Below are 144,179 nucleotides of genomic sequence, written 5' to 3' on the forward strand. Positions count from 1 at the left end.
CAGGCGCCCAAGACGTGACAGGCTCCTGGGGAGGAATAAGTTGTCCAACGCAGAACGGCATTGACCACGTACTAGTGTAGGGATTCCTGAATTGTTGAAGACTCTGTTCTCGCAAACCGAATAAAATAGTTTAGAGCCGAAGCAATCTGTTTTAAACGCCCCCGTCACGTGATGAGAATTGAAATCCCCAACTAATAAATTCTGATATTGGCTACTAGACAGGAGTGAGTCAAGGAGCCGAGTGTCACGCACACCTGAAGGGAAATAGGCATTAGCTACAGGAAAGGGCTGTTGACCTGGGATATTAAGATCAACCGCAATTATTTCACATTGATTGTCCGCATACTGAAAAGAAAAGGAGGCCCTGCGACAAAACTTTGAAGAAATAAGCACTAACAACCCTCCCCCTCGTGAAGACCGGTCAAGCCGGAACGAGCGGTAATGTTTGAGATGATAATTAAAGTCTGTGGTAAGCCATTTTTCCTGTAACGCAATAAAATCCGGTACAAGTTCATTGCATAGACAGTTTAAATGTGTTGAAGCTGAGAATATAGATCGGCAATTCCATAGGAGTACACTTAACGACCCTATCTTAGCGGGAGTGCCGCAACAGAAACTGCCGCTTCTGGAATATCCATCCTGGAATTTTGACTAGCGTGATTTTTCTTTGACTTGGTCTGGGGACAAGATGGACCTGCAGTACTCACAGGAGACCCACTTCGTTTTTGGGCGCGAATATCAAATCCTGTCTCAACACATTCATCAGAGGATGCATCCATAACGCTATTAGCTAGGGATATTTCAGAAGACGTTTGTCGCTCGTGCTGACTTTGGCCCTGCGGAGCGCTATTGATGACCACACATGGTGGAGGAGCATGCCAAACCGCACAGGGCAACAGCGGAGCGGTGGGTAGCTGCGGCAGATTGGTCGTCTGGGTAGCTATGACCTGGGAAATGCACGTGGATGCGGCTTCCATAATGCGTTCTATTCCATTTTACATTGCTTTTTCAACTCCCGCTGTGACTGCCTGTGACCAAGAGGCGTCCATTGCGGGTGGACATTTGGCAGCCACACTAGAATAACATGAAGCTGTCTGTTTGACTGCGACAAAGGCCGCAGGTCGCGTGCATCGGCGTTTATCTATTAGCTCTAGAACTTGAACTTTTTGAGCTCGTGCAGGACAACCAAGTTAGCTGAGTGGGCACCACCACACAGACATTTTCCTTGCTGTTCAGGACATTCCTCTCTAGCATGACTTTCGCCGCATGCACAGCAACTTAAGCCCGATTTGCAGGCTTTGCTGATGTGGCCAAACCTCCAGCACTTCTTGCACTGAAGGGCACGAGAGTTAAATGCATCTACTCTAAACAACAGGGGCCACACCTTGATCTCTGAAGCGCACACTATTCCTGCAAATGTGGCTATGACGGACCCTGTAGGAGATTATTTGCCTTTACTTCTCTCTTTCCTCATTAATTCCCATCATTCCCTTCCCCTGTGCAGGGTAGCAGACCGGAATCCTTTCTGGTTAACATCCCTGCCTTTCCCTCTCTCTCTCTCTACCATTATGCTGCAACGATAGACAGCAATGACGCCTGAAGATGAGAGGTTCTCAGGCGTTACTGAAGAGCTCAATTGAGAGTCGAAACCTCGGTGTAAGCACTTGGAACACGCTAGATGAGGTGGAATGAACGCGCTCACCGGCTGGTTGGCGAAAGAGGTACACTTCAAAAGGTCGGCGACACAATCCTTGTGCGGAGACCTGCACAATATCCTACCCCTGCCGAACTGCCGCACATCTGAGATCCGCATCTAGTGAGGCGATTTAGTCTGAAGGGCCGCCTGTACCACTTCCGGGTTGTTCAAACGGATCGCGCCTCCATCAGAAAGAACTAAAGCCACAGGAATGCTGGTTACTCCACTGCGAAAAAAGGACATATATTAGGAGCTGGTCCTGAGGAAGAGAGGCCGACCAAGGCGAAAACCCCTGGCCGGGAGAAAAACGTAGACATTAAGCCTTCGTCCTGCACCCAATAACTCTTTAACTGGAGCACACACACACAACAAGAAAGAGAAACTGGGCAAGCTAACACAACACCGCCAGGTACCTATCCTCTAACCCCCAGCAGGACCAAACGACGCGGCCAGGCCGCTATTCTCCATAACCGTCCTCTCAAGCTCACCATTTCAAGCGCATATTCATCATTGTCTTCCTTTCACGATGGGGGCGCTCGCACCAGGCCAGCGGCCATTAATCTCTTGTCCATCGTTCATCGCGCCCCATTTTCCTGCTGGCCGCTGCACAAAAATATTAAGGCGAAAGACTTTTATGGCTCATGAGTGGCATGAACAGGATGTGTCACACTTTCACCAATCCATACCCAATCCACAATCCAATCTATAGTCATCCAACAAGCAAATCTATAATCCAATCCAACAAGCCAAGCCATTATCCCACAGTCAATATACATAGTCGCATAATCTTTTGGTACTGAGTTACAACAGCATTGCATGCAATCAAAAAAACAACATTTCTCCGCGCTTCTCTCAACACTATCAACATGAAAACTTCAAGCCTGGGTCGTATGTCACTACAGCTGTCATCACATAAGTAGCTACATCTCGCACAGTTGCAGGTTACAAAAAAAAAAACACTTCCCCGTCGCCGTCATTCCTATCCCACTTAGCACATGCGCAGATCATATTTTAGGTTTTGTTAAGCAACCTCCGATGCAGCATTACTAGGCGCTGCTTGAGACGTGACTGCATGAAGAGCTCGCCAACGAAAGCGCCACATGACACCGCGCAGCCCAGGAGGTACACTGCACAGTACAAGACCAGAGGCTCCTTCTGACCCCCGTCGTGGCTCGCACGCGGATTGCCCGCTAGTCGTCGGTGACGGACGGCGAGCCCTGCTTCCGCAACGGCCAGAACGAGGCGACGATGCTGGTACCTGCGGAAGCATCCGACCCAGAATCCATATTCACATGGCGGCAGCAGAACGATGTAGTTTGACAGGCTTTCATATCCGGCATTTTTCTTCTACAAAGTTTCGCCCTTGTTTGCTAAGAATGAATACCGTCTACAGCAATCACGCAATCTAGAAACAAACTATGTTTTCTTTCAGCTGCAGGCAAGTCTTGTTTCGTAACGACGCACAAAAAGCTACCCCTGTGGTGTAAACAAAATAGCTAAAAATGATCGCCTAGTGGAGACGACCATACAGCAGTTTGGGATACCTTTTAAAGGCTTCGAAAAACAACTGTTCACTTCGTTCAATTGCGCCCGCAAAGTTACGAAAAACTCGGCCACGGTGATAGCATCAAACATTCTTGACAGTTGTCGAACAACTCCACGGCTCTCGGCCACGCTGATTTCTCAAAGATGCTTCGAAATAAGACGCAAAAGTCATTACGACAATCCCGAACAAAGTAGAAGCCCTTCCGCGTGGCTTTGATCATAGACAAATCTGGTCGCTTCTCGCATCAAAAACAAAGGGGAAAAGCAGCCTGCCCGTCGGATTTTAGCAGAACAAAAATTAAAACCCTGCGTGGCCATACGCCCCTCTCTAACAAGCATCGACGCGAAGCTTTGCAATAAAAGGAAAAGTGGACACAAATAAACTTTGTAAATACAAGAGCAAAACATACGTAAACGCCCCTAAAATGGCTTTTGATGCACGACATCTCGCACTTCTTGTGGCCAGCGTCACAGGGATGCTTTCACTCCATCAAAATAACTTCGTAGTCTAGTCAATAGCCTGCGAATGATGTTATATAGGCCGAATTGGCGGCTTAAAAGTTTCACGCTCAGACAACAGCGGTGAACAGGCGTCGAAGAAAAACCTAGCCGGTCAACTGGCTTGCATTCTCCGTGGAATCGACGCAGACTGTAGCTTCGGGCACTGGTGTGCTCTGCTGGGGCAGGTGTTTACCTCGAGGTTCTCCTCGTCGGCGACGACCGGCAACATTGCATGGAGCGTTGTCGGGCCCTTTTTTTCTCAATGAAGCAAGCGATTGCTCCCAGGGGCTCTCCGACACCTGGATCATGTTGTAGAGGGTACATTTCTTCCGCTTGATGTCCGACGGCTTGGCTTTCTGGTGGCGACACGCGGTAGGGGCTTCGGCGCAGAGGTCGAGATTGTTCGTCCGCTACATTGCGATGTTTGTTCACTGGCGCTTGTGGGACCATTGTCCCAGACGGAAAGCTTTCGCTGTAACTTTAAGACTTCGTTCTTGGTCTCGTCTGTTACGGCGCAGCGCCGGGGTGGTGCCAAAAGCGGGCCAGTTCTCTTGGTTGGGTGAATCTCCGGCAGATTCGCCGGACATGGCGAAGGCACCTTGTATATCAGATAGCAGGTCTAATAAACCGATATTCGTGCCTGAGGAGGTGTCGATATTCTTCACCTGTTTGTCAACACCGCCTCAGACTGTACATTTAAAAAGCAGGCGATGCTCTAGCGATGGCCACTCTTATCTAAGACCAATTGCGTATTTCCATCGAAGATGCCCGCCGTTTTGTCTGCAATCACGGTACTTGCAAGAACAGTGACATTTGACCTGCCTGGAACGTTCACTTCTTATTAAGCACACTCAATACGACGCAATGCTTTGTTCTTGTCTTCAAAATCAGGGATTCCTCCATCGAAAACGTGATAGACTTTGATTGAATGCCGATGGCTGCTCGGTGCTCTGTCCAAAGCTACATGCCAAAAACACCGTCTCGGGAACAGTGCTAGAAGAATATATGAACCTCGCAGGGTACATATATTCTCCGACTGTCTATTGTCTTGGCGGTGAAACAAGATGGCCTCCAGCAGCCGCTGAATTTCAGCGGCGTACGAAGTGGCTGTAAGTTTCATGAGCTGTGCCGAAAACAGTCCATTGATCACAGAGTAGTCCGCTCCGGAGACCGCTAACGCCGTTATCGTGCTACCACTGACAGCCACTTCAATGAAGGCGGTTCTTATACTCGCATAGCAGGCTCATCTTGGAGTTCGGTCTCGGCTTCTTCGGGTCCTGTGATCGCGCCAGAGGTAGGTCGTTGTGATTACGCTGCAAGGTGGCCTCATTATGAAGTCATGTCACTGCGTGACCACAGATTACGTTCACCCCGCTTCTCGCGTCGTGCAATCCTCACCGTCATCCAGTCGGTATGTGGTCATGAAAATAATTCAAACACGTCTAAACGCCTCTAATACGCCACACGTGTAACCTGTAGGTTAGAGCCCCCAAGATATGCAGCATGCCTTTGAGTCACTGCCCACGCACGACTTGCTCGATGACAACCGCAAATCCTTGCTCACTCATTTGGTAGACAGAGTGGGACAGCGTTTACGACTGCAGCCGTATTGCGAGAGACTCTAAAAAGGTAAGAGTATTGCCTGTCTATGAATTTTGTTCCTCCCAAAGGCCGAAGCTCCAAAAAAGAAATATCTGCGTAAAACTCAATGTCTGCAGAAAGACACAGGCATTAGTTCTTTATTTTTAATTTATGAAATCAGCAAGTATTCGGCATTACTTTTGCTCTGTTTTGTTTGATCATTCCAGCATTTTGTTTTCTTTGAAAGGTCTCTAAAAACAGAAGCCTGTGACAAAGATCGAAATATGTTCTCGGCAGAACCAAGCAAAAAATGACGCGTTCAGAAGAAGGATTAATTAGGACGATGCTGGAAACTTATAAAATCCGGTGAAGAGGGCGGCTTTGTTGTAATGCCCAAAAGCCTGTTATCCACGAAAGCCCAAGAGGCTATTAGCAATTTCAAGCCTCTGAAGACTAAATCGTCGAAGGTAAAAAGTCGCGCTCTTGAGCATTTTAAGAACATAAATCTCGGCAGTTTGCTTGAAGATGTGAAAAGAAAGAGAAGACATGCATTTTCCTACAACGGCAAACAAAACTGGTTATCTCCTGCGGGGCTTCACAGGCTCGTTTTATAAATTTAAACCGCGCGCTGTCTTCCAGTCATCTGGTGTCTACAGGTGCAGCGCAACTGCGCATGACCCAACAGTTGCTAGCGAGATGTGGCATGTATTCACTGGGGCGACTAATGAATTAGGGCGGCGAGAATAACCTGCGAGGGGATTCCGGCCGGGGAGCGCTGCTGGGGCACGGTCACGCTATGGGCGGTTAGCGCGAGCCGTCCGTATCGACACGGAGTAGAGGTCGGCACCTTACCGGGATTCAGACAGATGATGGAAGCGGCATCCCCACAGAATGAATAGGTGCTTGGCGTGAGTGGTTGCTCTTCCAGCAGCCTGGTTTTTTGCGCTGCTTCAGGCCATTATCTCTGCCGCTTAGTTCCCATTGTGTCTCAGTGTGTCTTTGTTTCATCAAGCTCAAGTGTTAGTGCAGGTTTGTTCTAACTGCATTGCGCCCACGAGAGCCTCAACCGCATGCTCTGCGCCGCGTTTGCATTCCATGTTGACCCTCTGTAAACGCTTTGGCATGTTCTGGAATAAACCGGTGTCCCTTATGTTGAGTGTAGTTTTGTCACTGGTCGGGAGGGGCCCTGGCTAGCGGACCCCGTACACTGCAAGGCGAGGCCTTCACTCCTTAAGGACATTTCCTTCGAGGACGGCTCATGGCAAAAAGCGGTAGGTGAGTTCTTAAAACGTTCACTGGACCTCTTGGAGCCTGACGACACCTTGGGCGTCCATACCTCGATGTACGTTGTGGACTTCTTACCCAGAACTGGCACATGTGCATTTCTGCCATTTGCGAGGACATGGAGGACTCGTTGTATTCAGTAACCCAACCCGGGTTTTTTGGAACTTTGCGCGACGAAACTTTGGTTCAGGTCATGCCTGAAGCTCTTATTTTGTGCTCCTCGTTTGGGCGACACATGAGGCCTGGTGAACTTCTTCCGAACCGCGACCGTGAGCGACGCAAGGTGAGACAGCAAACAAGATGGCACGAGTGTGCAAAACTCCTACTGAACAACCGCGTGGATGTTACCACTTAAGCTGCCATTGCTGGTCGTTGAAGTATCCGCATGTATCGTATAGAAGGCTGCTAGCGTCTGTTCGTATTGCAGAGCACGGGCATCGAGGACCTTCTCTATTGTAGTCACATTATCTGTGGCTGCGGTCTTTGGCGGGTTTCGGACCACCTCGTCGAAAAGTTTTTCCTTGATGTCCCGCATGAGGAGCGCACCTTCTTCTCTTCGGTCATGTTAGAGCCTTCGCGACAGAATACACACGCCACAGCTCAACACCGTATGAAACGGACCTCTTATTTGCCTCTTAGATGCGCGTCTGGAACAACGAACCAAATGTTTCTGGGCAGACCATCTTCGTGAATGATTTCAAGACCTCGTTCTGACATGAGTTCCAAGAGTGCAGGGAAGCCTCGTGATACTCGTATCAGGTTCTAGCTTGGCCATTTCGAACAAAGAATGCTTAGCGTAGTTTTCCTTGGTCCTCATATCGGTTGAAGGCCGTCACACGCTCTTACTGGCCCGTCCATCTTGGCGTCTTCCTGGGGCAGTCCAGAGAACACAAGAGAATCACGTGGCTTTTGAAGAACCATCGCTGATGACGCAACGCCACCCTCCATTTTCTGAGCATTGCAGGTTCGTGGTACGCCATCTCCAGCAGATGCCACGTATTGGTAAAGGTGGTCAAAATTTGTTGAACACAATGGAAGGTTCTCAAAAGAAAGCATTTATTTGGCTGATTTCACCCAAAAATAGCTGTACAACTCGGCGAAGGCCATAGAATCAAACATTCTGGGCGGTCGTTAAAGAGCGAAATTTCCACTGCTCTCTGTCGCGCTTAATTTAAGGAGAGAAAATAACCTTCGAGATAACACTAAAAAATTACGACAGTCTCGAACAATGTACAGCGCTTGCGGATGGCCGTCATCCATCGAGTTAAGTCTCCCGCCCTCTCATGCCGCAAAGTTAAAAGACGCATGCCGGCGGCTTTGAGCAAAAACAAACAAAATCCTTCGAAGAAAACACTTCGCGGCAATATTTTACTCGTGAATTCTGCTGAAAACAAAATTTGGCACTCCGGTTGCTCCTGGTAAGATAAATCGCTATACTTTCCTCCGGAAGTACGCACTGCTGTTTAGCATTCTTCAACCTTGCGCAGGACCGCACTCTCTAAAGAGATATATCTAACCCTACCTCAGTCGCTGAACACTATCTATGTAAGCTCGTCACTGATGTGCTACAGAAATCGTCAATTCTCTTAACAGTACGATACCGAATTATTCTGATAATTGTGTTTCGAAATGGGAATGGTGACGTAGAGGACTAAAGACTGTGAAAGAGTATTTTTTTTTAATTGGGCTCCGTAAATTTCGTGCGGTAGTCGGAACACAATGTCTCAGATCAGGTTTCTTAGTTATGAGACACGAATCGCTTTGACACACGAATTTAAAGGGTAGAAGAAAGACTTCACAAAAGCTTGCGTATCGCTAACAGGACACTGAATGTGAATGCTAAGCCGAGATAACTGTGCCGGAACACTCAGTCACCTCAGAAATTACAAAAACAAATTCATGCACGTGCTTCTATCACGCACACCGGTAACTACATCCCATCAAGAGAATTCTTCACCGTCACTATTGCTTTTTCATTTTAACGGCCTCTACAGTTTCTGCTGAAACGAACCATACAGTGCCCAAACAGCGTGGATACAGGGCTCAGTGAGACTGCGTGTGGTCTTGAGATACGTGAATAGGAAGCGTCGCTGGCTCCGAGTGGTATGAAACATGGCCTGAGACATGCTGTCGTGCACTGCAACCTCATCAGCTCAATCTATGAAAATATGAAGACAATCATAAGCCTTCATAACTGTGAGACAGGACACCGATAGCGAGGACTTCACAGGTGAGGAGTCGGCTGGAGAATTCATTCTTTTAACACAGTAGTTTCCAAAGGTTCTCGCAAAAAAAAAAAAATCTGCTGCCGGCGTTGAGGGCTTCAGAACGAAAGGTAAAAGCGTAGCGCAAAAAGATAAGGAGACAGAAAGACAGACAACACACGATCCTTGTCTCTTTTCGCTACGTTTTTACCTTTCAAATATGAACCAACAAGCCCAAGCATATACCCTTCTCCAAAACGACTTCAGTCTATTGCGCGAACCGTTTTTGGGAGCCCAGTTCACCGTCCCAATATCCTTAGCATAGTTTTACATACCTCGACTTCTGTGTGGGGGTGGCAGTGTTGCACGACATGCATATAATATAATACCAAAATCAACTGTCGTTCAATCGTGAAAAGTTCTTAAAGGCGAGTCAAGCGTTTTTTTATTCATTATTCCTGATTCGACGAAAATAGGGTAGAATGCATATGTAATAAACAAGACGCGACATCCTATGCGTTGAGTCTGGAGTGAGGCCCACGGCGAGACGAGAATCACAAAGTTACAAAGAAAGAGAGTGTGTATATTTGGCGAATATCTATTCAACGTAGTTTCTTGTTTCGGTTATTATTTCTTCTTAGTGTAGCTATACAAATACCCGCTAATTGTTAAAAAGCTACAGCGTATTATATTCTTAACGCAAAACAATGAGTTTCACCGCCAAGAAAACTTTGCTTACCTATGCGGGTTGAGTGTGTGCATTGCAGTTGCTTGCAACATCGTCAAGTAGTGCTCACCCGGGGCGAGGCCCCACTGTGAAGCGACTGCGACTTCGTCGTCAGTGCAGACTGAGAGGGCCACATGCGTTCCTTCACTTGTTTTCTGGTAGCACTGGGAGATGTCAGTCTGGAGAATGTAAACCTCACCGCATAATTTTTCCCAATATAGGATCGTGGAGAGAACCGTTAGAAAATCTAGCCGCATATAGTTTGAATAGAAGTTACGCCATTCGTTGCTAAGACACGGACATACTATGCCACTTTCAATCTGCTGCTTCATTTCTGAGAAAGAGTTAATGCTTTTAAGTGTTGATGTTGTGCTGCGTACAGAGGTGATACTAGACTGGACATAATTTCCCAGCACCATCATGCCAAGGACCCAGGCAGCGGGAGCTAGACCGCGAAAAGAGGGACTGCAATTCAATGATGTAGGCAGGCCACTTTTAAGAAACGTACAGGCGAAAAATAGAAAAAAGCTCAAATTGCTGGGGCTTTCCTGATTGCTGAATAGAAGGCGCCAGCGAATGTTCAGATACAGCGCAATGCAGAACCCCACTGATATCAGGGAAACAGCGAAATAAAGGAGCGCAGTCCAAGAGTCCATGAAGGTGAACCTGTCAGCCCTACGAAGAGACGTGTAAAAGCATAGCGGAGCAGGAGCATAGTGTGCATATAAGAATAATTCCCCTATCTGCAGGGCATCTGCTCCGACTGGAGCAACAGTGAAGTCAACGAGCTTGCTGCTTACTTCACGCCAGTCTGCGCCTTCAGTCGCGTCAATTGTGTTGTTCAGCGTTCTGTAAGCGTCGACCAATGCCAAAGCTTCTGGCTTTGTCTTAATGTCTCCGTGCGCACCACCGGTAATAGACCCGATTACTCTGTACTTCTGCCCTTTGGAGAATGTTCCCTCCGATTTCTTGCGGACAAAGACTTGTGACGGGAGGACCGTTTTTCGAATCTCACATAGCCGAAAGCGGTCCTCAGGAACGTTGACGTCATCGTCACCCACACTGACCACTTGGCAAAGTCTACGGGGAAATTCGCGCAGCGCTTCTCTGTGCGACTCCGCCGAAACGATCAACAAGTTGCGTGCTTCGTTTACTACCAAGCTTTCAAAAAGAGATTTGGTGGTCAGTGGCAGCTTACGCCATGAAGGGGGCAGAAATACCATTCTTTTCTCAAGCAAGAATTCCAATGAGTTTTTGCGGTAGACACCGCATTCCCTTCGGCGAGCGAAGCCTTGAAATTCACACTGTATTTGGTAATCAGAAGTACTGATAAATTTCAGTGCAATGGGAGACTGCTTAGCGATTTGGCGAAGCATACTCGTGTCTAGCAATGAGTACAGCACTACTGGTCGTGCAGTATACGATTTTGACGCCGCCATTACGGCTAACAATGGGTCCAGCGTTTTCATCCCCTTCACAATAAAGGCACACAAGAGGATATATGTTTGGAATGTTAGGACAACCAGACAGTTTTTCCTTTTCAGATTCATTTCTGGCAAAACTGGTGACAGAAAAGAGCATACTATATATACTAATGGAAGGATTGCAGACCATAAAATTTGAGGCTCAGTAGCTTTTGAGTGGGACCTAATAAGCCTAAGGTGCTTTCCACTCACCGCTTTCCGCAACTGTGGGACAAAATGTCGGGCTCTTCTTGGCTGGTGCAGGAGTGGCGTTTCCGCTTAATATTATTATTTCATGTCGGGTGCCGTCTGTGGGATATTTGTGGCAGCATGCATAATTTCGTTGCACGCTCTCTTTGGGTGGTCGATTGAAAGGATGAGGTATTTTGAACTCAGAAGCGAGCGCGGCTACGGCCACTTATCTCTTTTTTCAGCCAGCGTACGCTTCGGCGGTCGCGGCTGCTGCAAAGCGGGTCTTTCAAGGCGAAAGCCTTTAAATGCCTCATACTGTCGTGACCAAGTTATGTATGCAAATGTGTCCCCGTTTCGACGTCACTACTTAAAAAGAAAACCTACGTCCAGGCTGGGGATCGAACTAGGGCCTTTCGCATTTGAAGCGAAGACGCTACCACTCCGCCGGGAAACAACAAGGTTTATGCATGCATAAAGGCTCATATGGTGAATGCATGGGTTTCATAATAAACAAAAGAAATAAGGAAAGAAAAGGAACAAAAATTTTAAAAATCAATAAGAAAATATAAAAAATTAAAAAGAATACTGCGACAGGAAAGGCTTTCCCCTTGCAACAGTTTAGACAGCCAAAGTGCCCTCTGAATTTTTCTTTTCTCTTTCCTCTTATCTTTGAACTGTCCTCTATCTGCACGCGGCAGCGGTGGTGGCTCGGCTTGAGCCAGTTGGCAGGCCCGTGCACTTTCCTTCTCATCCTTCTCTGAGTCGCGACAACAACAGCAACAACAGCCTGCAACTCTTTCTTATCGAAACAAGGAAATCTTTTGGCTAGTGAAAGGTAGAATTTTGTTGTCCATCCAAACTTGGCCTCTAAAATGTCATTTCGTTCTCCAGCTTTTAAAATTAGCTGTTCTTCTCAAAGAAGCTCTTGCAGCTGCCAATAAGGTTTAGTGCACTTCGAATCGAGAGAAGTTCATCTGTGCAGCTGCCTCTTCCGGAAAGAGCATACTTTTCTCTTGGCATTGTAATTAAGGCACTCCTCACACTTTACAAATGATGTTTCTGTAGACTCCTTGATCAGTTAATGAAGACTTTGCCAGAATGAACTCCACTTGCGGCCAACGTCTCCTAACTCCCCGAGACGTGCCACTTTGTTCGGCCCGCTTTTTGCATGTTCCGGTCAGCAATCCATGTCTCAGTTAAGCTTTCAATATTTCAGAACATTAGTATTTGTGGCAGCGCTCCCTATAAGGCACATTCTGCATCAAATTAGCGAAGCAGTGAGCACGATATCAACGAGGAGCAACCTTGAATACGAACAGAGGGGATCGAAGCTGTGGGCTGTTTTCCAGCCAAACGTCTTGGAGGTTCACAAACAGTACTTCTAAATTTATATTATAACTTTCTCTCTATGCCGCTAATCTTAGTTTCGAGTTTTAAGCATTTCGTTCCAAATCCTAAGGCTTCGTGAAGCTTCGTTTTAATTGCCTCTAGTCTTTCGTGCATGTTCGTCAGGCACTTCAAGATGTCGTTCACCACCTCTGCAAGGGTTCGCGCTGACTCTTGTTCAGTATCCCAGCAGGCTACCAGGAAGAGCATCACAACATCAACAACTCATAAACAAATTGTAAATAGGCTGTGCGAGCACTTCTTGTTGACAAAGAAGCGGTTGCTTCAATCGTATTCTCTGATTACTAGTAAAAGCTTTCAATTTTACACGATTGAAAACGAACCTTACAACTTCTGGCGGGAGGGCTGGTGGGAGTGGCTAGAAATGCCAACAATAAATTTATTTCTAGATTTCAATGCAATGAACATATCTTATGAGGTAAAAACGCCTGCATTTCTTGCGCAGCAAAAATATCTGCCGAGATAACCTTCTTTCTATCAATATCTATTCTTAGCAGCTCTTTGGAAACCTCGCCCATGCTGAAAGGAAGGATGGTGGTGTAATGCGAAGTTAAAATGGCGAATGTCACTCAGGAAAACACTTTGCTTACCTGTGGGGGTTTAGAGCAAGCACTGCAGAAGCTTGCACCATCGTCAAGCGGTGCTCACCGAGGACGAGGCTTCAATGCGCAGCGACGGCCACTTCGCCATCAGTGCAGATTGAGAGGGCCACGTGCGTTCCATCGCTGGTTCCCTGGTAACACTGGAGCAGGTCAATCGCAAATAGGGCCGCCTTGCCACAGTGCTTCTCCCTAACATGTATCATGACAAACTCACTTAAAACGCCACGCAGCAAAATATTCGTAGTTTGCTGCGCCACTTCTTGCTAACGCACGGACACACTCTACCCTTACTAACCTGCTGATTCATTTCTGAGAAAGGATTAATGTTTTTGAAGGTTGTTGTGGTGCTGTGGACCGCGGTGACACTAGACTGAATGTAATTTTACAGCGCCATCATGTCGAGGACCCACGCCGCCGTGGCCAGACCACGATAAAGTGGTCGCTCTAACAGCGACGTGGATAGGCCCTTCTCAAGAAAAGTGGAAGCGAAAATTATGAAAAGGCTCATACTGTTGGGGCACTGCAGTTTTTTTGATAGAAGGCGCCACCGGACATAAAAATGCAATGCAAGCATTAACTCGGCACCAATTAGCGAAATTGCGAATGAGAGCAGCGAACTCCAGGAGTCCATTAAGCTGAGCTGGAAAATACACTTCATGCATAATAGTCTCCTGTGTGCAGGATAGTGGCTCCGACGGGAACAACCATGAAATCCACGCGGTTGGTGCTTACATCCTCCCGACGACCACCTTCAATTGTATGAATTGGGTTGTTGAGTGTCTTCTAAGCGTCTATCAGGGCCAAAGCTTCTGGCTTTGTCTTAGTGCCTACTTTGTAGCCACCGGCTGTAGACACCACTGCAGTGTACTTGTGCCCAGTAGTGAATTTCTCCTCGGACGTTTAGTGGACGAACAGTTCTGAAGCAGCAATCGTTCTGCGAATCGAGCATCGCAGAAAGCGGTCCTGAGGAGCGTTGATGTCATCGGCCCTGACACTGACCACTTTGCAGATTCCACTTGGAAACTCACGCAGAGCGACTTGGTGTGACTCCGCAGAAGCGAACAATAGGTTTTCCGCCCGGGTTGCCACTGCGCTTTTAAACAGAAGGGGACAAAAATAGCACTCTTTTTTCGAGCCGGAATGCCCATAATTGTGTGCGGACGATCTCGCAGCTCTTTCTTGGGCGTAGCCTAAGAATTCACACCTTTTCTAACAATCTGAGGCACTGACAAATTTCAGAGCAATGGCAAACTGCCTGACGTGTTTTAAAAGGAGCCTCTTGTCGAACGATGAATACATAAATACTGTTCGAGCAGGAAATACTTTTGAAGCCGCCGTTATGTCCAGCATGATGTCCTGCGTTTCCACTTCCTTGACCAAATATCCGCACAGGAGTGCGAATATTTTAATTACTGTCTATCGCCACCTTTTCCTGCTCACATGCATTGTTCATGAGAGTGTGGATAGGTGAACAATAAATTCCGTGTATATTTCACGAGCCACGAGCCACAGGCAAGATGAGGCCTGGTTGTTTTTCAAGTTCCACAGTTCACCCAAATGAATAGTTTCCACTCGCTGTCTTCAAAAAGCGCGCACCATGACGGAAAGCCGCCCTCTTGTTGGCTGTTTCAGAACTAGGAAATCACTGTAATTATTATACCAACAAGTCTCTTCTATGATACTCGCGTCACGGAGTTTGGTTACAAGCGCCATTCGGGGCACAAAACTGAAGGACGTGTAATCTTCATTTCCAGAACCACATTTCCAACATTTCCATCATAACACTGCGCTAGAGAAGTGCCGAGTGCTGTAGTTCTCGCCTGTCTCTGTGTTCTTTGAATTTAGAAGTGGTTTAATTATTATCCTTAACAGTATCTGGTAACAGGCATCAGGCAAACAGCGCTCTTGTCGTCATGTTCTTTTCTGCTCTGTTCCGTGGCAGTTTTTTTTAAAGCTCAAGGGATGAAAAGTGCTGCTGGAAGCTCCAGTTTTCTCCAAAAGGATGCATTATCTTGTCAGCATTCTCAAGGCAAACTTCTTGTAGAGTGGATGCTCTTCCTGGAGAGTTCTTCGTCCGTACAAGATACTAAGACTTCGCCGCACCAAACATCCGCGTTGCAGTGAGAACTACCACAGTTATGCACAGCTAGCTAGGACTCGAGGACACTAAGGCATGCAAAGCGAAAAGTACTGATAGCAAAACTGCGACTGCCTGGGAAGGCAAATTTGCTGCCCGGGACAAACCATGCATGCCGATATTTTTCATTTCTCCTGTTCCGCGAATAACTGCTCCTGTAATGCTGCTGTAACACGACGGCCCACCGCGCGTTGTTCATGCGGCGAAATCTTTAAAGAAACATCCAGCCATCGATGCCATCCAGCCATCTACGCAGCATAGCAGAGTGATCTGCCGCTCCAGCACTTAACTAACCTCGCTATGCCGTGTGTAACCATTCCAAAAACGCAAACTGGTAAAGCAGAAATGCAATACACCTTTCGGTCATGACGCCACTTTTAACTGAGTGGTACGCCATAAATGTTTCCCAGCTTTCTACACCCCCTTTCCTCCCCTTGCAAAGCGGTTTATTGGCCTTAAAAGCAACAGACACTTTACAGCGTTTCTATACCCGCCGCTGTTCGTTCCAGAGCTAACCAACAGCGCGCCCTCATCGATAGCACTGCCGGTACCGCGTCAAAACATCGTCGTCGCTACAGCTCATTCTTTACCGTGGCAGGATTCTTATTGTGAAACTTGGACTGAAAAGCGCTTTGAGTTTTTGTAGTTGTGGTATTCCATATCACATCTTGGAAGTGTAGAAGCTGGCGGTTCAGACAGCGGGAATTTAATATATTAAAGTAGAGCAATTCAGGGGAATAGAGGCGATAAGGGCGAGCCGACTGTTTCCCTTTCCATAACTTTAAGATAGAAAACATAGTGGAGGTAGCTTTTTGGGAGGACAAAATAATTCGATACGTCACTACCCCTGCATCTGGGTAAGTTTCACTATTAAGGCATTTTGCGCACCATAACAGTCTGCGAAATACGGCAGCTCCTAGGACTCCTAGGACTCTTTCGAAATACCGCAGCTCCTAGAAGAGAAGGCTCTCGGAGCGCCGTGAGTTTACAGTCTTACAGTCAATCTGACAGTCAGACCTCTGCTCAAACAGTCCAAAAAGCGAAACCACTTCTTCAGACACCTGAAGGAGCCTTCCTCACATGGGGAGCCCACGATTGCGCTCCAAGGAGGATGACGTCAGTTATTTGTTGCTTCGTTGGCTGAATCCAGAAGGAGGAGTTTTAAAGAAAGCCAAAAGGAAGAAGGGCAAGTGGGAAAAACGAAAGAAGAGGTGGAGAAACAACGTCGCGATTGATATTGGAAGAATTTTGGTAATATTTGTGCAAGGTCGAAGCCGACGGCACCGGCCCGCTGCCACAAACCCCTGCTACTATCTATTCCATTACGCCATGCCATCCAGGACCAAGTGGAGCAAGTGTGCTACGATGCCATCCAGACATCGAAGAGCCCCAGCAAAGCCCCACTCACACTCTGCAAAAAGGCAGATAGCGGTCTCTTCTGCGTTGATTAACGCCGTCTGAAACGCGTTACACAAAAACACATCTGACCCTACACTGGTTCGATGACCTCCTTAAACAACTTCTGCGACACCATTTATTTCTCGTTCATGAATCTAAAGAGCGAGTATTGGCGAATCGAAGTCGATGGAACGAATAGAGAGAAACCAGACTTCCTTACGAGGGAGGTTCGCTTTGAGTTCGAAGCAACGCCATTCGGACTCTATCCTTCCCAACATAGTTCCAACTTGTAATCAACACAGGGCTGTCAGGACTGAAGTTTAAATTTGCCTGATATTTTCATGACGTTGTCGCAATCTCTTGAACCTTTTACTATCACCTGAAACGGCTTCGAACAGTGTTGCAGGCAATGAATTCATCTCGGCAAACTTAAAGTCAGAGTGGGCTAAATCTCTTACGAGGTGATCGTACGTCGTTTTTTGATATCGTCACTAAGGATACAGTACACTCGGATTTACAGAAAACAGCTGTTTACGAATGCTCTCAGCTGCCTGCAAAAAGCAAACCCCTGCGACCAATTTTGCTAATGTGCGCTTATTATAGACAGTTTGGTATGTCCTTATTGCGCGTTATTGGACTCTTGTCGGAACTAAGCCATACGTGTCATTCAAAGGGGAAGCTCCCAAGTTTGAAGGCTTCCAAGAACTTCACTGCACTGCCTATGAAATTTTCAGCTGATATCGATCACTTCGACGAAGAGGAATAAAATGAGATCAACACTGATGCTAACAGGGTGGATCTAAGCGCCGTACTCGTCGAAATAGACGATGGTATAGAAAGGGATACTGCCCACATAGCCAGCCACTGTCGAAAACCGAGCCCATTTATCAGTTGTTCCAGGCAATCACATATAAAGATTTCACACTGTGCCATCAGGGATTTCATGCTCGGTTCGCCCCATTGATATGGCTGTCCTGTACAGAAAGTTTCTTTGTCGGAGTTCACGTAGGAGCACACAACGACGGCATCTTCGCATTGCGCAGCAATACTACATTTAAAAGTGCAGTGGCCGTCTTTTATAAGAAGCTCCTGCTTTGCATGAAGCTACCTCGCTAGCTATAAAGCAAAAAAGAAAGAAAGTTGCGCTCACATTCGTGCATTTACTTTTACAGTCCAACCATCCTTCACAAGTTGAAAACAGCCTTCAGTTAAAACGTGAAGGGTCCGCTGAAAATCATCCATCTGAATACGAGGCATTCCGTACAAGCGCTTCTATTTACCTTTGCATCCACCATGCGGTGGATAGTGCTTTGCACATTCGAATATAGCGCGCTGACATCACTGCTGACGTAACAAGGAGACAGAATGACATGGTGGTTGCAGAACAGAAGGTGATATGCCGCTAGACTTAGCGGCACTGGCTGCGCGCTATCCTGAACCCGTGGCAGTGCGCGTGAATCCACGCAGACAATCGAATTCACAGTTCAAAAATACATTTTCACACTGTGCAAGTGTTCAAAAAATGCTGCTGTTCACGCGAGGACAAAAATTAGAGCGGAGCCTGCAAACAATTCCAGTGTTCTCGGGAAATTCTGATCATGGCATCACATTGCATATGTTCACACTGTAGAACAATGTAGTCAAGACTGCAGTGCATGCACATGTGAGCATGCCAGTGAAAGAGCTGCAGTATGCTGTCTGCATCTGAGAATCCCGTGCTAAATTGTAAACATAACACGACTCCCGAGTCATGAGCGTGTAATGCAACACGAAACCCTGTGCCCGACAACGTCCGTGATAAATCCTTGCTGACGATACAGCGCAAGTCGAAACCCGAACTGGTGCCTACAAGCAGAGGAAGTGCATTTACTGCCAGAAAATTTGAGAAATTGTTCACTTAAATCGACATCCTTTATGCTCAACACTGACGCTTATATTGCCACGTATCATTGTAGTGTCTCTTCGTTCGCACTCAGGGCTGCAGGAAAGGTGTGTTATCATTTTTGTTCGTGACGCGAGAAGCGACCGGACTGACCACGATTGATCACAGTCATGAACGGCTGCATCTACGATGTTCCAGATTACTGTAGATGATCTTGACCTGTTATCTCGAAGTTCCCTTGCCGGCTTTAAATTGAGCGATGCCGCGAGCGGCGGGCATTCGTATTTCGACGACTGACGAGCACGTTTGTTGCTTACGCCACCGCCGAGTGATTCAGTTCTTTTGCGGGCGCAAGCCAGCCCAAATAAAGAGCTTCGTTTCCAAGACTGGTTGGTGTCTTCCTGACTGCCGTCACTACAACGTTACATCTGGTGGAGGTGCGGGGTAGCCTTTTATGTTACGGACATCCCCTACAAGTCGTGACGCCAGCCCTCTGAGTCATTCATCGCAGGACCTGAGTCCAGTCCACCGCGCATGCCGACGTCTGCTAGGGGACGAACCCGAGTTCGGGATTCTGCCGGACGCTACCCGGAAGCGAAAGCCAGTAGCAACGTCCACCATGAGCTTGCCCCAGACGACGAATCCAGTCATTCGTCAGCAGCCCCAGGTGCCACCAACTTTTGACGCTTCGTCTGGTGCCGACCTCGAAGAATGGCTAGAACAGTTCGACCGTGTGGCTATTTTTAACCAATGGGACGATGCCACGAAATTAAGGTACGTCTCCTTCGCCTTGGACGGACCAGCAAGAATCTGGTTTGAAAATGAGGAAGCTAGTCTCACGAACTGGCAAACCTTCAAGGAGCAGCTTCTCAAGACCTTCACAAACGTCGTGCGAAAGGAGAGAGCCCAGCAGCTGCTACAGTCGCGCATACAACACCGAAACGAGACCGTTGCAGTGTATACTGAGGAGATGAAGCGTCTCTTCCGGCGTGCCGACACCAACATGAAGGTAGAACAGAAGGTGAACAGAAGGTGAAGTTGCTTATGCGAGGAGTTAAAGATCAACTCTTTGCCGGCCTCGTCCGCAACCCACCGAAAACCGTCGCGGAATTCGTAGAACAGGCATCCACGATGGAAAAAATTCTTGATGCCCGAGCCCGCCAGTATGACCGCCAGCAGCGCGTTTTCTCAGCAAGCTGTCAGGACACCGCTAACAACAATGACCTGCGGGAGGTTATACGTCAAGTTGTGCGCGAAGAGCTCCGATGATTGCTGCCAACGGGAACGCAACCGCAGCTTACAGCGCTCACTGACGTCATCCGGGGCGAAGTTAAACAGACCTTGGGTGTGACGCCGACCACCGCGCAGCCTATGGAGCCCCCAGCCATGACTTACGCCGCAGCAGTGCGCCGTCCTGCACCTCGACGACGGGACCCAAGCCCCTATCGCCCTCAGCCAGCTGCGCTGGACAGCCGCCCTCTCGCCCCAACCCGCCCGTCCTACGAGCGTCGCACAGGGCCGAGGAAATGCGACGAGTGGAGAACACGCGACCAGCGCCGCCCACTATGCTTCCACTGCGGCGAAGCCGGTCACATTCTTCGGTACTGCCTATACAGGAGAATGGGCATCCGAGGGTTTTCTTCCGACGCCCCACGACCCCGACCCTGCCAGCGACCAGCCGAATTCGAGGAGTTTTTGCGTCGGGAAGAGTACTCATCGCCGAGCCGCATATCGCGTTCTCCGTCGCCATCCTCACCGCGCTATGTGTCTTCTAGCCGAAGCTACGCAGTGCATGGACGCTCCCCCAGCCCCCGAAGGTTAAACTAAATAAAGCAGCCTCTGGAGGTGAGGTTGCTTCTGATCGCAAGGAAAAATATCCTCCATCGACGAAAACGCAAGACCATGCCTCAACTACGACGGCAACACCGACGACGACGACGACGCGGCCAGAGTCGAAGCTTTTACCGCCGCCCAGAAAAGTAACGTCGGAGTACGCCCACCGCAGCCTCACTGCTCGACGAAGCCGAGATCGTACACCGAAGGCTACGTGTAATACGAAAACGCGAACAAGTGACCTTGAAGTTACGGTCGACGGTCACGCGGTTATTGCCTTGGTCGACACGGGAGCTGACTACTCCGTCATGAGCGGGCCACTTGCTGTCCGACTCAGCAAAGTGACAACAACTTGGGATGGTCCGCTTCCACGGACAAAGCCGTATCTGCAGCGACGACAGCGACTCATCACGTTGCCTTAAACGGCCTTGACGAAGCATTGAGCGTGCCGCCCCGATCACGTGTCGTCGCCTGCACAGGTACTGGAGACATCGAAACTGCTGAAGGCGTCGTCGAGGGGAACACCCAGTTACTCCTGGATCGAGGACAGGGCGTCACAAGGGGAGTCGCCCAAATCTGGAATGGTCAAGCCCAAGTGCTGCTAACGAACTTCACCGAAGAATACCGGCATCTAAACAAAGGTACGACGACTGCTTTTCTCAACGAGCTGGCAGACATCAGAGACATATTTACCCTCCCCGACCAACCCGTAGCACCATCTGACCAAGGCCAGCAACGCAGGTTTGATATCAGCCCAGCATTACCCCGGAGCAGACAAGACCAAATACGCAGTCTTCTTCAAAGTCTTCAGTCTTCTTCAGATACAGCGATTGCTTCTCATCGGCATCGAACGTGCGACGAACCCGGCTTGCCCAGCACCGCATTGTCAACGAAGAACACGCCCGACCACTGCGGCAGAGCCCCTACCACGTATCGCCGCTGAAACGCCAAGCCAACCGCAAGCAAGTAGAGGAAATGCTACGTGACGACGTCATCCAGCCATCCACGAGCCCCTGGGCAGCACCAGTCGTCCTAGTGAAAAAGAAAGACGGCACCCTTCGCTTCTGCGTCGATTACCGCTGCCTGAACAGCATTACGAAGAAGAATGCCTACCCCCTCCCTCGCATCGATGACACATTGCATTGGCTTTGCAACGCTAACTACTTCTCATCGATGGACCTGAAGAGCGGCTACTGGCAAATTGAAGTCGGCAAAAGAGATCGCGAGAAGACTGAGTATATCGCGCCAGACGGACTCCTCGAGCTCAAGGTGATGCCATTCGGCCTCTGCTCTGCCCCAGCGACGTTCCAGCGAGTAATGGATACGGTGCTCACAGGATTGAAGTGGCAAATTTGTCTAGTCTACTTAGATGACGTTGTTGTCTTCTCCTCAAGCTTTTAAGACCATCTAAGAAGGCTTCGGACAGTGCTATAAAGAATCAAGTCTTCAGGACTAACACTGAAACCAGAGAAGTGCCACTTCGGCCACGAGGAGCTGCTGTCCCTTGGTCACGTCGTAAGCAAAGATGGAGTTCGCCCACACCCTCAGAAGACGGCTGTGATCGCAGTTTTCACAGCCTAACGACAAGAAAGCTATACGCAGATTCCTTGGATTGTGCGCTTATTACCGGCGATTCTTCAAGAACTTTTCCCGCATTCATGAACCTTTGACCAAAATTACCAAGGCTGACGTGCCCTTTAAATGGGAAACGCCGCAAGTGGAAGCTTTCAAAGAGCTGAAGCACCGCTTACAGTCCCCTCCTGTGCACGGGCAATTTGATGAAAACGCAGAAACTGAAATTCATACCGATGCAAGCAGTGTGGGCTTAGCAGCGCTCGTCGTTCAGAAAAATGGCAGACAGGACAAAGTTATCGCGTGCGCTAGCCGTTCACTGTCGAAAGCCGAAGCCAACTATTCGGCGACCCAGAAAGAATGACTCGCCATTATTTGGGCTACGTCCAAACTTCGCCCCTGCCTATATGGACAACCATTCAAGGTTGTGAGCGATCACCATGCTCTGTGCTGGCTGGCAAATTTGAAAGACCCTCCGGCCGCCTTGCTCGTTGGAGCCTGCATCTTCAAGAATTCGACATAACTGTAGTCCACAAATCTGGCCGCAAGCATTCCGACGCAGACTGCTTGTCGCGAGCCCCCGTCGACGCAACACAGGATGAGGAAGACGACGACGCTTTCTTAGGACCGGTAAGCGCCAGCAGTTTCGCGCAGCAGCAGCGCTCGGATCCGGAGTTGCGAAGCCTAGTTGATTATTTGAAAGGCAAGACCGCATCACCTCCCCGAGGGTTCAAGCGCCAACTGTCGTCCTTCGTCCTTCACAATAATGTCCTCCTCAAGAAGAACTTCGCACCCAACAGGACAGTGCATCTTCTTGTTGTGCCCAAAAATCTCAGGGAACAAAATATGCAGGCATGTCATGATGAGCCGGCTGCAGGGCATCTCGGGATTGCTCGCACGTTGCACCGCATCCAGGAGAAGTACTATTGGCCGTGGCTAGCTGCCGACGTTTCCCATTACGTGAAAACCTGCCGTGAGTGTCAGCGACGCAAAACGTCTCCGATTAGACCAGCCAGACTCCTGAACCCCATACCACCTCCAACTAAGCCCTTCCAGCAAATAGGGATGGACCTCCTCGGCCCCTTTCCGACTTCATCATCAGGTAACAAGTGTATCATCGTGGCCACCGACTGCATTACCCGCAACGCCGAAGCAAAAGCATTGCCTAATGGTACCGCAACAGAAGCCGCAAAATTTTTTTGTCGAACGAATTCTCCTGCGACACGGCGCCCCCGAAGTGCTCATCACAGACAGAGGAACGGCGTTCACAGCGGAGCTGACACAAGCTATCTTACACTACAGTCAGACAAGCCATCGGAGGACAACTGCCTATCATCCACAAACCAACGGACTCACAGAGCGTCTGAACAAAACCATCGCAGACATGCTCTCCATGTACGTACATCGACGCCGAACACAAGACGTGGCACACCATTCTGCCCTACGTGGTCTTCGCCTATAACACTGCCGTCCAGGAGACAACCAGGTCTACCACATTCGAGCTTGTATACGGCAGGAAGCCCACGACAACACTCGACGCAATGCTCCCGCACGTTTCAGACGAAGACAACCCCGACGTCGCTGCCTACCTTCATCGCGCCGAGGAAGCCCGAAGGCTTGCGCAGCTTCGCATTAAAGACCAGCAGCACACCGACGCCCGACACTACAATCTGCGCCGACGAGACACGCATTACAAGCCAGGTGATCGTGTTTGGATATGGACACCAATTCACCGCCGTGGATTGAGTGAAAAGTTGCTGCGACGCTACTTTGGCCCGTATAGGGTTCTCCGCCGCATTGGTGACCAAGACTATGAAGTCATCCCCGACGGCACGACAGTATATCAGCGAAGCGACGACGCACACGCCCGGAAGTCGTACATGTAGTACGCCTTAAGCCCGATTATGAACGCTACAGGACTCGAAGGTTACATTCTCCTTGTTTATTTTCATTTTAAAGCATCGAGGCAATGCTTCTTTGGGAGAGGGGTAACGCCAAGTATCATTGTAGTGTCTCTTCGTTCGCACTCAGGGCTGCAGGAAAGGTGTGTTATCATTTTTGTTCGTGACGCGAGAAGCGACCGGACTGACCTCGATTGATCACAGTCATGAACGGCTGCATCTACGATGTTCCAGATTACTGTAGATGATCTTGACCTGTTATATCGAAGTTTCCTTGCCGGCTTTAAATTGAGCGATGCCGCGAGCGGCGGGCATTCGTAGTTCGACGACTGACGAGCACGTTTGTTGCTTACGCCGCCGGCGAGTGATTCAGTTCTTTTGCGGGTGCAAGTCAGCCCAAATAAAGAGCTTCGTTTCCAAGACTGGTTGGTGTCTTCCTTACCACTGGACTGCCGTCACTACAACGTGACAATATTTACTCAAGAGGACCACGAGTGGTTTGTGAATTTTCCTGAGTTGGGCAATGATGGGTCATGGAATGCAGCCTCACCAGGACGTTTTGTTATGTCGATGACTCCTTAGTAATTGCTAACCATTGTGGCTTAAATCCACTTGCGGTAGACATTGTGTAGGTGTTGGAAAAGAGCAGGCATGGGTTAACTTTCACCTTTGAGCAATGAAAGCAAAAAGCTTTCGTATTTATGCATTTAGCGTTTAGATTTTTATCGTATCATGGCCGCTGTGAAGCCATTACTGCATTTTTGATAGCACCCTGTAGAGTTATGAGGACTGTATTTCTCTGTCGCTACTGAAATAAATTACCTTATTTGGCTTAGTAGCCTTCTCTTAGAGTAAAAAAGTTACTGAATTTTAACAGCACACATTAAGGAAGCTGTGCAAAATTATGGAGTCTTTTCCACACTGAATAGTTCTTTGTCACTTCCTTGATTTTAAGCATTGGAGCACAGCTTTCATGTGGAGGTTGACAGGTTGCACGTATCGTGTTTCACTGATACAGCATCTTCCCGTATTTGCGAAAGGCATGTGAAGTCAGTAAATACCTGAATGAATCGATAAGTATGAAACGCTAACACACCAGAGGCCACCTGCACTCGGTTCGAGACAACCCTGATTGCAGTTCTTGAATGTCGTTGGCGCGATGTTCCAGAAGCTGTCTTTGCGTCACCATGACCACGCACTGCCAGTCCTTGGCACTCTAAGTACTGTAATGAAGATAATACCACTATCAATGCTTTCACTCAGCCTTCCATTTCCTTTTCCTTCCCAATTACACAAGCAGATGCTACGTTCAACTATGCTTTTGTAGCTGCGGTTCCGCTCATGGCCGCACGATGCAGATTCGAGGACTCATGTCTCTAAAATCTTCTAATAGCTTTCTTCCAGTTAGAAAAACACCTCGTCACAAAGGTCAATTGAGAGTCCTTACCCCTGCCGGTATTTCGCAGAAAGGTGTTCATAGCACCAGCAGCGTGACAAGTCTCACAAAACGCCTTGTCCACTGCCTTGTCCACCCCTGGGCGCTGCCGCTGCGCGCCCTTCCTGCTCCTCGCCACCCCGTCCTCCCTTCTCCTCCTCGCCACCGGTTTACCCTTCGCCGCTGCCGTGCGGTCTCCGCCGCCATCCCAAGGGGAGAAGGTTCTCCCGCAAGGCGTTGCGATAACGCGTGAGCGGCGGCCACCGTTTGACCTCTCGTTGCGGCCGCGTGTTTACCACAGTTACTACGCATGCGGAAGGAGGGCTAATAACGCGCTTGCCTACACCGTTATCGTGGTGCTCCCAGTGCAGTGTGCGCGGACTGCGACAGCCGTGACGTCAAACAAAGCATGACGGCAGCTTTTCGATTGTACATCCAGGCTTAACTAGAGCTAAGCCACTGCCAATTTTTTACACATTCGTTGGTAACGCCACACATGCTGTGCTTTAGCAATAATAATAATAATAATAATAATAATAGGGGCTGCATTCCTAAAAACAATTTGCATGCATGCGGAGGCAGTGGTTAGAGTAGCAGATGTCGAGCCTGGGTCGTTAAGACAAACCTCAGTGTATTGAGAGGAGCTCGTTGAAGGACCCGTGCCGTGTAAACTGGGTGTCCTTCCATCGCCCTCTTTGGGAGGTTATTCTTTCTTGATGAAATATCTGTCATTGTTCACTGTTTTTCACGGCTTCTTGAAAATGCAATACCAAGAAGGTAAGGCGACCAAGGGATTGAGCGCCGAAACCCTGAGAAAAAAAAAACGCCTATCGCTAATTTATACTAAGTGGCGCGGTCTGTACGCTCATCGAAAAAATATTTTGCTCCCAGCGACAGCGTTGGCATACCTTTCAGTGAGCAGAGCAGAAGTGACGTCATTCACCCATGGAATATGCAGCAGTCACTCGTCGGTTCTCAGCAATTTCGGCAGGCCCAACTTTCAAGGACATGTGCTACTTGAAGAACCTACCGGCTATTGTTGGCGAAAGGGTGCATACCTGAATGGGAAGGGGTGCAAAAAACATAGAAAGTGAAGAAAAGCACGGAGAGAAAATGCTTTGGGGATATGAAATAAACATTTTGGTGGTTTAAGCCTGCCTTCAACTGAATGACACGAGAGAATGCTGTGTTAAGCATGCTTATGCAAGGTTTGATGGTCTGAATTAGCGGGAACGCTCCAGATTCGCCTCTAGTTTAGCCGCTATAGCCCCTGTCACAGCACCTTTCTGAACGGCCATTTTTTATATTTTTTCTTTAAGTTAACACTTTGGTGCAAAGGAGGCACAGTATACTTTTCTGCGGACACCACGGAATGGTGGACGTCTGCTCTTAATCAGGTCAAGATCACTTTTACATATTTTTTCTATAAGTTATGCTTTGGGGAAAGGAAGGCGCAGCATACATTTGGGTGAATACCATAAAATGGCGGAGATCTACACTTAATGAGGTCAAGGTCCCTCCACCTTTTTGAAGGTCAAGCGGCCGGACAGATTCACCTTGGCTCCTACATGGAATAGCGAAGCTTTCGCCTCATTATAGAGTTAGCCGAATGATGAGCCGAAGTTTCAGTTTTGTGCTATTATTACATGATGTCACAAGTTAAAAACAATATTTATTGACGAAGCGCCACTCGTTGGTGCCCACTCTGCTGGACATCATTAGAGTCAGTGCAGCTGTTTCAGTCTCAAAGGAGATGGCCTGGACTTGCGTGACAAGCGCAGCCGGAGCCCAGCTACCTGTAGTGACCGAAGGGGATGGCTGTTTGGTGCCCGGCTTGAGAAAGGGTCGGAATCAGAGTTGACAAGCAAAATAAACTTTATACAGCAAGAGGCGATACAGAGGAATTGACACTGATGCGTCAAGTTCGCATAAGCGCGATTTTGCTCTATGCGCGCCTAACAGGTGTTCGAGAGTCAGCTTTGCACTGTACTCTCTCCCTCAGATTCTCTTTCCTCGCCGACGGAAACTTGTGCTTGCTGTCCTCTCTTTCGCTATCCTCCTTGCAGAAATAGCGCCACCAACGCGCCACATGTCCACTCTTCTGTGAAACGAATGCACTGGAAACCAGCGTTGCAGGCTCCATGTAGGGGCAGGCTACGTGCCAGTGCAGCGCCACAAAGCAGACGATCACTGCGACGCACTTCAGGGCGCATGCGCGTGCATGCGCAATAAGGGGAGAAAGCGTCGGCATCATGGTTATCGGAACCACCCGGCGGAAGCGCGGCGGGAGCCTTCTACGAGCGTCGAAGATAAACCAAACCCAAACCCGAGCGCTGCCAATAAGATTCCCCAATAAGCTTTCCCTGATCTATCAAGACTTATCTTGCCAGCGCGGACGGCGCTCCTGCTTTTATTGCTTAGTGTACATGATCTACATCGAAATGCAACCACGTGTTTCGCTTCTTTCATCATGTTTTCGTGCCTATCCGGCTTTTAGAGAGATTATGGCAGTGAGCCAAACGCTTCAAATTTCAGCCAATGTTTCCCTTTCTAGTTCAGACCATGTCCGCCCTAGATTATTGCACAGAACTCTGTGTCATAAAGTTATATTTGTGTTGCGGTGCGCTTGTGAGTGGAGCTACTAGTTCAGTGTAAGCGCCTTGATAAAGAAACTTTATGCATCCAGCGTCGAAACCTGAGGGTCGGTGGCAGGCACTCGAGCACACGTAATAATAAATGCGAAATGCAAAAGCATGGCTATCGATAGAACCTTCATTTGCAAAGTGCTTTCCGGTGCGCATGGCAGGCATCCCTTGGCAATATTTATCGACTTACCCTTTTGCACCGTACTGCGGTGCTACTTCAAAAGAACTCCACCTTACATCTATTAGAAGCAACAAATAAGCTTCAAAATAAAAGAAAAATACCTAGTTTTCTAATTGATGGAGTTTCAATGGGCACTGTATGCACTTCTTTTTACTCGAAAGGGCGAGTAGGGATTTGCGCCTTTTCGCTGAGACCGGCCCGAGCTAGTGATTTGGATGAATTGGGCTCGGGCCCGCACGTATAGGGGTCTGTGACGAGGTTTTGGTTACTTTTTGTCGTATGAAGTAAATTTCAGGCGTTCTAACAACATATCAAATGGGAACAAAGAAACAGTTTCCAATATATGAACTAATAAAAGAGATGTTGGACATTGATTTAATATTTTAGTGCCGAAATACATTCGTCGTGTCTTCTGGCGATTTCCTATACGCACATTGGTTCTTCTCTGCAGATGGTGGTGGTGGTGAAAAACTTTAATCAAAGATAGCTTGAGGGTAAAAAAAAATAACCCTGCTGCATGGTCGGTATCCTTAGTCCGGGACCCCGCATGACGAGGCCCCGTCTCGCGCCCGCTTGATCAGAGCCCTTTGGGACTCCAGTGTGGAGCAGTTGAGGAGGGCAGTCTCCCATGCCTCTCGGGTGGGGGTGGGGGAGGGGGGAAGGTGAGGATTCTGAGTACATGCCCACACCATGTGAAAGATATCGCAGATCTCTCCACAGTGCGGGCAGCGCCCATCTGTGTTCGGATCGAAGTGTTTTGCTATTGCAGGACAGAGAAGGGTTCCTGTCTGCAGGCGCCGGAGAGTTCGCTCCTCCGCCTTACTCAGCCCCTTGGCAGGTGCCGGGTAGAGACGGTGGCTGTCGCAATAATAAATTAGGATTTCGCGGAACCGCAGTAGCGGTTTATGAGCTTCTGAGCCATGAGAGCTAGGATGAGGAGCCCGGTGTGTGAGCGCTCGGGCGGCCGCATCAGCGGCCTCATTGCCTCGTAGACCCTGGTGGTCAGGAGCCCAGATCACTTTTGTGCGAGTTGGATCGGCGAGAGCGCGTCTTAGAATTTGCGAGGCCAGAGGTGATATTTCGCCTGCAAGATAATGTTCACAGGCCCGGCGAGAGTCTGTGATAACCGTTTTCGATTTTGGATCGGCGGAAGCGAGAGCTATTGCGACTTCCTCCGCTCGTGTTGAATTTGGGGCCCGAAAAGATAGCCCATCGACATTCATTCCCCGGTGGACTACGGCAGCCGTGAAGAATCCCGCGGGCGACGGCCCTGTGATGTCCACGTAATAGACGCCCTCTTTATAGCCATATTGCCTCTCAAGCGTGCGAACCCGCGCTTGTCGTCTGCCTTCATGTGAAGCCATGTCCATGTTACGTGGGAGCGGAGCGACCAAGAGCATGTGGCGCCACAGCACCGGGATGTTCTCCGTCCCCTCTGGTATGCATGTGTGTTGGATGTGTAAGCGGTTTAGCAGGCGGCGCCCAGGCACCGTCTGCGATAGCCGCGTATATTGGTTCACGAGGTGGGCCTCCCGCAACTCCTGATAGGAGTTTACCACTCCCAACGCCTTCAGTTTGGCGTTGGAGGTAGCCACCGGAAGGTCCAGTGTTCGCTTTGTTGCCTTCCTGATGATGGCGTCAATGCGCTTGTCTTGTTGTTTGGTGGTGCGTAGGTACGGCACGGCATAGAGGATCCGGCTGGTCACGAAGGCATAGGCGAGCCGTAGCGCGTCCCTGCCCCGCAGACCACCCCGCTTGTTGGAAACACGGCGGATCATGCGCCCTACCTGTTCACCTATGCTCTTGAGTTTCGCTATAGTAGAGTCCGGCCTAAGTTTGTTATTGATGAACAGACCCAGGATCCGGAGCTCCGCCACTTCTCTGATGGGACCGCCCGACAGAGATATGTGTAGAGACGTGTGTGTCCTTGTGGTTTGTCCTGACGTGTAGAAGCTCTGATTTGGCGGGAGCACATTGGAGACCACAGTCGGCAGCATATGTTTCGACTATGGAGGCGGCCTGCTGAAGGCGGTCCTCTATCTCCCCAAGGCTCCCCTCGGTGGTCCAGATTGTAATGTCGTCTGCGTAGAGTGCGTGTTTATGCCATCCACCTGAGCCAGTCGGCCGGGCAGGTGCATCATGGCGATGTTGAAAAGGAGCGGTGATAACACCACCCCCTGTGGTGTACCTCGTGTACCCATAGAGTACAGAGAACCTAAGTGACATCTTAAGAGGTATTTAAAGTGGAGTTCTGCATTTTTCCTGTGCTCAACAGCTGGGAGCACTGTTCTAGTTATTTAGTCGCAATCGGCGGCATCAGGTCACTTTAAATCATGGAAAGGACAATTGAGCTCCGTTTATTAAAGCGAAAGCCTTTAATGTCTCATCGTTGTAAGCAGCCGTTGTCGACAGAAATGTCACGCTTTTCAGTTGGTCGAAACGGTCGTGACGTCACAGTGCACCAGTTTCAAACGGGGCCAATTCTACTTTGGCTATTAACCATGCAACGAATCCAAGGGATCATAGAGTGATGCTCCAAGTAAGTGGGACTGAGCTTAGTTAATTGCTTAATTACCCAATTAGACTAATTAACTTCTCTTGTCAGGCCATATAAATAAATAAAACCGAGTAGGAAATTGGTCGAGCTCGGGAATCGAACCCCGGTCTTCGGAGTGCGAGACGAGCATGCTATCCACTAGGCCCTGCCAGCTTTTTTTTTTCTTTATTGCCTGGCTTTGGCTCATGACATTGCGCAACAAAAATACACATAACGCTATATACATACGACACTGTCGTGGTCAGCCAGCACGAGACTGGCTTCGTCAGCTTAAAATTCCCGCAACATACACAACGGCTCTAGTCTTGAGAGCCACTCGGGAGGCTCCGCAGCTGCTTTTTGGATTGCAAGAAACCAGTCCATACTTACCTGGTGTCGAGGCCTCCTTGGTCAGGCCATGCCAGCTCGATGGTTTGGAATGAACAAAGGCGCGTCTAGTGAATACGGTGTCTTCGCTAACTGCCATCCTCCTCCCTTCCCTTCCGGCGAGGTTTAGGTGTCCACCGAGATATGAGAGACAGATACATTTCCTTTACTCAAAAACCAATTTACCGACGAGCGAGGCGTAGAACCGAATGGGCGATGGCGCTCTTTGGACTTCCTGGCAACGTTGCAAGACTCTGTCGCGTTCCACCCTTAGAGGCGCAGCTTAACATCCTCACCACACATCAGTGACCGCACTTTAGGTCAAAAAATGCACCCCCCCCCCTGAATTTTGACGGGTGTCCACCGAGATATGTGAGACAGTTACTGCGTAATTTCCTTTCCTCAAATACAGTTTTCATTTTCTCGAATACGGGCCATCTTTCTGTTTCTTCTTTCACTCCCACTTCCTCCCTTCTGTACAGTGCGGTTCAGGTGTCCACCGAGATGACAGAGAATTACTGCGCCATTTCCTTTCCTCAAAAAAGCGTTGCGTTCAAACGGCGAGGCTTCGCGCCGAACTGGTGGTGGCGTTCCGTGGACTCCCTGGCAGCGCTACAACACGCTGTCGCGTTCCACTCCTAAAGGCGAAGCTTAAGCGTCATTAATTAGCAGTTAATTAGTATTCAGGCATTAATATGTTTAATTAGTGATTTCTCATCACTTAGTAATTTGTACTCAATTACATGTGACGCCACTAGTGCCACAGAAGCAGTCAAAGTGGTGCGGAAAACGCTTTCGCATCTACGCACTTTAGACAGTCAAAGTGCCCCCTGAAATTTTTGCCACTAAGCTTTCACGTTTCTTGGCAAAGAGCCAAAAGTGTTTTGCACGTGTACGAAGACAAATGAAGAGGGATGCGTTTCGTCTGCGGACTACGTGTAACTGATGTCCAATGTCGCTACAGTTAATAAGCGTCCGGAAGCGGTCAAGAGATCGTCTACATGCATGTAGGCGAAGTTTACGCCGCAAAAAATTTTCGACGCCCCTTCTAAACGTCTCCTGCCAAACGTGATGCCGAAATGAAAGGTGAGTAAGAAAAATCCTTCCAAGAAACCACTCAGAAGAGAAGCCGCCTTTCGCCTCAACCTGGCGTATAGCCGCTCTACAAGGTGGTGGTTTAGCCGCAAGAATGCTTCGATGTGTCAACATTGTCTCACCGTCTCCTTCAACCCACCTTCAACAAGTGCCTTGGAACACGGATTTCAAGGCCTCGCAATTCGCCACCCCACCAACACCGTGACCGTTTGGATGCGCTCGTTGTCCTACGTCAACCACCTCCGCGAAGTGAAGATTTTGCCTGCCTTTGCTTCGACAATCGTGACTCTTCAAGCTTTCCTCGCATCTGGCTCAGCCTTCCGCGTTATGTCGTGTCGGGCGTAGACCCAGACTTCGCTCCCAAGGAACTTGTTTCTTCGTTGGATTGTTCCACACATAAGCTGGTAGAAGCTCGCTACATCCATGGGCACGGGACCTACGTGTCTCGTCACTCTGCTGGGGCCTCTGTCTGTTCTGACTCGCATCTCATTTTATGGGGCATATTGCAACACCGCCTCCACAAATCTGCAGTTGTTTACCGTTGCCGTTGCTTCCGAACAAGACATATGAGAGCGTCTTGCCCGTATCCCGCAGACAGCTGTGGGGCGTCTTCTGATTCCAAGCAACATCGCTGCAGCTTTTGTCACAGGGACGATCGCGATATTACTTCCAAAGACTGCCCAGTGAAGTGCAGCGCCATAGAGAAATTTCGTAAACGTTTCAAGGGTGCTCGCCGGGAGCCACTCCCGTAGTCGTCAAATAGCGTCTCGCTTACACCGAACAGCTTTGGGGTGGTATCTAATAAAGAAAACTTTATTAGATACCACCCCATATGTAATACCCCAAGCATGGGGATTTTAAAGAAATGAAATGAAATGAATAGGAGGAGTATTGATTTCAAGCTACAACGAGTAACAGAGAGCCGCACATTGCTTTCAGTAGAGGTTGCGGGCCATGCTCATCGAGCTAACTCGCTCGAACCGATTTTCATTTATGGGGGAAGGAACCATCGTCTACCCAGATAGGTACCTTGCATGGTACCTATCTGGGTCATGCAAGGTACCTATCTGGGTCGACGATGGTTCCTTCTCCCATAAATGAAAATCGGTTCGCGCGAGTTAGTCGTCATCATGGAAACCACGACTGCATGCTGTAAAACAAACCCGAAAAAAAAATCAATTCTATCAAGGTATACACGTGCTCAAAAATATTGCAAGCCCAGTTTTTTTTTTCCATTTCAGGAACTGATTGGGGATTATTAAGTTGAGGGTTTTAAAAAAAGAGGCAATTTACTGTTTCAGTTTCCACATTATCTGTCGTGGTTTCAGGCTGGTTACGATAAGGATCCGCTGATTGTAGTGGTGAAAACACTTTTTAGGAAGGGGCAGGAGGTATGCTTTGTTCAGCCCATACGGGACCGAGTTAAGTTTTTCGTGAACGTCGGATGATGGCCAGTTTGGGCTGGTCGGATGCTCGTCGTAAGCGACAATAATGATGGCATGTTGGTCGATGGTCCTATACACGGCGGTTAGCAGTACGAAGAACATTTCGTGTCTTCGTCCACTCGTCCGGAGACACGTTGCCGGTTGGGGCAGCAACTCCAACTTTTTGACAAACAAAACAGAACTATTAATGTCAGGACCAAAATACAAGCAGTAAGAGAAAAAGGCGGTTTAAAAGAAAGGCTGTTTAAAATCGGCAGAGATTAAGAATCGGTGCGCTCCTCCCAACTCTTTGTTTGCGGCTGGCTTTAAATCCTTCGATAATTGGGTGGAGATTCACTACATCTGCTCTGCGCACTGCCACTATACATACAAGTGGGCGAAGCTCAGGGCTCGCCAGAGCCCGACTCAGAGGACCCGGCACTTCCTAGAACATCCAGGGTGCGCGGTTACGCATATGCGTCTCGTCACGCCTGCAACCCGTGGAGGCGTCCCCGCTTCGGCTTTAATGTCACTGCCGCCAGTAAACAGAATCTGATCGCTTAGTTGGACAGTCGGGTGGTTTGAGAGGTCGTCGACCCTAATCACCCCCCCCCCCCAATCCCCCAACCTGAGAACTCATCCCTCCTCAACGGAAAAAAGGTCGTCGGCCCTTTGCGACCACAACAAGGTCGTTCGCGGTGTCACTCCCAATTCCCCACGGCCTTGGACACCCTACGAAGCGCGCGATGCGCTGTCATTATTCTTAACCCCTCTAGACTTCCCACGGACAGGGCAGTTACCGGCGAAAGGGGGAAAGGAGCCACCGGTGCCGTAGGCTTGTAGCTTAACAGCTAACCGCCGAGAATGTTGGGGGGACGCCTGCCGTACACGCAACATTCCAATGCCCGCAAAAGCACAATAGACCCGGTTCTCAACAGCATAAAAAAACGCGCAACAGCAGAAGGAACCCGGACCTCAACTGAGCGCTGTACCAATAGCTGAAAAAGGGAGCGTTTCTCAGGAACAAACCTTCAGGTATGACAATTGTTAGCTTGCACATTTCATTAGAGGCAGAAAAACAAAAGGAACCGCCTGGTAACCTCATCATAAAAATCATGGGTACATGCAACAACACGGCATTAAATACGGAATGCAAAGTACATATGCCTGCACAGTTTACATGAAGTTTAACATACATCGCAACATGATCCCGACGAAGGCAACAATGAGATTATAACAGGGTGCTCTTCGTCCGACGTGAATGATATGTCATCACAAAAGAACACATTTCACACAAGTCAAAATCAGCACCCCAGCATGGTTCTGTTTATTCATTGTCAGAGTTTCTTAGCAGTCAACTGTTCACGTTCCCCTACTCTCACCCACTGCCCCATCGTGTGCTGGAGCCTCAGCGTATATTTAAGCTTATCGCAACGCGGCAGTGGCAGATTGGGTTAAGGCTGTGGACATTTGGCGTTTGTCACTGTCCGCCAGGATCGAACGCGCCGTCTGGTCGCGCACATTTGAGCATTCCCTGTTTGCAGCGTGCACAATTCTCACATTCGTCCCGTTTTCCGGTTCTGTGGCTCATCTTCTGCCTCGGTGAAGCCGCCGCCCGTTTCCAGATATGGGTCGCAAGCCTCCGCGAAAGGCTCTAAACGCTCTTTCCCAGAAGGCGCCTTGGAATGTGGCATGGCCAGCTGAAATAATTTCTCATCAGCGACCTTTAGGATTGCGGTCCACCTGTTGGGCAGACCAGCAAGGAGATCGCAGCATGGACCGCGGTTGGTCCCTATCAGCGGCAGTGTAACTTACCTTCTCTGCGGGCATGGGGCTAATTCGCCATCGCCACTGCTCACAATCTGCTCATTTACCACTGGGGCTTATCACGGCGTTACAGGAGTCTGGGGTTCCGGCTCGGAACTGCCTCGCTTACCAAGCTGTGCTGCTGGCTTCTGTGACGCCGCTGCGAGTGCTGCGCATGCTGTTTTAAAATACACGCCACTTTCTCCAAACCCTAACTGGCATACGAGCGCTTCAGTTGGCAGCAAAAGGTCGCACTAGGCACCTCGGCCGGCCGAGCATTTCATGTTGGGGCGCTGATCAGTGCCATTAGAATCGCTAATAACATGCTCGCCTAGCCTCACAGCACTCGACCTGAGCAGTCGATCATAGGTCGACGTTTTCACAGTCATAGCCCTGGAGCTCATCTCCACCATGACAATTAAGGACTGGTGGTCTGTGTGAATATTATTGGCTGGCTCCACAAATTGCGGCTCCTCGACGCTAACGATAGCTGCACTGTTTGCAGGAACCTGTGATGCATCTTGTCTGTCTTAATAGGAACTGACCGAATTCCGCAGCTGTTATTCTATTTATTCGCCACCCCGGCTCCGGCAGTACACACGCAGCTCTCCGTGAGCGTTGCTTTTCAGCTATCTTCGTCTCCTGCCGGGTTCCCTTTGGCTGTTGCTAATTGGGACTTCAGGTCTCGAATATACGCGTCGCTTCTCTCCTCTCTGGCTCTCTCGGCATCTGACATTTGCACTCGCACCAGGCGATGCCGATACCAACAGCAATACCCACTCCACCAGCTGAATACAGCCACTTGCCTTGCTTTTTTCTAACCTTGCGGCACTTCATGGCACTTGCTGCGCAGCAGCGGCAGGTTGTGTCCTTAGGGGCAGATGTGTGGTCGGCATCCAAGGCTCGCAGCAGGTCCATCACGTCCTCCCGGCCCAACCGAAGGTGCCGCCGAAGTCGCAAAACTTCGGTCCATACGGCCTAGTTTCGCTCACTACTCGGCGCTGTCATGGATTCCTGGCTCCGCGGCGCAGACAAGGATATCGGCTCATTTGGAGCTTGGTCCCCTGGGCTTCCCACCAGGATGCTGCCCCGTCAGTCTCTCGGAAAGTACTGCCTCCAACCGCATTGCAGAAAGCCGCCCAGACGATCCTGGTCACGGCACCAGCAGCTTTTCTCAAACATCGGATGGCCAGTTTGGGCTGGTCGGATGCTCGTCCCAAGCGAGGAACAACGATGGCACGTTGGACGATGATCGTATGCACGGCGGATAGCAGTACGAGAAGCACTTCGCGTCTTCGTCCACTCGTCCGGCGACACGTTGCCGGCTGGAGCAACAACGCCAACTTCTTGACAAACAAAACAGATTTATTAAAGACGGGACCAAAATACAAGCAGTAAGAGAAAAAGACGGTTTAAAAGAAAGCCTGTTCGAAAACAGCCGCGATTGAGACTCGACGCACTCCTCTCAGTTCTTTGTTTGCAGCTGATTTTACACCCTTCGATAATTGAGCAGAGCTTTACTAAATCTGCTCTTGCCCAATTTCGACCAGTAACAATCCAATAGCATCATACATACAAAGGGGCGGAGCCCATGGCTCGCCAGAGACATGCTCAGTGGACCCGGCGCTTCCTGGAACATGCACGGTGCTCGGTTTCGCGTATGCATCGCGCTACACCTGCAACCCTTCGAGGCGAACCCGCATCGGCTTTAGTGTCACTGCAGCCAGAAAACCGAACCCCGCCGTTTAGCTGGATTATCCGGTGGCTTGAGAAGTTGCCGACCCTGATGACTGCCCCACTTGAGAGCTCATCCCTCCTCAACGGAAGAAGGTCGTCGGCCCTTTGCGACCCTAACAAGGTTTTTCCCGGTCTCACTCGCCATTTACCACGGCCTTGGAAAGCGTCCAAGCACGCGACGCGCTGTCGTTATTCTAAATCCCTCTAGTTTTTGCATTGACACGGCAGTTACCCGCGAAAGGGGAAAAGAGCGACCGGCACCTCATGCTTCTAGCTTAACAGACCGATCCTTACAAGCACTAGGTGGAGGTCCCGAGTTTGGGACACCAGTGGCGGTGGCCGCCGCCCTTGCGCGCCCGTCTAATGCTTGTTGGGCCTGTAAGTCGTGGCAGCCGAGCAGGTTCACCTCCCAGTCCTCCCGGGTTGGGATGGGGATGAGGGGAATAGCAGGTTTCTAGCGGCAGGCCCACACCATGTGATAGGTGTCCGAAGACACCCCTCCAAAGTGCGGGCAGTTGCTGCTAAAGAAGGGGTCAAAATATTTACGTGCTGCCGGGCACAGCGATGTATTGGTGAAAAGGCGGAAAAGGAGCCGCTCATCCACCTTCTTGAGGCCTTGACATGGGCGAGGGTAAAGGCGATGATTATCTTGATAGTAGATTGTAGCATCTTTTAAGGGATAGACCGAATTAAAATCGGGTCCTGATCGGGTGGAGAGGAGAAAACAGCCCGGTAAGAGAGCGCGCGGGCGGCTGTATCTGCTGCCTCGTTTCTTGCCAACCCCACTTTCGTCTTCATCAACCACGAAGAAACCGTCACAGCTTCCATGCAAGATGATAAAACTAACGCAATCCGTATCTTGAATCACCTCTGAGAAATGAGTACGACAAATTACCAAATATGTATTACAAAACCAACAGGAAATATGTCCTTCAAGGCGTGCAAACCACCGAAATAATAGTGGCAATTCGCCATTACCTTCACTATACTCGCTTGAAAGGAAGACGACGGCTAAAGAAATGATCATGTCTACCACAGCTTTCCGCAGAAAAACAGGGAACGCTCTATGCGATTACCCCTACCTCGATATGACTCGAAGACGCTAACCTGCTCTTGCATTTCTTACCCCTCATGCGATTCTAGAGGTCTCATTACGAAGACCATGAAACTTCATGGAGTGCCCAGCATCTTAAAATTCAGCATCAATATACAGGGCGTCCCAGCTCACTTGGACCAAGATGTTTAAAAAAACTAAGCGTTCTTCAGAACTTAAATCGCGTGTATGTTGTTAGGGTTTATCTAAAATTACAATAACATTTTTTTCGCTCCTTCTATTTGATTATTTATTCGAGATAAATAAATTAACTTTCTAAATATAGCGTGAAACGTCAGGCGTCAATAGGAAAGTTGCGGAGCTCCACAAATATTGTCTAAAACAGGAACTTCGAACGAGATCGACTTAGCGTTGACGTTTTTATTCGGGAAAAACGAAAGCTCGCGGAGTTTAAAAATTCCACGTTAAAGCACTCTCCGTGAGCCCCAATGCGCCGCGATTAAAGAGCTCTCATCCGTGCTTTGTAATAAGCATCACTCCCTTCGCGCCTTTCTTGCTACCCAAGACATGGCTTCGCGTTGTGCTTGGTTCTAAGATAAGCGCCAGTGGGTTCGGGCGGCAGTTGAAAGGAAGCGCGACTTCCGTTTTTCATCGTGATTCACACGACGTTATGAAGCTGCGTCTTTGCTTGTTGGAATCTTGCTCCCAAATTCGAACTCATGAGATTGCCATCACTCTTGCCGCATGCACTCTGCTCACGTGAGAGCGCAATTATCGCTGCAGAAACGGGAGCCGCGCTTTCTTTCAACTGCGGCTGTGCACACTGGCGCTTATCTTGGAACCAAGCTCAACGCAAAGCTCTGGCTTGCGCAGCACGAAACGCGCGAAGCGAGTGATGCATTTTACAAAGTACGGATGAGGCGCTGTAATCGCGGCGAATTCGCGCTCACGAAGCGTGCTGTCACGTGGTATACTTTTTAAACTCCGCGTGCTTTCCTTCTTCGCGAATAAAAACAGCCACGCCAAGTCTACCTCGCGGTAAGTGTCTGGGTTGGACAATATTTTAGGACCTGCACAACTTCCCTCTTGACGCCTGAACATTTCAAGCTACATTTAAAAAGTTAATTTACTTATCTCTACTAATTAATCAAATAGGAGGAGCGAAAAATGGTACTGTAACTTCATATAAACCATAAAAACATGCACATGATTTCAGTTCTGAAGAACGCATAGTTTTTTTTTTATAAACCTTGGCTCATGTCAGCTTGCACTCCCTGTATAACTAATGACGCGAGTGAAACTAAGCGCATCAAGCCTCATTAATAAATATATTTCTCCATAACAGGGCAGGAACACTTATTCATATCTTCCGGTTGCATCGAGCGAAACAAAGTGGATTTGGACGCATTTTTCAGTTTAATACAAAAGTATATTCAATGAAGTAATCAATTCCAAAAAGAACCTAGCTTGAATTCAAGGTGCCAAATATTCGCAGACAAGTATTTATGAAATGTTGATAATACTAATAAGGCTTTTTGCTGCAGAACAGATTATTCACTAAACGTTACACTCGTTGATATTTGATACATGTAGCTATGAACTTATCCCATGAGGTACTTTCTTTACCTCGCAGGAAATGTGTGTGTGCTTAAATATGCCCTTAATTTTTCTTACGACCATAGCAGAATGAAACTGACCTTCTTGCTCAAATATTTGCAATCAAAAAAAAAAATTCCCGCCTAATGCGTGCTACACCTAGATTACACCGCTGCAGGGGTGCATGCGGGATTTATCTCGTTTTGGTATCATGTGTGCACAATAAGTAGAGCTAAACAAACCTGTATGCACTCATATGGTCACTCCAGTACCAAAGACTCACATGCAAAAAACGGGGACCTAGCTCTTTCGTCACATCTGCTTAAAGCCCACTACTGTTCTCGGCGCTAGCGTTTGTTTTTATTTTCACTTTCTTTCCGGTGTTGTAAGGCCCACTTTTCTGAGGGGCTATAAGGAACGAGAACCCTAGCTTTGGCGCAAGGACCGATAATTTAATTCACGCGACACATTAAGAGAGAGTAGGCCGCATTTGCACCACCACGCGGCTGCTCGAGATGCGACATTGTAATGCGGCTGAGCTAAACAGCCGCCTGGATTTGACGCTAACCCCGGCACGCGCCCTATCTAGGCGGCCATGGTGCGGTTTTCCTGGGCCCTTTTTCCAAGAACAAAGAGGGGTAAGAAACTCTGCTTAGCTCTAGTTTAAAATAATTCAGCGCACCTGGCGACTGGAGGTGAACTGGTGCTTAAAACTGAATTATTCCATCACACGCTCAAAGCGTGGTAAGGCTGCGGCTGTGGTCGAAATGTCTGTGTGACCGGGACAGGGATGAGCTCTTTTTTCAATGGTGGTGGTTCCAATCACGCTCGGGGATGAAGTTTGTTTCTGCTGGATACCGCTGTCACGGCGGCGATACGACGTCCTAGTCCACTTCCCTCCGGCCGCTATGGGAGGAAGGTCCCTCCTTGGCTAAACCCCGATGAAAGAGCTTCAAAGCGTGTGGCGGCGAAGTGTGCCGGCGGGGGCACTCAGCCGCAACGCCGTGATGGCAGAATCGGCAGTCGGGATTTATTTCTGCTCTTTGAAAGTGACACGTCTCATTTTTCCCGCAAGTCCATCGCGTATTCATCAAGTAAATACCGTATTGTGTTTGTCAAAAGTAACAAGGCTGCATGCTTTCCTTCTAGCTTGTATAGTGGAGCCCTTGTGGATTTCCTAAAGATCTAAAGTTGTTGGAAGGTAAGAACACCCCCAGTCCTTACCTTTAACGACCAATTCAGCTTCACGGAAGCTGTCAGGGCTCCACTGTACGAGATAGAAGCAAACCGTGCAGCCTGGTTACTTTTGACATAGGCTGTACCTGTGCTCATGTTTTGCGGCCCGTTTGAATGCGAAAGGTTTTCCGCACTCTCACTGGCGGTTTTCGCTACAGCGCCGACACGTTTCCACGCAGAAAGAACGCCGATAATGTCCCCAAATAGTAATCAATGCATCTCGCGTACCACCTTCTCCTCACATGGACATCAAGAGGGCATGTGACAACACCGCCCACACAGCCATCCTTAACGACCTTATTCCTATCAATTGCAGCACCCGCATTTATCAGTACATCATCTCCCTCCTTTTCAACCACACCGCCACAATCGGCATGGGCCTCATGCGCTCCCCGCCCTTCTACACTCCTAATATGGACACTCCGAAATGACCTGTCCACTCCACCCTCCTCCTTAATATTAATATGGCCGCTTTGCCCCACCGACTAACTGCTGAAGAGGACATCGGCTACACCTTGTATGCAGGCGATATTACCTCATGGTCTACTAGTGGCTCCCTCGGGGCTAAGGAAAGGTTCTTCAATAAGCCATTCTAACCGTCTAGGATTTCGTCACCAGATGCGGCATGCAATGCGCTCCGGAAAAAGAATCAAGTGATTTGAATACACGAAACCCGCAACAACTCACTTCTGTCTCCGCATCCATGACCGGCTTATAAAGGAAACCCTGTTTATCCCTGTCCTCAGCCTCTGTGTTCAACGCGACGGAAAACCTACTCACATTCTCCAGATGCTCCGCACTCCCGTTGCCCACATCACCACAATTTATCCCCGTCTTAGCGGGGCACAGAAAGAGCGCGCGCGCGAAGAGGACCCTCTTCGACTCGTCAAACGCCTGGCTATCAGCCGCATTCAGTACAGCCTTCCCTACCTCCACCTCACTAGGACCAAGCAATACAAGGCTGAAGTCCTAATTCGTACTCTTTTCCAGACCGCTCTCGGACTCCCCATGTGCACGGCAACGTCTCGATTAGTGACTCTGGGCATTCATGACAAATTCGGTAAAATCCGAGATCTGGTCCTCTCCTGCACACGCACGCGTTTAGTCACTACCTCCGCGTGACAGGCCAAAGGCCAGCAAATAATCTCTTGTTCATCCCTCGTCGCACCGCATTGCTCGGGGGCCCGCCAAGTAAAATTTGGTGGAGCTTGCGGGATACCACTGAACTCATGTCCTCCTGGTCATGGTTCTTCAGAGCGCTGTGTCTGCATCGTTCTGTTGCTTCGCCCGGCTGTGCTTTAGCCTGTCAGACCCTAACCGACCTCGCCGTTGCTTCCCCATCCCGTCTCCTACATTGACCACGCGACCCGACGAACTGGAACGGACGCCACGACCGACCTGGCCTACCGAGCCTCCCAATCCGAGACGTCACTCATATGTAGACGCCATCCCTCTGTCCATGCCGTTCGGCGCGTTCAATGGACTAGGCCGTCAGCTCCTGGCAACGAGAGGCTCGGAAGCTACGTGGACCTGTACTCATTCGATCATCTCTTTCAAAGTGGCGGAGAGCCCTACACCACCTGTTGTACAGTCATCTTACACCTATCATTTCACTCACATCTTCTTCATCGCCTTCCATTCACGATCGGGGCGCTCGCACAAGGGTGGAAGCCATCAACCTCTTGTCCATCATTCATCGCGCCACATTCTTCGGCTTTACGGCACATAACAATATTGAGGCGAAAGCCTTTTATGGCTCTTGAGTGGCGTGGACAGGATGTGTCACGGTTTCACCAATCCATAGCCAATACACAATTCAATCCATAGCCATCCGGCAACCAAATCTACATTCCTAGCCAAGCCATAATCCACAATCAATATACACAGTCGCATAACCTTTTAGTACTGAGTTACAACACCACGGCATGCAATCGAAAACCGGAATACCTCTCAGCGCTTCTCTCAACACTATCAACATGACCACTTTAAGCTCGGGTCCTATGTCAGCACAGCTATCATCACGTAAGTAACTGCATCTTGCACAGTTGCAGGTTAAAAAAAAACGCTTGCCCGTCTCTGTCATTCATATCCTACTTCGCACACACAGATAATCTTTTAGGTTTTGTTAAACAACCTCCGATGCAGTATTCTTAGGCGCCGCCTGAGATGTGACTTCATGAAAAGCTCGCCAACGAAAGCCCCACATGACACTGCACAGCCCAGGAGGTACACTCCACAGTACAAGACCAGAGGCTCCTTCTGACCCCCGTCGTGGCTCGTGCGCGGATTACCCGCCAGTCGTCGGTGACGGACGGCGAGCCCTGCTTCCGCAACGGCCAGAACGAGGCGACGATGCTGGTACCTGCGGAAACGTGCGTCACAGAATTCATATCGGCATGACGGAAGCAGAACGAGGTAGTTTGACATGCTTTTATATCAAACTGCAATGTTTTGCACGAATACACCGGCTTTTTTTCTTCTACAAATTTTCGCCCCTGCTTGCTAAAAATGAATAACGTCTACAGCAATCGTGCAATCTAGAAACAAGATAAGTTTTCTTTGAGCCGCACACAAGTATTGTTTCTTTACGATGCACAAAAAACGGTCCCTGTGGTGTAAACAAAGGAGCGAGAAATGATCGCCTAGTGGAGACGACAGCACAACAGTTTGGGCTACGTTCTAAAGGCTTAAAGAAAACTGTACGCTTGGTGGAAATGCGCCCGAAAAGATATGAAAAACTCAGCTACGGTGATAACATCAAAAATTCTCGACAGTTTTCAAAGAACAATCTCCACGGCTCTCGGCCACGCTGATCTTGGAGCTAGAAAGATGCTTCGGAATAAGACACAAAAGTCACTACAACAGTCTCAAACAAAGTAAAAGCCCTTGGGCGGGGCTTTGATCATTCCAGGCAAATCTGGTCGCTTCTCGCATCAAACGCAAAGTGGAAAAGCAGCCTGCCCGTTGGATTTGAGAAAACAAATATTAAAACCCTTCATGGACATACGCCACTCTCTAACAAGCATCGACACGAAGCTTTGCAATGAAAGGAAAAGTGGACAAAAATAAACTCCACGACTATAAGAGCTAAACATACCTAAACGCCCCTAAAATGGCTTTAGATGCACATGTAGCACTTCTTGCGGCCAGCGTCACTGGGATCATCGCACCCCATCAGGAACAACTTCGTGGTCTAGTTCCCTAGCCTGCGAATGATGTTATATAGGCCGAAATGGCGGCGTAAAAGTTCCTCGCTCAAACCTCGGTGGTGAACGGGTGTCAAAAAAAACCCAAAGCCGGTCACCTGGCTTGCATTCTCCGTGGCATCGACGCAGAGTGTAGCTTCGGGCGCCGATGAGCTGTGCTGGGGGCAGACGGTTACGTCGCGGTTGTCCTCATCGGTGACGACCGGCAACATTGCTTGGAGCGTTGTCTTGCCCTTTACTTTTTAATAAAGCAAGCGATGACACCCAGAGGCTTCCCGACAGATGGATCACGTTGTAGCCGAGCATTTCTACCGCTTGATTCCCGATGGCTTGGCATTCTGGCGGCGATACGTGGTAGGGCTTCGGCGGAAATGTCGGGAATGTTCGTCGGCTACAATGGGATGCCTCTTAATTGGCGCTTCTGAGACCGTTGACCACGGCGAAAAGCTTTCGCTGCAACATTGATTAAGACTTTGCGCCTGGTCTTGTTTGGTACGGGGCAGGGCTGGGGTGGTGTGAACGGCGGGCCAGTTCTCTTGGTTGGGCCAATCTCCGGCAGATCTGTCGGACAATGCGAAGGCATCTGGCACGTTGGATAGCTAGTCTAACAAAGCAAATCTTCGTGTCTGATGAGGAGTCGGCATTCTTCGCCTGTTTGTCAACACCACTTCAGCTTGTACATCTCAGATACAGACGATGCCTCTAGCGATGGCCATTCTTATCCAACACCAATTACATATTTCTACCGAGGATGCCCTCGGTTTTCTCTGCAATCCCGGTGCCTGCAAGAGCAGTGATGTTTTAGCGGCCTTGAACGTTCACTTCTTATTAAGTAGATTCAATGCGACGCGATGCTTTGTTCTTTTCTTCGAAGTCAGGGCTTCATCCATCGAAAACATGATAGACTTTGATTGAATGACGATGACTGCTTGATGCTCAGTCCAAAAGCACATGCCTAAGACCACGTCTCGGGAACAGTGCTAGAGGAATATATGAAGGCTGCAGGGTACATAAGTTCTCCGACTCTTACAGTCACTCTATCTGTGAAATTGGCTACGGTCTTTGGCGGCTTTAAGACCGCCTCGGCGAAAAGTTTTTTCTCTGATTCCCGCATGACAGGGCGCTCCTTGTTCTCCTCGGTCATGTTGGCCTTTGCGACAGAATACATGCTACAGCCGCAGCATGCATGGTGCTACATGGGACAGAAACGTGGAGGCTAAAAAAAAAGGTTCAGCTGAAGTTAAGAACAACGCAGCGAGCTATGGAAAGGAAAATGATAAGTGTAACGTTAAGAGATCGGAAGAGGGCGGAGTGGATGAGGAAACAAACGCGGGTTAATGACATCCTGGTGGGCGGATGAGATAAAGAAGTTTGCGGGGATACAGTGGCAGCAACTGGCAAAGGACAGGTTTAATTGGGGAGGCATGGGAGAGGCCTTTGCCCTGCCGTGGGTGTAGTCAGGCTGATGATGACACGCTCCAGCTCTCCACCGTATGAAACGGGGCTCTCATTTGCCTGTAGGATGCGCGTCTAGAGCAATGAATCAAATTTTTTCGGGCAGACGATCTTCGTGAATGATTTCAAGACTTCGTTCTTAATTGAGTTCCAAGATTGCAGGGAAGCCTCGTGTTACTCGAATCAGGCTCTAGCTTGGCCATTCAGAACGAAGAGCGCTAAGCGTAGTTTTTCTTGGTCGCCCTATTGGTTGAAAGCTGCCACACGCTCTTACTGGCCCGGCCATTCTTCGCGTCTTCCTGGGGCAAGCCAGAGAACACAAGAGAATCACGTGGTTTTTGAAGAACCAACGTTGATGACGCAACGCAACCCTCCATTTTCTGAGCATTGCAGGTTCGCGGTGCACAATCTCCAGCAGATGCCACGTATTGGTAAAGGTGGCCAATTCTTTCAACACAATGAAAGGTTCTGAAAAGAAAGCTTTTATTGGGCTGATTTCGCCCAAAAATAGCCGAGCTCGGCGAATGCAATAGAATCAAACATGCTGGGCGGTCGTTCAAGAGCGAAATCTCCACTGCTCTATGTTGCGCTCAATTGGAAGCAAGAAAATAACCTTCCAGATAACACTAAAACATTACGGCAGTCTCGAACAATGTAGAGCGCTTGCGCATGTATGTGGTTCTTCGAGTTACGTCTGCTGCCCTCTCATGCCCCAAAGTGAAAAGACGCATTCCGGCGGCTTTGAGCAAAAACAAACAAAATCCTTCAAAGGAAATATTTCGCGGCAATATTTTACTCGTCAATTCGGCTGAAAACAAAATTTGGCGCTCCGGTTGCTCCCGATGAGATAAATCGCTATACTTTTCTCCGGAAGCACACACTGCTGTTTAGAATTCTTCAAGCTTGAGCAGGGCCCCACTCACTAAAGAGATATATCTAACCGTACCAAAGTCGCTGAACACTATTTGCGTAAGCTCGTCACTGATGTGCTCCAGAAATGGTCATCTCTCTTAACAGTACGATACCGAATCATTCTGAGAACTGCGTTTCGAAAAAGGAATGGTGACGTAGAGGACTAAAGCCTGTAAAAGAGTATTATTTTTAATTTGGGCTCCGTAAATTTCGTGTAGTAGTCAAAACACGATGTCTCAGATCAGGTTTCTTAGTTTTTAGACACGAATGTTTCTGAGACACGAATTGTAAGGGTGGAAGGACTTCATAAAAACTTGCGTATTGCTAACAGGACACTGGACATGAATGCTAAGCCAAGATAACTCCGCCGGGATCAGTCGCCTTTACCCGTAACAACGCCCAGTCAACTCAAAAATTACAAAAACAAAGTCATTCCGCGGCTTCTGTCACGCACCCCGGTAGCTGGACCCCTTAAACTGAATTCTTCACCGTCGCTATTGCTTTTTTCAATTTAACGCCCACTACTGTTTCGGTTGAAATGAACCATGCAGTGTGCAAACGGCGCGTATATCCGGCCTCTGTAACACTGCCGGTGGTCTTGAGATACGTGAATAGGAAGCGTTGCTGGCTTCGTGTGGTGTGAAACATGGCCTGAGACAAGCTGTCGTGCACAGCAACTTCATCAGCTCAATCTATGAAAGTATGAAGTTAATCATAAGCCTTCATAACTGTGAGACTGGACACCGATTGGGAGGACCTCATAGGCGAGCAGTCGGCTGGAGAATTCATTCTTTTATCGCAATAGTTTCAAAAGGTTCTCGCAAAAAAAAATAAAAAATCTGGTTCCTGCGTTGGGAGCTCCAAAACGACTTCAGGCTATTTGTGCGAACCCTTTTTGGGAGCCCAGTTTACCGTCCCTATATTCTTAGCATAGTTTTACATACCTCGACTTCTGTGTGGTGGTGGCAGTGTGCAACGATATGCATATAATATAATACCAAAATCAACTGTCGTTCAATTGTGAAAAGTTCTTAAAGGCGAGTCAAGTGTTTTTTTTTATTCAATATTCCTGATTGGACGAGAAAAGTGTGGAATTCATATGTAATAAACAAAACGCGACATCCTATGCGTTGAGCCTATAGTGAGGCCCACGACGAGACGAGAATCTCAAAGTTACAAAAAAACACAGTGTGTATATTTGACTAATATCTGCCCAACGTAGTTTCCTGTTTCCGCTATTTTTTGTTCTTAGTGTAGCTACCCTGTGCAGGGTAGCCAACCGGAATCCTTTCTGGTTAACATCCCTGCGTTTCCCTCTCTCTCTCTCTCTCTATGCATATACCCGCTAATTGTTAAAAAGCTACAGGGTAATATATTCTTAACGCAAAACAATGAGTTTCACCGCCAAGAAAACTTTGCTTACCTATGCGGGTTGAGTGTGTGCATTGCAGTTGCTTGCAACATCTTCAAGTAGTGTTCACCCGGGACGAGGCCCCACTGTGAAGCGACTGCGACTTCGTCGTCAGTGCAGACTGAGAGGGCCACGTGCGTTCCTTCACTTGTTTTCTGGTAGCAGTGGGAGATGTCAATCTGGAGAATGTAACCCTTGCCGCACAATTCCTCCCACTCTAGGATCATGGAGAGAACCCTTAGAAAATCTAGCCGCATAAAGTTTGAAAAGAAGTTCCGCCATTCTTTGCTAAGACACGGACATACTGTGCCACTTTTAATCTCCTGGTTCATTTCTGAGAAGGAGTTAATGCTTTTCAGTGTTGTTGTTGTGCTGCGTACAGAGGTGATACTAGACTGGACATAATTTCCCAGCACCATCATGCCAAGGACCCAGGCAGCGGGAGCTAGACCGCGAAAACAGTGACTGCAATTCAATGATGTAGGTAGGCCGCTCTTAAGAAACGTACAGGTGAAAAACAGAAAAAAGCCCAAATTGCTGGGGCTTTTCAGATTGCTGAATAGAAGGCGCCAGCGAATGTTCAAATACAACGCAAGGCAGAATCCCACTGATATCATGGAAACAGCGAAATAAAGGAGCGCAGTCCAAGAGTCCATGAACGTGAACCTGTCAGCCCTACGAAGGGACGTGTAAAAGCAAAGCGGAGCAGGAGCATAGTGTGCATATAAAAATAATTCCCCTTTCTGCAGGGCATCGGCTCCGACAGGAACAACAGTGAAATCAACTAGCTTGCTGCTTACTTCACGCCAGTCTCCGTCTTCAGTCGCATCAATGGTGTTGTTCAGCGTCCTGTAAGCGTCTACCAATGCCAAAGCTTCTGGCTTTGTCTTAATGTCTCTCTGCGCACCACCAGTAATAGACGCGATTACTCTGTACTTCTGCCCTTTGGAGAATGTTCCCTCCGATTTCTTGTGGACAAAGACTTGTGACGGGAGGACCGTTTTTCGAATCTCACATAGCCGAAAGCGGTCGGCAGGAACGTTGACATCATCGTCACCCACACTGACCGCTTGGCAGAGTCCACGGGGAAATTCGCGCAGCGCTTCTCTATGCGACTCTGCCGAAATGATCAACAAGTTGCGTGCTTCGTTTACTACCAAGCTTTCAAACAGAGACTTTGTGGTCAGTGGCACCTTACGCCATGAAGGGGGCACAAATATTATTCTTTTCTCACGCGCGAATTCTAATGATTTTTTGCGGTAGACACCGCATTCCCTTCCGAGAGAGAAACCTTCAAATTCACACTGTATTTGATAATCAGAAGTACTGACAAATTTCAGTGCAATAGGAGACTGCTTAGCAATTTGGCGAAGCATACTCGTGTCTAGCAATGAGTACAGCATTACTGGTCGTGCAGTATACGATTTTGACGCCGCCATTACGGCTAACAATGGGTCCTGCGTTTTCATGCCCTTCACAAAAAAGGCACACAAGAGGATATATGTTTGGAATGTTAGGACAACCAGACAGTTTTTGCTTTTCTGATCCATTTCTGGCAAAACTAGTGACATAATATCGAGAAATAGCAGACCATACTAATGGAAGGATTGCAGACCACAAAATCTGAAGCTTTAGTAGCTTTTTAGTTGGACCTAATAAGCCTAAGCCGCTTTCCACTCACCGCTTTCCGCAACTGCGCGACAAAAAGTCGCCTTTTTCGCAGCTTCAGGAGTGGCGTTTCTCCTTAATGTTATTATTTCACGTCGGGTGCCGTCTGTGGGATATTTGCGGCGGTGTATATAATTTCCTTGCACGCTCTCTTTGAGCGGTCGATTGAAAGGATGAGGTATTTTGAATTCAGAAGTGAGCGCGGCTGCTGCCGCTTATCTGTTTTTTCAGCCAGCGTACACTTCGGCGGACGCGGTTTCTTCGACGCGCGTCTTTTAAGACGAAAGCCTTTAATGCCTCATACTGTCGTGACCAAGTTGTGTTACCAAATGTGTCCGCGGTTCGGCTTCGCTACTTAAAAAGAAAGCCTGTGTCGAGGCTGGGGATCCAACCAAGGCCTTTGGCATTTGAAGTGAGACGCTACCACTACGCCGCGAAAGAACAAGGTTTCTGCATGCATTAAGGCTCATCTAGTGAATGCATGGGTTTCATAATAAATAAAAGAAATAAAAAAGAAAAGCAACAAAAATTTAAAAATCAATAAAAAATATTTTTAAAAAATAAAAAGAATGCTGCGACAGGAAAGGCTTTCGCTTTTCAACAGTTTAGACAGCCAAAGTGCCCTCTGAATTTTTCTTTTCTCTTTTTCTTATCTTTGAACTCTCCTCCATCTGGACGCGGCAGCGGTGGTGGCTCGGTTTGAGCCAGTGGGCAGGCCCGTGCACTTTCCTTCTCATCCTTCTCTCAGTCGCAATAACAACAGCCCGCAACTTTTTCTTATCGAAACAAGGAACAATTTTGGCTAGTGAAAGGTAGAATTTTGTTGTTCCATCCAAACTTGGCCTCTAAAATGTAATTTCGATCTGCAGGTTTTAAATTTAGCTGCTCTTTTCAGACAAGCTCTTACAGCTGCCAATAAGATGTAGTGCACTTCAAATCGAGAGAAGTTCAGCTGTCCTGGTGCCTCTTCCGGAAAGAGCATACGTTTCTCTTGGCATCGTAATTAAGGCACTCCTCACTCTTTACACATGATGTTTCTATAGACTCCTTGGTCAGTTAAAAGGACCCTGAAAAGCTCTTTGCCAAGGTTAGCAAAAGCCCACGAGAGATCGGTATTCCATCACTCGTCGCCGCACCGCAAAAATTGTTGAGTGAACTCCATCAACACCGAAGATATCGCCGATTAAAAATGATGTTCCTCCTCTCCCCCACATACTAACCTCAACTCATACACGCGGGGCTCACTCCGAAAAAAAAGAAAAGAAAAGACGGGCTGGTGCTGCGTCCATGCACACGTCAAGCAATGGCGCTCTGCTTGTTTACTTCCGGTGGTCGCAGACACATGTGCGAAAAGTGAGTGCGATTCACTGCGGTGCGCTGTTGCGAACGGCGTAGCAACGTCCGATCGCAGCTCGTCGCCTGCGTGCAACTTGCTAGATGTCAACGACGAGCCGCGCGCGGCAGACGCAATGACGGCAGGCGGTAGCCAAATCGAGCGCGGAGAGCGGCAGCGTGGTGATGACGTTACAGCGCGCTCCTCAGGGCGCTCGGGGCCGAGCCACGCCGGGCCGGCCGACCGGCCTGGATCACGTCTGCCGGCGTCTTAAAGAAATGAGCCAAAGAGTGTTCTTGACGTAAATAATAAGCCCTAGGCCAAGAAATGCGAAAAATGTGTCATTTTTGAGGATCGCTGACCAATACTGAGCTGCTGGTAAAGGTAACAACTGTGATACGAGCAAATTTCTGGCCACAACCGCCTTGCAGCTGCCGCTGGCCCTACGGTAGGGTCCAGCTCGCCTGGCGCCCGCTCGCTTCGCTGCTAAAGGCGTCGCGGAAAGTGACCATACTATTACTTTATTGTGAGATGATGCTGTTGACTGTAAAGCGATGTGTAGAGAAAGCCTTTTATATAGCTCAGGCGACGTCTGAAGCGCCGGCCGCTGCGGCTTCGACGCGAAACGAGCTATAGGCCTAGCGATGACCACGGCAGCCAGGCAGCAGCAGAGCTCGTCGCTCGGAGAGCCCGCGAGTGATTCCGTTGCCGAAAGCGCTCCCAACATAAGCAGGCATGCTTTGTCGCTGCTCGAGTATAGCTGGAAGTCTTTCTGATGACGATCGATGCGGCGCGCCAGCCAAGTTTTCGCACATATGTGTCTCCTGCTTGCTGCTCGAACGGCATGGATCCGGAGCTCGAAGCGCGGCTGCGTGCAGCCACCGCTGAGATGGGCTTCGAGCCTTTCAGTACACGCCATACCGAGACCCACAGGGCGACGACAGCAGCGATATATATAATTCTAGTACACTATAGCAACGACTCGTCGACGCAGCTAGGAAACTCGCAAAGGCGGGCGCCAAGATTTGAGGAGAACACGTGTTTTTGTGAGCAGACGGATTTCCTTCTTTACCGGAAGTACCACATTAATTTCAAGAAATGCGCTGGATTCTTACCTCCGTATACGTGTGTTTTAAAAAATAATAAGCAATCAATGAAATAGTATTTCAAGGAGCATCAGTGCTCAGTTTCAAATGAAATATTGCAAAAATTGCGCGTGACGTCATTTGGCAGAGCCAATGATAAGGGTCGCCCAGTCCATGGCCAAGGCTGCCCAGTTTACGTCATGTGGTAGGGGCGGGTAAAAACGCGCGGTGGGATGTCGCCCTAATCGCCTGTGAGCGGCAAGTTTGATAAATTGTTTGTAAATTATTTGTTCCACGCGCAGCTTTCTGAATCAGGCTAGAATACTCGCAGAGACCACCTCTACAGAGTTGTTGCAATAAAATTTGATTGAAGAAACCATTCCAGGGTCCCTTTAATGAAGACTTTGCCATAAGGAACTCTACTTGCGGCCAACCGCTCCTGACTCCCCGAAACGTGCCGCTATGTTTGGCCCGCTTTTTGCATGTTCCGCTCAGCAGTCCATCTCTCCTTTCAGCATTCAATATTTCAGAACATTAGTATTTGTTGAAGCACTCCCTGTAAGGCACATTCTGCATCAAATTAGCGAAGCAGTGAGCACGATATCCACGAGGAGCAACTTTGAATACGAACAGAGGGGATCGAAACTGTGGGCTGTTTTCCAGCCAAACGTCTTGGAGGTTCACAAACACTCTTTCTAAATTGATATTATAACTGTGTCTCTATGCTGCTAATCTTAGTTTCGAGTTATAAGCATTTGGTTCCAAATCCTAAGACTTCTTGAAGCTTTGTTTCAATCGCCTCTATTCTTTCGTTCGTTCGGCACTTCAAGATGTCGTTTACCATCACTGCAAGGGTGCGCGCTAACTCTTGTTCGGTATCCCAGCAGGCTACCAGGAAGAGCATCACAACGTCAACAACACAAAGACACATTGTAAATAGGCTGCGCGAGCACCTCTTGTTGAAAATGAAGTGGTTGTTTCGATCCTTTTCTCTGACTACTTGTAAAAGCTTTAAATTTTACACCATTCAAAAAGAACTTTACAACTTTTGTGGGAGGACGGGTGGGAGTGGCTAGTAATAAAAACAACAAACTTATTTCTAGATTTAAACGCAACTAACTCACGTTATGAGGTAAAAACGCCTGCATTTCTCGCGCAGCCAAAAAATCTGCCGAGATAACCCTCTTTCTATCAATATCTATTCTTAGCAGCTCTTTGAAAACATCGCCATTGCTTAAAAGAAGGAGGGTGATGTAATGCTAACTTAAAATGACGAACGTCACACAGGAAAACACTTTGCTTACCTGTCAGGGTTTAGAGCATGCACTCCAGAAGCTTGCGTCATCGTCAAGCGCTGCTCACCCGGTACGAGGCCCCATTGCGCAGCGGCTTCCGCTTCGTCGTCAGTGCAGACTGAGAGGGTCACGTGCGTTCCATCGCTAGTTCCCTGGTAACACTAGAGCAGATCAGTCTCAAATAAGGTCGCCTTGCCACAGTATTTCTCCCTGCCATGTATAATGACAAACTCGCTAAAACGCCTCGCAGGAAAATATTCGTAAATATCCTGCGCCTTTCTTTGCAAGCACACGGACACACTCTACCACTAATAAGCTGCTGATTCATTTCCGAGAAAGAGTTCATATTCTTGGGGGTTCTTGTGGTGCTACGGACCGCGGTGACACTATACTAAACGTAATTTGACAGCACCATCATGCCAATGACCCACGCCGCCGTGGCCAGAGCGCGAAAAGGTGGTCTGCCTGCCAGCGACGGAGGTAGGCCCTTCCCAAGAAAAGTGGAGGCAAAAAATAGGAAAAGGCGAGCACTGTTCGGGCGCTGCAATTTGCTCGATACAAGGCGCCACTGGCCATAAAAATACAATGCAAGCATTAACCCGGCAGCAATTAGGGAAACTTCAAAACAGAGCAGCGCACTCCAGGAGTCGATGAAGATGAGCTCGCCAGCCTTATGAACCGTTATGTCAATGCAAAGCGGAGCAGGAGCATAGAGAGCGTATCCATAACCGTCTCCTGTGTGCAGGATAGCGGCTCCTATGGGAACAACCATGAAATCCAAGCGCTTCCTGTTTACATCCTCCCAAAGACCGCCTTCAGTTGCATCAATTGTGTTGTTGAGTGTCTTGTAATTGTCTATCACAGACAAACCTTCTAACTTTTTCTTAATGTCTACTTCGTAGCCACCGGCTGTAGACACCACTACAGTGTACTTGTGTCCACTGGGGAATTTTTCCTCGGATGTTTTGTGGACGAACAGTTCTGATGCAGCAATCGTTCTGCGAATTGCGCCACGCCGAAATCGGTCCTGAGGAGCGTTGAGGTTATCGGCGCTGACACTGACCACCTGGCAGAATTCATATGGAAACTCACCCAGAGCAACTTCGTGCAACTCCGCAGAAACCAACAATAGGTTGCGCGCCCGGGTTGCTACTGCAGAGATCAAACAGAGATCTCGCGGACTTAAACACTTATCCCAAGAAGGGAGCAAAAATACTACTCTTTTTTAGAGCCAGATTTCCCATAGTTTTCTGCGGGCGATCCCGCAGCTCTCTCCTGGTGCGTAGCCTAAGAATTCAGGCCTTTTTTGATAATCTGAAGTACTGACAAATTTCAGCACAATGGCAAACTGCCTGACGCGTTTTGAAAGGAGCCTCTTGTCGAACGATGAATACATAACTACTGGTCCAGCAGGAAATGCTTCTGAAGCCACCATTATGTCCAGCACGATGTCCTGCGCTTCCATTTCCTTGACCAAATATCCGCAAGGGAGTGCGAATATTTTAATCACTGTCAATAATCGCCACCTTTTGCTGCTCACGTGCATTGTTCGTGAGAGTGTGGATAGGTGAACAATAAATTCCGTGTATATTTCACCAGCCACTAACGAACAAGCAAGATGAGGCCTGCCGTTTTTAAGGTTGCACAGTTCACCCTTGTAAATAGTTTCCACTCGCTGTCTTCAAAAACCGCGCACCATGACGGAAAGCCGCTCTCTTGTTGGCTGTTTCGGAAGTAGGACTTCACTGCAGTTATTATACCAGCAGGTCGCTTCTATGATACTCGCGTCCCGGAGTTTGGTTGCAAGCGTCATTCGAGGCACAGAACTGAAGGACGTGTAATCGTCATTTCCAGAATCACATTTCTAGCATTTCCATCATAAAACTTTCGCTGGTGAAGTGCCGAATGCTGTCACCCTCGCCTGTTTCTGTGTTCTCTTACGTTAGAAGTGCTTTATTATGCTTAACAGATTGTGGTAATAGGCATCAGGCAAACAGTGCTCTTGTCGACGTGTTCTTTTCTACTCTATTCTGTAGCAAATTTGTTAAAGCTCAAGAGATGAAAAGTGCTGCTGTAAGCTTCAGTTTTCTGCAAGAGGTTACATTGTCTTGGCGGCATTGTAAAGACGAACTTCTCGTAAAGCGGATTCTGTTCCTTGAGAGTTCTTCCGTACAAGATCCTGAAGACATCGCCGCACCCAACATCCGCGTTTCACTGAGAACTAACATATATATAACATATCAAACACTCGAGGACACTAATTCATACGAAACGAAAAGTAGTGACAGCAAAAATGCGAATGTCTGGGAAGGCAATTTTGCAGCCCGGGACAAACCATGCATGGCGATATTTTTCATTTCTCCTGTTCTGCGAATAACTGCTACTGTATTGCTGCAGTAACGCGACGGCCGACCACGCATTATTCATGTGGCGAATTCTTTTAAAAAACATGTGATCAATATCTACGCAACATATCAGAGTGACCTGCCGCTCCAGCACTTACTAACCTGGCTATACCGTGTGGAACGATTCTAAAAAATGCAAACTGGTAGAGCAGAAATGCAAAAGACCTTTCGATCTTGACGCCAGTTTTATCTGAGTGGTACGCCATAAATGTTTCCCAGTTTTCTACGCCCTATTTCTACTCCTTGCAAAGAGGTTTATTGGCCTTAAAAGCACAAGGCGTTTTATGGCGTTTCTCTGCCCGCCGGTGTTCGTTCGAGAGCTAACCAGCAGCGTGCCCTCATCGATTCAACTGCTGGTACCGCGTCAACACATCTTCTTCGCTACAGTTTATTCTTTACCGTGGCAGGATTCTTAATGTGAAACATGGACTCAAAAGCGCTTTGAGGTTTTACAGTTGGGGTATTCGATCTCATATCTCGGAAGCGTAGAAGCTGCCGGTTCGGACAGCGGGAATTCATTAAAGTAGAGCAATTCAAGGGAATAGAGGCGATAACGGCAAGCCGACTGTTTACCTTTCCATAACTTTCACATAGAAAACATAGTGCTGGTAGCTTTTTTGGGGCACAAAATAATTCGATACCTCACTATCCCTGCATCTGGGTAAGTTCCACTATTATGGCGTTTGCGCGCCATAACAGTCTGCGAAATACCGCAGCTCCTAGCACTTTTTTATCTCATTCCCAAAAAGAGAAGGCTCTGGGAGCGCCGTGAGTTTGTTTTACTTTCAGTTCTAAAAAATCTTGCAGTTAGAACTCAGATCAAACAGTCCAAAAAGCGAAACCACTTCTTCAGACACCTGGAGGAGCCTTCCCGACACGAGGAGCCCAAGTTTGCGCTCCACGGAGGATGAAGCCAAAGGGAAGGAGGGCAAGGGGGAACAACGTACGAAACAAGAGGTGGAGAAACAAGGTCGCGATTGATATTAGAAGAGTTTTTGTAATATTTGAAGGCCTTGTAATATCTTGAAGACCTTTTCGGTGTGCAAAGCTCACGTAACGAGCGTGTTTCTTATAATGTGCATAATTTGGAGCATGTTACACCGGACAGCGGTATGTCTGTACAAGCACAGCGCTTGTCGCAGATGAGAGCTCGCTACGCCTGCAACGTGCATGTCGATTTAAGTGAACAATTTCTCAACTTTTCTGGAAGTAAATGCACTTCCTCTGCTTGTAGGCACCAGGTCGGATTTCGAGTTACGCTGTATCCAGAGCAAGGATTAATCACGGTCGTTCTCAGGCACATTGTTTCGTGTTGCATTACACTCTCATGACTCGGCAGTCGTGTGACATTTAAAATTTAGCACTGGATTCCTAGATGGGGACCGCTCACTGCTGCTGTCTCACTGGCATGCTCACGTGTGCATACATTGCAGTTTTGACTACATTGTTCTGCTGTGGGAACATGTGCAATTGGATGCCATGATCAGAATTCGCCGAGAACACTTGACTTGTTTAGAGGCTCCGCTGTAATTTTTGTCTTCAGAAAGGCTTCCGAAGCACGTGGACACCACAGACATTACGGCCCGCTGCCGAGCTGGCCCTCCAAGCGCCTCTAAAACTCTGAAGCGGTGCGGCACCTAGCGTCTGACCAAGCCCCTGCAGCCGAGACCCACCGATGCCTCGCCGGCCTCAGCTTCTTCTGACGACGCCGCCGCAGAGCCTACTCCAACCATGCCGACAGCCATGTCTCAACCGCCTACGTTCAGCGCCGCCCATGCCACCGCGCACATTCCTGTCGTATTGAACTTTGTGAGTGACGCTGGGATCTCCGGGTCGGCGGCCGCGGCGAAGCCGGCAGCGTTCGTCATCGCCGCAGCGTCCACTGCTAGCCAACTCTAAGCTTTAAAGGACGCCAAGAGCTTCGTGCCCATAGACGCCTAGCAACCGACTGCGTTCGTCGCCGCCGCCAGTGCCAACGCGCCTACTCCAGCCCCATTCCCTGCTCACACCAAGACCTGCAACCCGGCATCCGCGTCGCAAATTGCGTCTCAGGCTGACGACTTGTCGGTAGACATGCCCATTATAGCATCCCCTTTAGAAGACACTCAATCCCCGGAAATCGGCTGAAGCACCATCTGTGCCAGCCGTAAGCCTGCTTCCGCCACCCGGCCCCGCGCCGAGCTAATCCCTGTTGGAATCCAACTTTCCCCTGGTACACTCTCTCCCTGGCTGCCTCTCTATGACGTGCTCACCGCAGTTATCTCCGCTGCGAAACTCTCCTCCAAGACCAGTGCAGTGGTCACCCTTCAAGCCAAACGAGCAAAAAGCCTTGCGTTTTTAAAAACTCATTCTCCTCTCACCGCCCGCCTCCTGCTTTCTATCACGCATCTTCAGCTTCCTAGTAAGCCTCAAAACATCAAAGCATCAAAACATATGTCCCCATCATCCCATCTGATGCCTCGGCGTCATCCATAACGCTGCAGGCCACTTCACCCCTGATGACATTATTCATGGTCTCGAACCTTTCACAGCAGATATTCTTGCTGTTCGCGTGATGGGCACCACTCACTTGGTGCTCATAACTTTTGCTGGTGCCATAGTCCCCCACTTTGTACATTTTAAACGCCTTGCCTTCAAGTGCCGTCCTTATAAACCTAAGCCTCCCATCTCCACCCGTTGTCTCGTTCTAGGACACCGCACCCACCAATGCCCCCAGCACAGCGTTCCGGCCAAGTGCCGTCACTGTGCTGCTCCTCTACCCGCCGACCCTTCAGCTCATGTACGTGCCCAGTCCAAGTGCGTTCATTGGCCGGTAAACACCCACCCCTCACTAGACCCAACCTGCCCCTTCCTCCTCGATAAGCAATGCGAGTGTGCCAAAGCTGCATACCTCTGACGCTTAGCGTTCCGCCGGGACACGCAACCCACCCCATCCTCCACCTCTCCGATCATCAGCTCCTCCATCAGCTCCGATCAGGTCACCACCAGGCTCCTACACCTAGAAAGTTAAAGGATCCTCGCTGTCAGCATACCTCTCTTCCACTGCACCACCGTCTCATTCCTTGACTGACGAGAGCCGCTCCTTCGACCTCCGGCTCGCAGTACCGGAACATCAGCCGCGAGAGCAGCAGCGCATTTCCCACGATCTACAACAGCAGATCCATGCCTTGACTCCAGACAACTACCTCCTTTCTCCTCTCCCAGCTTACCGAGCTAAATGAGCACATTGCCCATTCAAGACTCCCACCTCCATTGCCCAGGTCGCCCATTTGGCTGATCTTATCCAAACCACCACACAGGCACCCCACACTCGCTTGGTTCAGCTAGAGACTTCGGTTCTCCAGACTCTTACCACCCTCCAAGCACAATCCAAGCAATTTAATTCTTTCACTTCTATGCTCCCCTTCGTGCATGAGTCACTTCCTCTGGCCAAAAAGAAGGAACGCGTTCCCTCACGAGCTTCTACCTCTGCACTATCATAATAGCGCTTGCCGAGGACCTCGAGATTATTCAGTAGAACTGCCGAAATCGTTGCCATAATAAGACCCCCCACACACACCAGTATCTACTCCCCCGCTCCTCCCTGCCCCATTTTCTCCTTCTCCAGGACACTCGGACGGCCCGAACATTCCCAGGCTACCGCGCCTACCTTGCCACTACAGTCACTCCAGTTTTGTCTATTTATGTACGTAGCGACGTGCTTGTCGAAGCCACCTTATATCCCCTCAGCCCTTCTTAAATATTTAGTTGGTGCGGTCTATTACCATCCTTCTTCCAGCATCTCACTCGCGCCTTTGTCTTTCTACAACCCTCCTGCCACTTCCTCTTATTTTCCAGCCCTAGTCAAGTTGTTTCAATCTCTTCCTTCTACCTCCCATCTCCTCTTTGGTGATGACTTTAATGCCACTCACAAACTCTGGGGCTACCCCCAAACCCTCAAACCCGGCCGCCTCCTCCATTGTCTGGCCCAGGAACGCCACCTCATCCTTCTTAACATTGCCACTGCCTTACAGCGTCCCACGACACCCGACCTCACTTTCTCTCGGGGTTTACTTCCCTTCCACTGGCAGGTGACAGCCGAAACTCTCCTCAGTGACCACTTTCTCATCCATATTACCACCTCTCTTTCCAAATCCGTCGATGTCATCCGGTTATTCCCATTGGCTGGCACGCCTTACGCACTAATTTCGCCTCCGATTCCTTTCAATCCTACGACGACTCGACATCGCGCATCTCTGCAGCGCTCACGTCCAGTAGCACTCGCGATCGCTTTCGTCACCCAATCCCAGACCCAGAACCTCATTTTCTCCGTTTATGGCGCCCCCCTAAACGTCTTCAATGCTCCTTTCGCTCCCAATACCACAACGCCTAACTTTCCTCCCGGATCACTGCTCTGCGATCATCGCCCACTGCGCCTCCATCGAGCACTCTCGTTGTGTGCTCTTTGTGACGGCCTTGACTCTGCATTGCGTTCGCAGTCCGCATGGTCTCTCTTTAAATCCCTCCTTCGCACCAATCCAGCCCTTGCTCCCACTCTAGCTAAATCCATCACTCAGGGGACTACTTCCGATGTTTTTAATCAGCTCGCCTCTCTCTACCTCGCGCCTTATTTGACACCCTCCTACCCGGTATACTCGGGAGAACCTAACCCCGATATGGGCCACTCCTTCACTCTCCGGGAGCACCAATTGTCTCTGGCTGCCAATGCTACACACTCGGCTGTTGTTGTTGTTGTGACTGAGAGAAGGATGAAGAGGAAATTGCACGGGCCTGCTACTGGCTCGAGCCAAGCCACCACCGCTGCCACGTGCAGATAGAGGAGAGTTAAAAGATCAGAGGAAAGAGAAAAAGGAAAGAAAAGACGCGCGTCGCAGCAACAACTGCGTCCGCCGGAGCAGACGCTGCTCAAAAAGAAGCGGCCGAAGCCGCGCTCGCCGAAGCGAGAACAGATACTCCTCGCGGCCGAAGCCGCCCCTCACACTCGGCTCCCGGCGAGGATGCTATTATATACAGCGAACTCCGTTTTTATGTGCGGGAATTTAAAAAAAATTCCTGTGAGCAAACTACTGGCCTAATCGAGAGCAAACTTCGCTCACGGGGTAGCATATTATGGTCTACGTTATTTGAGATGTAATTAACCGTCGGTACTTGCCTGCATTTCCTGAAATTAAGAAGAAACTGCTGTCAACTGCGAGAAAAGCTGTCGCAGACGAGAGCTATACGCGAGCCGAGCAGCTGGTTTGACGTGTTTGCCTCGCCTTCCGGCAGATGGCGTGCCCTGTTCAACCAGCTGTTCGGCTCGCGTATAGCTCTCGTCTGCGACAGCTTTGCTCGCAGTTGACAGCAGTTTCTTCTTAATTTCAGGAAATGCAGGAAAGTACCGACGTTTAATTACATCTCAAATAGCGTAGACCATAATATGCTACCCCGTGAGCGAAGTTTGCTCTCGATTAGGCCAGTAGTTTGCTCACAGGAATTTTTAAATTCCCGCACATAAAAACGGAATTCTCTGTATACACCACACTTCGTAGCCTTCCTGACTGCGCCAAAGAATTCCTCCTTGAGACCTGCAATGAGGCCTGGGACAGCGGCTGCCTGCCGAGCTCCTGGACCTCTTCCCTCATTTATATGATTCCAAAGACGGGCAAACCTCCCTTTCTCTCTAACCTCCGCCCTATCTCTCTGACGTCGTGCGTTGGTAACACCCCTGAGCGGATGGCCCTGACTCGCCTAATTTTCTCGAGGCGACAGAATTCTTCCCCTATTCTCTCATAGACTTTCGATGCCGCGTCTGTGCGCAGGACACGTTTCTGATTTTCCAGCACAGCTCCCTCTCACCTACCCCCACTTAAATTCATGCACTACAGACCGTCGATGTTCACAAAGCCTTCGACACTGCTTTCCACGACCACATCCTTTCTCAAATCGCCCCCTTGGATAGGGGCCCCCGCATGTACTCCTATGTCCGCTTATTCGTCTCAAAACGTGTGGCTCGCTTTCGAGTAGACACCCATCTGCCCGAGCCACACCACCTCGCCCAAAACTAAATACACAAGCAAAACTAAATACACGCCTGGATGCGGCGTTCAGATAGGGAGTTAGTATCTCCCCTATCCGACCTGGAGAGCACACATATGAATTGTTTCATTTGCACTTACGTAATTCGGCAAGGAGTCGGTATTTGCCGATGTGTTTTTGCTCATCATTTCACAGTACCATGTGTACTGTTAGTCGTACGTGCTAGTTAATTTTCATATAAAATATGTATAATAGAAATTGATCATGTCGCAGTTCCCTTTTCGTAGCTTTCATTTTTTGCAAGGCAAATTTAAGTCCATTTCGCCTAGGCTTTGGATAACTACGAAAAAATGCACCAGCACTTCGTAGTATGTAATCCATATAAATGGTATCATACTTGGGTAACGCACTGTCGGAGTGATTTATTTCGAAAATATAAACGCAAGCGACCGGTGCTGCCACAAATCGACATTTTTTCACAGAATTTTCTGTGCTTAAAATTCATAGTTCGATTAAGAATAATGTCATATTTACTGCACCTGATCACAGTAAAAAAACGATACAGGTATATCATACAAGAAATGTGAAATATAAGTTTAAGCTTTCGTAAACTGTTGTCTTTGTACTTGCAATCCACAATAGAGGTGTGGGCCAGCAGTCTTTATGCTCAACACTGACCATTATATTTACTCAACTGGACCACGAGCGGTTCGTGAATTTACCTGAGTTGGGCAATGGGTCATGGAATGCAACCTCAGCAGTATGTTTTGTCATGTCGATGACTTCTTAGTAATTGCTAAACATTGTGGCTTAAACCCACTTGTGGTAGACATAATGTAGGTGTTCGACAAAAGCAGGCATGGGTTAGCTTTCACATTTGAGCAACGAAAGCAAATAGTTTTCGTATTTATGCATTTCGCGTTTATTGTTTTGTATCATGGCCGCTGTGAAGTCATTACTGCATTTTTGCTAGCACCCTGTACAGTTATGAGTAATGCATTTCTCTGTCGATACTGAATTAAATTATCTTATTTGACTTATTAGCTTTCTCCTAGCATAAAAAATGGTACTGAATTTTAACAACACACATTATGGAAACAGTGCAGAATCCTGTAGTATTTTCCACAGAGAAGAGTGCTTTGTCACTTGCTTGATTTTAAGCATTGGAATAGAGCTTTCATATGGAGGTTGACAGGTTGCACGTCTCGGGTTTCAGTGATATAGCATCTTCTCGTATTCTTGAAAGGCTTGTGAATTCAGTAAATAGTGAAAGCATGAATAAGTATGAAACGCAAACACAAAAAAATTACAGTGGCAGCCATTAGTTACGTTCATCAAACAATACTAAAGAAAAAGACGGTGGGGTAATACGATGTTAGTGAAAGCATGAATAAGTATGAAACGCAAACACAAAAACTTACAGTGGCAGCCATTAGTTACGTTCATCAAACAATACTAAAGAAAAAGACGGTGGGGTGATACGATGTTGACGCATCCTTAGCTTCTCGGCGAAAGTTGAAAAGTGTCCGCGGTGGTTGAGAAGAGTATAAACTGTTGAAATGTCATCATGAGCCATTATTTGCAAAATGTTATTTAAAATTTCACGAGAGGCCACCTGTACTAGGTTCCAGACAACCATGATTGCAGTTCTTGAATGTCTTTGGTGCGAAGTTCCAGAAGTTGTCTAAGATTGCTTTCTGCGTCATCATGACAACGCACTGCACGCCTTGGCACTCTAAGTGCTGTAATGGAGATAATACAACTTTCAGTGCTTTCATTGGGCCTTTCATTTCCTTTTGCTTCATATTACACAAGCAGATGCTGCGTTCAACCACGCTTTGGTAGCTGCGGTTCCGCCCATGGCCGCACGATGCAGATTCGAGGCCTTATGTCTCTAAAATCTTATAATAGCTTCCTTCCAGTCAGAAAAACACCTCGTCACAAACGTCAATTGAGAGTCCTTATCCCTGCAGGTATTTGGCAGAAAGATGTTCATAGCACAGGCAGCGTGACAAGTCTCACAAAATCTCTTGTCCACTGATGCGTCATAAACAAGCCTTTCGAACTCCTTTTTACATGTTGGTTGGTAATGTAGCCTATGCTGTGCTTTAGCAGTAGGGGCTGCATCCTCAAAAACAATTTGCATGCTTGCGGAAGCAGTGGTTAGAGTGGTAGATGTCGAGCCTGGGCCGCTAAGACAAACCTCGGTATGCTGAGAGGAGCTCGTTGAAGGCCCCGTGCCGGGCAAACTGGTGTCCTTCCGTCACTCTCTTTGCGGATGTTAGTCCTTCTTGATGAAATATCCGTCATTGTTCCCTGTTTTTCACGGCTTTCCGAAAATGCAATACCAAGAAGGTAAGGCGACCAAGCAATTGAGCTCCGAAAGCAAAACAAAAAAACACCGATCGCTAATTTGTACTAAGTGACGCGGTCTCTGCGTACATCGAACAAACAGTTCGCTCCCAGCGACAGCTTTGACATACCTTTCAGTGAGCAGAGCAGAATCAACTTCATTCATCTACGAAATAGGCAGCAGTCGCTTGTCGATTCTCAGCAATTCCGACAGGCCCAGCTTTCCAGGTTATGTGCTACTTGCACCACCTACCGGCTATTGATCCCGAGAGGGTGCATAACTGAATGGGAAGGGGTGCAAAAAAACACACAGAAAGTGAAGAAAACCATGTAAAAAATGCTTTGGGGATATGCATGAAAATTGTGGGGGTTTAAGCCTGGCTTCAACTTAGTGACGCGAGAAAAAGCTGTGTTAAGCATGGTTATACAAGGTTTGTCGGTCTAAATTAAGGAAAACGCTGCAGCTTTGCCTCTAGGGTAACCTCTATAGCCCCTCTGACACCACCTTTATGAACCGCCATTTTTTATATTTTTTTCTTTTAGTTAATACTTTGGGGCAAGGCAGGCGCCGTATACTTTTCTGTGGACACCGCGCAATGATTGACACCTACTCGTAATCTGGTCAAGATCACTTTTACATATTTTTTCTATAAGTTATGTTTTCGGGAAACAAAGGAACAACATGCGTTTTGATGGATACCACAGAATGGTGGAGATCTACGCTTAAAGGTGCAGTGAAGAGGAATCTGAACTCGTCTTTTTGCCGCGGGAACTCTATCTACACGTTCCGAGCATTCTTAGACACTCCGATTTATTGCCCTGTGTGGCCGATTTCCCTAATTAAATCGAATTAACGTCCGGCTTCCGCCTTTTTTTTAATTCTCCCCCGTGAGGTGGGCGGAGTCGACCAACGCGTGGAGTGAATTTCACCCAGTCCCGTGGCGGCTTGCCGCTGGTAGCATCGGCGGAGTACTACCTTGTAATCCGTAGAAGCAAGTATTCCGCGCGTATTTTTATTTCTGCGGGCTTATATTGAAGCTATATTATCTGCGAATGAAACCCTTTATGCACGTAAACCTAAAAAACTAAATAAAGCGACAGCAAAGCCTTCCTGGAGCTAGCTGAAAGGCACTCCACGCGTTGGTCGACTCCGCCGACCGTACGGGGAGAATTCAAGAAATAAAGGCGGGAGCCGGACGTTAATCCGATTTAATTAGGGAAATCGGCCTCATAGAGCAACAGAGCAGAGATTCACGCTGTGGCCATCCCGTAGACGTGCGCCACTCCCTCGCAGATCTCTGGGGGTTGACGCGGGTTGACCCCGCGAGCCTAACGGTATAGCACTTGATGGCTCTCTGCAACATTAGCTAGCTTACCGAAGCGACGTGACCTCAATTTACAGAGCGCGCCACATCTCTCTGTTACAAAAAACTAAACTAGGCGCGCACATACACTTAGCTTTTGCAGCGCAAGCGTCCTCTCTCCTTCCCGCCGAGACGTGCATCGTGGTTGGCCAGGTGCGGAGGAAACGTTCAAAACCTTCTAGGGTCTTCTCCACCGGTTAGTCATTGCCGCCTCCGAGTGATGAGAAGAGCATAAAGCCAAGTGCGCGCAACATTACACACTCAGAGCGCGCTAAGAGGAGAGACTTGTCAAAGATTCTCGAACAGCCTCAGCTGCGGCTCGCGCGCGCTTCCTTCGCGCCGTGCCGGCCTCACAAAAATGCACGCCGATATTCCTGACACACGTGCCTCCCAGCTTGTTTTAGTGTTATGCAGTTCTGCCAACGGGAGGGCAGCAAAGTTTGCCTTTTTTTCAGATTTTAAAACTGTTTAGCATCGTGGATCGAGCCCTCTAGCCCCTCAGTAGTCGACGCCTATGAGTGTACTTATTTTGTCAGCTTCGGGAGCTGAGCACTAATTGTTGAGTGATTTTTGACAGCTGAGTGTGAAGGTGCCGTACATTTGTGTTTATTTACTCCGGTACTTGTTTTCAACTGCTGTTATAAAGTAGTGTTTCTGTTCCTTCATGTGTCACTTGGCATGTGCAACCTCTGCAAGACTATTTCATACCCATCCTAAGCCATATCAATGTGCTCGTCCAAGAAAGGAAGCACGCTAAACGGTTTGGCAGCCATAGCAACTTGAAATTTAAGTTTTGCTGTTCGTCGGTCCTGTACCCACTCCCGCCAAAAATTATTTATTAAGCACTGTGATATTGAATGCATTTACATATTTCTAATTCAAAAGAAAACATTCGACAGAAGTCTGTCTGGTTGGGAAATTTAATGTTAGGAGAAGGTAAGTGACGCCAACCAAGTAAAATACAGGAAAAACACGACGTTTCGGGACCGGCTCGGCCCCTTCTTCACGGTGTGACTACGGGCGAGCGCAGCTTGGCTTTTTAAGCCCCTGTGTGGAGGACCTGCGGGTCAATGGCCGCAGCCCATGGACGTAGGATGAGGGGAGAGTCCCCAGGGAACGATTAACATTCTCTCGTGTTTGCTGTATGTGCCACGACTCGAGTAGAAGCCTCCTGCGTGGGTTAGCTTCCGTTTCCAATACAATGGTGCTGTCGAAGTCAATTGGGTGGTCACACCCTTCACAGTGTTCGGCCACGGCGCTGCGTTGACGATTCAATGAATCGTTGACGATTCAATCGTCAACGATTGAATCGTCAACGCAGCGCCGTGGCCGAACACTGTGAAGGGTGTGACCACCCAATTGACTTCGACAGCACCATTGTATTGGAAACGGAAGCTAACCCACGCAGGAGGCTTCTACTCGAGTCGTGGCACATACAGCAAACACGAGAGAATGTTAATCGTTCCCTGGGGACTCTCCCCTCATCCTACGTCCATGGGCTGCGGCCATTGACCCGCAGGTCCTCCACACAGGGGCTTAAAAAGCCAAGCTGCGCTCGCCCGTAGTCACACCGTGAAGAAGGGGCCGAGCCGGTCCCGAAACGTCGTGTTTTTCCTGTATTTTACTTGGTTGGCGTCACTTACCTTCTCCTAACATATTTCTAATTGTGTTTGCATGTTGAATAATTCATTGCCGCGCCATTTTTTCCCGTCAGCGACAACAAAAAAAGCACTGGAGGTATGTCTCTACTTGGATGTATTGCATACGCATGCCCAAAGAGTAAAAAATACATCAGCGCAGACTCTGGGGCGGAGCAGGGGTTTCGGCAGGCCCGATATTGCTCTATGCACGCCTAGCGCGTGTCCGACACTCAGCTTTGCACTGTACTCTCTCCCTCGGATCCTCTTTCCTCGCCGGCGGAAACTTGTGCTTGCTGTCCTCTCTTTCGCCATCCTCCTTGCAGAAATAGCGCCACGAACGCGCCACATGTCAACTCTTTTGTGAAACGAAATGCATTGGAAACCAGCGTTGCAGGCTCAATGTAGGGGCAGGCTACGTGCCAGTGCAGCGCCACAAAGCACACGATCATTGCGACGCACTTCATGGCGCATGCGCGTGCATGCGCAATAAGGGGAAAAAGCGCCGGCGCCATGGATATCGGAGCCACCCGGCGGAAGTGCGGCGGGAGCCTTCTATGAGCATCGAAGCTAAACCAAAGCCAAACCCGAGCGCCCCAAATCAGATTCCCCAATAAGCTTTCCCTGATGTATCAAGAGTTATCTTGCCAGCGTGGATTGTGCTCCTATTTATATTACTCAGTGTACATGCTCTATATCGAAATACAACCACGTGTCTCGCTTCTTTCTTCACGTTTTCGTGCCTATGCGGCTTTTAGAGAGATTATGGGAGTGAGCGAAACGCTTCAAATTTCAGCCAATACTTCCCTTTCTAGATCTCAGCATGTCCGCCCTAGATTAATGCGCAGAACCGTGCGTCATGACGTTATTTTTGTGTGTCGATGCGCTCGTGAGTGAAGCTACTAGTTCAGTGTAAACGCCTTTATAAAGAAACTTTATGCATCCAGGGGTCAAACTTGAGGGTCGGTGGCAGGCACTCGAGTACACGTAATAATGAATGCGAAACTCAAAAGCATGGCTATCGATAGAAACTTCATTTGCAAAGTTCTTTCCGGTGCGCATGGCAGGCATCTCTTGGCAGCATTTATCGACTCACCGTTTTGCACCATACTGCGATGCTACTTCAAAACAACTCCACCTCACATCTATTAGAAGCAACGAATTAGCTTCAACATAATAGAAAGATATCTAGTTTTCTAATTGATTAAGTTTCAAGAGGCACTGTATGCAATCGTTTCGACTGGAAAGGGCGAGTAGGGATTTGGGCCTTTTCGCTGAGACCGGCCCGAGCTAGTGATTTGGAAGAATTGGGTGGTGGTGGTGGTGGTGGTGGTGGTGGTGTAAAACGTTTATTTATTGTAGTTTACAGTATTTTTTGCGGCTTCAGATGGAGTCTTCCATCTTCTCTTCAGGGTCGGTTCCCCTAGTCCAGGGCTCCGCTGAGGGTAGCTGCCCTGCGTGCACGCCTTACTAGTCCTTCTTGGACTTTCAGGATGTCGCTAGATAGCATCCTCTCCCACTCTTCCGCACTCGGGTTTTCTATTATGGCTAGCTCGTCTATTTTCTGGCAAGCCCATGTGGTATGGTATAGGGTTGGAATGTCTCCAAACCACGGGCACTCGTTCTTGTAGTGTGTGGGGTAGATTTTACTTAGGATGTTTAGGCACGGAAATGTTCCCGTTTGTAATGGTCGCCATGCTACGGCGTCTTCTGTATTAGTTGTTTGTGTGGGGGTATTTTCGTCTGATCCCTCTGTATTAGTTAAGAATCTCTGTATAGCTTTGGGCTACCGGCTCGTGTTCCTCAGCGGGGTTGAGATTGTTGGATGCTCGGTTTGTTGCGTACCATCGAGATATCCTAACCGCCTCCTGATTTCCCGTAATGTCGGTATGTCCCGGCACCCAAACTATCGTGTGTTTAACCCGGTTGTTTTCGGTTTTGCCACTTTAGCGGAGAATGCGGAGCGCGCTGTGGCTGATTCTGCCGTTGAGGTAGTTGCGGCATGCAGCTTGTGAGTCGGTGAGTACGGGTAAGGACCTGTTGGATCGGTAGCCCTCCGCTACCGCTAGAGCCACGGCTGCCTCTTCGGCCTCGACTACCGTACAGTTCCGGATTCATACTCTGGTGATTTCTTTTAGGTCCGAGTTGATCACCGTTGCCACTTTGCTTTTCTTCTGGTTTCTGTCCTCAGCCTATGTAGCGGCGTCTACGCACACTGTGTCGTTTCTAGTTGCCAGTGTTCTTTGTACATACTCTGCTCTTGCTTCTCTTCACAGCATGTGTAGGTTCGGGTCCATATTCCTTGGTATCGGTGCTACTTTGATGGTGTTTCTGTATTCGTCTGGTATCGTCTCCGTGCTTTGTGTCTCCTTTATCGTAGCTTCACCGCCGTATCTGCTCACGAGTCTTCTGCCCGTTGCCGATAGTTTTAGTATTTCGATTTGTGCTATTATTTGCGCTTCTTGGAGTTCTTCGAGAGTGTTGTGTAGCCCCAGAGCCAGTAGTTTGTCGGTTGATGCTGTGGGTTAAGCGCCGTATTGAGGGCTTTCCTCAGTATGGGAGGCTGTATGTTTCTCTGGTTACTACCAGGCTTCTGACCAGTTTTAGCGTGTCTGCCTCTTTCATGCCGTCTCTTTTCCTCAAGATCCTTGTTATCATGCGGGCTACTTAGTTGGTTGCTGTTTTGAGTATTGTTGTAGGTGCACCTTTGGTTCGATTGTATCCACATTCCTAATATCCTGATGAGTGTTTTTTCTGGAATTAGTTGTCCCTCGAGTCGGACGTTTAGCCTCAGGTTTTCTTCCTCTAGGACAGCGCGCTTCTTCTTGCCTCGCCATACTCTTAGGAGCTCCGACTTCGCTGTCGAGCAGGCTAGTCCTCTTGCCCTGACATAGTCTTCTACGCATGTCGCGGCCTCTTGTAGTCTTTCTTCCTGTTCTCCTAGTGAGCTTTTGGTTACCCATACGGTGATGCCGTCGGCGTACATGGCATGCCGTACGTTTTCGATTTGCTGTAGTTGTTGGGCTAGCCCGATCATGGCAACGATGAAAAGGATGGGTGACATAACCGATCGTTGCGGCGCGCCTTTGTTCGGGGTGTTGAGTTTTTCTGACCTCAGCTCTCCCAGGCCGATTGTTCCTGTTCTGTTGGACAAAAATGCCTTGACCTAGCTGTGTATTTTCGTGCCGCAGTTCAAGTGGTCTAGTCCTGTCATGATGAATTGGGCTCGGGCCCGCACGTATAGGGATCTGTGATGAGGTATTGGTTACCTTTTGTCGTATGAAGTAAATTTCAGGCGTTCTAACAACATACCAAATGGGAACAAAGAAAGAGTACCCAATATCTGAAGTAATAAAAGAGATGGCGGACATTGATTTAATATTTTTAGTGCCGAATAACATTCGCCGTTTCTTCTGGCGATTTCCTATACGCACATTGGTTCTTCTCTGCAGAGAGCCTAAGTGACATCTTAAGAGGTATTTAAACTGGAGTTCTGCATTTTCCCTGTGCTCAACAGCTGGGAGCACTGTGGTAGTTATTTAGCTGCAATCAGCGGCATCAGGTGACTTTAAATCATGGAAAGCACATTTGAGCTCCGTTTATTTGCCTCTAAGCTTTGATATTTTTTGACAAAGAGCCAAAAGTGTTCTGCAGCTGTACGAAGACAAATGAAGAGGGATGCGTTTGGTCTGCGGACTACGTCTAACTGATGTCCAATGTCGCTGTAGTTAATCAGCGTTCGGTACCGGTCACGAGATCGGGTACATGCATGTAGGCTAAGTTTTCGCTCCAACAAATTGTCGGCGTCACTTAAAAGCGTCCCCAACCAAACGGGCTTCCGAAATGATAAGTCGTCACAAAAATCCTTCCATAAAACCACTCAGAAGAGAGGCGGCCTTTCGTCTCAACCTGGCGTATAGCCGCTTTACAATGTGCTGATTTAGCCGCACGAATGCTTAGATGTGTCAGCTTTGTCACACCGTTTCCTTCAATCGACCTTCTACAAGTGCCTTGGAACACGGATTTTAAGGCTTCGCAATTCGCCGCCCCGCCAACACCGTGACCATTTGGATGCGCTCGTTGTCCTACGTCCACCGCCTCCGCGAACTAAAGATTTTGCCTGCCTCTGCTTCGACTACCGTGACTCTTCAAGCTTTCCCGGCATATTGCTCAGACCTTCGTCGTTATGTCCTGTCGGGAGTAGACGCAGACTTCGCTCCCAAGAAAATTGTTTCTTTGTTGGATTATTCCACACATAAGCTGATAGAAGCTGGCTACATCCATGGGCACGTACTTACGTGTCTCGTCACACTGGTGAGGTTTTTGACAGCTCGGACTAGCATCTCATTTTATGGGACATCATGCAACACCACCTCTACAAATCTGGAGTTCTTTGCTGTTATCGTTGCTTCCGAACAAGACATATGAGAGCGCATTCTCCGTATCCCGCAGACTCCTGTAATGCGTCTTCTAATTCCGAGCAACATCGCTGCAGCTTTTGTCACAACGACGAACACGATATTACTTCCAAAGACTGTCCAGTGAAGCTCAAGCACCATAGAGAAATTTCGTAAACGTTACAAGGGTGCTCGCGTGGAGCCAATGCCGGAGTCGTCAAATAGCGTCTTGCCTACACCGAACAGCTTTGCACTACGGGTGCTTAGCGAAGGTGACACCGGCGCACAACCTGAAGTTGAAGAAGGTCTTACCACCACCCAAACGTACGCTCAAGCATTGAAGCGGGGCAAAGCACGTTCCCCTCAACCAACCGAAAAATCGGCCCTTGAAGAGCAAACTCCAGGTGACACTTCCGAATTCGAGAAACGCCTTGCACTTCTGCAGGAAGAGGTGCAACGTCTCTCCCAAAAACGGGCCTTGCGAAATCGTCCAGTCACCATACTACACACCCATGCCCTGTGACGCAGTCGAATGCGCATACATCGCTTGCCCATTGTGCAACACCACAGCCTGCTCAGTTGACTTCTGTACAGCTGTTCCGCTTCGTGGCGCGACAACTGCAGCCACCGACAAAGGTGTTGATAGCAAACCTTCCTTCGATTTCCTAAATATGGGTACATTGAAAACCCACCGATATGTGTTACAATGGAACTGCCCGGGTTTCCTCAACAAGCCAGGCGAGATCCATCATCCACTGCGCTAAAGTAAACTTTCGGCGTGTACATTACTTCTACAAGCGACAAATGCAGCTTTAGTTTCTTGCGCTTTCTGTGATTCGTCGAAAAACACTGTGATTAATAGAACATTAATAGAAGTTTACAATTCTTGTGGTGAGGAAAAGAAAGGATACGAATACATGAATATCATGTAAAGATTTTTAGACAACGCATTCACTTTTAGAAGGGGTAGCCGCCTGCATTTTTAACCCATGAAATACGCCTGCCGGGATAATTGTGTTTCGGTCAATATTTCTTTTTGTGCCCTTTTAAAAAGACTCCGTGTTCTCGAAAACCAAGAACGTCAAGCAGAATACTTTACTTACCTATGAGGGGTGAGAGTGTGCACTGCAGATGCTTTCACCATGCTCAAGTGGCGGTGACTCCTGACGACATCCCACTGAGCAGCGACTGCAACTTCAACACCAGTGCAGACTGAGAGGGCCACGTGAATTCTTTCGCTGGTCTCACTGGAGCATGCCAATCTCAACCTAGATCACCTTGCCACACTGTTTTTCTCAACCTTGCATCGCAAACAACTCATTTAAAAAGCCCGCCAGGAAAGTATCAAACGAGAATCTTCGCAATGCCTTGCAGAGGCACGGACATACTCTGCCACTTTTAATCTGTTTATTCCTCTCTGAGAAAGAATTATTGCTTTTTAATAGTTTTCTGGCCCAGCGGACATCGGTTATACCGTATTGATCGTAATTTGCCATTGCCGTCATCCCAAGGACCCCCGCCGCGGTGCCCAGACAGCGAAAACTCAGACTTCTCTCCAGGTATGTGGGAAGGCCTTTCCCATGAAAGGTGGCGGCAAAAAATAGGTAAAGGTGTGAACTGTTGAGTCGCTGCACAGTGCTGCATAGAAAGCGCCAACGGGCGTTGAAATGCAACGCAAGCATTAGTCCGGCAGCCATCAATGAAATGGCGAAACCGAGAAGCGAACCCTAGGATTCGATGAAGGTGTGTTCGTCAGCCCTGCGAAGCGAAGTGTAAAACAAAGCGGAGCAGGAGCATAGTGTGCATACGCATGTAAGTCTCATTTCTGTAGGGCAGCGATTCCGACTGAGAAAGCCATGAAATCCACGCGCTTCCGGTTTACGTCATGCCAGTCTCCCCCTTCAGTAGTATCAATTGTGTTGTTCAGTGCCCTGTAAGCCTCTAATAATGCCAAAGCTTAAGGCTTTGTCTTAATGCCGTCTTTGTAGCCACCCATAGTGGACGCCATTGCAATCTACTTGAACCCCCTTAGTAATGTTCCTTCTGATTTTTCGTGGAAGAAAGCCTGCGACGCAAGAATTGCTTTCCGAGTCGCGCATCTCCGGAACCGGTCCTCGGGAACGCTGACCACATCGGCGCTAGTGCTGACAAGTTGGTACAGTCCTGTTGGAATTAACGCAGTGCAACTTCGGAAGACTCTGCAGAAGCAAGCAATAGGTTGCGCGCCTGGGTTGCCACTAAGCTTCAAACATAGATCCGACGGGCCCTGCAACTTTATGCCAAGTAGGGCGCAAAAATACTATTCTTTTTTCACACCAGAATTACAGTGTTTTTGAGTGAGGGAACCCGAAGCTCTTCCTACATTTGTGGCTCAAGAATTCGCATCTTATTTGATCACCTGCACTGACAAATTTCAGTGAAAAGGTGAACTCTTGGCCGCTTTTGCGAAGGAGACACGTTGAGCGATGAGTACAGCATCACTGGTCAAACTGTAAATTCTTTAGATGCATCCATGATGGCCAGCATATGTCCTGCTTTTCCATCCCCATCACAATACTCCCACCAATGCTCCAATTATTATCAAATATCGCCAATTTTTGCCGCTCACATTCATTGCTCATTAAGTTGTGGGTAGCGAACGAGGACGAGCATGTCCATTTGGCAAACGGCCGAACAGAAGTCAAGGTGAAGCCTGGTAGTTTTATGCATGGGATTTTCATGCATAATGGTTTCGTTTCAGTTGCCACCTTGGACGGGAGCAAGCCGCAGCATAAACCGGCAGTCTTCCAGTTCCTTTCGGAAATCATACATCTGTTTTACCTTTTCCTCTTCGCATTTCACAGAGTTCGCTTTTGTAATTGTGGTGTCAGCGAATTTTGCTGCATGCGCACTTTAGACACACAGCTGCAAGAAGCTTAATGTGCACTTCCAGTATCAGCCCCTTCCATACAGATCCCTTTCCAAGAAGAAAGAAAAAATTCATTTGGAGAAACGCGGAGTACAGTGGCTGAGCCGGATATTCAGTTGTCCTCTTTTTTTTTGTTCTCTAACTTCAGTATTAGTTGCTCTTCTATATCAGCTGCTGACAACCGTCCAGAGGTTTTAACACCGTACAACTCAATAGAAAAGCAGCTCAGTGCATCAGGCTTCTTCAAGAGCTTGCACTCGGCTAGCCAGCATAATTGCGGTGCCGGCTCGTACTGTTCCCGAAAATTCATCGGCCGTGCATTATAAAGGTGATTTTACCGTCGTTAACCTTTGCGTTGCTTTGGAAAGCGGTGCATATGCCAGTGGTGCATACAAAGCAAGATGGATACAATTATGCATACTTCAATGCAAACATTGATGCATACGAAACAAAAAGCTTGCGTAACGACAATGCGACCGTCTCCGCAGTGCTTCCTGGTGTTGACGGTCAAATGCCTTCGGAGAAAATTAATGATTTTGCTGTACGACAATCATACTGATGCTTGAATACGACGCCCTTACCCCATTGTGCAAGCCTGGGAACTTTCTCAAAACAAGCCCATCAATAACTACTAATATAGGAAGTATTTGCCACCCCAGCAGCTACCTCGCTCCATCATGTACCAGGAATTACGACAACTTTTGCAAGCACGAAGGCAGCAGCACTCTATGTTAGACGCACGCTTCTATCTGTGCTGAAGAGCATAAATATTAATAGTTTCTATTTGTTCAACTTTTTACGCTCCTGAATTTGGATCAGCAGAACACGACTAAAGGGCACTCTAAGTGCTTGCATTTTTGTACCATGTTTACGCATTCGAAATGCCGAAGTTGCTGGTTTGGTCGGCGGAAGCTTATCATAATAGGCTCATAATAGAGCAGTCTGGGAGCAGAGAATAGAGGTGACACGAGTGAGCCTTTTGTTTTCTTTTTCTCGTAGTCCTTATAAAACACAAGGCGTAAACTGCTTCACATGGTGCAAAATGAGCAGGTACTTCATCACCCAAGCGTTAAAACTGTATATAGGGTGGCAGCTTGTGCACGACAAACGATGCCCCTTTTTTCTGAGCGTGCCTTCTTGAATTCTTCCTTCAGTAATGCAGTTTTTTTTTCTGTTTATAGAAAATTTCTTGCAAAATAGGGGTGCTCGCCCCACACCTTCATCCACCAGAGCCGCCGTATATATTGAAGTTCAAGTGATTTTAACATCATTTACAACTGCCTCCACATAGCTGTTGGAGCTTTGTTCCTCCTTTTGTGTTTTGTACGCCGGCGACCGCCGTCAACACCCAGAGTCCGCTCTCGCTCTCTATTCGTTGTTGTCAGGTGGGGCGCACGCTCTAACGCGAAGGCGTGGCCGCAGCGTGCACGCAGGCTTCGCTTCGAGCCTCGTGGAACCTCCGCCATCTAATGGGGCAAGCGGTCGTAAGGCGCCGCAGAATCCTCAAAATACCTCTCTGACAAACATCTTCGAACTGAGCAGCTCCTAACTCACATGTTTCAATCATGGTACACCAGTCGTTCTTTCTGTTGTCATGAGCGTCAACTTCATTAAGCTCTAGGAATTCATAGTCTCCCTAGAATTTCAATATTTCACAGGGAGTACTATCTAGATATGATGTTCACAAACGCGGGGCCATATAAGATTCATTAGGCTCTCCCCACACATTTTATCTGAGCTACTGATGTACTCAGATTGCGCTCCAGGTTTCACTGTGAATCAATGATACTGTACCACCCCCGTCCATTAAACGGAAGCTTCGCGACGGGAAAAACCCAGCGTAAAAGTTTGTCACAAAATTCGCTGATTGTAAGGGCATTGCATTTTTGACACGTAATTTATTTAGCTTTCCCCATTCATTTCGACATGCGGGAATTCTGCAAAGACAGGCACTAAAACTGCACATGGAACCAGAGAGGCAGCACGCGCTCGAAGTGGACTGTGTTCAGCGAGTGTGTTTCAGAACGGGGGAACTGCAGTTTACCGCATCGAATCACTATAGAAGTGTTGGACGCCGTTACCGACTGGCATGCTTAGCGAGAAATGGCCAGTGTTGGCATTTAGAGGCTGATTATCTCTCGTTTTAGAAAAGTTTTACGTAAAAAGCGAGATATCAAATACATCGGCTTCTCTGTAATCTTCCGAGGGGAGCAGAAATTGTTTTTGTTATAGGCGAATATTTTTACATCCGTAAAGCAGTATTGATTTCAAGCTGCATTGAATAACAGAGAGCCCCACATTGCTTTCAGTAGAGGCTGCGGGCCATGCGCATCGAGCTATGCAAGGTTGACGACGGTTGCTCCCCCATAAATGAAAAATCGGTTCGCGCCAGTTAGTCGTCGTCATAGAAACCACCACTTCATGCTGCAAAACACACCAGAAAAAAAAAATTAATTCTATCAACGTATACACGTGCGCAAAAAGATTGCAAGCCCAGTGTTTTTCTTTTTCATTTCAGAAACTGATTGAGGAATATTAAGTTGTGAGTTCGAAAAAAAAAGGCAATTTACCTTTTCAGTCTCCACGTTATCTATCGTGGTTTCAGACCGGTTACGATAAGGATCCGCTGGTGGTGGTGGTGAAAACATTTATTAGGGAGGGACAGGAGGCATGTTTCGAACCGCCCGTAGTGGACCGAGTTAAGTTTTTTGTAAATGTCGGACTGCCAGTTTGGGCTGGTCGGACGTTCGTCGCAAGCGACGATAACAATGGCACGTTCGTCGACGATCGTATACACGGCGGTTAGCAGTACGAAGAACCCTTCGCGTCTTCCTCTACTCTCCCGGCGATATGTTGCCGGTTGGGGCAGCAATTCCAACATCTTCACAGACAAAACTGATTTATTAAAGACGGTACCAAAATACAAGCAGTAAGAGGAAAAGGCGGTTTAAAAGAAAGGCTGTTTAAAACCGGCAGAGATTAAGAATCGGTGCGCTCCTCCCAACTCTTTGTTTGCGGTTTGCTTTATATCCTTCGATAATTGGGTGGAGATTCACTAAATCTGCTCTGCGCAACGCCACTATACATACAAGTGGGCGAAGCCCAGGGCTCACCAGAGCCCGACTCAGCTGACCAGGCGCTTCCTGGAACATGCAAGGTGCGCGGTTTCGCATATGCATCTCGCTACACCTGCAACCTGTCGAGGCGTCCCCGCTTCGGCTTTATTGTCACTGTCACCAGTCACTGCCCCCCCCCCCCCCCCAGCCTGAGAACTTATCCCTCCTCAACGGAAAAAGGTCGTCGGCCCTTTGCGACCCTAACCAGGTCGTTCGCGATGTCACTCCCCATTTCCCACGGCCTTGAACACCCTACGAAGCGCGCGATGCGCTGTCATTATTCTTAGCCCCACTAGGCTTCCCACGGACACGGCAGTTGCCGGCGAAAGGGGGAAAGGAGCCACCGGTGCTGTAGGCTTCTAGCTTAACACCTCCCCGCTGAGAATGTGGGGGGGACACGCCTGTTGTACACGCAACATGCCAAAGCGCGCAAAAGCACCAGGAACCCTGCCCTCAACAACATAAAAAAACGCGCAACAGCACATGGAACCAGGACCTCAACTGAGCGCTGTACCAAAAACTGAGAAAGGGAGCGCTTGTCAGGAAGAAACCTTCAAGTATGCAGATACAAGCACAATCGTTAGCTTGCACATTTCATTAGAGGCAGACAAATAGAACCCTCTGGTAAGCTCATTAGAAAAATCATAGGTACATGCAACAACACGGCAATAAACACGAAATGCAGAAAACATATGCCTGCACAGTTTACATGAAGTTGCATACACATCGCAACATGATCCCGACGAAGGCAACAATGACATTATAACACGGTGCTCTTCGGTGCTCTTAATGACATTATAGCACGGTGCTTTTTGTCAGACGCTCATGATATCTCATAACAAAAGAAAACACTTCACACAACACAAAATCAGCACACCAGGATGACTCTGTCCATTAATTTTCAGAGTCTCTTAGCTGTGAACTGCTCACGTTCCCCCACTCTCACCCTCTGCCCTTCGAGTGCCTCAGCGTATTTTTATGCTTATCGCGACCTGCTAGTGGCAGAGTGGGTTAAGGCTGTGGACATTGGGCGTTTGTCACTGTCCGCCAGGATCGTACGCGCCGTCTGGTCGCATACATTTGAACATTCCGTGTTTTCGGGGTGCAAAATTCTAGCATTCGTCCTCCTTTCCGGTTGTGTCGCTCATCTTCTCCCTCGCTGAAGCCGCCGACTGTTCGCGCATATGGGTCGCAAGCCTCCGCGAAAGGCTCTAAGCGCTCTTTCCCAGAGGGCCCCTTGGAATGTGGCATGGCCAGCTGAACCAATTCCTCGTCAGCGACCTCTATGATTCCGGTCCACCTGTTGGACAGACTCGCAAGGAAATCGCAGCATGGACAGCGGTTCGCCCCTATTAGCGGCAGTGTAACTTCGCTTCTCTGAGCGCATGGGGTGAATTCGCCATCGTTAATGCTCAGGTTCTGCTCATTTACCAATAAGCACATCGCGGCGTTACACGAGCCTGGGGTTTCGGCTCGGAACAGCCTCGCTTACTAAGCTGTGCTGCTTGTTTCTGCGACGCCGCTGTGAGTGCTGCGCATGCTGTTTTAAAGCACACGCCCCTTTCTCCAAAATCTAACTGGCATACTGGCGCTTCAGTTGGCAACAAAAGGTCGGACTGGGCACCTCGGCCGGCCGAGCATTTCATGTCTTTGTGCTAATCAGTGCCATTAGAATCGCTAATAACATGCTCGCCAGCACAGTCGATCATAGGTCGACTTTTTCGCACTCATAGCCCTGGAGCTCATCTCCACCATGGGAATTAAGGACAGCTGGTCAATGTGTACATCATTGACTGACTCCATAACTTGCAGCTCCTTGAGGATAACGACAGCTGCACTGTTTGCAGGAACCTGTGATGCCTCTCGTCTGTCTCAATAGCAACTGACTGAATTCCGCAGCTGTTATCCTCTTTATTCGCCACCCCGGCTCCGGCAGTACACACGCAGCTCTCCGTGAGCGTTACTCTTCAGTTATCTTCCTCTCCTACCGTAGGATATCCTTGGCTATTGCTTATTGGGGCTTCAGGACACGAATATACGCGTCGCTTCTCTCCTTTTTTTTTCTGGCTCGCTCGACCTCTGACATTTGCACTCGCTCCTAGCCATGCCGATACCCACAGCCATACCCACTCCGCCAACTGAATGTAGCCAGGTGCCTTGGATTTTCCTGACCTTGCAGCAATTCATGGCACTTGCTGCGCAGCAGCGGCAGGTTGCGTCCTTAGGCGCAGATGTGTGGTCGGCGTAGAGCTCGCAGCAGACCCATCACGTCATCCCGGCCCAACCGCAGGTGCCGCCGAAATCGCACGCTTCGGTCCAGTCGGCCAAGTTTCGCTCACTCCTCGGCGCTGTCGTGGATTCTTGGCTCCGAGGCCACTGACAAGGATATCGCCTCACTTGGACTTTGGTCCCCGGGGCTTCCCACCAGGATGCTGCCCCGTCCGTCTCTCGGAAAGTACTGCCTCCAAACCCTTTGCATAAAGCCGCCCAGACGATCCTGATCACGGCACCAGTTAAGTTTTTCTTAACCGTCGGATGGCCAGTTTGGGCTAGTCGGATGCTCGTCCGAGCGAGGAATAACGATGGCTAGTTGGTCGATGATCGTATGCACGGCGGTTAGCAGTAACAAGAGCACTTCGCGTCTTCGTCCACTCGTCCGGCGACAACCTTGCCCGTTGGGGCAGCAACGCCAACTTCTTGACAAACAAAACAGAGTTATTAAAGACAGCAGCAAAATACAAGCAGTAAGAGAAAGAGAAAGCCTGTTGAAATGCAGCCGAGACTGAGACTCGGCGTGCTCCACTCAACTCTTTGTTTGAAGCTGATTTTACACCCTTCGATGATTGGGCGGAGCTTTACTAAATCTGCTCTCGCCCAATTTCGACCAGCAACAGTGCAATAGCATTATACATACAAGTGAGCGGAGCCCAGGGCTCGCAAGAGCCCTGCTCAGTGGACCCGGCACTTCCTGGAAAATGCAGGGTGCGCGGTTCCGCATATGCATATCTCTACATCTGCAACCCGTCGAGGCGCCTACGCATCGGCTTTACTGTCACTGCTGCCAGTAAACAGAACCCCGCCGCTTAGCTGGATTACCGAGTGGCTTGAGAATTTGCCGACCCTAATGACCGCCCCATTTCAGAGCTCATCCCTCCTCAACGGAAAACGGTCGTCGTCCCTTTGCGACCCTAACAAGGTCGTTCGCGGTCTCACTCGTCATTTCCCACGGCCTTGGAAAGCGTCCAAGCGCACGACGCGCTGTCATTATTCTTAACCCCTCTAGACTTCTCATTGACACGGCAGTTACCGCCGAAAGGGGGAGAAGAGCCACCGGCGCCTCATGCTTCTAGCTTAACAGACCGATCCTTACAAGCACTAGGTTGAGGTCCCGTGTTTAGAACACCAGTGGTGGTGGCCGCCGCCCTTTCGAGCCCGTCTAAGGCTTGTTGGGCATGTAAGTCGTGGCAGCCGAGCAGGGCTGCCTCCCAATCCTCCCGGGTTGGGTTGGGGATGAGGGGGATAGCAGGGTTGGAGCGGCAGGCCCACAGCATCTGATAGGTGTCCTAAGACACCCCTTTACAGGGCGGGCAGCTGCCGTTAAAGGAGGGTTCAAAATGTTTTGTTGCTGCCGAGCACAGCAATGCATTGGTGAGAAGGCGGAGAAGGAGCCGCTCATCCGCCTTCTTGAGGCCTTTACATCGGCGAGGGTAAAGGCGATGACTATCTTGACTGTAGCATCTTTGAAGGTATAGACAGGAATAAAATCAGGTTCCTGATCGGACGGGGAGGAGAAAACAGCCCTGTAAGAGAGCGCGCGGGCGGCTGTATCTGCTGCCTCGTTTCCGGCCGCTTTCGTCGTCATCCACTACGAAGAAACCCTAACAGTTTCCATGCAAGACGAAAACACCAACGCAATCCGTATCTTGATTCACCTCTGTGAAGAAGATTACAAAGACAGATTACCAAATATTACAAAAGCAACACGAAATATGTCCTTCAAGGCGTGCGAACCATCAAAATAAAACAGGCAATTCGCCATAATCTTCACTATACTCTCTTGAAAAGAAGACGACGGCTAAAGAAATGATCATCTCTATCACAGCTATATAGCAGAAAAACACGAAAGGCTCTGTGGGATTACCACTGCCTCAATATGACTCAAAGACGCTAACCTGCTCTTGCATTTCTTACCCCTCATGCGATTATAAAGGCCTCATTAGGAAGGCCATGAAACTTCATAAAGTGCCCAGCAGCTTAGAATTCCGCGTCAATATACAGGGTGTGGACCAAGATGTATAAAAACTTGGACCAGGATGTATAAAAAAACTAAGCGTTCTTCAGAACTTAAATCGCGTGTATGTTGTTAGTGTTTATCTAAAGTTACAATAACATTTTTTTCGCTCCTTCTATTTGATTAATTAGTCGAGATAAATGAATTACCTTTTTAAATATAGCGTGAAACGTTCAGGCGTCAACAGGAAAGTTCTGGAACTCTACAAATATTGTCCAAATCAAGAACTTCCAACGAGATCGACTTAGCGTGGACGTTTTTATTCGGGAAAAACAAAAGCACGGGGAGTTTAAAAAATACCACGTGACAGCACGCTGCCTGCGCCCCAATGCGCCAACACTACAGCGTTCTCATCCGTGCTTTGTAAAAAGCATCACTCGCTTTGCGCCTTTCGTGCTGCCCAAGACAGGGCTTCGTTCGTGTTGTGCTTGGTTCCAAGATAAGCGCCAGTTGGTTCGGGCGGCAGTTGAAAGGAAGCGCGGCTTCCGTTTTTCATCGTGATTCACATTACATTATCAAGCTTGTTATATACATATTTGCTTGTTGGAATCTTGCTCCCAAATTCGAACTCATGAGATTGCCATCGTTCTTGCCGCATGCATTCTGCTCACGTCAGAGCGCAATTATCGCTGCAGAAACGGGAGCCGCGCTTTCTTTCAACTGCCGCCCGTGACCACTGGCGCTTTTCTTGGAACCAAGCTCAACGCAAAGTTAATTAAAAGACTAGCGCATAAAACTGGGACAAAGACAGAGAAAGAGACAGGACGAGCGCTAAACATCAACTGAAGGTTTACTACAAAAAACAGGTACTTAAAAACACTTCTGTGGCACATGCGCACACTGGGTTTCCTCAGCCGGTGCGAAAGCACCGGCTGAGGAAACCGGTATGCACCATTACCCACGAGTGCAAGTTCGTTCCGTGCACTGCTGGCATTGTATACCGCATACCCCTCTCCTGCGGTAGATGCTACGTGGGGCAGTCTGGACGCTGCCTAAATGAACGGCTACGAGAGCATCGCACGCTGGTGGATTCATTGGCGGGGGGCAGCCATTTGGCTACGCATTGTAAGCGGTGCGGGTGCGTGCCGGCGTTTGATGCCACGTCTGTGCTTGGTAGGGGAGGCACAAGGTTAGGTCGTGAGATTTGTGAGGCTTATCACATTAACAGGGAAGGTGACAAGTGTGTCAGCACGACGTCACTTGCCCTGACCAGGAAAGAAACCATGTATCTTCGAAACAGTTTGCCACTTCTTGATTACTTTGAGCTCTTTGTAACCCAGTTTGCGCATGTGCCACTGAAGTGTTTTTAAGTACCTGTTTTTTTGTAGTAAACCTTCAGTTGATGTTTAGCGCTCGTCCTGTCTCTTTCTCTGTCTTTGTCCCAGTTTTATGCGCTAGTCTTTTAATTAACTATGACACACCAACTAGCCCAGCTTTCCGCTTTGATTTCAACGCAAAGCTCTGTCTTAGGCAGCACGAAAGGCGCGAAGCGAGTGATGCTTTTTACAAAGCACGGATGAGGCGCTGTAATCGCGGCGTATTCGGGCGCACGGAGCGCGCTGTCACGTGGTATTTTTTAAACTGCGCGGGCTTTCGTTTTCCCCGAATAAAAACGGGCACTCTAAGTCTACCTCACTGTAAGTGCCTGGGTTGGCCAATATTGTACGTGAACCTCCACAAGTTTCCTCTTGACGCCTGAACGTTTCAAGATATAATTAAAAAGTTAATTTACTTATCTCGACTAATTAATCAAATTGGAGGAGCGAAAAAATGATACTGTAACTTTATGTAAACCCTAATAACATTCACGCGATTTCAGTTCTGAAGAACGCATAATTTTTTTTTATAAACCTTGGTCTATGTCAGCTGGGACGCCCCGTATGACTAACGACGCGAGTGAAACTAAGCGCATCAAGCCTCATTAAAAAATATATTACTCCAAAGCAATGCAGAAACACATTCAAATTTTCCTATTGCATCGAGCGAACCACAGCGGATTAGGCCGAATTTATCAGTTTTCTACAAAAGCATAGTCAATGAAATAATGAATTCCAAAAAGCTCCTGGCTGAACTCAAGGCGCCAGATATTAGTAGACAAGTATTTATGAAATGTTGACACTACAAATCAGGCTTTTTGCTGCAGAACAGATTATTCACTACACGTTACACTCGTTGATATTTGATACATGTAGCTATGCCCTTAACCCATGTGGTACTTTCTTTACCTCGCAAGAAAAGTTTCTGTGTGCTTAAATATGCCCTTAATTTTTCTTACCACCATGGCAGAAATGAAACTGACCTTCCTGCTCAATTCTTTGCAATCGAAAAAAAAATTCCCGTCTAATACATGCTACATCTAGATTACACCGCTGCAGGGGTGCATGCGTGATTTGTCTCATTTTGTTGCCATGTGTGCACAATCAGCAGAGCTAAACAAACCTTTATACACTCGTCGGGTCACTCCAGTACCAAAGACTCACATGGAAAAAACGGGGACCTAGCGGTTTCGTCACACCTGCTTAAAGCCCACGCCTGTTCTCGGCATGACCGTTTGTTTTTATTTTCATTTTCTTTCCGGTGTTTTAACGCGCACCTTTATGAGGGGCTATAAGGAAGGAGAACCCAAGCTTTGGCGCAAGCGGCGATAATTTAATTCACGCGACACATTGAGAGAGAGTAAGCCACACTTGCACCACCACGCGGCTCCTCGAGATAGTGACATTGCAATGCGGCTGAGCTTAACAGGCGCTTGGATTTGACGCGGACCCCGCCACGCGCCCTATGTAGACGACCATGCTGCTGTTTTCCGGTGCCGCTTTTTCCAAGAACAAAGAGGGGTAAGAAACCCTGGTTAGGTTCAGTTCCAAATACTTCAGCACACCCGGCGACTGGAGGTGAACTGATCATTAAAATTGAATGATTCGATCCCACGCTCAAAGCGTGGTAAGACTGCGGCCGTGGTCGAATTTTCTATGTGACCGGGATAAGGATCAACTCTTTTTTCCATGGTGGGGGTTCGAATCACGATCGGGGATGAAGTTTGTTTCTGCTGGATACCGCTGTCATGACGGCGATACGACGTCCTAGTTCTCTTCCCTCCGCCCGCTATGGGAGGAAGGTTCCTACCCTTGGCCAAACCCCGCTGAAAGAGCTTCAAAACGATTGGCGGCGAAGTGTGTCGGCGGGGGCACTCAGCCGCTACGCAGTGGTGGCAGAATCGGCAGTCGGGATACATTTCTGCTCTTTGGAAGTGGCGGGTATGATTGTTCCCACAAGTTCAACGTGTATTCATCAAGTAAATAACGTACCGCCTTTCTCAAAAGTAACCAGGCTGCATGGTTTGGATCTAGCTTGTATAGTGGAGCCCTTGTGGATTTGCTAAAGATCGAAAGTTGTTGGAAGGTAAGAAGACCCCCAGTCCTTCTTACCGATATCCCTGAAGAGGACATCGGCTACACCTTGCATGCAGGCGATATTACCTGTATGGTCTACTCGTGGCTCCCTCGGGGCTAAGGAAAGGGTCTTCAATAAGCCATTCTAACCGTCTAGGATTTTGTCGCCAGATGCGGCATGCAATGCGCCCCGGTAAAAAAAATCAAGTCATTTGAATCCACGGAACCCGTAACAACTCACTTAGCAATATCTGTCTCCGAATCCATGACCGGCTTATAAAGGAAACCCTGCTTATCCCAGTCCTCAGCCTCTGGATTCAACGCGACGGCAAACCTACCCACATTCTCCAGATCCTCTGCACCCCCGTTGCCCACATCACCACACTTGATCCCCGTCATAGCGGGGCACAGTAAGAGCGCGCGCGAAGAGGACACTCTTCGACTCGTCAAAGACCTGGCTATCAGCCGCATTCAGTACAGCCTTCCCTACCTCCACCTCACTAGGACCAAGCAATACAAGGCTGAAGTCCTGCTTCGTACTCTTTTACAAAGCACCCTCGGACTCCCCATATACACGGCAACGTCTCGATTAGTGACTCTGGGCATCCATAACACCTTCGGTGAAATCCGAGATCTGGTCCTCTCCTGAACACGCACGCGTTTACTCACTACCTCCGCGAGACGGGCCAGTGGGCATTAAATAATCTTTTGTTCATTGTTCATTACACGGCACTGCTCGGATGGCCGCCAAGTAACATTTGGTGGAGCTTGCAGGATACCACCGAACTCACGTCCTCCTGGTCATGGTTCTTCAGAGCCCTGTGTCTGCATCCGTCTTTTCGCTTCGTCCGGCTGTGCTTTAGCCAGTCAGACCCGAACCGACCTCGCCGTTGCTTCCCTATCCCGCCCCTACCTCGACCACCCGACACGACGAACTGGAACCGACGCCATGACCAACCTGGCCTACCGAGCCTCCCTGTCAGAGGCGCCGCTCATTTGTAGACGCCATCCCTCTGTCCATACCGTTCGGCGCGTTCAAGTGCCTAGGCCGCCAGCTCCTGGCAACCAGCGGCTCGGAAGCTTCGTGGACCTGTACTCATTCGCTCGTCTCTTTCATCGTGGCGGAGAGCCCTACACCACCTGTTGTACCGTCATCTCAAGCATATCATCTCACGCGCATCTTCGTCATTGTCTTCCAATCACGGTCGGGGCGCTCGCACGAGGGTACAAGTCATCAACCTCTTGTCCATCGTTCATCACGCGTCATTCTTCGGCTGTACGGCACATAACAATATTGAGGCAGAAGCCTTTTATGGCTCTTGAGTAGCGTGGACAGGATGTGTCACGCTTTCAGCAATCCATAGACAATCCACAATTCAATCTATAGGCATTCCACAACCAAATCCGTATTCCAAGCGAAAGCCATAACTCACAATCAATATAGACAGTCGCATAACCTTTTAGTACTGAGTCACAACACCACTGCATGCAATCAAAATCCGCAACACCTCTCAGCGCTTCTCTCAACACTATCAACATGACCACTTCAAGCTTGGGTCCTATGTCACTACAGCTATCATCACATAAGTAGCTGCATCTTGCACAGTTCCAGATTACAAAAAGCACTTTTCCGTCCCCGTCATTCCTATCCCACTTAGCACACGCACAGATCACCTTTTAGGTTTTGTTAAGCAACCTCCGATGCAGCATTACTAGGCGCCGCCTGAGACGTGACTGCATGAAGAGCTCGCCAACCAAAGCCCCACATGACACCGCGCAGCCCAGGAGGTACACTGCGCAGAACAAGACCACTGGCTCTTTCTGAGCCCTGTCGGGGCTCGCGCGCTGATTACCCGCCAGTCGTCGGTGACGGACGGCGAGCCCTGCTTCCGCAACGGCCAGAACGAGGCGACGATGCTGGTACCTGCGGAAACATGCGTCACAGAATTCATATCGGCATGACGGAAGCAGAACGAGGTAGTTTGACATGCTTTCATATCAAACTGCAATGTATTGCACGAATGCACCGGCTTTTTCTTCTACAAATTTTCGCTCCTGCTTGCTAAGAATGAATAACGTCTACAGCAATTGCGCAATCTAGAAACAAAATATGTTTTCTTTGAGCTGCAGAGAAGTCTCGTTTCTTTATGCTGCACAAAAAGCTATCCCTGTGTGTCTAAACAAAACAGGGAAAAATGATCGCTTAGTGGAGACGACCATCCAGCAGTTTGGGCGACCTTTTAAAGGCTTCGAAAAAAAAACATCGCTTGGTGGAATTGCGCCCGCAAAGATATGAAAAACTCGGCTACGGTGATAGCATCAAACATTCTCGACAGCTGTCGAAGAACAGTATCTCTATGGCTCTCGGCCCCACGCTGATTTTGGATAGAAAGATGCTTTTAAATAAGCGGCAAAAGTACTATGACAATCTCAAACAAAGTAGAAGCCCTTGGGCGTGACTTTGATCATTCCAGACAAATCTGGTCGCTTCTTGCATCAAAAACAAAATGTAAAAGCGTCCTGCCCGTCGGCTTTGAGCAAAAACAAATATTAGAACCCTTAGTGACCATACTCGACTCTCTAACAAGCATCGACACGATGGTTTGCAATGAAAGGAAATGTATACAAAAATAAAATCTGTGAATACAAGAGAGATAAAGAGAGGGGGAAAGGCAGGGAAGAGCAAAACATACGTAAACGCCCTCAAAATGGCTTTATATGCACATCTAGCACTTCTTGTGGCCCGCGTCACTGGGATTCTTTCACCCCAACAGGAACAACTTCGCGGTCTAGTTCCCTAGCCTGCGAATGGTGTTATATAGGCCGAAATTGCGGCGTAGAAGTTTCTCGCTCAGACCACGGCGGTGAACAGCTGTCAAAAAAAAAAAAACTCTAGCCGGTCACCTGGCTTGCATGCTGCGTGGCATCGACACAGATTAAAGCTTCGGGCGCCGGTGTGCTGTGCTGGGGGCAGACGGTTACGTCGCGGTTGTCCTCATCGGTGACGACCGGCAACATTGCTTGGAGCGTTGTCTTGCCCTTTACTTTTTAATAAAGCAAGCGATGACACCCAGAGGCTTCCCGACAGATGGATCACGTTGTAGCGCAACATTCCTTCCGTTTGATTCCCGCCGACTTGGCATTCTGGCGGCGACACGCGGTAGGGGCCTCGGCGGAGTGGTCGGGAGTGTTCGTCGACTACAATGCGATGTTTCCTAATTATCCCTTGTGGGACCATTGACCACGACAAAAAGCGTTGGCTGTAACATCGATTAAGACTTCGTGCCTGGTCTTGTCTGTTACGCGGCAGGGCTGGGGTGGTGTCAAAGGCGGGCCAGTTCTCTTGGTTGGGCCAATCTCCGGGAGATCTGTCGGACATGGCGGAGGCGTCTGGTAAGTTAGATAGCTCGTCTAATAAAGCAAATCTTCGTGCCTGATGAGGTGTCAGTATTCTTCGGCTGTTTGTCAACACCACTTCAGCTTGTACATCTCAGAAACAGACGATGCCTCTAGCGATGCCTCTAGCGATAGCGATAGGCCAATTGCGTATTTATATCAAGGATGCCCTCGGTTTTCTCTGCAATCCAGGTGCCTGCAAGAACAGCGACGTTTTGCCGGCCTGGAACGTTCACTTCTCATTAAGTAGACTCAATACGACGCGATTCGTTGCTGTGTTCTTCGCAGTGAGCGCTTCATCCATCGAAAACGTGGTACATTTTAATTGAATGACAATTGCTGCTCGATGATCAGTCCGAAGCTACATGCCTAAGACCACGTCACGGGAACAGTGCTAGAGGAATATAAGAAGGTCGCATGGTGCATATTAGTCACTCTCTCTGAGAAACTGGCTAAGGTCTTTGGCGGGTTTCGGACCACCCCGGCGAAAAAGTTTTCTTTAATGTCCCGCATGACGGGCGCACCTTCTTCTCCTTGGCCATGTTAGAGTCTTTGCGAGAGAATACATGCTACAGCTCTTCGCCGTATGAAACGGGGCTCTCATTTGCCTGTTGATGCGCGTCTGGAGGATCGAATCAAATTTTTCCGGACAGACGATCTTCGTGAATAATTTCAGGACTCTGTTCTTAAATGAAATCCTAAATTTCGGGGAAGCCTCATGATACTCGTATCAGGTACTTCCTTGGCCATTTAGAAACAAAGAATGCTTAGCGTTTATTTTCTTGGTCGTCCTATCCGTTGAAGGCCGCCACACGCTCTTACTGGCCCAAAGATTATTGGCGTCTTCCTGGGGCAGGCCAGAGAACACAAGAGGATCACGTGGCTTTTGAAGAACCATCGCTGATGACGCAACGCCACCCTCCATTTACTGAGCATTGCAGGTTCAAGGTGCACCAGCTCCAGCAGATGCCACGTATTGGTAAAAGTGGCCAAATTTTTTAACACAATAGAAGGTTCTCAAAAGAAAGTTTTTATTTGGCTGATTTCGGCCAAAAATAGCCGAAAAACTTGGCGAAGGCCATAGAATCAGACATGCTGGGCGGTCGTCGAAGAGCGAAATCTGCACTGCTCTCTGTTTCGTGAATTTAAAGCAAGAAAATAACCTTCCAGATAACACTAAATAATTACGACAGTCTCGAACAATGTAGAGCGCTTGCGCATGTCTGTGATCCTTCGAGTTAAGTATGGTGCCCTCTCATGCTCCAAAATGAAAAGACGCATGCCGGCGGCTTTGAGCAAAAGCAAACAAAATCCTTCAAAGAAAATACTTCGCGGCAATATTTTACACGTCAATTCTGCTGAAAACAAAATTTGGCGCTCCGGTTGCTCCCGATGAGATAAATCTCTATACTTTTCTCCGTGAGCCGACAATGCTGTTTAGAATTCTTCAGCCTTACGCTGGGCAGCACTCTCTAAAGAGATATATCCACCCGTACCTCAGTCGCTGAACACTATCTATGTAAGCTTGCCTATTCTGTGCGGCAGAAATGGTCATCTCTGTTAAAAGTTCGATAACGAATCATTCCGAGAAGTGTGTTTCGATATGGGAATGGTGAACCAGAAGACTAAAACCTGTGAAAGAGCTTTTTTTTTCATTTGGGCTTTGTAAATTTCGTATAGTAGTCGAAATATGACGTCTCAGATTAGGTTTCTTAATTTTACTGGCGGCGCATCGCTTTAGACGCGCATTTGAAGGGTGAAGGAAGGACTTCACAAAAACTTGCATATCGCTAACAGGACACTGAATGTGAATGCTAAGCCGAGATAACTGTGCCGGGATCTCAAGTTAGTCGTCTTTACCTGTAACAACACTAAGTCAACTCAGGAATTACAAAAACAAATACACGCAGCGGCTTCTGTCACGCACCCCGGTAACTGCACTCCTTCAAGAGAATTCTTCACCGTCCCTAGTCGTTTCTCATTTTAACGCCCACTGCAGTTTTTGCTGAAACGAACCATGCAGCGCACAAACACCGTGGATACAGGGCTCTGTGAGACTGCGGGTGGTCTTGAGATACGTGAATAGGAAGCGTCGCTGCCTTCGTGTAGTGTGAAACATGGCCTTAGACAAGCAGTCGTGCACAGCAACTTCATCAGCTCAAGCTATGAAAGCATAAGGTCAGTCATAAGCCTTCGTAACTGTGAGACAGTTATGACACCGATAGGCCGGTCTTCAGAGCCGAGAAGTCAGCTGCCGATTCATTCTGTTAACACAGCAGTTTCCAAAGGTTCTCATAGAAAAAAAAAAGATGTGCTGCCTGCGATGAGAGCTCCAAAACGACTTCAGGCTATTGTGTGAACCGTTTTTGGAAGCCCAGTTTAGAAACCCTTTTTTCGTAGCATAGTTTTACATAGCTCGACTTTTGTGTGGGGGCGGCAGTGTGGCACGATATGCATATAATACCAAAATAAACTGTCGTTAAATTCTTAAAAGGTCGTAAAGATGAGTGAAGCGTTTTTTTTTTATTCGTTAGCCTTGATTCGACGAGAAAAGAAGTGCGGGATTTAAATGTAATAAACAAAACACAGCATCCTATGCGTTGAGCCAAGAGTGAGACCCACGGCAAAAAACGAGAATCTCATAAGTTAAAAAAAAAAGTATAATTCACGGATATCTGCCCAATATAATTTCTTATTTAGGTTATTATTTGTTCTTATTGTATATATCAAAATACCCACAAATTGTTAAAAAGCTACAGTGTAATATATTCTTAACGCAAAACAATGAGTTTCACCGCCAAGAAAACTTTGCTTACCTATGCGGGTTGAGTGTGTGCATTGCAGTTGCTTGCAACATCGTCAAGTAGTGCTCACCCGGGACCAGGCCCCACTGCGCAGCGACTGCGACTTCGTCGTCAGTGCAGACTGAGAGGGCCACGTGCGTTCCTTCACTTGTTTTCTGGTAGCACTGGGAGACGTCAATCTGGAGAATGTAACCCTCACCGCACATTTGCTCCCACACACGGATCATTGCCAGAACGCTTAGAACATCTAGCCGCATGTAGTTTGAATAGAAGTTCCGCCATTCTTTGCTAAGACACGGACATACTGTGCCACTTTTAATCTGCTGCTCCATTTCAGAGAAAGAGTTAATCCTTTTCAGTGTTGTTGTTGTACTGCGTACAGAGGTGATACTAGACTGGACATAATTTCCCAGAACCATCATGCCAAGGGCCCAGGCAGCGGGAGCTAGACCGCGAAAAGAGGGACTGCAATTCAATGACGTAGGTAGGCCACTCTTAAGAAACGTACAGGTGAAAAATAGAAAAAAGCCCAAATTGCTGGGGCTTTGCATATTGCTGAATAGAAGGCGCCAGCGAATGTTCAAATACAACGCAAGGCAGAACCCCACTGATATCAGGGAAACAGCGAAATAAAGGAGCGCAGTCCAAGAGTCCATGAAGGTGAACCTGTCAGCCTTACGAAGAGACGTGTAAAAGCAAAGCGGAGCAGGAGCATAGTGTGCATATAAGAATAATTCCCCTTTCTGCAGGGCATCTGCTCCGACTGGAGCAACAGTGAAGTCAACGAGCTTGCTGCTTACTTCCGGCCAGTCTCCGCCCTCAGTCGCATCAATGGTGTTGTTCAGCGTCCTGTAAGCGTCTACCAATGCCAAAGCTTCTGGCTTTCTCTTAATGTCTCCGTGCGCACCACCGGTAATAGTCGCGATTACTCTGTACTTCTGCCCTTTGGAGAATGTTCCCTCCGATTTCTTGCGGACAAAGACTTGCGACGGGTGGGCCGTTTTTCGAATCCCGCATCGCCGAAATCGGTCCTCAGGAACGTTGACGTCATCGTCACCCACACTGACCACTTGGCAGAGTCCACGGGGAAATTCACGCAGCGCGTCTCCATGCGAATCCGCCGAAACAATCAACAAGTTGCGCGCTTCGTTTACTACGAAGGTTTCAAACAGAGACTTTGTGGTCAGTGGCACCTTACGCCATGAAGGGGGCACAAATACTATTCTTTTCTCAAGCGCGAATTCCGCTATGTTTTTGCGGTATACTCCGCATCTCCTTCCGCTTACGAAGCCTCGAAATTCACACTCTATCTGATAATCAGAAGTACTGACAAATTTCAGTGCAATGGGAGAATGCTTAGCGATTTGGCGAAGCATAGTCGTGTCTAGCAATGAGTACAGCATTACTGGTCGTGAAGTATACGATTTTGACGCCGCCATTACGGTTAACAGGGGATCCTGCGTTTTCATGCCCTTCACAAGGGCACTCAAGAGGACAAATGTTTGAAATGTTAGAGCAATTAAACCGCTTTTGCAGTTCAGATGCATTTCTGTCAAAACTGGTGACGCAGTTTCGATAAGCAGCAGAGTATACTAATGGAAGGATTGCAGACCATCAAATTAGGGGCCCAGTAGCGTTTCAGTTTGACCTAATAACCTTATGCTCATTTCCACTGACCGCGTTCTGCAACTGCGTGCCATGACAGAAAGTCGCCCTATTCTTGGCTGCTTCAGAAGTCGCGTTTCTCATTAATGTTATTATTTCACGTCTGCTGCCGTCTGTGGGATATTTGCGGCAGGGTAATAACTTCGCTGCACGCACTCTCTCCGAGGTTGATTGGAAGGACGAGGTATTTTGAATCCCAGCGTCCTACTTTTTCTCATCGAAACAAAAACAAAATTTTGGCTAGTGAAAAGTAGCATTTTGTTCCTCCATCCAAACTTGGGCTGTAAAACGTCATTTCGTTCTACTCCTTTAAAAGTACTTGCTCTTGTCAAACAAGATCTTACTGCTGTCGATATGGCTTAGCACATTCCAAATCGAGAAAAGTTCAGCTGTGCAGCTACCTCTTTCAAAAAGAGGGTACGTTTCTCTTAGCATCACAAGTAAGGCTCTCCTCACACTTTACAAAAGCTGTTTCTGAAGCCTTCTTGGTCAGTTAATGAAGTCTTTGCCGGAATGAACTCCACTTGCGGCCAACCGCTCCTGACTCCCCGAAACGTGCCACTATGTTTGGCCCACTTCTTGCATGTTCCGCTCGGCAGTCCACTTCCCTTTTCAGCATTGCATATTTCAGAAGATTAGGATTTTTTCCAGCGCTCACTGTAAGGCACACTCTCCATTAAATTAGCGAAGCAGTGAGCACGGTAGCAACGAGGAGCCACTTTGAACACGAACAGAGGGGATCGAAACTGTGGCCTGTTTTTCAGCGTCGTTCGACGCCGCCAGTGAATCAATACCAATACAAAAAAGAGTGCGGTGACAAATGTACCATGGCACCATTTCCACAAATAGAGAGCTTTTGTTGGCAATGTAACATGAGTAAAAATTTTTCCGGCTGGCAAGCACAATTATCACAGTCACTTAGCGAATTGCATCCTTATTACGGAGCAATCGAGATAAGAAAACACCAGTGGAGATTTTAGGGCATATTAAAGAGCCCCAGCTGATCAGTAAAGTACCACTCCAACACGACATCATTTTATACGAAAGCAGTGCGTTGTTTAGCAAAAAAAAGCTGTGCTAAAAATGCATTTCGAACGTATAGTATGAATCTCGTATTAATTTTATATTTTTGTCTCTATATTTAAATTGCAATACTATGTTTTCTAAGTATGCTAGGAGTAAAATTTTGAATATTTTTATGAGTACATCGAAAATGCCACTTTTGCTCATTTAGTATATTTATTATATATTTAAAATATACTGAAGATATACATTCATTGCACTATTATTACATTGAATGTACACTAAAAATATAATAACTTCGGCTCAAAAAAGATTCTTGTCGACTTTAATGTTTTCAACAGGAGGATGAACTGAACCGTCTATAAGCGATAAGCATAAGGAGTCCATCCTTGAGGAAAAGCGGATTATACCCGTGCCACACGCGCACAAGAAATGGCAGTAAATGCTTAAGGCCTCAAGTTTGTTAATGCCATTATTTTTGGAGTTGGTGCTTGTAAGGTATCGGTAGCGTTCGCGGGGGTCATCGGAACGCGGCTGGGGGCGCTCAAAGCGGAGCGTCTCCTTTCTCGGAACGCGGCCGCTTGCGAACGGGCCGGGAAATTCGGGTGTCCCCCCGCCCCGCGGTACCGATTCGCGCACGTGCTGGCACGAATGTGTATTTGTGTTTGTTTTTATTTTGTGGTGGAGAGGGTTCTTCACCTTACGGGAGCTGGAGGGCTGGTCAGGCTCTCCCTAAACCAATCATGTGAACATTGTAACATGATTGGAAGCCACGAAATTTCGGCCGGGCCTTTAGGGCTTTAAAACCGGGCCCCGGAGCCGGAAGCGGGGTTCTGAGCTAAGGTGAGATGCTACGCATCTTCGGCTCTGCCGAGTAGGGGTCTCCCCTAGTATTAGCCAGATCCACCTTTTTGTTGTTTGTCTTTTTGCCGTTGTGCCTGAACTTGTATATTCTGTGTATATTTGTATATAAATCTTCAGTTATTGCCTTTTTCATCCCTGCGTCTGTACTCATCGAGAGACCGTCTCTGACGGGGCACCCCTGGTGCGAAGAGCTTCAGTTCGAGTTACCAACCGTCTCTGGCGGTGCACCCCTGGTGCGAAGGAAGATAAAGAACCTGTGGAAATTTACTGGCGCAGTCGACAGGATCCTGCGGCCATCGGAAGACGGCGCAGGAAGAAGGCTGACGGCAGGGAGAAAGGCGACGATCAGGCAACAGCAGCGTTCGAGAAAGGACCTGCGGAGAGACAGCAGCAAGGATGCAAGGACCACGGCAGTAGTCCATCGACGCGGGACTGCATACGGTCCAGAAAAGCAGCACGTCGATAACTTGGTCACCGGCGGCGGACCAGCGGCGTGCAACAGCTCATCGCAGCGTCCGGGGAAAGCGGCGGTGGACTCCGACGCCAAGGAGCTGGCAATGCGGATCGACGCATCGAAACCGTGAGTTTCCTTGGTCGCATTGTTCACGTCCCTGTGTTCGAGCCGGTAGGACAGTTGAGGGGTAAGGAAGGCGGTATGGAGAGTTATCCAAGCCGGCCCTCACTCGATGTGAGGTACCAAGTGGAATTAGCGAAGGCGCGCTTAGCGTACTTTCAGGCTGAACTTGCGAAAGTGAATGGAGGAAAGGCGCCGCTGTGCGAGGAGAAACCTCAGGATGTTAAGTGCGTCTTGGAGGAATTAGAAGCAAAGCGCCAGCAGCTAGCGCTGGAGCTCGCTGAGCTCAAGGAGTCTAAGAGAGCTAGTGAACTAGCGAGGGACAACTGCTCCGAGTCCCGAGAGGTGAGACCGCCTGTGATGGAAGACAAAGACTTATGCTGCTCAAGCACAGATGGAGGAAAGAGCAGTCAGGTCGCTGTAGGCAATCAGCCGATATGCGCGGACGCCTCTTTGTTGGGAAATGCCGCAGAGAGCGAAAACGAGATTTCTGAAGGGATCACAGCTTCGCCACTGCGAGCGACTAGCAAAGAAAAAGAGCAGAATAATTCTGATGGTCTAAGGCCAATCGAGACCAAATTGTCCGAAACCAAGCAGGAGAGTGATCTAATTCCTGCAGGCTCTATGAATGAGATTGTCATGTCTGACACGGAGCTAGTGACAGGAGAAAGGCTAACCTTGCTGGAACGGCACACTGTGTCGGTCATAGGGCATGAAGGGCCTCGTAGCGTTCCTGATGGCAAGAGCCGTTCATCCGAGGCAGAGAGCGGAGGTGAGCCTGCTGGGCTGACCGGGCAGAGCGCCGCGCAGTTGAACGCACCCGGTGTGTGTCCGGCCAGGTCGTTTGAGGACCCGGAAAAGAGTGGCGACTTGCCGCAAGGCAAGCTCGGGTCAAGTGACTGCGAGGGAGCTCATGGAGCCTCGGAGTTAGACAATGCCACGAAGCCGGCAAATGCCTATCAAGCATGGAACGGCAACGTCAGTGTTTGCCCGAGCAGGAACGGGGCAAACGGCTCTAAGCGAGGCGAAGTGTCAGTAGGCAGGTGCGCGGCTTTCATGTTGAAAGTCGGCGCGGGGAGCAGTACGTCCCGTGCTGCAGAACGCCAAATCACGTGTGGCAAGAGTGGTCGCACTTATATGATTAGGCTGGACAGGGACTATGTTCCTCACGCAGTACGCGTTTCGAACCGGCGCGCTGGAGAAAGCTTTCCCTCAAGTGTGTCGCGTGCTGAAGTATTTGGATTTATCGAGGATCAGGACGTTGTTTTCGATCCAGGAGGGCAGCAATTTTTGAATTCTTGCCCCCCCTGTGGCACCGGCCTAATGAGCGTAGTAGCCATTGGGCGTTGATCGTATCGATTGAGACGCGTGGTGGCTCGAAACGCACACAGGGACGCTCGGTGCGACTAAGGAGGCTCACGTGGCCACTTACGGACGTCGTGCGAGTGCTACTGAACGCTCAAGTTGCGAGTGTCTGTGTGTGTGTGTGTGCTCGTTCGCGAGCAGGACGAGGGTGTCCACTTGGAGGTGGTGAACTGAGTGCAACGCACCAACTTGGACGCTGTGTTACGGCGCACGGCAGGCATGCCACTGTGTGTATTTAAGTGTGCATTTTGAGTAATGTTGTGTTGGTGCCCGTGTACAGTGTTGTTTTTGGTTTTGTTGGTGCAACTGGTCGCAGCGCGACAGCTTGGACTTCGGTGAATGTGCTGGTTTTACAGGTGTGAAACGCGCATTTGAATGTGTACGTTTTGTTTATGTTATGTCACCCGAAGGGTAGTTTCGTGTCAGACACCGATCCCTTTTGTTTGCAATTCTAAAAGTGCCATTTGAGCCCATTGTAGAATCTTGGGAAGGGCGTGTAAGGTATCGGTAGCGTTCGCGGGGGTCATCGGAACGCGGCTGGGGGCGCTCAAAGCGGAGCGTCTCCTTTCTCGGAACGCGGCCGCTTGCGAACGGGCCGGGAAATTCGGGTGTCCCCCCGCCCCGCGGTACCGATTCGCGCACGTGCTGGCACGAATGTGTATTTGTGTTTGTTTTTATTTTGTGGTGGAGAGGGTTCTTCACCTTACGGGAGCTGGAGGGCTGGTCAGGCTCTCCCTAAACCAATCATGTGAACATTGTAACATGATTGGAAGCCACGAAATGTCGTCCGGGCCTTTAGGGCTTTAAAACCGGGCCCCGGAGCCGGAAGCGGGTTTCTGAGCTAAGGTGAGATGCTACGCATCTTCGGCTCTGCCGAGTAGGGGTCTCCCCTAGTATTAGCCAGATCCACCTTTTTGTTGTTTGTCTTTTTGCCGTTGTGCCTGAACTTGTATATTCTGTGTATATTTGTATATAAATCTTCAGTTATTGCCTTTTTCATCCCTTCTTCTGTACTCATCGAGAGACCGTCTCTGACGGGGCACCCCTGGTGCGAAGAGCTTCAGTTCGAGTTACCAACCGTCTCTGGCGGTGCACCCCTGGTGCGAAGGAAGATAAAGAACCTGTGGAAATTTACTTGCTACACGTCCACATTTAATGCCATTATCGAAAGTGACGATGATGATAACGCTTGCAAGGTAATCAAAAGTTTCATCTGAATATAAACATTGCTAATGAGCACAATATATTGGGAATGTTGTTCAAATGTAATGTAAAAATGATTTCCTAGAAAATACAGCTGTTCCTGCTTTACAAGTCGAAAAAGAAGCCATAAACTCGCATGTCAGCACATAAGTCGAGAGTACCTCTTAATAAGGCTGGTTAAAATGGCACTCTTCGCATCGAAAATGTGGTATAGATGCCTCATCTGACTGAAAGTTAAGAACTGACCATTTCCTACTGGTTAGTAAGTTGTCACTAACGAAGCTGCATGCTTTTCTGCGTGGGGAATGGGAACAAGAGTACGCATTGCACGGGCGAATGAGTTGTAGTGAACTCATTAGGTCGCGAAAAGCAGTAAGGCTAATGCCATTAAAATTATGCGTGTAGCACCGCACGAATACCATTAAAACTTAAGGCAGTAAGCACTTAATGGCATTAAATTTGTCCGTGTGGCACGGGTATTAGTCCCATGACGGAATTCAAACAGGAAATACGGCGCCACACAGAAAATGCCGACGGAAAGTGACGTCAACAAACAAGAATTGCTCTCACAAATCTAAAACATGGCTTGCGTTATATCTATCTCCTCAGAGACGACACATTGTCGTGCCCGGTGAGGCGTTCTCTGCACAAAGACTGTGGGCCCTCATATTTTCGCGCGAATGTCGAACTGGTCGGGTTCCAGTTGGGGGGCAATCTAGAACCGAATTGCTGGTCGTAACTTGCGCCAGGCATCAGTCAGGAGTCGAACTGTCAACCAAAAACACAGGGAAGCCGGTCGGCCTTGAGTGTCGCGGTCATTTTCGATTGCATGTTCAGGCCGGAGGTTCCCAAGGCACCCTTGCTGCGAAAATGTTACCACGTTATCCACACGTAATGTAAATAATGGTGATTGACTTCTTGCTAGAATTTATCATAACCGAAAGCACGACAGAAAAAGGACAGGTTTCACTGTTCCCCGAAATGTTATTTCGAGCACTAGATTGTTCCACGGCAGCTTGAAGTGCGCTGCAGTTTTGTTTACGCGGACTGCCGATTTGTTAGAATTCGAGCATACTGCCACAAAATTCGGCGCATATTCTAAAGAACTGGCGGCACGCAGAAGCAATCTCACCGGCGCGCATCGTTAAAACAGTGGAGAAGGAACGCCGGAGAGTGTCTAGCCTTATGTGTGTTGCTGCTCCCTCCACCTAGGTGCCGGCACCTAGCCAGGGGAATTCTGTCGGCACGCGCCGTGGATTGTTCCAGAATGTTGGAGTAATTTGTGCTCATTGCTGATGGAAAGTGCGTAGCCTGGAGTGTGCTAAGTGATGCCCTCTCCCCTTCAATTGTGCACTGGTGACGGCGCAACGCAAGAAGGACCTGGAAGTTTCTCGAAGCCAGTCTCCGCGCCTGACAAATGCGGACACGTTCCCGGCATAAGAGGGAGAATAAAGTTGCGCAGCTGATACTGTGTGTACGTTCGTGCCTGCTTTGGCTCGAAGAACGATTAGACGTGGGGCGTGCCTATAAATGGTGTTGACCATTGTCAATCAGTCCGAGCCGCCGTTGAAGCTTCAAAGAAACTCGCCGGCTCGATTCCAGGGACAACACCATCCGCCCATCCATGGACGAGCGAGACAGTGTGCGCCAGCCAGCGGGACGGCTTCGTCGTGAACCTCTAGTCATCGGACTGTCGCAGTGACCGGGGAACAAATTGTCGTTAGTTTGTTTGTCTCTCTCTTGCGTTAGTGAACTTTCTGGGCAATATTTCTTTTATATTGTAATCTCTCTCGAGTGTTACATTGCTCAAGATGCATTGTATTGTAAATAACTTTGTATGTGCTCGCTCGAGTGATTGTGAATCCTGTGTATCAGCTCTTTTCTGTGGATGTTTGTAAACGATCGCATAAGTGCGCGAAGTGGTGACATATTCTTTGGAAGAATTAATCTCGTATATATAAAAGTGCACTTTAAACAATTACCAACATGAAAATGCGGTTTTCCGAAACGCGATTCCGAGCACTAGATTGTTCAACGGCAGCCTGAAGTGTCCAGCAAATATGTTCACGCGGGCTGCCCATTTGTTAGAATTGAAGTATACTTTGTATGACTTCCTTTCGCATTTAAGAAAGTGCACTTTAAATACATCACCAAAATACAAATGCCATTTCTTGAAACGTGATTTCGAGGGCTGATTTGTTCTAGGGCACCTAGAAGAGTGCCGAAAATATGTTTAAAAGGACTGCCCATTTGTTAGAATTGAAGCATTCTTCGGACGTATAAATTTCATATATACAAAAGTTCACTTTCTATACATCGAGAATATTCAAAAACCATATACATATTTTTCACTTATTTGAAACGTGCTCGAAGCATGCTGTTGCGTTGCAAGAAACTGCTGGCCTGTGGGCCTGCGAGCTCCGGAAACATTGTGCCGCCAGCGTTCCGACCCATACTCGGCGTCGCAGAGTGCCGGCCTCGTCGCGGACGCGGGTCTCATGTTCGGCGCTCGAAAACGCGAACGTAAAAGCCGAGGGACGCGAACAAGTGGACACAGCGTTCGAGAACACGACCGTCAGCGCCCAGGGACGCTTCCTCCCGAGAACGCGCTGCTTGGTCTCGTGGGCACGGCGTTCGAGGGAGCAGCAGTGAACGCACGGGAGTCAACGAGGGGAGTCGTCCTCCAGCAGCGGAAGAGAGCAGCTGCTCGGGGAGCCAGCCTGTACCTTCCAAGGGCCTGGGGCCCTCTGTTCTTTTAAGTCAAATTCTTTTAATAAAGACCCATTTCCAAGCCTTCACCGAGTCCACAGCCCGTACCTCGCAACAAACTGGTTGGCAGCGGCGGGATGAGGACAAGGCTGATGGACGCCCGCTGACGAGAGAGCGCCTTCGAGGATCCGGGATCAACGGAGCTCCGCTACGTGTCGACGATCTGGGATCGCCGGACTTGCTGCATGGTGTAGCTTCTCTGGCGGCAGGATAAGGACAAGGCTGGTGGACAGATGCTGACGAGAGAGCGCCTTCTAGGATCCGGGATCAACGGAGCTCCGCTAAGTGGCTCAGGGAGTCACCTTCGCCGCAGTGCAGCGTGAAGTCTTCGCGTGAAGACAACGGCTAAAAGGCAATCTCGACGATCTGGGATCGCCGGACTTGGCAGTTCCTGTCTTCGGAAGACACGGTGGCCATCAAGGACTCCTGGTTGGGTGAGTGCTGAAGCGACTACGTATTGCCAGATGATTTAGAACTGGGTTCTATCTGAGAAATCGACTGCATTTATTCACCACAGGGTGTGTGATTAGTCTGCAGATTTTGTAGTCGGCTCTTGCCAACCATGGATTTAAAGAAATTGAGTGAAGACGAATTGCTGCTGTTGGCAGCTGAACTTGGTTTACAAGGAAACCAACGCACGCGGAAGCCAGAGATTCGCCATAAAATTGAAGAGGTGGAGTTTGAAGAGGGCGAGATAACGGATGCTTGGGAAAAGATATGTCGAGTGGAGAAGTAAAATAAGCGGAAAAGAATAGAAGAGCAACGGGTAGCGGTAGAGCAACAGAAGCGGGAAATAGAGGAACAGGAGCGGGAGTTGAAAAGATTGCAGCGTGAAGTTGAGATGCTACGAGAAGCAGTAAAGAATGAAAGATGCGTAACTTCGGCAAAAGCGTAGAGTGAGAAGTGGTGGTGAAAATATTTTAAGGAAATGGTTTAGGAGGTTGTAGCGGTGGTTGGAGCTCTCAGTCCGGAACCCCATTGGCGTAGGCTGCTGTCCGGGCTCTTTCGATGAGTTGCTTTTGACTCCTTTCGTCCGAGCTGGACAGAGCTGCCTCCCACCCCTCCTGCGTTGGCTGGTTATTAACAGTGATCGCCTGATTTCGTTGGCAGGCCCATACCATATGGTACCGCCTTCTCCCCGCAGAATTTGCATTGTGAGTCAAATGACTCCGGGTCTATGGCATGTAGTCTTCGCGGGTTGTTGTAAGTGTTGGTCTGTAGCTTTCGTAGGTGTTGTTCCTCCCCTTTATCTAGTGTCTTAGCCGACGGAGGGTAGACCCGACGGGATAATCTTAAGTGCTGAAGTATGTCATTGTAAGTTAGTAGTGGGGTAGGAGGTTCCACGGCATCCGCACTGGGTGCCCGGGGGAGAAATGCTCGGGCTGAGGCATGTGCGCTCTCGTTCCCTGGGATGCCCTGGTGACCTGGTACCCATATTAAGTGTCTGTGTGTGGGTTGGTAGCCACGGATGTAGCTATCTTGCAGGATTTTAGCTGCTAGCGGTGCGACCCTGCCCCTGAGGTAATTGCGATACGCTGTCTGTGAATCTGTGAGAATGTATTCTGAGCTAGTGTGTGTTGCAGCTAGAGCAATCGCCACTTCTTCCGCAGCCAGTATGTCCTGGCGAGCCAGTACTAGTCCATCGACTGTTGTATTTTGGTGCACTACCGCGACGGCCGTCATTCCCAGCTCGGGACCCGCAGCATCGACATAGAACACGCCCTCGCGCCCGCCGTAGTGTCTTTTCATGGCTTCGGCTCGTGCTTTTCGTCTTGACTGGTGAAAACCGGGGTGCATATTCCTGGGTAGTGGACCTGCCTTGATTTGTCCTCTCCATGAGGCTGGGATGTCGGTTTTGGTGTCTAGCTGTCGGGGGCAATTGATGTTTAAATCACTCAGGACTTGTCGGCCATTTCGAGTTGTGGAGAGCCGTACCACCTGCGCCGTAAGGTGTGCCTCTATCAGCTCATCGATCGTGTTGTGCACACCCAGTCGCAAGAGCCGGTCCGTCGATGTCGCAAGAGGGAGTCCCAGGGCCTTCTTGTAGGCAGTTCTGATTATGATGTCGAGGTTTTTTATGTCACGCTTCTTAAGGCGGAGGTAGGGCGCTACGTAGACGACGCGGCTTACAACGAAAGCCTGCACCAGTCGCAGAGTATCGTCTTCTCGCATCCCTGGTTTGCGCGTCGTTATCCTGGCGATCATCCTGGCGACTTGCTCGCTCACGAGCCGTAGTTTCTGGAGGGCAAGAAGGTTGTTGCCGTTGCTATTTATGTACAGACCCAGTATCTTCAGGGTCTGAAGTTCTGAACTTCCTTGATGGGTGAGTTGTCTACGCGGATATTGATGGTGTCTTGATTCTTGCGTTTACTATGAGTTCGGATTTTTCTGGTGAGCACGTTAGTCCACACGCCCGGGCATAATTTTGAACTGTTGTCGCCGCTGTTTGTAGTTGTTCTTCAATCATTCCCATACTTCCCGTGGTTGTCCAGATGGTTATATCATCAGCGTACAGGGCGTGGCGTATGCCCTGTACCTGATCGAGAAGACGTGGGAGATTTAGGAGTGCAATGTTGAAGAGAAGTGGTGATAGTACTGCCCCTTGCGGAGTGCCTCTCGTGCCCATCTTCACTTGCGTTGTGTGTTTTGTGCCGGTGCTGATGTTGACGGTTCTGTCCGTAAGGAAATCGCAGACGTACGAGTAGACTCGCTGTCCACAGTTCATGCTGTGGAGGTTGTTGAGGATTGTGGAGTGTTTGACATTGTCAAACGCTCCCTTCAGGTCAAGTGCTAGAAGCGCTCGGTTACTGTTTGTGCGTGCGGGATCAATGACTTCGCGTTTGATTTGCAGAAGCACATCATGGGTGGACAAGTGTGCCCGGAATCCAAACATAGTGTGTGGCAGTAGCCCATTGTCCTCAAGATAATTAGAGAGACGCGTGTGGACTGCCTTTTCCATGAGTTTGCCTGCGCACGACGTGAGGAATATGGGGCGCAGGTTTTCGATGCTGATTTTCTTGCCGGGTTTGGGAATAAAGTGTACATTGGCTGTTTTCCATGCTTGTGGAATTGTGCCGGTACGCCAACATTCGTTTATGTAATCCGTGAGTTGCTGCAGAGCCTCCGTGCCGAGGTTGGCCAGAAGTCCGACAGTAATTTTGTCTTGTCCCGGTGCTGTGCCTCGGCGCATATCTGCTAGTGCTGCAATGATTTCCTCTGAAGTGAAGTCTCTGTCTAGGTCTTCGTTCGGTTTCCCACGGTACTCCTTATTGTAGGGTTGTGGGTCTCGCACGGTGCAGATATAGCGACGCGTCAGTTCATCCACGAGTTCATGATCCGTGCCTTGAAAGCTGTGTAGGGCTCGATGCAAATTTCTGTGTTGTTCACTCTTCGCTTTCGGAGGGTCAATTAGGCATCGCAGAAGGTTCCATGTAGCCTTGGTGTCTAGGCGGCCTTTGAGGGATTCGCACTTCGTTAGCCAGTTGGTGGGAGCGAGGTCCCATGCGTATTGGTCTGCTTGAATAGTAAGCTTGGCTATTCGAAGTCTTAGTTTCCGATTGTGTCTTTGTTTTTTCCACCGTTTTATAAGACTACGTCTTGCTTCCTAAAGGTGTAGGAGGTGGTTGTCAACAGCTGGGTGGTCCTCCGTGGTGGTGAGAGACTTTGTGAGCTTTTCTTTAAGGTCCAGAATGGAAGCCGCCCAATCTTCGTAGCTGGTTATTTTTTCGGATGTGGTTAGTTTGGTGTCCTTTCTGAATGTCTCCCAGTCTGTAATTCTGGCTTGCCCTCGTGGTTTGTTGTGCTTGTTGCTTTCGAAGATGGTCTGCAGCACGTAGTGATCGCTGCCTAGGGTCTCTCCTGTATTGAGCCACTCATAGTTGCGGGCATTGCGGACGAGCGTGAGGTCGGGGGAAGTATCCCGCGTTACGCTGGTGCCGACTCGCGTCGGGTGCTGCGGGTCCGTGAGTAGGGTCAGGGCCAAGTCAGCGATGGCGGATGCTAGTTTTCTGCCTTTCGTGTCTTCCCTGGGGTATCCCCACAGGGGGCTAGAAGCATTAAAGTCGCTAACTATAGCTAGGGGAGCTTTTTGGGTTTCTCTTAGGACTTTAAGAAAGATCACGTCGAAGGCTACGCGGTGCTGTTTGGGGCGACTATATATATTGAGTATATATGTGCCCTTGCTGTTTCTGTGCTGTGGCAGTATTTTTATGAAGGTATATTCAATGTCACTGTCTAGATTAAGGTCTACAGTGATTGCCGTGCATGATTTGTGGACCAAGATGCATGTCGAGGGATTTGTTTGATGTGTTGAGTATCCTCTGATCTTAGCATCCATATCCACTTCTTGCAGGGCTATTATTTGCGGCGTATCGTGATGAGAGTCTATGTATTGCTGTAATGTTTCCCTCTTCCGTTTTAGTACCCTGCAGTTCCACTGTAGGATGGTAAGTTTATGTCTGCGTTGTGGAGCCATGCTGAACACTAGAATCATGGGTCTCATCATGTGGTGCGCACTCAGGTTGTAGATCTATCCCAGTGCTTAGCAGGCGACGAGTTCCCATTTTACCCTGTAGCTTTGGGTCCTTGTTGTGAGAAACATCTGATAATTCCTGAAGTTTGCGGTCTCTAATCTCTTGCGCTTGCATCCTTATTAGAACTGGTTCGAGGTTTTCCATCATGGGTTTAATAACTGATTCGAACATGCTTTTGATTGTCGTCTCGATCATAACTTGTAATTTATTTTCAATGAGGTCTTGAATTGTTTTTTCCAAGCGAGTGATGCGTTCCTGGGTTTGGGGATGCTCTGTATATTGCGGCTTTAGTGCCTGCGGTGGTGGTGCCTGCTGAGTTGGCGCCTGGTGTGGTGCGTCTGGTGTAGTTGCTTGCCTCTCGGGGGTGCTAGTATCTAACTGGTGTGGAGGCGGAGGGGTTAGCTCTGCCTTATCTTCTTCCATCGGACATGCCTGTTGCGTCGATGGAGGTAATGTATTGTTTGGATTGACTGCGATGCCTAACTGTTGTTTCAATGTGCTATTTTCTGATTTTAGTTGTTCAATCTCTGCTTTAAGTCGTTTGTAATCCAACGCTTCGGGGTAGGAGGCAGCTACATCTGCCCAGCTCACCTTGCTGCCTTTGCGTTGCTCCTTGTTATGGGGTCCTGTTGTCTTCTCGGCTGGACGACTACCATTGTTGTGCGACACCTTATCAGTAGTGCCAGGTCCATTGCTTGAAGAGCGTGAGCCTGGGGGTGCTGAGTTGTTGCTGGAGGACTGGGCCTGGTGGGTCAGTCGGTACCCGCTGCTCGATGGGCCTCTGCTGCCGGACCGGTTGCGAAACCTGGATCTTGACCGGTGCTTGACTTTTCCTTTCTTGGGCTTGGTTGTTTGTGACGTTCGCTACTTGTACTTGCACTGATTCGACCCCATGGGATGTGGACCTTCGCAGATCGTGCACTTGGGTTGGCAGTCGTGGGATTCTGGAACATCTTGCTGACCGCACTGCGGACATCTTGACTTCGAAGGGCAAGGGCAAACATCCGCCCGGTGTCCAAGTTTCCCGCACAGTGCGCAGGCTGGCGTTGTTTTCTTCTATAGGCGTACAGGAACCGCCTCACCGTAATAGAAGACGTGAAACGGAACCTTTCTTCCTTCAAACGTGATGGCCGCTACGTTGGAGGAACCTAATTTCCTCACGCTCACCACTGGTGCGTCCGAGGAGCGAAGCGCTTTCGTGATGTCTTCGCCGGAAACCCTCGGGTCCACTTGTATTGCTCCTTTGCAAGTGTCGTCGGAGGGGCGGAGGTAGGAGTACACTGCGTGTGCATTGTTCCCAAGCTGAATTTCTTGAATTGCCAGGATCTTTCTGATTATTTGGGCGTCTCGCACCCCGACGACGATGATGTTCTGTTCCCATATGGGCCAAACGCTGAGCTCGGCTGAGCCCTTGTCAACGCCAGCTGCAATGTGCAAGGCGTTTCCGACCGCGTTGCTTCCCCTGAATTTGCTGAGATCCAGCGTTCCTTTAGGTTTCATTATAATCACTGCATCTTGCTTGTCCAGACGCGGCTGCGGAGGAGGCTTCCAACACTTGACTTGCGTGCGAGGCGTCTGCTGCAGCGGCGTATCCCCTGCCGCGGTGACGCGTCCATCTGGCGTTCGACCTTTCTGCCGTGCCGAGTGGTTGTCACGGGCTGATGCGCGTTCCCACTCTTCTATCTTGCGTTGGATAATCGCCTCCGTAACCTTGTCGAAAACTGGGGTTTTCGCCTGTGGCATGGTGACGATCTGCATACCCTCCGGGTCGTATCCCATCACGGTCGTCATGGTTTGCGGCAGAGTTTGCCCGCGGAGCCGCGGCGGGCAGCTGAGTCGTGGCCTAACTGTTAGGCTTAGCAACTCGCGCGATCCGCTTAGTCTTCAAATTCTCGAAGGATTTGAGAAAACGGTCCCACCTGAACAAGGGTGGGTGGTCTCCTCGTTGTTCTGGAAGTGTAGCCAGATGGTGTCGCAGCGCTTCGGCAAATGCTTCGGGAAAGGATCATAAAATTCGGCGGAGCCGACGTGAGACACGTCCGCTCTTAACGACTGCTGAGGCGCGTCTCCGTTTCAGCGCAGCTCCGGAGCGGTTGAAGGCAATACCTCCTAGTCTTTCTCTAGAGTGAGAAAGCAGAGTGCCAAGAACCTGCACAAGAAGAAGTTAGTCTTAAAATGTGCGAAAAGAAGCGACAGGACAATCCTGAGAGGTAGGAGTCGCATAACCCAGAGAGAGTGGAACGTCCGAAGGTCATTTGCGCGGAGTTATTGCCTAGCTGCGATGCTAACGAGATAGTTGCTCGTCAACCCGGAGAGAAGTGTACCCTTAGTGAGTGTGGGAAACCTAAGAAGTCGGTTGTTGGTCCCGAGGTGCACGCGGGAGGCCTGCAGCAAAGAGGTGGACGCACCACTGCCGGAGCAAAAACAAATGAAGGGCTGTTTTCTTGAGTTGGCAGGGTTATCTGTCGCTGATATAAGGAAAGATGGGGTTGTCTTAAAGCGTAAAGAAAAGAACCGCATTGCGTGTCAGAAAGCAGGTTCTGAGCGTGCGACGCGGGCGGATAGGTCACACAACAACCCCCCCCCCCCCATAAGATGCCAGGAAGTTGTCGTCTAAAGGCGAAAGTGGCAGTAAGGCCACAAAAAGGCCTCGACATGTAAAAGTAGCACAGCTGTGTTGTCTGAAGACAAGTGCAGTCGGGGTGAGAGTCAGTCGACCTGCTAGAAACAGGGCATTGGCTTCTCGAAAAACGAGAATAAAAATAACATTAAAGAACCCTGACTGTACATACACTCAACCGAAAGATTCTTTGAAAAAGTGTGGGATGATCCCCCGGAAAAGACGACGTCGAAAGCCACCACAGCAAGTTTGTGGCGCCAGGCTACAAGAAAAGGCACGGGGAACTCGTACGCGTCTGCCGTGTCGGCAGACGGGTCAGAAAGAGAATAGTGCAGCCGGCTCAAAGTGTGAAAGGGGGACAGACAGTCGCCTTGCTGGCAGGACATTGTTATATAGCAGGGTTCGGCACTGCACGCGCTACCGAGGCTTTCACAGTGTTTGGACAGGGCACAGAGACAAAGACAGTGGTCAAGGAATGAACAACGCTAGAGTTGACTTCGTTCGTCGCGCTTCCGCAGCTGAAGTGGTCAGACGGACACGACCCCGAAGTGCACGGCTGAAATGTTAATCCCTGAGCAGAATATAGGGGGTACTTGTGCTTATCGTTTTGTTTTGTGACCACATTGAAATAGTTGTATTGCTTGACAACGTGATAACAGGGCACAGCGCAAAGTAAATTTAGTCCATATTGCAAGAGTTCAAATTCGACGTGAGAACCGAAATGGGGACGGTCTGAGTAGAGAATTATAAACTACGAGAATATGAGACGGATTTCTCTGCGTTGCTTTTGTTGTTTTATGCTTTGCCATGTGTTGTCGAGAGCCGAATACTTGTTCAGCAAAATAGGCTGGGAGAGTTTTGTGGCAAACGGCATCTGTCAGTTTGTCGCTTGGGCACCGTCAGCCACGGGTTTCCGCGAACGTTTGCGTGTGTGTGTGCGCGCGCGCAAAGTGAGCGCATGCATTTTCCCTGTTGCCGTCCGGAGCGCCTTCTCTCGACCCTGCATCTGTGGACGCAGCCTCGGCGAAGGACTTCATCGGGGGTAGGAGTTTGTTGCGTTGCAAGAAACTGCTGGCCTGTGGGCCTGCAAGCTCCGGAAACATTGTGTCGCGAGCGTTCCGACCCACACTCGGCATCGCAGAGTGCCGGCCTCGTCGCGGACGCGGGTCTCACGTTCGGCGTTCGAAAACGCGAACGTAAAAGCCGAGGGGCGCGAACAAGTGGACACGGCGTTCGAGAACACGACCGTCCGCGCCCAGGGACGCTTCCTCCCGAGAACGCGCTGCTTGGTCTCGTGGGCACGGCGTTCGAGGGAGCAGCAGTGAACGCACGGGAGCCAACGAGGGGAGTCGTCCTCCAGCAGCGGAAGAGAGCAGCTGCTCGGGCAGCCAGCCTGTACCTCCCAAGGGCCTGGGGCCCTCTGTACTTTTGGGTCGAATTCTTTTAATAAATACCCATTTCCCAGCCTTCACCGAGTCCACAGCTGTCACAAAATTCGGCGCATTTTAAAAACAAACAAAGAAAAACCGCCGCGCGCACGGCGTCTCGCCGGCGCGAGCTCAACGGGAGAGAGGGAAAGCCCCCGCCGAGCGCGTGCCTCTCTTTCCACCGCCACGGCATGCGCCGAAGGAATGAGTCATCCACGCCGATTATTCTCGAACATGCGAGTCGGTTCTTCTGCTGACCGGAGGAAAAGGGCGTAGCCTTGCGTGCACTAAGTCACGTCCCCCTCCTCTGCACTCGGACGTCGGCGACGCCGCCACGACGGCGCCACGCTAGAACACGCTGGAACCTTCGCGAAACGACTCCTGACTCTGACCAATGGGGACGCGCGGCCAGTGAGAAGAGAGAAGGGAGACAGCACTGCAAATGTTGCGTGTATGTGCGCGCCTACTCTGGCGCGTTGAACAAACAGACGTGAAAGCGAGCCTATAAAAGAGGACGTTGACCGCTACAGTCAGTCCGGACCGCCGTTTAAGCTTCATCGAAGCGCGCCCGTTCGACTCCCGGGAAAACACCACTCGGCCAGCATCGGACCAACGAGGCAACGGTCGCCAGTCTGCGGGACGGCATCGTCATGGAATTCTGGTCGTCGGACTGCCGCAGTGCCCGGTGAACAAATTGTGTTTTGTTTTGTTTACCTCTCTCTCTTGTTTTAGTGCACTTTAGGTGCAATATTGTCTGTGTATTGTATTCTCTCTCGAGTTTAACTTTGCACGAGTTGCATTGTGTTGCTAATCACTTTGTCTTTGTACTAGTGTTTGTGAAACCCTCTGTATCGTCTCAATTGCTGTATAAACTTTGTTTTGTTTTGTGAACCTTTGGCTCCGACCCATTCTCTGGCTTGCGACCAGCGAAAGCTGGGCACCGAACGCCCAAAAACCTCTTGTCACTTGGTGGCTGGTCTCCGCTGAGTTTGCCACGCTGAATCGAGGGCATCTCCTTCGAGTCCGAGACCGCTACCCCCACACGCTCTAAGGGTGTCTGGGACCTTCCCACTAAAAGTGCGCGAAGTGTGGGTGACAATATATTCTGGCGTCCGCGACAGGACGTTTGGTGTTTGTAAGCACAGAGAACGGAGAAAGAGTCGGAAGGAGTTTACGAATTGTACACGAGTGTTAGCAGCAGAGCGATATTCTGAGGTGCCGCGCCGAAGCGGTTAGTGATGGTCACCGTGTAGAGGTATTCATTGCCTGGAATGTAGAGTTCGGTCTCCAAATATGAGCTTTAAGGAGCTAAAGGAGCTAGTAGTGGCCGGTCTCCAGATGGGGATGACCGGAGCCGAACTGCGAGAATGGGTGGACCAGGAAAGAGAGAGAGCTCGAGTAGAGAGAGAGAAAGAGAGGCAAAAGAAACGAGAAGAAGAACAGAGAGAACGTAAAAGGAGAGAGGAAGAGGCCGAAAGGGCTTTTGAAATAGAAATGGCAATCATTCAGAGGAAGATTGCTGAAATTCGGCGTTTGAACGACGTCAGGAAGCCTGTGGAGCTTACCCCCGTAGAGGCCGGGTGGAAGACTAACGAGTCTAATTTGCTGACAACCACGGAAGAGGCTGTACCTAGCTCCACTAGTGAGAGTGTGGTTGTGGAACAGCCTGTTCCTGCAACTGAAACCACAGAGAGTGAAGAACAAACCGGAGTGCCGCTTCCTCTAGAAATTGATTGTGTAGCTACTGCTGAGGTAGTAGGCACTGAAGTAAAGGCCAACCTGACGCTTCAGTCAGAGGGAATCCTAGGGCACCCGCCTGAGGACGATGAAGCAGTTCGGGTCTCTATGGAGGAGTCCGAGTGCAACACCTCTGAGTCCGGCAGTGATGACCACGAGAAAGAGTGGTTAAATGGCACTGAGTGTGAAAGCTCATACATAGTAATACCTGAGGAGAGCGCACTCAGTGAAGACCCGGAAGCCCTTCCGAGTCAACCTTCGAGCAGCGAGGAGGGCTTTCCCGAAGAGGAAGGCGAGGAAATTTTTGCCTATGAGGAAGGAGTGGGTGCAGTCGAAGGAAAGCCTTTATACGGCTGCACAGTAAGTGACCAACTGATGGAAGGAATCAGAGAGGAGAATAACTCTCCAAAGAATCCTAAGCCGAGTTTCGAGCACTGTGCACGAAGCAAGGTCAGGAAGAGGAAAAAGAAGAAAACGCGTAACCGAGAAGAAACTTCAGCCCATGAAGAACAGAAAGGGACTGAACCAACGGTTTCATCACCAGAGGCCGTCTTGGATGATGCAAGTGAAAATGAACAGGGTGTGCTCCGTAGCAGAGCTTGGAAGAAGGAAAAAAGAAAAAGGTATGAATCGGACACCACCAAAGCAGGTGAAGCCGAAAAGCAGATGCCCTATAGAAAATTCAGGAAGAAAACGGGAAGAAACAGAACCAAGCTGAAGACAGCTGACTCGAGTCAAAATGAGCTGCGCGAACATCGCAGCAAAGTGAAAAAGAAGCTGAGACGAGCAAGCCCAGCGTTCAGCAACGACACCGTCTGGAGGCGAAAGCGCAAAGAAAAGAGCGCACACCGAAAAGAAGGACACGAGAAGTGGAGCCGTCGTGTGCGGACTGGCGTTAAATTTGTTCGCAACAGACGCTCTAGCCGCAGGAAAGGAAGAAGGGCTCGAAGTCTGGGCGCGAAACCAGACAGGGGTACGAGTAGGAAGCGGAGCCAAAACCGCGTTCGGAAGAGAAGCCTCAACACCAGGCGAAAGAAGAGCAGAGCTCGCGACAAAAAGAAAAGTCAGAGTCGCGTGCGTAAGAGAACTAAAAGCGCGACTGAAAGCTTGAGCAAAGCAATTCTGTTCCGAGCCCGCTGTGTCAGCCAAACTTGGAAGTATAGGCGAAAGTGTGCCTTGTACTTGCGTGTTCCATGTTTGTAGCCTTGTCTTAATGTATTGCCCGTATCGCGGCGTGCTTTGAAGTGCATTGGGAACACTGCATTTTGTGGTGTATGTGAAAACCATCATGGTATTGATGTGTATATTCTCACATCTAGTTTCTGAGCGCATGCATGTGCGCCCGAATTGTACCGTCGAAATGCGGCGTGTTTTGAAGTGTTGTGCAGTGAAGTTTTGAAGTGCAACCTGTCTATTGCACTGTGTTATGTATGTAAAAGCATCAAGGTATTGTAGTATGTATGTTGGCATTCGCCACTGACTTTGTGAGCGCATGCATGTGCGCGCGAATTTTGTGTTTTGTGAATATTGTTACACAATATTCTTAAAGGAAGGGGCAGTGTCACAAAATTCGGCGCATTTTAAAAACAAACAAAGAAAAACCGCCGCGCGCACGGCGTCTCGCCGGCAAGAGCCCAACGGGAGAGAGGGAAAGCCCCCGCCGAGCGCGTGCCTCTTTCCACCGCCACGGCGTGCGCCGAAGGAATGAGTCATCCACGCCGATTATTCTCGAACGTGCGAGTCGGTTCTTCTGCTGACCGGAGGAAAAGGGCGTAGCCTTGCGTGCACTAAGTCACGTCCCCCTCCTCTGCACTCGGACGTCGGCGACGCCGCCACGACGGCGCCACGCTAGAACACGCTGGAACCTTCGCGAAACGACTCCTGACTCTGACCAATGGGGACGCGCGGCCAGTGAGAAGAGAGAAGGGAGACAGCACTGCAAATGTTGCGTGTATGTGCGCGCCTACTCTGGCACGTTGAACAAACAGACGTGAAAGCGAGCCTATAAAAGAGGACGTTGACCGCTATCAGTCAGTCCGGACCGCCGTTTAAGCTTCATCGAAGCGCGCCCGTTCGACTCCCGGGAAAACACCACTCGGCCAGCATCGGACCAACGAGGCAACGGTCGCCAGTCTGCAGGACGGCATCGTCATGGAACTCTGGTCGTCGGACTGCCGCAGTGCCCGGTGAACAAATTGTGTTTTGTTTGTTTACCTCTCTCTCTTGTGTTAGTGCACTTTAGGTGCAATATTGCATATATATTGTATTCTCTCTCGAGTTTAATTTTGCACGAGTTGCATTGCGCTGTTAATCACTTTGTATTTGTTTGTACTAGTGATTGTGAAATCCTCTGTATCGTCTCTTTGCTATATAAACCTTGTTTTGTTTTGTGAACATTTGGCTCCGACCCATTCTCTGGCTTGCGACCAGCGAAAGCTGGGCACCGAACGCCTAAAAACCTCTTGTCACTTGGTGGCTGGTCTCCGCTGAGTTTGCCACGCTGAATCGAGGGCATCTCCTTCGAGTCCGAGACCGCTACCCCCACAAGCTCTAAGGGTGTCTGGGACCTTCCCACTAAAAGTGCGCGAAGTGTGGGTGACAACAGCCCGTACCTCGCAACAATGCTTTGATCGAGGTATTTTTGGCAGATTTTGAAAATGCATTTCAAATACCAAACATGAAATTTCAAGAACCTATTTCCTGCATTTTTTAGTGCATTCGTGAATATGTAATATGTTTAAAATACAATATGCCTGCTGCACGGCTTCGTCGTGAACCTCTGCTCATCGGAGTGACGCCGTGCCCGGTGAACAAACTGTGTTTTATTTGTTTGTCTCTATATTGTGTAAGTAACCTCTCATTAGCACGTGATCCGTTCGTCGCCATCCATGGCCGAAATGCGGATGATGTCATGACGCTGGTGTATGCTCTCACAACACATGTAAGCTAGCATGTAAAGTCTTGTATGATGAAACGAAACATATTATCACCTATGAGAGTCAATACTCCTAGTCATAGTCTTTCTGCAACACATCCAAAATCAGCACTTACAAGTAATATAATTCAAGGTGTTGAGAGTTTCAACAAATCTATGTAGTCATGATGCGTTGTCACAGACATGACTCATGACTCATCAGCCTGCAACGTAGCATATTACTAAGAACTTACTTCTGCAAGGTAGAATGACTCAGCACTTTGAAGCAACCTAATGGAAGGTGCACAGAGTTTGTACAAAGTATGCACAGTCATGCTTCCTTCTCATAGTCATGACCCACAGTAATTCTTAAACCCAGCATAACTCTGCACATGTTTCCGCATGCTGAGATTTAAGCAGTATCCGGAAAAAATGAAAAAAAAATGCCATACTTATGTCCTCCAGCGGCGTTTGGACCGTTGGCGGGCCGCGGGCCGCGGGCCCCCAGATATTTTCGCTTCATGCTTCTTCTGACCACTTGGCCGTGGTACTTATTTTTTTTCGCGCGCAAAATCCCCCCTTAATTGAAAGTTCCAAACATAACAGACTCAAACTATCGGGCTGCAGAATAAGGTCGTGTCATACCCCCTCCCTCCCCCACTTCATAGCAATCACAAGCAACAAAATTCTAATACACGCATGCAACACGATAGCGTAACCTGCTTGGCAGTTCTTCCTGTGCCGCTTGCACACGCCGCACCAAACCGCACTGTTCGTGGAAAACAGACTTCGATGTTCGTGATTTCGCTAGTCGATCCGGACACGAACAAATCACGAGGCACAACACACGTATCTTCAAGAGGAAAAAAATAGAGACCACTGCGGCGACCCGCATACCGAGAAAGCGAAAGCATTGACGCCTCCTCGCCACTCGTCGCCTCTCTTTGTTGTTTTCTGTTTTGATTTGTTAATTGATTTAACTACTGAATTCGAATAATTACCGGATTATTTAGTTAAAGGTCGATTTATTTACTCTAAGTATACTTCAATCAACCATTTTGTTTTCTTTTGTTTTTTAATTTGGGGCCTTGGTTGTTTTCTCTTCCACTTACTATATCCCCGCCCTACTTAAGCGGTGCGCGGCACTGGCCCCCCCATGGCACGACATAGGAGGTGGCGCGCGCCAAGCCCGAATCATTCTGCCTTTTTAGGATTCGAGCGGGAGCATCCCAGTACAGCACCACCACGCATGTCCGACAATTTCTTCATCACTGCGGTGAGCATACGTGCGATCTGGCCAGGGACTAAATAAAGGCCGACCGAGCAATGTACGAAGAAGTTGAACGCGGGAGCACGGCCCGTGCACTTAGTGGTTCCGGCGGCGCGGACCAGTCGCCGGACAGACGTTCGCGGCTCTCTTCGGCGGAAACGCCGTCCTTCCTAGCTACTTCACCGCGGGCCACTACCGGCAGCGTGACAGAAGTACTTGGCGTGAGTGGCTGGGACACCGGCGGTGATTTCATATGTCTAGCGTAGAGACTTGACTGTCGTCGCTCAGTTCGAGCGTGTTGGTTCTCCCGAGCGTAGCTTTTAGAGCCGGCCCTCTATTGCGGAGCTCGGGCGCTTCTGAGTTAGCCATGTAGTGTAAACAGTGCTCCTTTCCTTGCACCTCGGTGCGAGTGAATTTAGTTTCTTATTCATCTGTGTGTTTTTTATTGCGAAAGCAATACTACTTGCACTTTCACGCCTTTGCCGTGCCGCGGCGGTGACCACCATTGACTTTCATTTGACCTTGATTGCATTAGATTGGATTAGATTGGATTAGATTAGATTGGACTGGATTGGACTGGACTGGGCTGGATTGAATTGGATTGCATTAGATTAGATTAGATTAGATTAGATTTGATTAGAGTAGATTACATTGGATTGGATTGGATAGGAGGGGGTTGGATTGGAGTGGATTTATTTGTATTGGATTGGATTGTATAACCGATGCATCACCACAAGTCTAACCACAAGCACCACCACCAGACACCACTAGATACACTACCAGCTGTACCATGGCGTAGGCATGGATATTGCTTTCGCAATTACCGGGCTTAACCAAGCTAAGCCACAGCGAATTTTTTCCGTTAGCCCGCAATAAACGGTTTTCTCTGTGCTTGTGGTGTGTCACTCGTCGGGCGATACCTTGGCTCGCAACCCCCCGCTATAGGGGACGTTCTATCAGCGTCGTTCTATTATGTCCTAGAACAAACCATCATGCTGCAGAATACGACAATATTCAATGGTATTGTGATCGGAGCCTCAGCCGATGGTGACAGACGAGCCAGGTAGGTGTCATGGAGCTACCTTGGCCAAAGGCGATGTTGTTCGGAGAGGGCGCAAGAAACGCTGGCCGGGGATGGCTTCTGGCGACGGCGTCGCCGTGAGTAAAGGCACCTAATCCTCTTCGCCGGTGATGTTGAATGCGGCGCTTCTCCCGCACTGCGCTTTCTCGAGGACCGGAGGAGGAGGCACCGAGTGGCGGCGACGGGGGCGCCAACCAACCGGCCCCTGGGCCCTGTGCGGCTCGACAAAGCGGGGGTGGACATGGCTAATTCGTCCTTCCCTCCTGAAGAGTTCACCGGTGTCATCATACCTCAAGTCTCCCACCGTCAGGATCACCGCATAGAGGCCAACTACCCTTTGGGCATAATCGGCCGGCGGAAGACCGCTGTTAGCGACTACAGGGCGCCAAGGTTCCTCCTTGCCTGTGTGTGTGTTTATGTGGTATGTGAGTGGTCTCGTGGTGAGGGCGGCAGCTATGAAGGAGCTAGAAGCTCATTGGCCGTTCGGCCAGCAGTGGGATAGCTCGATGCCGGTGGACTGTCAACGGTATTTAAGCCGCAATCTGGCGTGTTCCAGCGCGCTTCAATTCTGACTTTTGGTCTCCTTGTTATTTTGTACATATATAGAATATACCTCCAAGTTCACTGGTTCCCCTAAAGGCTTCCCTTCGTAGTCTGCCCACTTCATCCTCATGCGATGAAGTTGATCGTCCCCATCCCCGATCATATCGGTAGTGTAAGGTGAAATTAAGAGCGCCCATTCACCGTCCGTGGCATTTCCTTAGCGTGGAGCCATGCCTTCACAGGTAGTGTCGATGTGTGCAATTTAACAAATAACGTTTCTGTAGCAGACTGAATAGGCATCGGCATAACACACCTTAAATCTCCGCATTGAAAAATATCTGATGTAAGGCTATCCAGTCAGATGTGTAGGGAACAACGGCCTAGTAAGAACCTGACTTTCTGCTTTCCGGAGAGGCTATAGAGGTAATCGAAAAAAAAGCGCAGAGTGACGAAGTTGAAAAGTCAGCCACTTTCTTTTCACATCGCCATAAATTCTCCTCACAAGCCTGTCAAGTCGATGCGAATAGGTAAGGCATGTAATCAATATGACGCCTAAGAAGCACAGCTACTTAAAGAGTGGTTTCTCAATTTGAAAAAGCAAAAAGTCGAAACAAACTGCTCCATTTCCAAGCTCACAAGGCTTACTCCACCAATCTCGAAAGGAAGAAACAAATTTTCACGGCGCATGGGATCTGGGATCCCATTGAGAGCGCCACGCGAAGATTGCAGACCATCATGCATTACGCTGCACCTTTTTTGTAGCACACTTGAGAAATAGCAGGGAGCTGGCAAGATTTTCAACGAAGAAGATGTTGCACACTTCTGCTCGGACAAAAACACAGTGTTCCTGGCCCATCCAAGTCTGGGTTTGTCGTTTCATAGACTGTGCGTGTGAACCCCAGTGGGTCCTACGGTCGCTGGCCTACTGCAAAGGAACCCCTAGATACTGAAGGGCGCATTGAAGGCATTGGTCTCACACACCTGTGACCCACCCTAAATCATTTGGAATCATCTCACTTAACAGCCGCATCTGCTACCTCACAAAACTGTTCAGTCGAACATCAAGCTTCACGTAAGTTTTTTTTTCAGAACAAAACAGGGCGGGGTCATCAGCGTAGGCTAAAATCTTGATTTCACAATGAGCCAGGGGGAAACCGTGAATATCTACGCTGTTAGTAATACCGGAGTCCTCCAATACCGCTTCATGATCATAAAACTTCTCCGTAACTCTATAGGACAGCTTACTGCGCAGCCTAAAGCGGCCACATGGTGGCGCCGGCGTAAGTCGAAGAGCCCAGATTTCCACTCTTCTCCAAAAGAAAGTACTCAGATAAGTGTCCGGGATTGTATTGATTGTCATGGTGCAGTAGCTTTACAGAATACTAATGGCATGCTTATCTATGGTTAATTTCGTTCATTTACTTGTCATGTATCTGAGGTGTAGTTAAGCGCCGGGGAATAATGCGTGCCAATAATGCCAAAAGAAATAATATGCATCAATACATGCCTTGCACCATGTCTCACTGAGACATTTTTTTCAGAATGTGACAAAATCATACATGAAATTTCTAGGGAAAGTGACGTTAAAAAAGAGTTTTGATTCGTCTAAGATGTTTTTGTTTGTGTTGACTATGACAAGAAATATTTTTTCTGCTGGTGTAAACAAGCGAGGTTCTGCGTTTTTGAAGTGTCTTGAACCATTCAAGCTGACACATGAAACACCGGAAAACGATTTCATAAGGTTTTAGACATAAGAATACACTTTTCAACCGGACACGTTTGTTGGTTCCTTGAGCCCAGAGGGAATAAATTTTTGCTTCCTTTGCACACTGCGCACGCCAAGCTGGTCGAGCGAGCAATTCTGCAACCGTGCTTTACGAGTGCTCTCAAAAATCCTGCCCAGATGAGATATAATGAGATATGATAAGATACAGCTGTTCCAATTAGGTGCAGCGCCTGTCCAGCGCAGAATGCCAGCACGTCCTGTTGTCTTCAGTTGCTGAAAGCACGTAAAAAAGCTGAATGTAGCAACAGGTCAGCTGAATGAGACTGACAAACAAATTATACAGAAAGTTGCTGTTATCTCGTATTACCACAGTGTTCCTCACAACCTGCAAAAAATCGGCAAAAGGGCTGGCGTTAATGTTCTTTTTTTTTGCACCGGGAAAGCTCTCCAGAATGTCCAAGAGGGTTAACTCTGAGGCCAGGATCATCACCTGCTCTAAGCGACACCAGCACGGCTTTGCAGCCTGCAACGAAGTCATTTACTCTGCTCGGCTGGCTTGCTGTAAACGGTACAAGGCCAGAGAGAAGGGCGCCTTAATGAGGCACTAAGGGAACATACCATAGACGTGGAAGCGAAAGCAGGGAGCACAGTCATCGAGCATTTCATCATCATAGGCAGTTCAGGATGTCGTTCACCATCTCTGCAAGGGTGCGCATTAAGTCTAGTTCTGTATCCCAGCAGACCACCAGGAACGACCCCACAACGTCGCCAAAAAATAAACAAATTGTAAACAGGCTACGCGGGCACCTCTTGTCGACAAAGAAGCGGTTGCTTCGATCGTTTCCTCTGATTACTTGTAACAGCTTTAAATTTTACAAGATTTGAAAAGAACATTACAGCTTTTGCGAAAAGGCGGGTGGGCGTGGCTAGGAGTAGCAACAACAAATTTATTTCTAGATTTGAATGCAACTGACTCATGTTATGAGCAAAAAACGCCTGCATTTCTCGCGCAGCGAAAATATCTGGCGAGATAAGAATCTTTCTGTCAAATTTATTCTTAGCAGCTCTTTGGAAACCTCGCCCATGCTGAAAGGAAGGAAGGTGGTGTAATGCGAAGTTAAAATGGCAAATGCCACTCAGGAAAACACTTTGCTTACCTGTGGGGGTTTAGAGCGTGCACTGCAGAAGTTTGCACCATCGTCAAGCGGTGCTCACCGGGGGCGAGGCCCCACTGCGAAGCAACGGCCACTTCGTCGTCAGTGCAGACTGAGAGGGCCACGTGCGTTGCATCGCTAGTTGTCTGGTAACACTGGAGCAGGTCGACCACAAAAAAGGCCGACTTCCCAGAGTATTTCTCTCTACCATGTATCATGACAAACTCTCTCAAAACGCCTCGCAGGAAAATGTTCGTAAATATGCTGCGCCATTCCTTGCTAACACACGGACACACTCTACCCTTACTAACCTGCTGATTCATTTCTGAGAAAGAATTAATGTTTTTGAGGGTTCTTGTGGTGCTGCGGACCGCGGTGACACTAGATTGAACGTAACTTGCAAGCGCCATCATGCCAAGAACCCACGCCGCCGTGACAGACCGCGAAAAGGTGGTCTCCCTGCCAGCGACGGCGGTGGGCCCTTCCCAAGAAAAGTGGAGGCTAAAAATAGCAAAAGGCGAGTACTGTTCGGGCGCTGCAGTTTGCTCGATAGAAGGCGCCACCGGACATAAAAATACAATGCAAGCATTAATCTGGCAGCAATTAGGGAAACTGCGAAACAGAGCAGCGAACACCAGGAGTCGATGAAGGTGAGCTCGACAGCATTATGAGGCGCTGTGTCAAAGCAAAGCGGAGCAGGAGCATAGAGTGCATCCATAACAGTCTCCTGTCTGCAGGATAGCCGCTCCGACGGGAACAACCATGAAATCCACGGGCTTCCTGTTTACATCCTCCCAGTCACTGCCTTCAATCGTATCAATTGTGTTGTCGAGTGTCCTGTAAGCATCTATCAGGGCCAAAGCTTCTGGCTTTGTCTTAATCTGTACTTTGTAGCCACCGGTTGTGGACACCACTGCAGTGTACTTGTGCCCACTGGGTAATTTTCTCACGGATTTTTGGTGGACAAATAGCTCTGACGCAGCAACCGCTTTGCGAACAGTGCATCGCCGAAACTGCGTTGATGTCGTCGGCCGAAACTCAGGAGCGTTGATGTCATCGGCGTTGACACTGACCGCTTGGCAGATTTCACTTGGAAACTCACGCAGAGCGGCTTCGTGCGACTCCGCAGAAACGAACAATAGGTTGCGCGCCCGGGTTGCCACTACGCTTTCAAACAGAGATCTCGCGGGACCTAAAAAGTGATGCCAAGAAGGGAGCAAAAATACTACTCTTTTTTCGAGCCAGAATGCCCATAATTTTGTGCGGAAGACCCCGTAGCTCTTTCCTGGTGCGTAGCCTAAGAATTCACACCTTATTTGATAATCTGAGGCACTGACAAATTTCAGCGCAATGGAAAACTGCTTGACGCTTTTGGGAAGGAGACCCTTGTCGAACGATGAATACACAACTACTGGTCGAGCAGGAAACGCTTTTGAAGCCGCCGTTATCTCCAGCATGATGTCCTGCGTTTTCACTTCTTTGACCAGGTATCCGCAAAGGAATGCGAGTATTTTAATTACTGCCCATGATCGCCAGGTATTGCTCATCACGTGCATTGTTCGTGAGAGTGTGGATAGGTGAACAATAAAGACCTTGCATATTTCGCGATCCACTAAAGAACAGCCAAGATGAGGCCTGGCCGTTTTTCAAATTGCCCAGTTAAGCCTGATAAATCGTTTCCACTCGCGCTATTCCAAAATAGCGAGCCATGACGAAAAGCCGCCCTCTTGTTGGCTGTTTCGAAAGTAGGACTTCAGTGTAACTTTTTCCTAATTATTATACCTACAGGTCGCTTCTGTGATATTCGCGTCACGGAGTTTGGTTGCAAGCGCCAATCGAGGCACAGAACTGAAGGGCGTGCAATCTGCATTTCCAGAATCGTATTTCCATCAAAACACTTTACGCTCGTGAAGCATAGAGTAACATAAAAGTAAAGAGCGGACACTCGGGCCCTTTCGCGGCCGAGTTCCGCGCTTCCCCGTTTCCGCCAGATGGCACTGAACGTGCAAATAAAAAAAAAGAGAAAGAGTATGGTCTTGGCATGTCTTGGCTTGCAGTGACGTGCGCTGCGCGCCTACGGCCGCAGTTACGTCAGCAACAGCGGCGTTTTTTAAGTGCGTCAAGCCAACGGGCAAGCACGCCCAGGCGGCAGTGAGCGACGGACCGACGGTGTGAGCGGCTGTATTTTTTTGCGGCGTCTGCAAGCTTCGTGGGTTCGTCCGTTTTGTGTACTGCTGTGGTGCTGCGACGGTTGTTTCTTCCACCCCGTGAACTCTCCAACAAGAAGCTGCAGCTGTCGGCCTTAAAGGCGGCGGCGGCGGCTCTTCCTAAGCACTTCCAAAGAGGCAACAAAGCTGCGTCAAGGGCAGATGCCCACCACCAGGTTTTGAAAGTAGAGCCTCCAAGATTCTTGCAATCAACTATCATCTCTGAGGCCAGTGCGTTTCCCCGGGTCCGCTAGGTGCGCTGTGCACAAAACTCGGCTAAAGCCCCTCGATAATTTGAAAGTAGCGACACTCTCCTCCACTCCGGCGTTTTCCTCCTCGAATATCCTCACCCGCCGGCTGCGCGCGCTGCACACGGCACGCTTTTTTGGCCATCGCTCGCTCGCCGTCCGGGCAGTTGGCTGACACATGCGCGCGCTCTTAAGTTCGCGCTTTTTCCACGCTCTGCTATTGAATAAAAACACGAGAAAGACATGCGACACGCGTGACTACCACGAGCCACATAAATTAGCGTCTCGTACGCGCAATGAAAGTGCCAATTACGAGCGCTTGCGGCACGAACAAAACCACTTGCTGCATACATCTCACATCCTTTTTTTTTTACTTTTCAATACCGTCTGTCTCAACACGGCATACGAGGGGGTACCCAAAAGAAACCGGACTTTTTTTTGTTTGAACTTATTTGTTCACATTTTAAGCACAGACCTTCAATCTCCTTCAAAGTATTCCCCACTTGCAATGATACGCTTGTCGAATCTTTCATTCCATTTTTCAAAACATTGTTTAAATTCATCTTTTGTTACGCTTGACAGTGCCTCCGTCATTTTTTTCTTCATCTCAGCAACATGAGCGAAACGCTTTCGATTCACCTATTTTTCATTCTAGGAAACAAAGAAAGTAGCACGGGGCAAGGTCGGGAGAGTATGAGGGTTCAGGAATAGGGGTCATGCCATTTTTGGTCCAAAATTGTCGCACAGACAGGGTTGTGTGAGCAGGGGCATTGCCATGATGGAAAAACCAGTCACCCGACCGCCACAAATCTGGCCGCCTCCACCGCGTACTGTTGCCCAATCTTTTCGAAACATCGAAGTAGAAATCCTGGCTAAGTGCCTGACCCTGCGGAACAAATTCTCAATGGACGACTCCTCTCACGTCGAAAAAACAAATCAGCATTGTTTTGAGGTTTGGTTTTACCTGACGAGCTTTCTTGAGGCGAGGTGAATTTGAAGTTTTCCATTGGCATGATTGTTGCTTTGATTCAGTATTCGATTCAGGAACACTTGAGTTGTCCCCATAGCATCGTCCTTGTACGTCTTTCTTAATATTTCAAGAGTTTCCATTCAACTTTTTCCGAGCAAAAATCAGAATTTCACCGGCGCACGCTGTTGACGAAAATCAGCCATTGCAAAAACGACACTCACACAAAACAGTCGTCACTCTAAAACTCTGCCTAAACTAGTCTGGCCTCCTTCAACGACGGCACTCGACTTACTGACTCTGGAATGTTCGTTCTATGCGCTCCTAGTGGCGAAACGCGGTACCACAGAAGCTTTGCCGACCAAAAAATTTAGTACGGTTTCTTTTGGGTACCCCCTCGTAGTATATGAAGCATAATATTTACAATATATTTGAACACTCCTGAATATTTTCAGCATACTAATGTTTAGTTAAATGTAGATTCACTTCGAACTAATTATCGCGGAAGTACAGTTTATGAAGTTGTTCACGAGTGGAGTTTCAGAAGTGGGATGGTTGCTGGGAACAAGCTGGGGCATTTGCTTCTATGGCCGTCCTAAAATGTTTGATTAAGGTTCAGTCTGAGTTTGGCACCGGGCAGTGCACATGCAACGGCTTAATCGTTTTTGTAGTAGAGAATTTTCGCGGTGGTTTAAAAACGAATATGAAATTTTTCTATTAAGCATGAAACGACTTCAGCTCCCGGTGTCGGCGACCTTGAGGTGATGTCGAGCCGAAGGCGAGAGCCAAGTAGCCGCGCACTGATTTTCCGTCATCCAAGGAAAGTGTCCGCACCCCAAAATTTGGCCCTCTCAACCAACGAAATTTGACCTTGTCCGAATTTCACCAAAATTGGTGTCAAGTCTAATTTTAATATGACCAATTCAATGGTGAGCTCCAAAATTAGGTGGGATAACCCCAAAATTTGTCTCTCCGGAACCCATAAATTTCACGTCGTCCATATTTGACCAACATATTGGGGTCCAACCTAATTTTACTATGGGAAACTCAGTGATCGCTTCCAAATTTAGGTAGACCACCCCCAAAGTTTAGCACACTTGGGCATTTTCCGCCCACATTCTATTCCTTTTTAAATCCGCTTAAAGAGATGTTACGTTAGGAAAGAAAAAAACTGATAGCAACGACCGTGACAAAACCCTAGAGAAAGTTATGGTGTCGTCCCTGACTAATATAAGTCGTGAGTATAAATACAGTCACAATATGACACACACTTTACCAGATGCAATGTTTATTACAGATGAGTCGTGTAGTTTTACGCCAAAAATATACCTAAAAAACACGAATAAGCCAGCTGTGGACATCTGTCACCCGTTGGGTGCTGTCCTCAAAACAAAACACAGAAAACAAAAACATACTTAGGGAAATGAAACAGCTCAGATGTAGGCCTATAGTTTTTGAGCGGGTGATGAATTCAACAAAAGGCTACGCGACCATGCTCAACTAAAGCCAATGATCACAAACTGCAGCAATGAATATACAAAAATGGCATGCATTGGATATTTACATTACTTGAGTATATTCAGGCAACAATGGAAAGTACTGAAGTTATTAAAAAATGAATTATTTATGTGAATGCAATATGAGGTCTTTTCCGAGAATGTGGCATTGATAATCTCACCTGGTAGAAGCGTAACGGTTCAGCAAAACAACAAATAAGCGTAGATCGTTAGACAAGTTTCATTCATAAAAAAAAAATCTAGGTTAAATCTCGCTCGGGACATGCGCCGCATTACTGCGATGTGCACCATTACCAGAGGTTCGAAAAATTTACCGCACCGCGGATACCGCTGCACGCATACCAACACTTTTGCTTATTATAACACGTTGAGCGGAACCATGAAGTGACAACAATAACACGCATAACAACTCAAAATGATCAGTGAATTAAGTGAGGTTGTTGGCGTTGTGATGCGCATGCATGCAGTTTCAGTATACACAGTCGCTTGGAAGAAATGCACAGTTGCTCGCAGAGGTGGGCAGTCTTCGTCGGGGTAAAGTTCTTGCGGCCGATGTTGTGCAGCCGCTTTTTTCTTCTAATGCTGTCTTTCTTGCCGCTCGGAATCGCGGAAAGAACAAAGGCTTTTTCACGCCGGCTTGTGCACTGAAATGCGCAGCAACTCGGCGTAGCGCTGCACTAAAAGAGCGCGAATAACGCGAAGTGCAAGCGCGCAATGCGCTTGCATTGCGTCGTAGCAGCGGCGGCTGGCCAAAAAATGCCGGCGACGAAAAATGAAAACACAAAAAGAGCGAACTTTCCGCGCGCTTTCCCCGGAGACCGCCCGCGGAGCCAATCACCGTTGAGAAAAGCGCCGATGGGAGAGGTGAGAGAGGAGGATCGGCGAGGGTGCGCGGCGCGGCGGCATAGTTCACAGAAAGACGCTACTTTCAAATTATCGAGGGGCTTTAAACTCGGCCGCTGGGGCCTACGGGAGTGTCCGCTCTTTACTTCTATATTACTCTATGCGTGAAGTGCCAAAAGCTGTGGCTCTCACTTTTCCCTGTGTAATCTTATGTTAGAAGTGGTTTCTTATCTTTAACGCTTCTTGTAACAGGCATTACGCAAAGAGCGCTTTTGTTGTCATGTTCTTTTCTGCTCTGTTCCATAGCAGATTTTTTAAAGCTCGAGGGATAAAACGTGCTGCTGGAAGCTTCAGTTTCCTCGAAAATGTTACATTTTCTCTCCAGTATTGTCACGACGAACTTCTTGTAGTGCGAATGCGGTTCCTGGAGAGTTCTTCGTCCGTACAAGATCCAGAAGACTTGACCTCACCCAACGTCCGCGTTGCACTGAGAACTACCACAGATATGCACAGCTAGTAAGCACTCGGGGACACTAATGCATACTAAACGAAAAGTAGTGATAGCAAAGATGCGATCGTCTGGGAAGACAATTTCGCAGCCAGGGCCAAACCATGCATGGCCGTATTTTTCATTTCTCCTTTTCCGCGAATCACTGCTGCTGTATTGCTGCTGTAACACGACGGCCCACCACGCATTACTCATGTGGCGAATTCTTTAAAAAATCGTGTGATCAATACCTCCGTAGCCTAGCAGACTGACGTGCCGCTCCAACACTTACTAACCTGTCCACGCCATCTGCAACGATTCTAAAAAACGCAAACTGGTAGAGCAGAAATGCAAAACACCTTTCGATTTTTACGCCGCTTATAACTGAGTGGTACGCCATAAAGGTTTCCCAGCTTTCTACCCCACACGTCCACCACTTGCAAAGAAGCTAATTGGCCTGAAAAGAACCAGGCACTTTACGGCGTTTGTTTGCCCGCCGGTGGTCGTTCCATAGATAACCAGCAGCGCGCCCTCATCGATAGTGCTGTTGGTACCACGTCAACACATCGTCGTTGCTACAGTTCATTCTTTACCGTGGCAGGATACTGATTGTGAAACTTGGACTTAAAAGCGCATTGAGTTTTCGTAGTTTTGGTATTCCATCTCATATCTTGGAAGTGTAGAAGCTGCCGGTTTGGAAGGCGGGTGTTTTTCAAAATAGAGCAATTCAGAAAAATAGAGGCGATAAAGCCGAGCCGGCTGTTTCCCTTTTCTTAACTTTCAGATAGAAAACAAGTAGCTTTTTTTTTTTTCAAGGGGCAGGGGGGGGGACAAAATAATTCGATACGCACTACCCTTGCATCGGGGTAAATTTCACTATTATAGCATGTTGCGCACCATAACAGTCTGAGAAATACCGCAGCTCCTACGACTCGTTTTTCTCATGGCCAAGGATAGAAAGCTGTCGGAGCGCCGTGAGTTTGTTTTACTTGTTTTAAAAAATGTCACAGTGAGAACTAAGCGCAAACATTCCAAAAAGCGAAACCACTTCTTCAGACACATGGCGGAGTCTTCCTAACACGGGGACCATACCTTCGCGCTCCACGGAGGATGACGTCACTTCTTTGTGGCTTCGTTAGCTCAATCCAGGAGAAGGAGTTTTAAAGAAAGTAAGAAGGAAGGAAGGCAACGAGGAACAACGAAAGAGGAGGTAGTGCAAAGTAATGCCATTCGGACTCCATCCTGACCTACAACGTTCCAACTTGTAATCAACGCAGTGCTGTCACGACTGAAGTTGTAAATTTTTCTAACATTTTCATGGCGCCGTCGTGTTCTCGTCAGCCTTTTACAATCACCTGAAAAGGCGTCGAACAGGGTTGCAGGCAATAAATTTGTCTCGGCAAACCTAAGGCCAGAGTAGGTCACCTTTCTTACGAGGAGATCGTATGTCGTTTGATATCGTCACCAAGGATACAGTACACTCGGATTCACGGGAAAGAGCTGTTTACGAATGTTTTCACCTGCCTGCAAATAGCAAACCTCTGCGAAGAATTATGGTAATGTGAGCTTATTACCGACGGTTCGGTAAGGACTTATTGCGCGTCGTCGAACTCATGGCGGAACTAAGCCATACGTGTCATTCAAAGGGGAAGCTCCCAAGCTTGAAGACTTCCAAGACCTTCAGTGAACAGCCGATTAAGATTTCAACAGATATCGATCATTTCGACGAAGCGGAAGAAAATCAGATCAACAGTGAAGCTAGCAGGCTCGGTCTAAGTGCCATACTGGTTGATTTGGAACATGGGATAAAAAGGGATACTGCTTAAAATAGCCAGCCGCTGTCGAAGGCAGAGGCTATTTATCAATGGCCGACAGGTTGTTGCAGGCAGTCACAAATCAAGACCTGATTCTCTGCCATCTGGGATTTCCTGCTCGGTTCACCGCATAGGTATGGCTGTCCTGTACAGAAAGTTTCTTCGTCGAGATTGATGTAGAAGTACACAACGACGGCATCTTCGCATTGCGCGGCAATAGCGCATTTAAAATTTAGTGCAGTGGTCTTCTTGCATAAGAAGCTCCTGCTCTGCATGAAGCTACCTGGCTAGCTGTAAAGCAAAAAAGAAAGAAAGTTGCGCTCACGTTCACACATTTTCTTCGCCCCGCCGCTGGGGCTCAGTGGCTACGGCGCTCGGCTGCTGGCCCGAAAGACGCGGCTTCGATCTCGGCCGCGGCAGCTAAAATTCGATGGAGGGGAAATTCTAGAGGCCCGTGTACTGTGCGATGTCCGTGCACAATAAAGAAACCCAGGTGGTCGAAATTTCCGGAGCCCTACACTACGGCGTTTCTCATAGCCTCAGTCGGTTTCGGACGTTAAACCCCAATAAACCAATAAACCAAACCAAACACGTTTACTTCTACAGTCCAAACCCCTTTTACAAGTCGAAAACACCTTAAGTCGAAACGTAAAGAGTCCGCTGAAAATCAACCCTCTGAATAAAAGGCATACGGTAGAAGCGCTTCTATTTACCGTTGCTGCCACCATGCGGTGAACAGCGCTTTGAACATTCAAATATACCCCATTGGCATCACTGCTGGCGTAAGAAGGAGACAGAATGACAGGGTGCTTGCAGAGCAGAAGGTGATAAGCCGCTAGACTTAGCGGCACTGGCTGCGGGCTACCCTGAAGCCGTGGCAGTGCGCGCGAACGCACGCAGATAATCGATTTCACAGTTAAAAAATTGTAAAGACGAAGACGAACATTCTGTGCAGCGGCGGTAGTGCCATCGCTGCGCGTGCTTTCGGCTCGCTTTGGCTGACCGCAGACTGTTGCCGCCCTTCTCCTTTAATAAGGTCCCAGTGCCTTTAATAAACCCCCGTCTTACATTTGGTGGAGGTGCTGGGTAACGATATCGGCTCTGGAGCTCCGTAACCGCACTCTTCCAACACCTGCTATGCCTGTGGACACCCAAATAATTTTTCACCCTGTGCACGTGTTCACAAAAATGCTGCTGCTCACGCCAGGAAAAAAATAACAGCGGAGCCTCCAAACAAGTCAAGTGTTCTAGGGAATTCTGATCATGGCATCATGGCACTTCTTCACACTGCAGGACAATGTAGTCCACATTGCAGTGCATGCAGACGTGAGCATGCCAGCGAGAGCGTCCTGAATGCAGTCCGCACCTTAGAATCAAGTGCTAAATTGTAAACATAACACGACTGCCGAGCCATGAGCGTGTATTGCAACACGAAATCATGTGGCTGACAACTACCGTGATTAATCCTTGATGAGGCTACAGCGTAAGTCGAAACCGGAACTTGTGCCTACAAGCAGAGGAAGTGCATTTGACTGCCAGAAAAGTTCAGAAATTGTTCGCTTAAATCGACATGCACGTCGCAGGTGATGCCATCTCTCATCTGCGACAAGCGCTGCGCTTGTACAGACATATTGCTGTCCGGTGTAACATGTTCCAAATGATGCACATTACATATCAAACACTCTCATTAAGTGAGATTTGCACATCGAAAAGGTCTTCAAGATTACTTATATTTCTTAAGCCGCAGTTGAAGCCGTACACTGTGAACCTTGCGAAATTAGGATCTTGGGGTTGTACTTGAACGCGAAAAGGAAGAATAAGGAGGTATTAGAGCGGCTCAGGAACAGAGTCAAAGCGATGGTGAGACTGATTAGGAGAATAGCCAACCGGAAGAGGTGGGCGAAGGAGAGAGACATGTGTAAGCTGGTGCAGGCATTCATTGTGAACAGGGTGGTTTATGCGCTTCCCTACCTTAAGCTGGATGTCACAGAAGGGGTTAAAGCAGAAGCTATGAGCAGGCAAGCGTACAAGGTTCACGACAGATGGGCTGGTGTCCTTCCATGACATTACAAATCACTACAAGTTAACCTGGAGGGTTATCCCGCCGCCGGATAAGATATTGGTCAAGAAGCAGGAGTGTGTTTGGAGAAGACTCCAGACGAGATCTTTCATACTCAGCAAATGTTATCCGCAAGATGTGAAGCCGGAGTGTAAATGGTGTTGGGACCCGGTGACCCAGTGATCATATCCTGTGAGAATGCAAGAAAGATCCGCCCCATGTGGCTGCAAGATCCTCTTGAGCAGCGGGGTTGGCCACCTCAAACCCGGCCGTCCAGGTCCGGGCCGTGGTTCGGGCCGCCCAGGTCGCCTTCACTCGAGGACTTATGTCCATATAGCACAGAACCGTCTGCACATGCTTTTGACAAAATAAAGTTTTTCCTTCTCCTCCTCTCCACCTGTTTGCTCAGTGCCCTGTGTAGTAGTACACGGGGACTAAGGCTGCGCTCACACTTCTCTTCGGTGAGCATCTTTCACTCCTTTTTCAAGATTATGCAGCTATGCGTCGTGTACGCTGTTTTCGTTCTCTTCATCTATCCCTTACGGTTTTGTGCAAAAAATGTCTGCATGCGATTGTTCTTTATACAAATAAGTGCATGTATTCATGTGTCTTGCGGTAATGATGATCTTCAGCACCTTAACTATGAGCGGAAGATCATTACGCCAAGGCATATGACTTACATGCACCTATTTACGTGCATATATTACATGCGCCTATTATTTACATGCCTTGCGGTAATTATGGTCTTCAGCACATAGTTAATGTGCTGAAGATAATTTTGTATATAAATCTGTTAATGTGAACAAAAAGACCTTTTAAAATTAATTGCCCAATTTATGTAGTACTCACCAAACTCTTTTGGCATCCTGCACAGTGGGAGAGAACAGGGAGCTATAATTAGCTGTGCCTCCCCCTGCCCCCTTCAATGCGAGGTGCCCGTGTAGGCCTAAGTTGAAGCTCAGCGTCTGCATGAATCTTTAATATGTCTTTCGCGCACTGCTCACCCGGCAAGCCCGGGTCCCAATTTAAAGGCTGTTGTCATGGTGAACACGGCTGCAGGCGCAGGCTGGGTGGCTCAAGAGTAGCGGTGGAAGCAAATATACGCACGCTCCGCTCCCAGGATACACCAAAGTAACGGAGGACAACACATTTAATAAGGGTGTAGTAAGCTCTTCACAGGGTGGTACCTGCCGGAGATTTAAGATGCCTGAAGGAAAGGCCGCTCGGATAATGCTGTGACGCCCCAAGGACAGAAAGCTTCTACGCCTTGTATAACAACATGGCTGGGTTCTTTTCATAGGACGGGTGAAGAGCGATCGTGGGCTGGCAGGTTCTACTGTTGGGATGTAGTGCCATGATGAGGCCGGCAGTACGGAAGGTCAAGTTGCGGTAGACAGGTGCAGTTTACGACCGAGTGGCCAATTTGTAGGCGCTAAATAGGTGCGGCGGACAGAAAAACTGAAAACGAAGCTTGTCGATAACGCGGCGATTCAAAGCAGATTGGTTTCATTTGCAAATGAAGCGCGCGCAGGAAAGAACGAGAGAGAAATCGAGAGAGGGTAGCAAGCGAGAGTGGCAATTACTGCCGGCGATGCTAGGTCCAGCCGATCGGTGGTCAGAGCTGCGTAACTATTTCCCCTAATGATGGGTTCGCATACTGAGCAAAGGTTAGTACACTTTATCGTGGCAAACCGGTCCGAGAAGAAGCGCCTTCTAAGCGCTTTCTCGTATCCTCTAAATGCTACATAGGAGTTTCATTATGTTCTGCGAATTTTTCTATCACCCCATTGGTGGCGTGAGAATTTTGGATTTTTAATACGCTCCATGAATGCCAGCCTGGATTTTTTTGCTCTAAGATAATACATTGCAAGCCACAGAGAGTAGACTGATGGATCTGTAATTTGTCCTCATTTCTCTCCAATTTCTTATCCATTAAGAAAATTTAGAGCATTCTTCCAAGATTCTGGTATGCACGAGGTCGTCAGCCTTTCCGCATAAAGGGCGATAAGTTTTCTCGCAAAATTTCCCCTCCGTTCTTCAAGTAAAACAGCATCTATATAGAGTCACTGTTAATTTCGCACTTGTTATACCTTGCGGTCTCCTTCCCTCTTTATAATATTGATTTCTGAATAAAACTGAATGAAAATCAACGCCAAACCGAAAACGCTTTTATTAGTGCAATGAAATGTGTTACAACAGGGCAAGCGCAAAAGTAGATCCCATAGCTTACGGCTCCAACAGAACTCATTTTCATGAATACGTGAAGAATACCAAACGAAAGAGCACATCGATGGCAGTTACAATGAGTAAGCAATTATTTTGTGCAACGTTTGCGAACAATATTTTGTGCGGAACTAACAGGTAAACATCCGAAAAGAGATCAATGTCAGAAAACAGTCGTACAGTTAAAATAGTGTGCATAATCTTGTTGCATAAGCTACACAGATATACACACGACGTACACCAGAAAGCATCCACTCCAATCAAAATAGCAACTGTACTTATCAGTACAATTGAAGGAAAGCGAATAAAGAGACAGTAGAGTATTTGTAATCACGTACACTCTTCTAAAACTACCCTTGGCAAGCTTCAAGTTATGCCGTTGTTTACCTTTCCCTGAATACGCACAATTTCAAGAGTTTGTGAAGTTTGATGCGAAGCTTTTCCCCGAGTGTCAGTGCTGTAAAAGCAGTCGTGTGTTCGCCGTAGTTTGGGCGCACTGCTTTTCAAAGGAAATAACTCTTGGCTTAACTTCTTAAGGTACTATTGATAAGGTCATATTGCAAATAACTTTTTGTAATGCATTTCTGCTGCGTATATACATGCGGCAGGATTTTCGTCTTCGTACGACGCATAATGTTAACTGGCTGCGAACAAGAGCACAATAAACCAAAATTGGCGGCAATTGTGAGAGACAACTGCATGATCGAATGAGCGTTTTCGTATTGTAAAAGCATTTTAATTTTATGTGCGAAATGTGTTTACTAAATCTTCAATTTGCGTGAGGATAGACACCATTATTGTACTAGTTGCAAGTATCATACACTGAATTAAAACAAGTATGGTAGCAAATGAAGGCATTCTATTGCTCGAACACAGCGTCAAATAATTTCAAGCAATTGGAACTTACCAAGCAAAGATATTAGATCATTATTTAATAAGTCACTGCCAAGTATAGTTGCGTTGTTAGCATGAAGAAATTGGCAGGCATATATTCAGTCACCTAGGAGGTCATTATTATAAATAAAGAATAGAGGGCCAAGGATTCATCTATATGCTTCACCTTTGTTAGTTAACCTAATGTTGGAAGCTACACAATATCTGATCAAACTTTGTGGCCTGTCTAAAGAAAGTTTACCTTAGAAAAATCGCTATTCACGATGGCAACAGCATCAAGTGAATTTTCTGAATAATTGAATGACACGCTAATGTTAGGTCAATAAATACACTCCAGCATAATAACTTGGCCGATAGCAGTTTCAATCCAGTCAGTGAAGGCAACCAACGCAAAATTACAAACTAGTGAGTAAATGAGGTGTGAAATCTTGTGAAGTTTTTCGTCGGGCAAGTTTCAGAACATATCTTGGTACTGTAACTGAAAAAAGTCAAAATGGCCGTCAGAAAGTACCTAGATAGAAGTGTTGAGTTACCCGTTTTTAAATCTTGGATAACAGTCATTTTCAGTTAAGATGCAAATAGAGTTGTCTGAAAAATTAGGTATAAGATTACTAACAAGATCAACAATTAGGTGTGCAGTGTAATTCTCAGAGACTGAATGCTATCGAGGCCAGCACAGATGGTTTTAAGACCTGTAAAGGACTATAGACACCTAATTTTGTGGCGTGTTTACTTCTTTAAAATGATACGTTAGACGTTAGAATACATAAATTACCGCGTGGTTTTCGCCTACAACCGCTAGATAATATATGATTGAACTTCTTCTTTCAGGCTGTTTCGATTTCGATTTCACCAGCCGAGTGGCGGCTGTGGCGTGTTGTTCTTTAGGTCACGAGACGCACGAAAAAAAAACGTCAGTATAAATGCTGATACGTAGTTTTAACTTACTACAGCCTTTAAACCTGCCTGTTTGAATACCTAGAATTGAAATGAGTGATGTATCAGCAGTTATATCGATGTTTTTTCTTGCCTCACGTGACCTAAACTTCAACTACATGTGACAGACATCATTCGATTGATGAAACCGAGACCGAAACAGTCTCGAGAAGAATTTGAGTTATAAATTATTCAGCGTCGTAGGCGAATACCACGGTATATTTCGTGTACTCCAATGTCTAGCGCATCGTTTGAAAGAAGAAAAGACGCAAGAAAAAATATGGTGCCTATAGTCCTTTAATGATAGCAGGAACTTCATCGTTTTTTACCGCAAACAGGAAACATTCTAGAATGACCCATCAAAAGAGTGCTGCAGTCTGACATCATGGCTTTATACGGTTTCACAGAAAAAAATGTTTAAGCGCGTTTCAAACCTCTGACGCGTGACTACATACTTCGCCACGTACAGTGCATAGGGTCGTGATGGGCGGCTTTAAAGCATTTCTAGTTATGAATCAATTCACTGCTCACCATTGTTCCTTGATATTCTGCCAGCCTTAATAACTAGATTCATGACACATTATGTTTACCTGTTTTAGTGCCTTGTTATGCACATTACAGTAATTAATGTAACGGTAGTGAAGTTTATGCCTTGTTATGCACGTTACAGTAATTAATGTAACGGTAGTGAAGTTTCGTAGTAAATACAGGGTGTTTACTTTTTCATAAAGACGCTAACTGGGAGGTATCTGCAGAAGGTAAATATACGCAGGCTTCAAAACGCCTGTGCTAGGGTCTATTGTGTGAGCAAGCAATCCAGATGGCAGCACACTGTGCACACACAGCAATCATAACAAGTAAACCGCCCGAGCGATTTTTTTCTGCTACATGCTGTGCAACTCCCTCTGTGTCACCAGCGTTTCAAATGTATTGAAAGCTAGGGCAACTGTTCACCTCGCCCCTCCTAAACTTAGGACATCGAAGCCGACCGTACGCTCTTTACTTTTGAGAGCGACTGTACATAGCGAGAAACACCCGCACACGGTTCTCCTCACATTTGCGCGCTGTCCCAACACGTTCGCAAACAGTATGTACGAAACGCCTCTATGCGACTGATGCCGCTGCGGGGCACACTAGAGACACAACTGTCGAATAATCTTTTGATTTGAGGAACGCAAGCGCAGTTTCGTCCTGGAGGACCTGAAAGATCTAAAGCATACACCTTTCTTTGGCCAGATCTCTAGCGGTGAAAACGAGGATTAATACAGGAAAAGGACACGACACAGAGCTTCACTAACAACTCCAATTTTTACTGAAAGAACACAGCTTTTTTGCAGTATTTGTTCTTAACAACAAAAGGAAATCATCATGGAAGCTTACCATACTATACTGCCTTGGTTATCTCGTCCGCCTGAGACAAGAAACTAGATTAATTAGGGGTGACTGTTGCCTAAGGTACCTGATCTCTTTTTCTGTGAGCGATATTGTTTTGGTGTGCTCACACGCCTCTTCACGGTACTTTCAGTTTCGACGGCTTCATTGACCGTGCTGTCGAGTTGCGTTTGACATCTGCCCAGAGCTCTTGTGTTTTCAAGCGCGGAGCTCCAGTTACGACGTTCGAGAATATTGTTACGGGGTTGTTACGGTATTACCGTTACGGTAAGTCTATATTGGCGGCTGCTCTGAGATGGCCAGCACTCAGCTCAGACTCCAAGGGCCCAGCTACCCGCTGTCAACGTCGTCGTCGTCCAGTGCACCGTCACTTCTTCGTTCACGATTCGTTCACTTATTCAGCAACCAGTTCACCGGTAACACTATCACCCTCGGCTGAAGGCAACGTCCTGGTGCCTGTTAGGCTTGCGATGTCGAGGGTGGGTGATAGGGCTTCAGGCGAGCAACATGAACGACTTCGGATGTCAGTGGATCGGACGCGGACTTTGGGTAGAGCGGTGTGATCTGGTACGTTACGTCGGTCACTGCCCGTAATACACGATAAGGACCTGTGTAGCGCGGCAGAAGTTTTTCACATAACCCCACACGACGACAGGATGGGAGCCACAGCAAGACGAGAGATCCGGCAGGGTAGCGCGCATCACGATGCAGGCCATCGTAGCGGTGTTTTTGGCCCTCTTGAGAGGCGGAGAGCTTGTGACGAGCAACCTGGCGGGCGGCGTCTGCTCGGGCGATAGCGTCGCGCGCATATGTAGTGACAGGGCCGGCTGTGGGCAGCAGAGTGTCGAAGGGTACTAAGGGGCCTCGTCCAAAGAGACGATAGAAGGGCGAGTAACCAGCGGTATCATGGCGCAAAGAGTTCTGCGCGAAGGTGACAAAAGGCAAGCTGATGTCCCAGTCCCGGTGGTCGTCGGATGCATACATGGCGAGCATGTCTGTCAGCGTGCGGTTGACACGCTCCGTAAGGCCATTCGTCTGAGGGTGATAAGCCGTGGTGAACTTGTGACGAACGGAGCACGAACGAAGGATTTCGTCAACAACTCTGGAGAGGAACCAGCGGCTGTGGTCGGTAAGGAGTTGACGGGGAGCGCCATGGTGTAATATTACGTCGTGCAGAAGGAAGTCAGCGACGTCAGTGGCGCAGCTGGTTGGAATGGCGCGAGTGATCACGTACCGCGTGGCATAATCGGTGGCGACGGCAATCCACTTGTTCCCTGAGGAGGACACCGGGAAGGGCCCAAGTAAATCAAGCCCACCACGACAAAACGGGTCGGTCGGGATGGGAATCGGCTGCAGGTGTCCAGACGGCAGAAAAGCGGGCTTCTTTCGGCGCTGACAGAGGTCGCAAGCGGCCACGTAGCGTCGGACGGAGCGGTACAAACCAGGCCAGAAGAAACGCCGGCGCACGCGGTCGTACGTACGGGAGACACCAAGATGACGAGCCGCAGGTGCGTCATGCAGTTGTTCGAGGATAGTGGAGCGTAGGTGTCGGGGAACAACTAGCAAGTGCTCAGCGCCATCAGGTCGCATGTTGCGGCGGTACAGCGTGTTCCCGTCCAGCAAAAACCGGGCCAGAGAAGTGTCGCGCTGGTCTCTGCTAAGGCGGTCGATGAGAGAGGTGAGGGTGGGATCCAAGCGCTGTTCGTCGGCAATGTGGGACAGGTCGGGGATGGAGAGGACATAGGCATCCGACTCACAGACTCACAATCTGTAGAAGAAGGAGGATCGGCGGGATAGCGTGACAGGCAGTCTGCATCTTGATGGAGGCGACCGGACTTGTGAACCACGGAAAAGGTGTATTCTTGCAATCGCAGTGCCCACCGGCCAAGACGGCCAGTAGGGTCCTTGAGAGAGGAGAGCCAACACAGAGCGTGGTGGTCGGTTATAACAGTGAATGGTCGACCGAACAAGTACGTGCAGAATTTTCCAATGGCCCAAACAAGAGCCAGGCACTCGCGTTCTGTGATGGAGTAATTCTTCTCGGCGGAAGAAAGAAGACGGCTTGCGTACGCAGTCACGCAGTGCTGGCCGCGTTGTCGCTGAGCAAGGATGGCGCCAATTCCGTGACCACTTGCATCGGTGCGAAGTTCAGTCGGGGCAGACGGGTTGAAATGGGCCAATACAGGAGGGTTGGTGAGGACGGCGATAAGGCTGGAGAATGCAGTAGCCTGCTCTGGTCCGCAGGAAAAAGGAACGCCTTTCTTCAAAAGATTGGTGAGAGGGCGAGCGACGGCTGCGAAGTGGGGGACGAACCGGCGGAAGTAGGAACAAAGACCGATGTAACTGCGGACATCGCTGGGCGAGCGGGGACACGGAAAAGCACTGACTGCACGAACTTTATCAGAGTCAGGTTGTATGCCACTCGCATTCACCAAATGGCCGAGGACTTTAAGTTCGCAGCGGCCGAAAGTGGATTTTTTTTAGTTGAGTTGAAGACCTGCGCGGCGGAAAAGTGCCAAGATGGACGAAAGGCGAAGCAGGTGATTTCAAACGAGGGCGAGAAAGCAATTACATCATCTAAGTAACAAAGAAAGGTCGTCCACTTGAAGCCGCGGAATAACGAGTCCATCATCCGTTCAAATGTGGCAGGGGCATTGCAAAGGCCGAAGGGCATGACCTTACATTGGTAAAGGCCATAAGGGGTGACGAAAGCTGTTTTCTCGCGGTCTCTTGCGTCAACAGAGATTTGCCAATACCTGCTACGAAGGTCGATGGAATAAAAGTAGCGGGCGCCATGTAAACAGTCCAGGGCATCATCTATGCGCTGGCTAACACGCTCATAAAGCGAGAGCCAGTCCTCGATGTCCACGCCATCTGTACCGCAGAATGTGCCCGGGGCGCGAGGGTGCGCTACGACGACAGTTGGTGTGGCAGACGCAGACGAGGGGGCCGGGTCGGTAGTGATCTCGACGGTTCTGCCCGTCGGCTCGTCGGATCGTCGGCATGTCGGCTCGAACCCGCGACCTCCACCAAAAGATGTTACGGGGATGTTACGGTATTACCGTTACGGTACGTTTATATTGGCGGCTGCTCTGAGACGGCCAGCACTCAGCTCAGATTCCAAGGGCCCAGCTACCCACTGTCAACGTCGTCGTCCTCCAGCGCACCGCCACTTCTTCGTTCACGATTCGTTCACTTATTCAGTAACCAGTTCACCGGTAACAATATTCTCGATAATTTTGCGCCCCGGTTTATCTTCCACGCCTCTGACATGCTCCCTTAGCCGCTCATTAAGTTGCCTTCTTGTCTGGCCTATGTACTGTTTACCGCAGGCCAGCAGAACGGAATAAATGACTTTCTACTTGTAGGCTACAAATCGACTTTGGAGTCGTTGGCATCAAGCAATGGTCGTGGCTTCAGCGTTAACTCTCCTGCATCTTCTGGAGAGCTTTTCAGGTGCTGAAGAAAGAACATTAACGCCAGCCCTTTTACCGACTTTTCTCATGTTGTTCGAGATCCCGTAAAAATACGGGATAACCGCACCTTTCTGCGTCCTGTCTCTGTCGAACTCTTTCAGCTCACTCAATCGTACGTGCCGCCTTTTTAATAGGCTTTCGGCAGCTGACGTCAACAGGAAAGGGCGGTATCCTGCGCTAGAGAGGAACTGCACCTGATTGGTCACGCTATATCCTACCATTGTGGGCAGAATGTCTTGAGAACGCTGCTAAGCAACTATTGCACAGTTCCTCTCCTGACCAGCTTGGAGTGTGCAGAGTGGAAATGGAGCGATGGATAGTTGCCTCTGAGATGAAAGGCTCAGCAGAAGTGTCAAGTTGGAAAATGCAGTCCTATATCGGAAAACCTTAAGAAATCGTTTTTCTGTATTTCCTGTGTCAGTTTTAAAGGTTCAAGGCACTTTCAAAACAGTAAAAAGTGCTTGCTTACACTGGCAGAAAAACACTCCGTGCCAGTCAACAAGACAAAAAATCGTCCACAAATCTAAACTGTTTTAACTCCAGTATCTTGAAAAGAGTCCTGGAGGATATATCATATGCTGACAAAAAGACGTCACTGAGTCATCTGCATGAACCGATGCATATTCCTTCGCTTTTAACCACGGTGGTGTTATTCCGCTGCACATATTTACACCTCAGATACATGGAAAGTAACTAAATGAAGTTATCTACAGGTAAGCCACACGTATACTCAAAAGCTACTGCACCATTGCTATCAATTCAATCCCGGACACTTTTCAGAAGACTCTCATTTGGTCATATATAGGTCGTTAATATCCACAGAGCAGGCTAGCAAAAGTCTCGTGCTGTTACATTTAAGAAACCCAACAGCATCACTTGAATTTTCCTCCCTAAGTGGGTGCGATCGAGCCAACGAAATCAACGACTGAGCTTTTGATGATTGTCGGGAAAGTTTGACGACCTTTGGGATCTTAAAGGTTATGCATCGGTTTATGCGTAGAACTACGTCTCAGTGACATTTTTTAATCAATATGTGACAAAATCATCCGTGACTTTTTCAAGACACTGACGTTAAAGAAGTCTTCTGATTTGTTGGCAAGTTTAGTGTTTTTGTTGACCGTTTTTTCTGCTCGCGTAAGCAAAGTGTCCTGAACCATTTCAACTAACATATGAAGCCCCGGGAAACGGTTTTATACACAGCACTACATATTTCAACTGCGCACGTCTGCCGCGTCATTGCGCCTACAGGCAACAAACCCTTGCTCCCTGCCCACTCTGAGCTCTCCAAACAGGTCAGGAGAGGAATTGTGAAATCCTACTTTACCAGCGCCCTCAACAGACCCTGCCCACATATGGCAGGATGCAGCTTGACCAATCAGAGGCAGCGCTTGTGTAGCGCGGAATACCAGCCTGTACTGTTGGCTTCAGCCGCCGAAATCATGCTTAAAAATAAGCTGAATGAATTAGAGAAAGAAAGGGCACAGAAAGCTGCGCTTATCCCGTATTCTCACGGGATCTCGCGCAACCTGGAGGAATTCAGCAACATGGATGGTCTTAACGTCTTTTTTCTTGAACCTGTAAACATCTGCAGAAGTTACACGACGCTTAACTCTGAAGCCAAGACCATGGCGTGCTCTAAGCGACACAGACAGCTCTCTGTAGCCTTTAAACATGGTCATTTATTCTGTTCGGTTGGCCTGCCGTAACCGGTACATAGGCCAGACAGGAAGGTGCCTTAATCAGCGGCTAAGGGAGCATGCCAGAGACGTGGAAATGAAGGCGGGGTGCAAGATGATCAAGCTTATCCTTGAACACCGTAACTGCAGCCCCATGCTTGAAAACATAAACGCTCTGCGCAGATGTCGAACGCAACTTGGACGCGAGATCAATGAAGCCATCGTAAAAGAAACATCCGGAAACATGCGTGTCAGCTAACCATCTGCATCGCTCACGGAAAAAGAGGTTAGGTACCTTGGACAAAAGTCAGCACTAATTCACCCAATGTCATGTCTTAGGCAGACGATATAACCAAGGCGATATCATAAGCTTCCATGGTGATTTCCTCTTGTTGTCAAGAAGAGTTACTGTGTAAAAGAAGTGCTCTTAAAATAAAACTTGGGGTTGTTAGTAGCTCTGTTGTTTTCCACTCAGCTTCTTTGTCCTCGTTTTTCCGCGCTAGAAATCTGGCCATATGTGTACCAACCAGACTGCAAGAATATTCAAGCATTTCTTGCTTTCATGCTTCGTTTTTTTTTACATAGCGATGTTGTAATTCGTCTACTTCAGTTAAAAATTTTGATTGCATTTCCACCTCAGATAGTTTTGTCGTTCTAATACCTTCTAACAGCAATATTACCATGACCTCCTCAAGGTTTACTTCCAAGTCACTGAAGCTATCATTACACCAATAGCCGAGTATTGCAGAGCTGTTGATTACAAATGTTGTTCGTTCCCATCACTGTTATTTGCTGCGGAATTACCCCTTGCAGCGATCATGTTCTGAACTGTGCTAAGCAACCTCCGATACAGCATTAAGAGACGTTCCCTGAAACGTAACTGCATCATCAGCTCTCCTGCAAGAGCTGCACATGACAGCGCGCAGCCAGACAGGTACACCCAGATGTACAAGTGAAGCGGCTCCGTTTCTTTGCCCTGGTGGTCACCGGTGGCCGTCACTGCCAATATTCGGTGAGGGACGGCGAGTCCTGCTTCCGCGATGGCCAGAAGGAGACGACGGTGCTGGTACCTGCGGGTACATGCGTACTAGCATTCATGTTGCCATTGCGGCAGCAGACGTGGAAGTTTTAAGTGCTTTGAAATTAGTGTATTGCAAGAAAACAACGGCTTCTTTTCTCCTCCGTGAGTCTGCCCCCCCCCCCCCCCCCCCCTATTCCACAGAAATACAGTGTTTACAGCCTTCGCGTAATCTCTATACGAAATATCTCTTATTTACTAAGAGAACAATCTTTTATTCCAGTAACTATGTATCAACAACAACAAAGGGCGGACATATTTTAGTGTCAAACGTTGCCCAAAAACAAGACTTGGTGCCTTAGTGATTTGAACAGAGCTCTTTCTTTACACATTTCTCTCCCCACATGCTGCTGTTGTGTCCCAGAATGCTTAGCTCGCACTCAAGCTTCAATTCCTCTGTCGAAATTCACGATCGGCATCGGTGCAACTGCAAAGTGTAGTCTATCATTGTGTCCATTGCCCCTGCGTTTCTAAAAACACTTTCTAAAAACATGACTTCATCTGCATTTCAGTTGCTTAAAGATTTAGGAATGTACACGCTGTGCAACAGGAGTGGCCACGTGTTAGCGGCACAAGACGAGAAAAGTGCTGACAAGGGCGCTTCGAGCCTGGAACGCCATAGCGCAGAACAGAAAACGATAACAGAGCTCTGTTGATTTTCGGATGGTACCTTTCCTTCAGAGGTAGAAACACGCCCTCTCTGAGAAGAGCTTTCCTTGATTTACTGGCGGCGCCTCGCGATAATATACAGTGTAGAACGATGAATAAAGTACTATGCATCATTAACTGGATGCTGAATATGAATCGTAGCCCTGTAGCTGAATTCAAATATTAGTGCCCTGATATGGCAAGTAAGTCGTCTTCACCCGGCAAGGCGCTTGCCTAGCTTAAAAATTACATAAAAGTCAAACACATCCAGTGGCTCCCGCCGCACATAATTCTAGCTGCGGCCCTTCCGATTAATTCCTCTCCAGAAACGATTCCTTTATCAGTTTCGCACGCAGCACTATTTCTACTCAAGGAACGCAGCGTCTGTGAATAATTACAGCACACAGAACTCCATTAACACGAAGTAACCTGTGAATACGTAAAAATTCTCTAAACACGATTGCCGCACCGCAACCGCGTGAATCTCTGTCATTGGGGGTTTGTGTCTCATTAGTGGCTTTGGTGTTCGATTGCTGACCCCAAGGTCGCGGGACTGAACCCATCCGCCTCTACTGCCTCTCTATGGAGGCGAAGCGCAGAAACGTGCGATGACAGCGGACGTTAAAAATCCCCAGGTGGTTTAAATTAATACGGGTACCTCCATTACGGCGCCCCTCATGACCCATCTGTCGCGTCGCACGTTACACCCTCCATACATACGCACACAACACACAAATGGCTGTCGTTGCGGAATATACCACAAAGCCAGGACGTAGACCGGTCTCAAAATATTATCTGCACAGGTGTGGTCACTGCTATTCTCTTGATTTCAGATCAGCTCTTTTCAGGCATCTACAGCGTGTCTATAACCTTTTCATTGTGAGCGTTCAGAACTGCCACGTACGCGTCCTAAGGGCACGTTTTCTTTTTATATACTTTCCTTTCACAATAACCCTTAGCCCTTTCAATTTTGTCGCAAGAAAGCCCGACTCTGCTGACTGCTCTCATGGCATCGCTACTGCTTTTCCAAAGGTGTTTTCTGGTCTGCGTTGTGGACTCAGAAGTCTTCCGAGAAGCAAATGCTTTGACCCTTCAGCTTAAAGCGATTTCTTAGCGCGTAATCACTGTAAAATGATATCATCCACTAACATTTGTATTTTACCTCTCTCTTTCCTTCTCTTCTCCATTTCCTTGCCGTATCCCTTCCCTCATGTTGACTGGAAGGCAAGACTCCCGTTTTCGCCGTTTCACCTTTCTATATTTCCTCGTATTAAACTTTATGCAATATCAGCCTACTAACACGCTGACTTTTCACTACAGTCTCTTTTTTAGGCACGCCTGTCCGACTTTTCTTTGGCTGCTTGCCACCCATCGTACACACTCTTTCAACATAAGTCACTGTCGCACGCAATCTACTTTTAAATATACCCTCACTAAAATAATGTCCAAGCAAATTTTCTTTTTCGTTAGATATTGTAACAAGATTTTCTCCACAACAAATTTTTTCAAGGTTCGCGAGCTTTCTTTCTGAATTTACAACTGTTTTTCGGCGTTTGCAATTTTTATTCCGTGGTCTAAGACCCTGTTGCAAATTCTAAGCCTTTTTCAAGTTTTGGTTCGACCGCATCCAGTCTTTCGTGTATGATCGCTTGACAGTTCAGTACATGATTCAGCACTTCTGCAGAGGTCTGCGCTAAGACTTGTTCAGTATCCTAGCAGACAGCCAAGGCCGACATCACAATGTG

Source organism: Amblyomma mixtum, chromosome 5 (genome assembly GCF_055824585.1).
Source record: "Amblyomma mixtum isolate Tamu chromosome 5, ASM5582458v1, whole genome shotgun sequence".
In the NCBI taxonomy this organism is placed as follows: domain Eukaryota; kingdom Metazoa; phylum Arthropoda; class Arachnida; order Ixodida; family Ixodidae; genus Amblyomma; species Amblyomma mixtum.